Source organism: Lissotriton vulgaris, chromosome 5 (genome assembly GCF_964263255.1).
Source record: "Lissotriton vulgaris chromosome 5, aLisVul1.2, whole genome shotgun sequence".
NCBI lineage: Eukaryota > Metazoa > Chordata > Amphibia > Caudata > Salamandridae > Lissotriton > Lissotriton vulgaris.
In genome coordinates this window covers 1564843469-1564970688 of record NC_141693.1, presented here as the reverse complement: position 1 = coordinate 1564970688, position 127220 = coordinate 1564843469, and the positions used below count along the sequence as shown (strand labels likewise).

Here is a 127220-nt window from a genome sequence, read left to right as displayed (position 1 = left end):
ATGTATGTACAGCAGCTGGACCCAATGATGCGGCATGCTCCACCACGGTCCGCAAGAACCACATCCAGGACAAGGCGGTTTTGGAGGGCCACCAAGCGGACCGCTTGGAGCTCAGCGGTGTTGTTAGCAAGGATACCAGCCGTGATGTTCATTGTTGTCTCAACTGCTTGAGTCAGATGTCGGATGGCACGGCTGTTTGCCATCGGGCCCCAGAGGGGGACTAGTCCTTTCATAGCATCGATGAATTGCGCTCCTGTTGAATCGGCTTGTTCGATGTCCTTGGCTCGTTTTTGTCTGTGATGATTTGCTGGTGCCACATAAGTCGGAGGAAGGATGAAGGAAATGAAACAAGTGCCCCCCCAGCCTTTGGGGAGCCAGGTGTAAGCCTTCGTGCCGCAGACGAAATACGTGTTTGGAGATGCCACAAAGGAAGGCGGGTCGATGGAGTCCAGAGTTCTGGAAAACCGGCAGGCACTGTGGCCTACCAGCTGAGTCCCAAGCCCTTCCATGCACATGTGGCCAGTGGCGTTGATGACTGACAGGGCCACAGTCAGGGTGGCAGCCGTTCGTTTTCGAAGGTAGGAGAAGGTGGTTCTGGTTGGATTATTGAACACTTGCATTTCAACTTGTTCTTTAGCAGGGATGTCCAAGTGGATCGTGTTGCTGTTGGTCTGCGGGCAGAAGTGTGTCTTTATTCTGTTCCGCCAGACCCCGTCGTAGAAATGCGTTACCGTTTTGCTGGAGGTGGCATTGTCCTTAAAGCTTTCTTGCAGAAGCATCAGCCAGGCAAGACAGGAACCGTGAACTGAGAAAGGTGAAGGGATGAATGGTATCGAATGTCCAGTGGCGTGGGGTAGCAACCCACAGATCCAACAGTTGGTGGCATTGGTGGCAAGGTTGTGCTGGTGAAGTAGTTGTACGAAGGAGTTATTCCAAAATTCCTTTCGTCTCTCTCTGAGTTGGGGAGAGAGCGAGATCAGATAATGTTCCTTCATGGTGGTAGGCTGGACAGTGGTCAGGAATGTTTCGTGAGCAGGTGCATTTTCTTCCACAATCCAGAGTGTGGTCATGAGGAGAAAGCAGAAGAGGATTGTGATGAAGAGCGCAATAGTCTTTGGGCTATGGAGTCTGTCTGCTTTTGGGTTCCTGCGGTGGGTATTTCCTGTTTCCTTCATCATCTTCTTATTTGGCGCTTCCATCATCTTCTTATCTGGCGCTTCCATCATCTTCAAGGGGCTCGGTAGCGGGCAGAACCACAGACTTTGCTTTGCTTCTCTCCGGGTAACCCTTGGTAGTGTTTAGGTCACCGTTCTGAGATTTAACTCAGTCCGTGGTCTACTTAGCCGAGACTCCCTCCTTTCGACGCAGGAAATACCCTTCTTTTGATGGCACTGTGGGATCAGAGAATTTTGAAAGTTCAAGTGTGTCGGTATCAGGATAGCAGGTTAGTGACGGTCGGTCCTTGTTCAGGAGTTCTTCTTGGCTGTCGATGTTTTCAGTCGAGGTCAGGGTCGAGGAGATCTTCTTACAGTGGTGTGCATGCAGCCAGTTGCGTTTTCCCTCCACCCGTAGTGCTGTTCGGGTGGTGATGAGGACTTGCCAGGGGCCCGTCCACCGGGGTTCCAGACTCTTGGCACGCTGGAAGTTCCGGATCAGGACAAAATCCCCAGGCTGAATGGTGTGTCCGGGACCCCTGGAAGTGTCAGGGATGGCATGCAGCACCTGTTGATGGATAACAGACAGTGTTTTAGTCAACTGACATAAGTAATCAGACATTAAGACGTCCGGGACGTCATGAATGGAAGTTGGTTTTGGTGCAGACCAGACATTCATAGGCCGGCCGAAAACAACCTCGTATGGTGTCAAGTGGTGTTTGGTGGGGGTGGAACGCATTGAAAGCAGCGCCAGGGGGAGTGCGTCTGGCCATTTCAGTCCTGTGGTAGCTACTATTTTGGCCAATTTTAGTTTCAGTGTGGCGTTATGTCGTTCCACTAGTCCAGCAGATTGGGGGTGGAAGACTGCGTGGAACTTTTGTTTTACACCCAACCCCTTCAAAATGAGTTGGATAACTTCGGCTACGAAGTGGGGGCCATTGTCGCTCCACAAAATTCGACAAAGGCCGTAACGGGGGAAAAACTCCTTTAACAGTACTTTTGCTGTGGCCATAGCAGTGTTGTCACGGGTTGGATATGCTTCCACCCATTTGCTAAATGCGCATACCACCACAAGTACATATTTCAGGCCTTGACATCTGTCTAGTTGGATGTAGTCCATCTGCAGGACTTCAAATGGGTGATTCGGAACCCCAAACCCTCCCCGGGGTACTACAGTTCCTTTCCCGGGATTGTGTTGCAGGCATATCAAACATTGTTGGACCAGGCGTTTGGCGGACTCTGTGATCTTATCATTGTGCCAGACTCTGGAGACAAGTTCAATCATGGGGGCTGATCCTATGTGGGCAGGGGAATGCGCCATAGTCAATATGGGAATCAGGTATGAGTCAGGTAACAACCATTTGTTTGTGTCTTTTGTCCGCCAGCAGCCTTCATCGTCTTTCAATCCCACCCGTGTCCATTCAGTCAGTTCGTGTTGTGTGCTAGCCATTTGAATGTCTCTGATAGTGTCCCTAGCATCAGTCCATTTTTCTGCTTGTGACCTGGTCACGTACATGCGTGTTGTCGTCCTATTTTCAGCCGTCGCTCGGGCAGTGAGGTCGGCTAGTGCATTTCCCTGTCCAATAATGTCTGTCACCTTTTTGTGTGCCTGGCATTTGATGACTGCAAGCTTTTTGGGGAGAAGGACGGCTTCGATCAAGGCGGAGACTAGGTCCCCGTGCAAAATGGGGGTGCCGTGCGAGGTCAAGAATCCCCTCTCCCTCCAAAGGAGTCCAAAATGGTGAACCACCCCGAAGGCATACTGGCTGTCGGTGTAAATGTTTGCCGTGGTCCCTGCTGCTAGAATACAGGCTCGTGTCAGGGCAATTAGTTCCGCTGCCTGGGCAGATCGTTGCGTTATGCGGGCTGTCTCGACTACAGTTCGAGCCGTGGTGACTGCATAGGCAGCTGAAGTGGTGCCATCGGGGAGCTTGATGCAAGAACCGTCCACCCACAGCTCTCCGTCGGGGTCGGGGAAAGCCGTGTCTCTGAGGTCAACCCTACTTCTGGTCTGTTCGTCTGTGAGGGTCACACAGTCGTGTACAGGGTGTGCATTGGGATCGTTTTCTGGTAAGGGCAGCAGGGTTGCTGGGTTCAGTGTGGTGCATCTCTTCAGTGTGATGTGGGGTGCGAGCAGGGTCAGTTCGTATCCTGTCAGTCGTGCACTCGTCAGGTGTTGCGTTTTGGTTTGGTTTAGGAGGGTGTCAACTGCATGGGGTACCAGTACTGTGAGGGAATTCGAGAGCACGATCCCCTCACTCTGTCGGATAGAGATCGCTGCAGCAGCTACGGCTCGAAGGCAAGCAGGCAGGGCTCTGGCTACGGGGTCGAGAGTGGCTGAGAAGTAAGCGCATGGTCGTTGCTTTGGGCCGATGGATTGGGTCAGGACAGATAAAGCGCATCCCTCCCTCTCATGGGTGTAAAGGGAGAAGGGCTTTGTGTAATCGGGGGTACCCAACACAGGGGCTGAGCAGAGGGCATCTCGTAGTTGCACGAAAGAAGCCTGACACTCAGGGGTCCAAGGGAGTGGGAGAGGGATGTCCTTTGCTAACAATGAAAGCAGTGGTTTTACTACCAGGCTAAAGTTGGGCAACCACTGTCGGCAGAAGGAGGTGAGGCCTAGTAGGGAGCGGACCTGTTTCTGGGTCTTAGGGACGGGGGTGTCGAGAATGGTTTGGATCCGGTCAGGAGTCAGTTTCCTTCCGTCTTTGGACAAAAGGTGGCCTAGGTAAGTGACCTGGGGTTGGCAGAATTGCAACTTCTTCTTAGAGACCTTGTGGCCATTTTCTGCAAGGAAATGCAAGAGTTGAATGGTGGCTGTGACAGCTAGTGGAGTGGTGTCGGCTGCCAAGAGGATGTCATCGACATATTGTACTAATACCACTCCATCGGGTAACTGGACTTGATCCAGTTGTCTCTTGAGGGCCTGGCTGTAGATGCTAGGGCTTTCTGTGTAGCCCTGGGGTGCTCGGCAGAACCTATATGAGCGGGCTTTTAGGGTGAAACCGAAGAGATATCGGCTGTCTGGGTGGATGGGGATAGAAAAGAATGCGTTTTTGAGGTCAATGACAGTGAAGGTGGTGGCAGTGGAGGGAATCAAAGTCAGGATGGTGGTAATGTCTGAGACCACAGGGTACTGGGGTACCACCACTTTGTTGATCTCTCGAAGGTCAATGATGAAGCGGTATGCTTTCTCATCTCCTTCTCCCTGTTTCTTAATGATGGGCAAGATTGGGCTGTTGCAAACGTTGCTAACTACTTCCTCTACCACTCCTGCGCCTATCAGTGATTGGATGATTTCTACCAATGCCTTCTCGCCCTCGGGTGATATTCGATATTGTGGAAGTTTTGGGAGTGTTGCATCTGGTCGAACGGTGATGTGTATTGGGTCAATCATCATGCGCCCTACATCCGAATCCGTTTTGGCCCACAGATACGGAGGCAGAGTGTCAAGCAGGGAAGTGTCGGCGTCGGTGATGGAAAACATGTGTCGGGGGGGGCAATGTCTAAGCAGAACAGGATTGTCGTAAAGGAAAACTCGGACTCCATCTTGAGAACATCTAATCGTTGCTCGGAAGTGTTTCAATAAGTCGAGTCCCATAATTGCGTCAGGGCTATTGGAGGAGAGTAAAAACGTGGTGTCGGTGGTGTTGTTTTCTAAGTCAAAGAGGATTGGAGCGGACAAAGGGTTAGTGGAGGGCGTCCCATCGAAACCTGTCGATGTTATTAGTAAGCCAGACAAGGGTGCCCTTGGAATCAGTCGTTTAGATAATGCACTACGTGTTGCGCCAGTGTCTACCAGGAATGGTGACTTTGTACCCAAGACCTTAGCAGTGACATAAGGGCCTTGCTGGTCAACATGGAGCTCGACTGGATCCCTCCCTTGCCCTAGGCAGTCCTATGCAAAGTCATGAACGTCATCATAGTCAGATTGCTGGCATTGGTTCTGTCGGGGTCGATCAAATGTGTTTGGTCTACTGGACCTATCATTAGTTGCGTTGTTTGGGGGCCCTCGCTGTGGTCCCCTATTTCTTGGTTCGTTTGCTGAATCTCTAGGATCTCTATTTCTGGTGAGTTCCAAAAGAACCGGGCACTGAGATTTCCAGTGGCCCGATCCTTTACAGAAGGCACACTGGTCCTCTCTAATGTCTGTACGTCCAATGTGGGGAGTTGAAGCACGGTCTTTGGGAGGTGCCGTTTTAGGGACGTTCATCTGATGGTTTCCCCGGTATTGGTCTCGTCCCAGAGTAACCCCTTGCAGTTGTGCTATCATCACCCTCTCCTTTAATTCTTTCTTCTTTTTCTCTGTAGTTCTATCGTTTTCGTTTTTCTGATGTTCATAATATTGGGCCATCTGAAGGATAGCCGTAGGTTTGGAGGCTGCCCAACTACTTTCACTGGCCTGCAGTTTCTGCGAGACCTCAGGTGATAAGCCCTTAACGTAATTCTGGACAAACAGATGGTGTCCGGTTGCAGTGGTCAGGTCCTGGCCGCTGTAATCGGAGAACACCGTTTCAAACCGGGAGAAGTATTCCGATACATCCTCCTGAGGTTTCTGGCGACAAGCCGTTACTATCAACCAGTCCACTTTCTTTTCTGGGATCAGGGTTTTTAATTTCTGCACGATTTTATCCGGGAGGTCTAAAATGGCTTTTAAAGGCTTTTGTCCGGGTTCTCGTTGTCTGTCTATGCCATCAAGTTGTGACCAGTTATGTCCAAACAGCTCAGAGTGGTCGACTTTCCGGATTTGCTTCCACACATCAGCTGGTAGACATAACCCGAAAAACAAGTCGATGTCAGCTAGAGTCATAATCGTCGACCCTAGGGCCGTACCCAACTCAGTATAGAAGGCAGTGGGGTTTTTACGTAGGTCTGGCAGAGATTTCCGGAAGGTCAGAATCTCTTGCCGGTCCCATGGTTGGTAGACCCAATTGTACACTACCCTTCCCTTTGCATCTTTGTTGTTTGCATCATCGTGAGTCCCTTCACCTCGAGGAGGAACCCAGTAAGGGGCAGCTTCTCGTATCGGCATCATAGTGTTAGGTCGTTCAGTTTGTGGGTTGGTTGCTACGGAGGTAGTGGATTCGGTTTTCGGCTTTTGTTCAGTGAGGTGGCGGAAAACCTCAAGCGTACGCGTAAGGAGGTCCGTCACATCACTCTCGCTCTCATCCCCGATATCAACCTTCCGGTACAGAGTCGTTAGGCTCTGTGGACCTTTTTCTCGATATCGGTCCTCGTATGCGTTTAAGACGTGGTAACACAGTTGTACAGTAAAGTGTCGTCTGTGACTCCCAGTATAAGAATTAAACACATCCGTGACGGACTCTTCATCCTCCCTCTTCTCTACCAGTATCTTTGCTATCTTGTCGACTCCTGCTCGTTCGTGTTTGCTTAGTCTATATGTTCTAACAGGACCAACCCTTCGGGCCTCTGAGTCGCCCAGCGTTGTCATTTGCGTAACATCTAATACGAGGAGTTCAGCCGGCACGGAGGCCATGGGGGCTGAAGCCGTGGGGCTGCTCTCGCTGGTACCTGGGGATAGTGGGTGTTGGGCTAAGGGTTGGGAAGGGGCATATGGAGGGGGCATGTGGATGATCGGAGGACCTAGCAGCAGATCATCGTTGGTTCGCTGTTTCGAGTGCAAATCAGGGTAGAGCGTGGAGGGAGTTCTAACCAGGCACTGGCTTGATGTTTCTATTTCTAGCTTCTGTTTGGTATCCTCTCTTTCTTTTATCTCTTTCTCTAGTTTCTGGGCTGCTAGGTGGGCTGCTTTCCGCAGCTCTTTTCCCAACCTACTCTCAGTTCTCTTTTTGCGTTGTTCGGCTTCTTTTCGCCACATGCCGAAGCTGTCAAGCATAGTGGACGTCGTCTTGTTTTTACCAAGGGCTGTTTCTAGTGTGATTATTCTATCGTCTTCGAAGGATCCTATCAGTGGCCACTGACTTTCTCGATCCTTTTTCGTATATTTATGCCACAGCTGGCTATAGGCTATAGCGACTAATCCATGCTTTGTGAACATGTCCTTATTAGGGGTGCCTTCCAGCGGAGCCGGATGGTTCATCTCTAATAAGCGGTCCGGGTTAAACAGGCTACTGACCAGTGGGGAGAAGACAGGCATGACGGATCGCAATGGGATAATAGTCAGCACTACCTATCTTATCACTGCGCGCAAAGACTAGACAGAATATTTCTATTCTACGTTGTTTGCACGTAGTGAATACCTCATGAACCAATTCTGAGCAATCAATCAATGTTAGGTCAAAAATAAAAAATCAATATGGTCAATGGGGAGAATAAGTAGGCTCGCAAAGGTTCGCGTCACCTACCCTTTCACTATCTGTAAAGAGGGGACCTAATCTTCCCTGTTTTCAGACAGAGAATCTCCAGAAAACAATCTATAACCGTTAATCAATGGGGCGAAGGGGCAATTGTTCAGTGGGGGAGAAAAATAGGTCCGACGGGTGCGTACCTATCCTTCGCTGTTAATAAAGGGAGAGCCTGTTGTTTCTCCGTTTGTAGACAGTGAATCTCCAATAAATTAACAAAGAGTAATACTAGTATTTTCACAACAATTATCAATTACTTTCAATTTATCTATCACTTTCGCGATTCGTCGTGTTTACACGACCTTACCCGGACCGCATGGACAGTTTCTCGTCTTCCGAATCCAGCGCCCGATCGTCCTCTTCTCTCCGTACTTCTCGTGGCACTCCTGATGGTTCCCAGTCAGGACCGCAGATCACTCGAGAGAGGTCTGTTCGGAACCAGTGAAGTTCGGATGATCGGCTGTCAGACGAGGGTCTATCGGACAGGGTACCTTCCGATCGTTGCAGTCGTTCACTCTGTCGTCAGGACCTCTCCCACTGGATCCACGAGTCGCTGATGGGCCCCACGTTTGGGACGCCAATTGTTAAAAGGGGTTCCAAAGACAACCGGTAACCAAAGACCCCTTTATGTTGCCCGGCGGTATCGCCTCTATGACCCACCAATATAAATCAATGAAGAAGCAGGCGCTGGAGACTGGAAGGCGGGAAACGAGGATTTTATTCTCTCCGGAGGAGAACACATCAATTCAGACAGCAAGTATCGTCACGAGGTGCTCTAACCACATCTCTGAGGCCTGGCCTCTTATAGTTGAGTTTATGACCTTTATTGCACATAACACATTCTCGCAATACTTTAATACTTGAAAGAACATCCTCGGAATCTCCCCTTCAGACCCGTTCCCACATACATTTACAGTTGGATTCCCCACCCTGGTCACAACAGGTGATGGTCGTTGCACAGCAGGGCATTCCGCCGATTCACGGAATGCATGGGGTTGATCGGATCCCATGGGGTGGGGGCTTTGATCGGTTCGGGGGTCTTTTGATGGGGAGGGGAAGCTTCCTACTGTACGGGGTAATAAACAGTATCCGCAGAGCCAGGTGGCGGCCTGGGAACAGGGAAGACAAACGGGGACGCAGGAAAAAGGGGGTTTGCATCAAAAGGGTTTGAGGCCATGAAAGGAATGAGGGGAGGTGTCGCGCTGGGAACAGGATGGGACTCAGTGGTGAAGCTGCGCTGAAGAGGGGTTTATGACCCAAGGCATGAGAGAGCGGGGGTTGTCAGCGTGCGGGGGAATGTGAGGTTAAGAGAGAGAGAGACGCGCTGGCTATTAGTGAGGGGCAGGGAGGCCATGGCAGTCAAAATGGCTGCCGCTTACGCGCACGAATGGGCTCGAAAAGGGGGGGGGCAAGATGGCGCCGATAATGTTGACGTTTTGCAGTTTAATCTTTAACACCTTCATTGTGTGACCACAGGCGCAAGGCCAACAGGATGCTTCCTGGCAGGCCACCTTATCTGAAAGACTGTAGAACTGATTTTGTTTGTTTATAGCATATAGTAGTTTGTTCGTAGTTGTCATGTAGTACTGTCTGCAAAATGTTATATATTGTTATATATAACGGAAGGAATTGTAAGATGTCAGGCTCCAGCCGCATTTCTGCAGTTAGAGGAGGCAAAGCCAAGAAGCCTTTCCCCTCGAAGGCAGCATTCATCTCTGCAAAGAAGAAAAGTGTGCAGGGCTCTGAAGCTCCACAAACCTGTAGGCTGGCTTCAGAGCTTCGACTTGAAATGAGTTGATATTGTACTTAGCTCCTAGAACTGTGTGTTTTCTATTGTAGAGTGCGCCGCTATATCCTTACTGTCTGTCACAGCACCAACTTGTAGCACCTCACCTGTGATTTGGCTATTACCTGTTCTCTGAAGACTTCATACACAGCGGGCCAGTGGCGCAATGGATAACGCGTCTGCCTACGGAGCAGAAGATTCCAGGTTCGACTCCTGGCTGGCTCGAATTGTGGAGGCACCTTTTTTCAACCAATAATATAAACATTACAATGATCTATAAACATTATAAGAAACTACATCATGCCTGTTAGACCATGAAGTTCCGTCCTGTCTGGTTTTATAATAAACTGACCTGTAAATTTCGTTACATAAACAGCTACGCATTTGATTAAGTTACATACTAGGAATTTAACGCCAATATTTAGTTTTTAAAGTGGGCCATCAGAGTTTCTCGATAGGTCTGTTTTAACTGTAAAACAGATAACTGTCGATTTGCCAAAGGGCCCAATATTTTCATCGAACAATAAATGCTAGTGAAATGTTTTTTAAAAAGCACCTTTACAAGCGTGGTCTCGAAGGCGCGGACCTTCATAATGGCTGTCACGGATGCAGCTGCTAGTGACTTTTTCCATTTAAACTGGTCAAAATAACGTGGCATCTGTGACACTAGTGCATGGCCATTGGCCACGGTTCTAGAAAAATAAATAACAAATGTATTGTGTCTGCGGAACAGTGGTTCTTTCCAGTTGCGATGTATAATGTGCGCAAACAGTTGTATTTCCCGCCACACCGCCCTCTGCACTTGCACTGCAGTGGAAAAGAACTAGTTAAATCGCGAGTTCTGACCAAATCGAAAAGACTTTGATCCAATCAGAGCAGGGAACAAAATATACAAAGTTACATCACTACTCTTTGCCCAAGAGAGCAGTGGCTGTTAAAGTTGTTGTGACTTTTATTGCCTGTACATTCGGTGAGTTCCTTAAGTGATCCCTTCATAGACCTCAGTATTTGACTCTTCACTACTTAATGTGAAAGAGCTATAATTTTCCCAGCTTATTCAACCTGTCTAGTGTGCACACTACCGACCATATCCCAGAGCGCATATGCACTGGTCTAGTACTCTGCCCCGTCGTGTAGAGATAGCAGTGGGCCAGTGGCGCAATGGGTAACGCGTCTGCCTACGGAGCAGAAGATTCCAGGTTCGACTTCTGGCTGGCTCGACTCCACGCACAAAGTGCTCATTTCATCCCTTGGTTAAGAAGTGCAATTATTAATGACAACATGAAACTAGACGTGTGTTAAAAAGTTACTCTACTGTACTTTGCCAAAATGGCGGCATTTTAATTAAAACATATATAGGGGAAATGGACACAAATATCTTTTTTTTTATTTAATAGCATAAAACAAAAGATGCATTCCCGGATGCTCTGTTTTAATTATAAAGAAAAGAAAAGTTACAGTGGTCTTGACAAAGAACTTATTTTTTATGGGAAATTTAATTTTTGTGACATACACATGTAGCGCACTATTATAGTTGAACAAATTCTAACCTTCTCTTAGGAACACTGGGTGATCAGGGGGGGGGGGGAGGTGGAGTGGGGTGGGGAGGGGGGAGGGAGAAGTGTGTGCTTTTCTTTTTTTTCTTGAAGCTGTGTGTCAACGCATGCCCGAAGGCTGCTCCTTGATGCAATACATCGTGTGCTTTTATTTTATTTTATTTTATGTATGCGTTTTTATATAGCGCAGACTTTACCCGAAGGTATCAGAGCGCTTCACAATACTTCACAATAGGAACAGAACTGATACATGAGAACATTACAAGTGAACAAATTACAAAAGCAAACGTTACATTGCATGCGGCAAAAGTGGCAATCGTGAGCTAACAAAATACAAGAGGTAACAAACGGTGCATTACAGGAGGAAAAAGTGACACGTGTGCAGGTTACAAAAGCATATAAAGTAAACATAAAGGTATAATACTGCAATATATGGAGGACACTCAAACACAAGGAGCCTGTCCTTTGGGCCCGGGGACACGCTTTCCGCCGCCCCCCCCCGTTGTGTGATGCCTCGGCGAGCGCCCTGACGCTGGAGAGGCCCACCACGTGGCTACAGGGGCCCTGTCTGTCTTCCGGCTCCTCACCCCCAGCCTCACTGCGCACCCTGCCGGCCCCTGGCCTCTGGCAGTGTGCATCAGCTGTCGCTTGAAGGCCCTGGTCCTTGCAGTGATGCTTCCCGCGCGGTGTTTAGTTTGGAAGACGATGATGATGAGGTGTACTTCGTGTCCTTCATTGGCAGAGATGGTGCGCAGAGTCTGCGCCACCAATGTGCGACGTACCGATCGCAGGATCCCCGGTACATGCTATGATCAACACTGGGGCATCCGTGAACGTCATGGACAGCATCCAATATGAACGTCTATCCCCTCGCCCACCTCTCTCTCCATCCAACGCTAAAATCTACACCTAGAAACAGTGTAGATTAGGGCCCACTCTGCGGCCTAGGTATTCCTACCCCCGGTGATACGGCACCACAGAGGGTACAAAGCTCGATGGGGGTACAGCACTCCTCGGAACACCGGTTAAGCACGAAAGTAGCCCACGTGCGTACATATCAGTGTGTGCTGAGGCTTCTGGCGTCAGTGGCCTAGTCATTACCAAAGGAAGTACCCAACCAATACTTACAGCGCCTGCTCCCTTTGTTAAAAGGGGTTCCAAAGACAACCGGTAACCAAAGACCCCTTTATGTTGCCCGGCGGTATCGCCTCTATGACCCACCAATATAAATCAATGAAGAAGCAGGCGCTGGAGACTGGAAGGCGGGAAACGAGGATTTTATTTTCTCCGGAGGAGAACACATCAATTCAGACAGCAAGTATCGTCACGAGGTGCTCTAACCACATCTCTGAGGCCTGGCCTCTTATAGTTGAGTTTATGACCTTTATTGCACATAACACATTCTCGCAATACTTTAATACTTGAAAGAACATCCTCGGAATCTCCCCTTCAGACCCGTTCCCACATACATTTACAGTTGGATTCCCCACCCTGGTCACAACAGGTGATGGTCGTTGCACAGCAGGGCATTCCGCCGATTCACGGAATGCATGGGGTTGATCGGATCCCATGGGGTGGGGGCTTTGATCGGTTCGGGGGTCTTTTGATGGGGAGGGGAAGCTTCCTACTGTACGGGGTAATAAACAGTATCCGCAGAGCCAGGTGGCGGCCTGGGAACAGGGAAGACAAACGGGGACGCAGGAAAAAGGGGGTTTGCATCAAAAGGGTTTGAGGCCATGAAAGGAATGAGGGGAGGTGTCGCGCTGGGAACAGGATGGGACTCAGTGGTGAAGCTGCGCTGAAGAGGGGTTTATGACCCAAGGCATGAGAGAGCGGGGGTTGTCAGCGTGCGGGGGAATGCTTGTGAGGTTAAGAGAGAGAGAGACGCGCTGGCTATTAGTGAGGGGCAGGGAGGCCATGGCAGTCAAAATGGCTGCCGCTTACGCGCACGAATGGGCTCGAAAAGGGGGGGGCAAGATGGCGCCGATAATGTTGACGTTTTGCAGTTTAATCTTTAACAGTCCTCCCTTTTCAACATATCTTAGCCAACTTGCTTACTCAATGTCAATCTTCATCAAATTCCTAACCTCGGCATCAAATATTGCTCTCATACGTTCGTTTTCAAAGTCCACAGTCTTAGGGTAAATACAATTTGCACATAATGAACACAGAGGTGGCAGACATTGAATTCCTAAGCATAGACCGCACACCACAACTACAGGAATCAGGATAATGGTGAACAGTCTCCAACCCCAGTTCTTAACGGTGTTCCAGAACCAACCACCAAGCGACCATTCTTCTTGTTCTTGGTGCACTTCTGAAGAGAGTCTGTGAAGATGTTCGATGGCTTTGTACACTGAGGGTGAGTTGTCCGGTATGTATGTACAGCAGCTGGACCCAATGATGCGGCATGCTCCACCACGGTCCGCAAGAACCACATCCAGGACAAGGCGGTTTTGGAGGGCCACCAAGCGGACCGCTTGGAGCTCAGCGGTGTTGTTAGCAAGGATACCAGCCGTGATGTTCATTGTTGTCTCAACTGCTTGAGTCAGATGTCGGATGGCACGGCTGTTTGCCATCGGGCCCCAGAGGGGGACTAGTCCTTTCATAGCATCGATGAATTGCGCTCCTGTTGAATCGGCTTGTTCGATGTCCTTGGCTCGTTTTTGTCTGTGATGATTTGCTGGTGCCACATAAGTCGGAGGAAGGATGAAGGAAATGAAACAAGTGCCCCCCCAGCCTTTGGGGAGCCAGGTGTAAGCCTTCGTGCCGCAGACGAAATACGTGTTTGGAGATGCCACAAAGGAAGGCGGGTCGATGGAGTCCAGAGTTCTGGAAAACCGGCAGGCACTGTGGCCTACCAGCTGAGTCCCAAGCCCTTCCATGCACATGTGGCCAGTGGCGTTGATGACTGACAGGGCCACAGTCAGGGTGGCAGCCGTTCGTTTTCGCAGGTAGGAGAAGGTGGTTCTGGTTGGATTATTGAACACTTGCATTTCAACTTGTTCTTTAGCAGGGATGTCCAAGTGGATCGTGTTGCTGTTGGTCTGCGGGCAGAAGTGTGTCTTTATTCTGTTCCGCCAGACCCCGTCGTAGAAATGCGTTACCGTTTTGCTGGAGGTGGCATTGTCCTTAAAGCTTTCTTGCAGAAGCATCAGCCAGGCAAGACAGGAACCGTGAACTGAGAAAGGTGAAGGGATGAATGGTATCGAATGTCCAGTGGCGTGGGGTAGCAACCCACAGATCCAACAGTTGGTGGCATTGGTGGCAAGGTTGTGCTGGTGAAGTAGTTGTACGAAGGAGTTATTCCAAAATTCCTTTCGTCTCTCTCTGAGTTGGGGAGAGAGCGAGATCAGATAATGTTCCTTCATGGTGGTAGGCTGGACAGTGGTCAGGAATGTTTCGTGAGCAGGTGCATTTTCTTCCACAATCCAGAGTGTGGTCATGAGGAGAAAGCAGAAGAGGATTGTGATGAAGAGCGCAATAGTCTTTGGGCTATGGAGTCTGTCTGCTTTTGGGTTCCTGCGGTGGGTATTTCCTGTTTCCTTCATCATCTTCTTATTTGGCGCTTCCATCATCTTCTTATCTGGCGCTTCCATCATCTTCAAGGGGCTCGGTAGCGGGCAGAACCACAGACTTTGCTTTGCTTCTCTCCGGGTAACCCTTGGTAGTGTTTAGGTCACCGTTCTGAGATTTAACTCAGTCCGTGGTCTACTTAGCCGAGACTCCCTCCTTTCGACGCAGGAAATACCCTTCTTTTGATGGCACTGTGGGATCAGAGAATTTTGAAAGTTCAAGTGTGTCGGTATCAGGATAGCAGGTTAGTGACGGTCGGTCGTTGTTCAGGAGTTCTTCTTGGCTGTCGATGTTTTCAGTCGAGGTCAGGGTCGAGGAGATCTTCTTACAGTGGTGTGCATGCAGCCAGTTGCGTTTTCCCTCCACCCGTAGTGCTGTTCGGGTGGTGATGAGGACTTGCCAGGGGCCCGTCCACCGGGGTTCCAGACTCTTGGCACGCTGGAAGTTCCGGATCAGGACAAAATCCCCAGGCTGAATGGTGTGTCCGGGACCCCTGGAAGTGTCAGGGATGGCATGCAGCACCTGTTGATGGATAACAGACAGTGTTTTAGTCAACTGACATAAGTAATCAGACATTAAGACGTCCGGGACGTCATGAATGGAAGTTGGTTTTGGTGCAGACCAGACATTCATAGGCCGGCCGAAAACAACCTCGTATGGTGTCAAGTGGTGTTTGGTGGGGGTGGAACGCATTGAAAGCAGCGCCAGGGGGAGTGCGTCTGGCCATTTCAGTCCTGTGGTAGCTACTATTTTGGCCAATTTTAGTTTCAGTGTGGCGTTATGTCGTTCCACTAGTCCAGCAGATTGGGGGTGGAAGACTGCGTGGAACTTTTGTTTTACACCCAACCCCTTCAAAATGAGTTGGATAACTTCGGCTACGAAGTGGGGGCCATTGTCGCTCCACAAAATTCGACAAAGGCCGTAACGGGGGAAAAACTCCTTTAACAGTACTTTTGCTGTGGCCATAGCAGTGTTGTCACGGGTTGGATATGCTTCCACCCATTTGCTAAATGCGCATACCACCACAAGTACATATTTCAGGCCTTGACATCTGTCTAGTTGGATGTAGTCCATCTGCAGGACTTCAAATGGGTGATTCGGAACCCCAAACCCTCCCCGGGGTACTACAGTTCCTTTCCCGGGATTGTGTTGCAGGCATATCAAACATTGTTGGACCAGGCGTTTGGCGGACTCTGTGATCTTATCATTGTGCCAGACTCTGGAGACAAGTTCAATCATGGGGGCTGATCCTATGTGGGCAGGGGAATGCGCCATAGTCAATATGGGAATCAGGTATGAGTCAGGTAACAACCATTTGTTTGTGTCTTTTGTCCGCCAGCAGCCTTCATCGTCTTTCAATCCCACCCGTGTCCATTCAGTCAGTTCGTGTTGTGTGCTAGCCATTTGAATGTCTCTGATAGTGTCCCTAGCATCAGTCCATTTTTCTGCTTGTGACCTGGTCACGTACATGCGTGTTGTCGTCCTATTTTCAGCCGTCGCTCGGGCAGTGAGGTCGGCTAGTGCATTTCCCTGTCCAATAATGTCTGTCACCTTTTTGTGTGCCTGGCATTTGATGACTGCAAGCTTTTTGGGGAGAAGGACGGCTTCGATCAAGGCGGAGACTAGGTCCCCGTGCAAAATGAGGGTGCCGTGCGAGGTCAAGAATCCCCTCTCCCTCCAAAGGAGTCCAAAATGGTGAACCACCCCGAAGGCATACTGGCTGTCGGTGTAAATGTTTGCCGTGGTCCCTGCTGCTAGAATACAGGCTCGTGTCAGGGCAATTAGTTCCGCTGCCTGGGCAGATCGTTGCGTTATGCGGGCTGTCTCGACTACAGTTCGAGCCGTGGTGACTGCATAGGCAGCTGAAGTGGTGCCATCGGGGAGCTTGATGCAAGAACCGTCCACCCACAGCTCTCCGTCGGGGTCGGGGAAAGCCGTGTCTCTGAGGTCAACCCTACTTCTGGTCTGTTCGTCTGTGAGGGTCACACAGTCGTGTACAGGGTGTGCATTGGGATCGTTTTCTGGTAAGGGCAGCAGGGTTGCTGGGTTCAGTGTGGTGCATCTCTTCAGTGTGATGTGGGGTGCGAGCAGGGTCAGTTCGTATCCTGTCAGTCGTGCACTCGTCAGGTGTTGCGTTTTGGTTTGGTTTAGGAGGGTGTCAACTGCATGGGGTACCAGTACTGTGAGGGAATTCGAGAGCACGATCCCCTCACTCTGTCGGATAGAGATCGCTGCAGCAGCTACGGCTCGAAGGCAAGCAGGCAGGGCTCTGGCTACGGGGTCGAGAGTGGCTGAGAAGTAAGCGCATGGTCGTTGCTTTGGGCCGATGGATTGGGTCAGGACAGATAAAGCGCATCCCTCCCTCTCATGGGTGTAAAGGGAGAAGGGCTTTGTGTAATCGGGGGTACCCAACACAGGGGCTGAGCAGAGGGCATCTCGTAGTTGCACGAAAGAAGCCTGACACTCAGGGGTCCAAGGGAGTGGGAGAGGGATGTCCTTTGCTAACAATGAAAGCAGTGGTTTTACTACCAGGCTAAAGTTGGGCAACCACTGTCGGCAGAAGGAGGTGAGGCCTAGTAGGGAGCGGACCTGTTTCTGGGTCTTAGGGACGGGGGTGTCGAGAATGGTTTGGATCCGGTCAGGAGTCAGTTTCCTTCCGTCTTTGGACAAAAGGTGGCCTAGGTAAGTGACCTGGGGTTGGCAGAATTGCAACTTCTTCTTAGAGACCTTGTGGCCATTTTCTGCAAGGAAATGCAAGAGTTGAATGGTGGCTGTGACAGCTAGTGGAGTGGTGTCGGCTGCCAAGAGGATGTCATCGACATATTGTACTAATACCACTCCATCGGGTAACTGGACTTGATCCAGTTGTCTCTTGAGGGCCTGGCTGTAGATGCTAGGGCTTTCTGTGTAGCCCTGGGGTGCTCGGCAGAACCTATATGAGCGGGCTTTTAGGGTGAAACCGAAGAGATATCGGCTGTCTGGGTGGATGGGGATAGAAAAGAATGCGTTTTTGAGGTCAATGACAGTGAAGGTGGTGGCAGTGGAGGGAATCAAAGTCAGGATGGTGGTAATGTCTGAGACCACAGGGTACTGGGGTACCACCACTTTGTTGATCTCTCGAAGGTCAATGATGAAGCGGTATGCTTTCTCATCTCCTTCTCCCTGTTTCTTAATGATGGGCAAGATTGGGCTGTTGCAAACGTTGCTAACTACTTCCTCTACCACTCCTGCGCCTATCAGTGATTGGATGATTTCTACCAATGCCTTCTCGCCCTCGGGTGATATTCGATATTGTGGAAGTTTTGGGAGTGTTGCATCTGGTCGAACGGTGATGTGTATTGGGTCAATCATCATGCGCCCTACATCCGAATCCGTTTTGGCCCACAGATACGGAGGCAGAGTGTCAAGCAGGGAAGTGTCGGCGTCGGTGATGGAAAACATGTGTCGGGGGGGGCAATGTCTAAGCAGAACAGGATTGTCGTAAAGGAAAACTCGGACTCCATCTTGAGAACATCTAATCGTTGCTCGGAAGTGTTTCAATAAGTCGAGTCCCATAATTGCGTCAGGGCTATTGGAGGAGAGTAAAAACGTGGTGTCGGTGGTGTTGTTTTCTAAGTCAAAGAGGATTGGAGCGGACAAAGGGTTAGTGGAGGGCGTCCCATCGAAACCTGTCGATGTTATTAGTAAGCCAGACAAGGGTGCCCTTGGAATCAGTCGTTTAGATAATGCACTACGTGTTGCGCCAGTGTCTACCAGGAATGGTGACTTTGTACCCAAGACCTTAGCAGTGACATAAGGGCCTTGCTGGTCAACATGGAGCTCGACTGGATCCCTCCCTTGCCCTAGGCAGTCCTATGCAAAGTCATGAACGTCATCATAGTCAGATTGCTGGCATTGGTTCTGTCGGGGTCGATCAAATGTGTTTGGTCTACTGGACCTATCATTAGTTGCGTTGTTTGGGGGCCCTCGCTGTGGTCCCCTATTTCTTGGTTCGTTTGCTGAATCTCTAGGATCTCTATTTCTGGTGAGTTCCAAAAGAACCGGGCACTGAGATTTCCAGTGGCCCGATCCTTTACAGAAGGCACACTGGTCCTCTCTAATGTCTGTACGTCCAATGTGGGGAGTTGAAGCACGGTCTTTGGGAGGTGCCGTTTTAGGGACGTTCATCTGATGGTTTCCCCGGTATTGGTCTCGTCCCAGAGTAACCCCTTGCAGTTGTGCTATCATCACCCTCTCCTTTAATTCTTTCTTCTTTTTCTCTGTAGTTCTATCGTTTTCGTTTTTCTGATGTTCATAATATTGGGCCATCTGAAGGATAGCCGTAGGTTTGGAGGCTGCCCAACTACTTTCACTGGCCTGCAGTTTCTGCGAGACCTCAGGTGATAAGCCCTTAACGTAATTCTGGACAAACAGATGGTGTCCGGTTGCAGTGGTCAGGTCCTGGCCGCTGTAATCGGAGAACACCGTTTCAAACCGGGAGAAGTATTCCGATACATCCTCCTGAGGTTTCTGGCGACAAGCCGTTACTATCAACCAGTCCACTTTCTTTTCTGGGATCAGGGTTTTTAATTTCTGCACGATTTTATCCGGGAGGTCTAAAATGGCTTTTAAAGGCTTTTGTCCGGGTTCTCGTTGTCTGTCTATGCCATCAAGTTGTGACCAGTTATGTCCAAACAGCTCAGAGTGGTCGACTTTCCGGATTTGCTTCCACACATCAGCTGGTAGACATAACCCGAAAAACAAGTCGATGTCAGCTAGAGTCATAATCGTCGACCCTAGGGCCGTACCCAACTCAGTATAGAAGGCAGTGGGGTTTTTACGTAGGTCTGGCAGAGATTTCCGGAAGGTCAGAATCTCTTGCCGGTCCCATGGTTGGTAGACCCAATTGTACACTACCCTTCCCTTTGCATCTTTGTTGTTTGCATCATCGTGAGTCCCTTCACCTCGAGGAGGAACCCAGTAAGGGGCAGCTTCTCGTATCGGCATCATAGTGTTAGGTCGTTCAGTTTGTGGGTTGGTTGCTACGGAGGTAGTGGATTCGGTTTTCGGCTTTTGTTCAGTGAGGTGGCGGAAAACCTCAAGCGTACGCGTAAGGAGGTCCGTCACATCACTCTCGCTCTCATCCCCGATATCAACCTTCCGGTACAGAGTCGTTAGGCTCTGTGGACCTTTTTCTCGATATCGTTCCTCGTATGCGTTTAAGACGTGGTAACACAGTTGTACAGTAAAGTGTCGTCTGTGACTCCCAGTATAAGAATTAAACACATCCGTGACGGACTCTTCATCCTCCCTCTTCTCTACCAGTATCTTTGCTATCTTGTCGACTCCTGCTCGTTCGTGTTTGCTTAGTCTATATGTTCTAACAGGACCAACCCTTCGGGCCTCTGAGTCGCCCAGCGTTGTCATTTGCGTAACATCTAATACGAGGAGTTCAGCCGGCACGGAGGCCATGGGGGCTGAAGCCGTGGGGCTGCTCTCGCTGGTACCTGGGGATAGTGGGTGTTGGGCTAAGGGTTGGGAAGGGGCATATGGAGGGGGCATGTGGATGATCGGAGGACCTAGCAGCAGATCATCGTTGGTTCGCTGTTTCGAGTGCAAATCAGGGTAGAGCGTGGAGGGAGTTCTAACCAGGCACTGGCTTGATGTTTCTATTTCTAGCTTCTGTTTGGTATCCTCTCTTTCTTTTATCTCTTTCTCTAGTTTCTGGGCTGCTAGGTGGGCTGCTTTCCGCAGCTCTTTTCCCAACCTACTCTCAGTTCTCTTTTTGCGTTGTTCGGCTTCTTTTCGCCACATGCCGAAGCTGTCAAGCATAGTGGACGTCGTCTTGTTTTTACCAAGGGCTGTTTCTAGTGTGATTATTCTATCGTCTTCGAAGGATCCTATCAGTGGCCACTGACTTTCTCGATCCTTTTTCGTATATTTATGCCACAGCTGGCTATAGGCTATAGCGACTAATCCATGCTTTGTGAACATGTCCTTATTAGGGGTGCCTTCCAGCGGAGCCGGATGGTTCATCTCTAATAAGCGGTCCGGGTTAAACAGGCTACTGACCAGTGGGGAGAAGACAGGCATGACGGATCGCAATGGGATAATAGTCAGCACTACCTATCTTATCACTGCGCGCAAAGACTAGACAGAATATTTCTATTCTACGTTGTTTGCACGTAGTGAATACCTCATGAACCAATTCTGAGCAATCAATCAATGTTAGGTCAAAAATAAAAAATCAATATGGTCAATGGGGAGAATAAGTAGGCTCGCAAAGGTTCGCGTCACCTACCCTTTCACTATCTGTAAAGAGGGGACCTAATCTTCCCTGTTTTCAGACAGAGAATCTCCAGAAAACAATCTATAACCGTTAATCAATGGGGCGAAGGGGCAATTGTTCAGTGGGGGAGAAAAATAGGTCCGACGGGTGCGTACCTATCCTTCGCTGTTAATAAAGGGAGAGCCTGTTGTTTCTCCGTTTGTAGACAGTGAATCTCCAATAAATTAACAAAGAGTAATACTAGTATTTTCACAACAATTATCAATTACTTTCAATTTATCTATCACTTTCGCGATTCGTCGTGTTTACACGACCTTACCCGGACCGCATGGACAGTTTCTCGTCTTCCGAATCCAGCGCCCGATCGTCCTCTTCTCTCCGTACTTCTCGTGGCACTCCTGATGGTTCCCAGTCAGGACCGCAGATCACTCGAGAGAGGTCTGTTCGGAACCAGTGAAGTTCGGATGATCGGCTGTCAGACGAGGGTCTATCGGACAGGGTACCTTCCGATCGTTGCAGTCGTTCACTCTGTCGTCAGGACCTCTCCCACTGGATCCACGAGTCGCTGATGGGCCCCACGTTTGGGACGCCAATTGTTAAAAGGGGTTCCAAAGACAACCGGTAACCAAAGACCCCTTTATGTTGCCCGGCGGTATCGCCTCTATGACCCACCAATATAAATCAATGAAGAAGCAGGCGCTGGAGACTGGAAGGCGGGAAACGAGGATTTTATTCTCTCCGGAGGAGAACACATCAATTCAGACAGCAAGTATCGTCACGAGGTGCTCTAACCACATCTCTGAGGCCTGGCCTCTTATAGTTGAGTTTATGACCTTTATTGCACATAACACATTCTCGCAATACTTTAATACTTGAAAGAACATCCTCGGAATCTCCCCTTCAGACCCGTTCCCACATACATTTACAGTTGGATTCCCCACCCTGGTCACAACAGGTGATGGTCGTTGCACAGCAGGGCATTCCGCCGATTCACGGAATGCATGGGGTTGATCGGATCCCATGGGGTGGGGGCTTTGATCGGTTCGGGGGTCTTTTGATGGGGAGGGGAAGCTTCCTACTGTACGGGGTAATAAACAGTATCCGCAGAGCCAGGTGGCGGCCTGGGAACAGGGAAGACAAACGGGGACGCAGGAAAAAGGGGGTTTGCATCAAAAGGGTTTGAGGCCATGAAAGGAATGAGGGGAGGTGTCGCGCTGGGAACAGGATGGGACTCAGTGGTGAAGCTGCGCTGAAGAGGGGTTTATGACCCAAGGCATGAGAGAGCGGGGGTTGTCAGCGTGCGGGGGAATGCTTGTGAGGTTAAGAGAGAGAGAGACGCGCTGGCTATTAGTGAGGGGCAGGGAGGCCATGGCAGTCAAAATGGCTGCCGCTTACGCGCACGAATGGGCTCGAAAAGGGGGGGGGCAAGATGGCGCCGATAATGTTGACGTTTTGCAGTTTAATCTTTAACACCTTCATTGTGTGACCACAGGCGCAAGGCCAACAGGATGCTTCCTGGCAGGCCACCTTATCTGAAAGACTGTAGAACTGATTTTGTTTGTTTATAGCATATAGTAGTTTGTTCGTAGTTGTCATGTAGTACTGTCTGCAAAATGTTATATATTGTTATATATAACGGAAGGAATTGTAAGATGTCAGGCTCCAGCCGCATTTCTGCAGTTAGAGGAGGCAAAGCCAAGAAGCCTTTCCCCTCGAAGGCAGCATTCATCTCTGCAAAGAAGAAAAGTGTGCAGGGCTCTGAAGCTCCACAAACCTGTAGGCTGGCTTCAGAGCTTCGACTTGAAATGAGTTGATATTGTACTTAGCTCCTAGAACTGTGTGTTTTCTATTGTAGAGTGCGCCGCTATATCCTTACTGTCTGTCACAGCACCAACTTGTAGCACCTCACCTGTGATTTGGCTATTACCTGTTCTCTGAAGACTTCATACACAGCGGGCCAGTGGCGCAATGGATAACGCGTCTGCCTACGGAGCAGAAGATTCCAGGTTCGACTCCTGGCTGGCTCGAATTGTGGAGGCACCTTTTTTCAACCAATAATATAAACATTACAATGATCTATAAACATTATAAGAAACTACATCATGCCTGTTAGACCATGAAGTTCCGTCCTGTCTGGTTTTATAATAAACTGACCTGTAAATTTCGTTACATAAACAGCTACGCATTTGATTAAGTTACATACTAGGAATTTAACGCCAATATTTAGTTTTTAAAGTGGGCCATCAGAGTTTCTCGATAGGTCTGTTTTAACTGTAAAACAGATAACTGTCGATTTGCCAAAGGGCCCAATATTTTCATCGAACAATAAATGCTAGTGAAATGTTTTTTAAAAAGCACCTTTACAAGCGTGGTCTCGAAGGCGCGGACCTTCATAATGGCTGTCACGGATGCAGCTGCTAGTGACTTTTTCCATTTAAACTGGTCAAAATAACGTGGCATCTGTGACACTAGTGCATGGCCATTGGCCACGGTTCTAGAAAAATAAATAACAAATGTATTGTGTCTGCGGAACAGTGGTTCTTTCCAGTTGCGATGTATAATGTGCGCAAACAGTTGTATTTCCCGCCACACCGCCCTCTGCACTTGCACTGCAGTGGAAAAGAACTAGTTAAATCGCGAGTTCTGACCAAATCGAAAAGACTTTGATCCAATCAGAGCAGGGAACAAAATATACAAAGTTACATCACTACTCTTTGCCCAAGAGAGCAGTGGCTGTTAAAGTTGTTGTGACTTTTATTGCCTGTACATTCGGTGAGTTCCTTAAGTGATCCCTTCATAGACCTCAGTATTTGACTCTTCACTACTTAATGTGAAAGAGCTATAATTTTCCCAGCTTATTCAACCTGTCTAGTGTGCACACTACCGACCATATCCCAGAGCGCATATGCACTGGTCTAGTACTCTGCCCCGTCGTATGCAGATAGCAGTGGGCCAGTGGCGCAATGGATAACGCGTCTGCCTACGGAGCAGAAGATTCCAGATTCGACTCCTGGCTGGCTCGACTCCACGCACAAAGTGCTCATTTCATCCCTTGGTTAAGAAGTGCAATTATTAATGACAACATGAAACTAGACGTGTGTTAAAAAGTTACTCTACTGTACTTTGCCAAAATGGCGGCATTTTAATTAAAACATATATAGGGGAAATGGACACAAATATCTTTTTTTTAATTTAATAGCATAAAACAAAAGATGCATTCCCGGATGCTCTGTTTTAATTATAAAGAAAAGAAAGGTTACAGTGGTCTTGACAAAGAACTTATTTTTTATGGGAAATTTAATTTTTGTGACATACACATGTAGCGCACTATTATAGTTGAACAAATTCTAACCTTCTCTTAGGAACACTGGGTGATCAGGGAGGGGGGGGGAGGTGGAGTGGGGTGGGGAGGGGGGAGGGAGAAGTGTGTGCTTTTCTTTTTTTTCTTGAAGCTGTGTGTCAACGCATGCCCGAAGGCTGCTCCTTGATGCAATACATCGTGTGCTTTTATTTTATTTTATTTTATGTATGCGTTTTTATATAGCGCAGACTTTACCCGAAGGTATCAGAGCGCTTCACAATACTTCACAATAGGAACAGAACTGATACATGAGAACATTACAAGTGAACAAATTACAAAAGCAAACGTTACATTGCATGCGGCAAAAGTGGCAATCGTGAGCTAACAAAATACAAGAGGTAACAAACGGTGCATTACAGGAGGAAAAAGTGACACGTGTGCAGGTTACAAAAGCATATAAAGTAAACATAAAGGTATAATACTGCAATATATGGAGGACACTCAAACACAAGGAGCCTGTCCTTTGGGCCCGGGGACACGCTTTCCGCCGCCCCCCCCCCCCCGTTGTGTGATGCCTCGGCGAGCGCCCTGGAGGGGGAGAAGCGAGTAGTGCCCTGACGCTGGAGAGGCCCACCACGTGGCTACAGGGGCCCTGTCTGTCTTCCGGCTCCTCACCCCCAGCCTCACTGCGCACCCTGCCGGCCCCTGGCCTCTGGCAGTGTGCATCAGCTGTCGCTTGAAGACCCTGGTCCTTGCAGTGATGCTTCCCGCGCGGTGTTTAGTTTGGAAGACGATGATGATGAGGTGTACTTCGTGTCCTTCATTGGCAGAGATGGTGCGCAGAGTCTGCCGCCACTAATGTGCGACGTACCGATCGCAGGATCCCCGGTACATGCTATGATCAACACTGGGGCATCCGTGAACGTCATGGACAGCATCCAATATGAACGTCTATCCCCTCGCCCACCTCTCTCTCCATCCAACGCTAAAATCTACACCTAGAAACAGTGTAGATTAGGCCCCACTCTGCGGCCTAGGTATTCCTACCCCCGGTGATACGGCACCACAGAGGGTACAAAGCTCGATGGGGGTACAGCACTCCTCGGAACACCGGTCAAGCACGAAAGTAGCCCACGTGCGTACATATCAGTGTGTGCTGAGGCTTCTGGCGTCAGTGGCCTAGTCATTACCAAAGGAAGTACCCAACCAATACTTACAGCGCCTGCTCCCTTCATTGTGTGACCACAGGCGCAAGGCCAACAGGATGCTTCCTGGCAGGCCACCTTATCTGAAAGACTGTAGAACTGATTTTGTTTGTTTATAGCATATAGTAGTTTGTTCGTAGTTGTCATGTAGTACTGTCTGCAAAATGTTATATATTGTTATATATAACGGAAGGAATTGTAAGATGTCAGGCTCCAGCCGCATTTCTGCAGTTAGAGGAGGCAAAGCCAAGAAGCCTTTCCCCTCGAAGGCAGCATTCATCTCTGCAAAGCAGTAAAGTGTGCAGGGCTCTGAAGCTCCACAAACCTGTAGGCTGGCTTCAGAGCTTCGACTTGAAATGAGTTGATATTGTACTTAGCTCCTAGAACTGTGTGTTTTCTATTGTAGAGTGCGCCGCTATATCCTTACTGTCTGTCACAGCACCAACTTGTAGCACCTCACCTGTGATATGTCTATTACCTGTTCTCTGAAGACTTTATACACAGCGGGCCAGTGGCGCAATGGATAACGCATCTGCCTACGGAGCAGAAGATTGCAGGTTCGACTCCTGGCTGGCTCGAATTGTGGAGGCACCTTTTTTCAACCAATAATATAAACATTACAATGATCTATAAACATTATAAGAAACTACATCATGCCTGTTAGACCATGAAGTTCCGTCCTGTCTGGTTTTATAATAAACTGACCTGTAAATTTCGTTACATAAACAGCTACGCATTTGATTAAGTTACATACTAGGAATTTAACGCCAATATTTAGTTTTTAAAGTGGGCCATCAGAGTTTCTCGATAGGTCTGTTTTAACTGTAAAACAGATAACTGTCGATTTGCCAAAGGGCCCAATATTTTCATCGAACAATAAATGCTAGTGAAATGTTTTTTAAAAAGCACCTTTACAAGCGTGGTCTCGAAGGCGCGGACCTTCATAATGGCTGTCACGGATGCAGCTGCTAGTGACTTTTTCCATTTAAACTGGTCAAAATAACGTGGCATCTGTGATACTAGTGCATGGCCATTGGCCACGGTTCTAGAAAAATAAATAACAAATGTATTGTGTCTGCGGAACAGTGGTTCTTTCCAGTTGCGATGTATAATGTGCGCAAACAGTTGTATTTCCCGCCACACCGCCCTCTGCACTTGCACTGCAGTGGAAAAGAACTAGTTAAATCGCGAGTTCTGACCAAATCGAAAAGACTTTGATCCAATCAGAGCAGGGAACAAAATATACAAAGTGACATCACTACTCTTTGCCCAAGAGAGCAGTGGCTGTTAAAGTTGTTGTGACTTTTATTGCCTGTACATTCGGTGAGTTCCTTAAGTGATCCCTTCATAGACCTCAGTATTTGACTCTTCACTACTTAATGTGAAAGAGCTATCATTTTCCCAGCTTATTCAACCTGTCTAGCGTGCACACTACCGACCATATCCCAGAGCGCATATGCACTGGTCTAGTACTCTGCCCCGTCGTGTAGAGATAGCAGTGGGCCAGTGGCGCAATGGATAACGCGTCTGCCTACGGAGCAGAAGATTCCAGGTTCGACTCCTGGCTGGCTCGACTCCACGCACAAAGTGCTCATTTCATCCCTTTGTTAAGAAGTGCAATTATTAATGACAACATGAAACTAGACGTGTGTTAAAAAGTTACTCTACTGTACTTTGCCAAAATGGCGGCATTTTAATTAAAACATATATAGGGGAAATGGACACAAATATCTTTTTTTTTATTTAATAGCATAAAACAAAAGATGCATTCCCGGATGCTCTGTTTTAATTATAAAGAAAAGAAAGGTTACAGTCGTCTTGACAAAGAACTTATTTTTATGGGAAATTTAATTTTTGTGACATACACGTGTAGCGCACTATTATAGTTGAACAAATTCTAACCTTCTCTTAGGAACACTGGGTGATCAGGGAGGGGGGGGGAGGTGGAGTGGGGTGGGGAGGGGGGAGGGAGAAGTGTGTGCTTTTCTTTTTTTTCTTGAAGCTGTGTGTCAACGCATGCCCGAAGGCTGCTCCTTGATGCAATACATCGTGTGCTTTTATTTTATTTTATTTTATGTATGCGTTTTTATATAGCGCAGACTTTACCCGAAGGTATCAGAGCGCTTCACAATACTTCACAATAGGAACAGAACTGATACATGAGAACATTATAAGTGAACAAATTACAAAAGCAAACGTTACATTGCATGCGGCAAAAGTGGCAATCGTGAGCTAACAAAATACAAGAGGTAACAAACGGTGCATTACAGGAGGAAAAAGTGACACGTGTGCAGGTTACAAAAGCATATAAAGTAAACATAAAGGTATAATACTGCAATATATGGAGGACACTCAAACACAAGGAGCCTGTCCTTTGGGCCCGGGGACACGCTTTCCGCCGCCCCCCCCCCCGTTGTGTGATGCCTCGGCGAGCGCCCTGACGCTGGAGAGGCCCACCACGTGGCTACAGGGGCCCTGTCTGTCTTCCGGCTCCTCACCCCCAGCCTCACTGCGCACCCTGCCGGCCCCTGGCCTCTGGCAGTGTGCATCAGCTGTCGCTTGAAGGCCCTGGTCCTTGCAGTGATGCTTCCCGCGCGGTGTTTAGTTTGGAAGACGATGATGATGAGGTGTACTTCGTGTCCTTCATTGGCAGAGATGGTGCGCAGAGTCTGCGCCACCAATGTGCGACGTACCGATCGCAGGATCCCCGGTACATGCTATGATCAACACTGGGGCATCCGTGAACGTCATGGACAGCATCCAATATGAACGTCTATCCCCTCGCCCACCTCTCTCTCCATCCAACGCTAAAATCTACACCTAGAAACAGTGTAGATTAGGCCCCACTCTGCGGCCTAGGTATTCCTACCCCCGGTGATACGGCACCACAGAGGGTACAAAGCTCGATGGGGGTACAGCACTCCTCGGAACACCGGTTAAGCACGAAAGTAGCCCACGTGCGTACATATCAGTGTGTGCTGAGGCTTCTGGCGTCAGTGGCCTAGTCATTACCAAAGGAAGTACCCAACCAATACTTACAGCGCCTGCTCCCTTCATTGTGTGACCACAGGCGCAAGGCCAACAGGATGCTTCCTGGCAGGCCACCTTATCTGAAAGACTGTAGAACTGATTTTGTTTGTTTATAGCATATAGTAGTTTGTTCGTAGTTGTCATGTAGTACTGTCTGCAAAATGTTATATATTGTTATATATAACGGAAGGAATTGTAAGATGTCAGGCTCCAGCCGCATTTCTGCAGTTAGAGGAGGCAAAGCCAAGAAGCCTTTCCCCTCGAATGCAGCATTCATCTCTGCAAAGAAGAAAAGTGTGCAGGGCTCTGAAGCTCCACAAACCTGTAGGCTGGCTTCAGAGCTGCGACTTGAAATGAGTTGATATTGTACTTAGCTCCTAGAACTGTGTGTTTTCTATTGTAGAGTGCGCCGCTATATCCTTACTGTCTGTCACAGCACCAACTTGTAGCACCTCACCTGTGATTTGGCTATTAGCTGTTCTCTGAAGACTTCATACACAGCGGGCCAGTGGCGCAATGGATAACGTGTCTGCCTACGGAGCAGAAGATTCCAGGTTCGACTCCTGGCTGGCTCGAATTGTGGAGGCACCTTTTTTCAACCAATAATATAAACATTACAATGATCTATAAACATTATAAGAAACTACATCATGCCTGTTAGACCATGAAGTTCCGTCCTGTCTGGTTTTATAATAAACTGACCTGTAAATTTCGTTACATAAACAGCTACGCATTTGATTAAGTTACATACTAGGAATTTAACGCCAATATTTAGTTTTTAAAGTGGGCCATCAGAGTTTCTCGATAGGTCTGTTTTAACTGTAAAACAGATAACTGTCGATTTGCCAAAGGGCCCAATATTTTCATCGAACAATAAATGCTAGTGAAATGTTTTTTAAAAAGCACCTTTACAAGCGTGGTCTCGAAGGCGCGGACCTTCATAATGGCTGTCACGGATGCAGCTGCTAGTGACTTTTTCCATTTAAACTGGTCAAAATAACGTGGCATCTGTGACACTAGTGCATGGCCATTGGCCACGGTTCTAGAAAAATAAATAACAAATGTATTGTGTCTGCGGAACAGTGGTTCTTTCCAGTTGCGATGTATAATGTGCGCAAACAGTTGTATTTCCCGCCACACCGCCCTCTGCACTTGCACTGCAGTGGAAAAGAACTAGTTAAATCGCGAGTTCTGACCAAATCGAAAAGACTTTGATCCAATCAGAGCAGGGAACAAAATATACAAAGTTACATCACTACTCTTTGCCCAAGAGAGCAGTGGCTGTTAAAGTTGTTGTGACTTTTATTGCCTGTACATTCGGTGAGTTCCTTAAGTGATCCCTTCATAGACCTCAGTATTTGACTCTTCACTACTTAATGTGAAAGAGCTATAATTTTCCCAGCTTATTCAACCTGTCTAGTGTGCACACTACCGACCATATCCCAGAGCGCATATGCACTGGTCTAGTACTCTGCCCCGTCGTATGCAGATAGCAGTGGGCCAGTGGCGCAATGGATAACGCGTCTGCCTACGGAGCAGAAGATTCCAGATTCGACTCCTGGCTGGCTCGACTCCACGCACAAAGTGCTCATTTCATCCCTTGGTTAAGAAGTGCAATTATTAATGAGAACATGAAACTAGACGTGTGTTAAAAAGTTACTCTACTGTAGGCATGAGCGGATTTTGCGGATTGGCAATCCGCGAATTTGCGGATTTGCAAACTCGCAATCCGCAAAATCCGCGAATTCCCGCGAATTTGCGGATTTTTTTTTTTTTTTGTGTTCGCCCGTGTTTCTGCCATTTCGCGAGGGTTTTTACAATTTCGCAATTTGCGAACTTACCTGTCGGGTCGCAAGTTTTGCGAACTTGTTGTTTCTACGTGTCCAACCTGTTTGGGACACTCTTCTTCATCACTGCCACTCTCTGTCACCACTGCCACTCTCTGACTACTCATGCCACCCTCTGGCCCACCCATGCCACCCTCTGTTTCATCACCACACCCTCTGGTTGTCCAGTGTACATTATTTTCGGCAAAGCAAAGCACACCTTCCCTGCCTCAAGTGACCTGAATTAATTTGGGGCTGATTAATGTGTCACAGAATATTTTTTTAGCTGGCACCTGCTTCCTTAGTGCGCCCTGATTAGTGATCTTTTGCACTTGCTAAGTGCTTTCATTGTTGCAAAATTAGTTACAACACCTGCCCTGCCCCAACTGACAATAATGAATTAGGGGCTGATTAATGGATTTTAACTTCCAGCCTGGCTCCTGCTTGTCTCCCTTAGCTGTAATTCAGGACCTTTGTGGCATATGTGTAACTATTCTGAGGTTCAGAGCAGGGTCACATAATAGTTGCAACTGGCAACTGAACTCTGGAGGGGCCCCTCAGGAAGCACTACAGGAAATGGCTACTAATGATGTGCCTGAACTTTTGAACCTGGTAAGTAGTTACTTTCAGTTTTGCTTAGATCGTATTTCTGCAATTTCGCACTTATTCGCGGGGCGCGAACTCACGCGAACAGTGCGAGCAGTGCGAGCAAAATCCGCTGCTCGCGGATTTGCGGATTTTGCAGGAAATTCGCAAATCTCGCGGATTGCGGATTTCCCGAAAATCCGCAAAATCCGCGAGCGGAACGGATTTTCCGCCCATGCCTACTCTACTGTACTTTGCCAAAATGGCGGCATTTTAATTAAAACATATATAGGGGAAATGGACACAAATATCTTTTTTTTTATTTAATAGCATAAAACAAAAGATGCATTCCCGGATGCTCTGTTTTAATTATAAAGAAAAGAAAGGTTACAGTGGTCTTGACAAAGAACTTATTTTTTATGGGAAATTTAATTTTTGTGACATACACATGTAGCGCACTATTATAGTTGAACAAATTCTAACCTTCTCTTAGGAACACTGGGTGATCAGGGGGGGGGGGAGGTGGAGTGGGGTGGGGAGGGGGGAGGGAGAAGTGTGTGCTTTTCTTTTTTTTCTTGAAGCTGTGTGTCAACGCATGCCCGAAGGCTGCTCCTTGATGCAATACATCGTGTGCTTTTATTTTATTTTATTTTATGTATGCGTTTTTATATAGCGGAGACTTTACCCGAAGGTATCAGAGCGCTTCACAATACTTCACAATAGGAACAGAACTGATACATGAGAACATTACAAGTGAACAAATTACAAAAGCAAACGTTACATTGCATGCGGCAAAAGTGGCAATCGTGAGCTAACAAAATACAAGAGGTAACAAACGGTGCATTACAGGAGGAAAAAGTGACACGTGTGCAGGTTACAAAAGCATATAAAGTAAACATAAAGGTATAATACTGCAATATATGGAGGACACTCAAACACAAGGAGCCTGTCCTTTGGGCCCGGGGACACGCTTTCCGCCGCCCCCCCCCCCCCCCCGTTGTGTGATGCCTCGGCGAGCGCCCTGGAGGGGGAGAAGCGAGTAGTGCCCTGACGCTGGAGAGGCCCACCACGTGGCTACAGGGGCCCTGTCTGTCTTCCGGCTCCTCACCCCCAGCCTCACTGCGCACCCTGCCGGCCCCTGGCCTCTGGCAGTGTGCATCAGCTGTCGCTTGAAGACCCTGGTCCTTGCAGTGATGCTTCCCGCGCGGTGTTTAGTTTGGAAGACGATGATGATGAGGTGTACTTCGTGTCCTTCATTGGCAGAGATGGTGCGCAGAGTCTGCGCCACCAATGTGCGACGTACCGATCGCAGGATCCCCGGTACATGCTATGATCAACACTGGGGCATCCGTGAACGTCATGGACAGCATCCAATATGAACGTCTATCCCCTCGCCCACCTCTCTCTCCATCCAACGCTAAAATCTACACCTAGAAACAGTGTAGATTAGGCCCCACTCTGCGGCCTAGGTATTCCTACCCCCGGTGATACGGCACCACAGAGGGTACAAAGCTCGATGGGGGTACAGCACTCCTCGGAACACCGGTTAAGCACGAAAGTAGCCCACGTGCGTACATATCAGTGTGTGCTGAGGCTTCTGGCGTCAGTGGCCTAGTCATTACCAAAGGAAGTACCCAACCAATACTTACAGCGCCTGCACCCTTCATTGTGTGACCACAGGCGCAAGGCCAACAGGATGCTTCCTGGCAGGCCACCTTATCTGAAAGACTGTAGAACTGATTTTGTTTGTTTATAGCATATAGTAGTTTGTTCGTAGTTGTCATGTAGTACTGTCTGCAAAATGTTATAAATTGTTATATATAACGGAAGGAATTGTAAGATGTCAGGCTCCAGCCGCATTTCTGCAGTTAGAGGAGGCAAAGCCAAGAAGCCTTTCCCCTCGAAGGCAGCATTCATCTCTGCAAAGCAGTAAAGTGAGCAGGGCTCTGAAACTCCACAAACCTGTAGGCTGGCTTCAGAGCTTCGACTTGAAATGAGTTGATATTGTACTTAGCTCCTAGAACTGTGTGTTTTCTATTGTAGAGTGCGCCGCTATATCCTTACTGTCTGTCACAGCACCAACTTGTAGCACCTCACCTGTGATTTGGCTATTACCTGTTCTCTGAAGACTTCGTACACAGCGGGCCAGTGGCGCAATGGATAACGCGTCTGCCTACGGAGCAGAAGATTCCAGGTTCGACTCCTGGCTGGCTAGAATTGTGGAGGCACCTTTTTTCAACCAATAATATAAACATTACAATGATCTATAAACATTATAAGAAACTACATCATGCCTGTTAGACCATGAAGTTCCGTCCTGTCTGGTTTTATAATAAACTGACCTGTAAATTTCGTTACATAAACAGCTACGCATTTGATTAAGTTACATACTAGGAATTTAACGCCAATATTTAGTTTTTAAAGTGGGCCATCAGAGTTTCTCGATAGGTCTGTTTTAACTGTAAAACAGATAACTGTCGATTTGCCAAAGGGCCCAATATTTTCATCGAACAATAAATGCTAGTGAAATGTTTTTTAAAAAGCACCTTTACAAGCGTGGTCTCGAAGGCGCGGACCTTCATAATGGCTGTCACGGATGCAGCTGCTAGTGACTTTTTCCATTTAAACTGGTCAAAATAACGTGGCATCTGTGATACTAGTGCATGGCCATTGGCCACGGTTCTAGAAAAATAAATAACAAATGTATTGTGTCTGCGGAACAGTGGTTCTTTCCAGTTGCGATGTATAATGTGCGCAAACAGTTGTATTTCCCGCCACACCGCCCTCTGCACTTGCACTGCAGTGGAAAAGAACTAGTTAAATCGCGAGTTCTGACCAAATCGAAAAGACTTTGATCCAATCAGAGCAGGGAACAAAATATACAAAGTGACATCACTACTCTTTGCCCAAGAGAGCAGTGGCTGTTAAAGTTGTTGTGACTTTTATTGCCTGTACATTCGGTGAGTTCCTTAAGTGATCCCTTCATAGACCTCAGTATTTGACTCTTCACTACTTAATGTGAAAGAGCTATCATTTTCCCAGCTTATTCAACCTGTCTAGCGTGCACACTACCGACCATATCCCAGAGCGCATATGCACTGGTCTAGTACTCTGCCCCGTCGTGTAGAGATAGCAGTGGGCCAGTGGCGCAATGGATAACGCGTCTGCCTACGGAGCAGAAGATTCCAGGTTCGACTCCTGGCTGGCTCGACTCCACGCACAAAGTGCTCATTTCATCCCTTTGTTAAGAAGTGCAATTATTAATGACAACATGAAACTAGACGTGTGTTAAAAAGTTACTCTACTGTACTTTGCCAAAATGGCGGCATTTTAATTAAAACATATATAGGGGAAATGGACACAAATATCTTTTTTTTTATTTAATAGCATAAAACAAAAGATGCATTCCCGGATGCTCTGTTTTAATTATAAAGAAAAGAAAGGTTACAGTCGTCTTGACAAAGAACTTATTTTTATGGGAAATTTAATTTTTGTGACATACACGTGTAGCGCACTATTATAGTTGAACAAATTCTAACCTTCTCTTAGGAACACTGGGTGATCAGGGAGGGGGGGGGGAGGTGGAGTGGGGTGGGGAGGGGGGAGGGAGAAGTGTGTGCTTTTCTTTTTTTTCTTGAAGCTGTGTGTCAACGCATGCCCGAAGGCTGCTCCTTGATGCAATACATCGTGTGCTTTTATTTTATTTTATTTTATGTATGCGTTTTTATATAGCGCAGACTTTACCCGAAGGTATCAGAGCGCTTCACAATACTTCACAATAGGAACAGAACTGATACATGAGAACATTACAAGTGAACAAATTACAAAAGCAAACGTTACATTGCATGCGGCAAAAGTGGCAATCGTGAGCTAACAAAATACAAGAGGTAACAAACGGTGCATTACAGGAGGAAAAAGTGACACGTGTGCAGGTTACAAAAGCATATAAAGTAAACATAAAGGTATAATACTGCAATATATGGAGGACACTCAAACACAAGGAGCCTGTCCTTTGGGCCCGGGGACACGCTTTCCGCCGCCCCCCCCCGTTGTGTGATGCCTCGGCGAGCGCCCTGACGCTGGAGAGGCCCACCACGTGGCTACAGGGGCCCTGTCTGTCTTCCGGCTCCTCACCCCCAGCCTCACTGCGCACCCTGCCGGCCCCTGGCCTCTGGCAGTGTGCATCAGCTGTCGCTTGAAGGTCCTGGTCCTTGCAGTGATGCTTCCCGCGCGGTGTTTAGTTTGGAAGACGATGATGATGAGGTGTACTTCGTGTCCTTCATTGGCAGAGATGGTGCGCAGAGTCTGCGCCACCAATGTGCGACGTACCGATCGCAGGATCCCCGGTACATGCTATGATCAACACTGGGGCATCCGTGAACGTCATGGACAGCATCCAATATGAACGTCTATCCCCTCGCCCACCTCTCTCTCCATCCAACGCTAAAATCTACACCTAGAAACAGTGTAGATTAGGCCCCACTCTGCGGCCTAGGTATTCCTACCCCCGGTGATACGGCACCACAGAGGGTACAAAGCTCGATGGGGGTACAGCACTCCTCGGAACACCGGTTAAGCACGAAAGTAGCCCACGTGCGTACATATCAGTGTGTGCTGAGGCTTCTGGCGTCAGTGGCCTAGTCATTACCAAAGGAAGTACCCAACCAATACTTACAGCGCCTGCTCCCTTCATTGTGTGACCACAGGCGCAAGGCCAACAGGATGCTTCCTGGCAGGCCACCTTATCTGAAAGACTGTAGAACTGATTTTGTTTGTTTATAGCATATAGTAGTTTGTTCGTAGTTGTCATGTAGTACTGTCTGCAAAATGTTATATATTGTTATATATAACGGAAGGAATTGTAAGATGTCAGGCTCCAGCTGCATTTCTGCAGTTAGAGGAGGCAAAGCCAAGAAGCCTTTCCCCTCGAAGGCAGCATTCATCTCTGCAAAGAAGAAAAGTGTGCAGGGCTCTGAAGCTCCACAAACCTGTAGGCTGGCTTCAGAGCTGTGACTTGAAATGAGTTGATATTGTACTTAGCTCCTAGAACTGTGTGTTTTCTATTGTAGAGTGCGCCGCTATATCCTTACTGTCTGTCACAGCACCAACTTGTAGCACCTCACCTGTGATTTGGCTATTACCTGTTCTCTGAAGACTTCATACACAGCGGGCCAGTGGCGCAATGGATAACGCGTCTGCCTACGGAGCAGAAGATTCCAGGTTCGACTCCTGGCTGGCTCGAATTGTGGAGGCACCTTTTTTCAACCAATAATATAAACATTACAATGATCTATAAACATTATAAGAAACTACATCATGCCTGTTAGACCATGAAGTTCCGTCCTGTCTGGTTTTATAATAAACTGACCTGTAAATTTCGTTACATAAACAGCTACGCATTTGATTAAGTTACATACTAGGAATTTAACGCCAATATTTAGTTTTTAAAGTGGGCCATCAGAGTTTCTCGATAGGTCTGTTTTAACTGTAAAACAGATAACTGTCGATTTGCCAAAGGGCCCAATATTTTCATCGAACAATAAATGCTAGTGAAATGTTTTTTAAAAAGCACCTTTACAAGCGTGGTCTCGAAGGCGCGGACCTTCATAATGGCTGTCACGGATGCAGCTGCTAGTGACTTTTTCCATTTAAACTGGTCAAAATAACGTGGCATCTGTGACACTAGTACATGGCCATTGGCCACGGTTCTAGAAAAATAAATAACAAATGTATTGTGTCTGCGGAACAGTGGTTCTTTCCAGTTGCGATGTATAATGTGCGCAAACAGTTGTATTTCCCGCCACACCGCCCTCTGCACTTGCACTGCAGTGGAAAAGAACTAGTTAAATCGCGAGTTCTGACCAAATCGAAAAGACTTTGATCCAATCAGAGCAGGGAACAAAATATACAAAGTTACATCACTACTCTTTGCCCAAGAGAGCAGTGGCTGTTAAAGTTGTTGTGACTTTTATTGCCTGTACATTCGGTGAGTTCCTTAAGTGATCCCTTCATAGACCTCAGTATTTGACTCTTCACTACTTAATGTGAAAGAGCTATAATTTTCCCAGCTTATTCAACCTGTCTAGTGTGCACACTACCGACCATATCCCAGAGCGCATATGCACTGGTCTAGTACTCTGCCCCGTCGTATGCAGATAGCAGTGGGCCAGTGGCGCAATGGATAACGCGTCTGCCTACGGAGCAGAAGATTCCAGATTCGACTCCTGGCTGGCTCGACTCCACGCACAAAGTGCTCATTTCATCCCTTGGTTAAGAAGTGCAATTATTAATGACAACATGAAACTAGACGTGTGTTAAAAAGTTACTCTACTGTACTTTGCCAAAATGGCGGCATTTTAATTAAAACATATATAGGGGAAATGGACACAAATATCTTTTTTTTTATTTAATAGCATAAAACAAAAGATGCATTCCCGGATGCTCTGTTTTAATTATAAAGAAAAGAAAGGTTACAGTGGTCTTGACAAAGAACTTATTTTTTATGGGAAATTTAATTTTTGTGACATACACATGTAGCGCACTATTATAGTTGAACAAATTCTAACCTTCTCTTAGGAACACTGGGTGATCAGGGGGGGGGGGAGGTGGAGTGGGGTGGGGAGGGGGGAGGGAGAAGTGTGTGCTTTTCTTTTTTTTCTTGAAGCTGTGTGTCAACGCATGCCCGAAGGCTGCTCCTTGATGCAATACATCGTGTGCTTTTATTTTATTTTATTTTATGTATGCGTTTTTATATAGCGCAGACTTTACCCGAAGGTATCAGAGCGCTTCACAATACTTCACAATAGGAACAGAACTGATACATGAGAACATTACAAGTGAACAAATTACAAAAGCAAACGTTACATTGCATGCGGCAAAAGTGGCAATCGTGAGCTAACAAAATACAAGAGGTAACAAACGGTGCATTACAGGAGGAAAAAGTGACACGTGTGCAGGTTACAAAAGCATATAAAGTAAACATAAAGGTATAATACTGCAATATATGGAGGACACTCAAACACAAGGAGCCTGTCCTTTGGGCCCGGGGACACGCTTTCCGCCGCCCCCCCCCCCCCCCCGTTGTGTGATGCCTCGGCGAGCGCCCTGGAGGGGGAGAAGCGAGTAGTGCCCTGACGCTGGAGAGGCCCACCACGTGGCTACAGGGGCCCTGTCTGTCTTCCGGCTCCTCACCCCCAGCCTCACTGCGCACCCTGCCGGCCCCTGGCCTCTGGCAGTGTGCATCAGCTGTCGCTTGAAGACCCTGGTCCTTGCAGTGATGCTTCCCGCGCGGTGTTTAGTTTGGAAGACGATGATGATGAGGTGTACTTCGTGTCCTTCATTGGCAGAGATGGTGCGCAGAGTCTGCGCCACCAATGTGCGACGTACCGATCGCAGGATCCCCGGTACATGCTATGATCAACACTGGGGCATCCGTGAACGTCATGGACAGCATCCAATATGAACGTCTATCCCCTCGCCCACCTCTCTCTCCATCCAACGCTAAAATCTACACCTAGAAACAGTGTAGATTAGGCCCCACTCTGCGGCCTAGGTATTCCTACCCCCGGTGATACGGCACCACAGAGGGTACAAAGCTCGATGGGGGTACAGCACTCCTCGGAACACCGGTTAAGCACGAAAGTAGCCCACGTGCGTACATATCAGTGTGTGCTGAGGCTTCTGGCGTCAGTGGCCTAGTCATTACCAAAGGAAGTACCCAACCAATACTTACAGCGCCTGCTCCCTTCATTGTGTGACCACAGGCGCAAGGCCAACAGGATGCTTCCTGGCAGGCCACCTTATCTGAAAGACTGTAGAACTGATTTTGTTTGTTTATAGCATATAGTAGTTTGTTCGTAGTTGTCATGTAGTACTGTCTGCAAAATGTTATAAATTGTTATATATAACGGAAGGAATTGTAAGATGTCAGGCTCCAGCCGCATTTCTGCAGTTAGAGGAGGCAAAGCCAAGAAGCCTTTCCCCTCGAAGGCAGCATTCATCTCTGCAAAGCAGTAAAGTGAGCAGGGCTCTGAAACTCCACAAACCTGTAGGCTGGCTTCAGAGCTTCGACTTGAAATGAGTTGATATTGTACTTAGCTCCTAGAACTGTGTGTTTTCTATTGTAGAGTGCGCCGCTATATCCTTACTGTCTGTCACAGCACCAACTTGTAGCACCTCACCTGTGATTTGGCTATTACCTGTTCTCTGAAGACTTCGTACACAGCGGGCAAGTGGCGCAATGGATAACGCGTCTGCCTACGGAGCAGAAGATTCCAGGTTCGACTCCTGGCTGGCTCGAATTGTGGAGGCACCTTTTTTCAACCAATAATATAAACATTACAATGATCTATAAACATTATAAGAAACTACATCATGCCTGTTAGACCATGAAGGTTCGTCCTGTCTGGTTTTATAATAAACTGACCTGTAAATTTCGTTACATAAACAGCTACGCATTTGATTAAGTTAGATACTAGGAATTTAACGCCAATATTTAGTTTTTAAAGTGGGCCATCAGAGTTTCTCGATAGGTCTGTTTTAACTGTAAAACAGATAACTGTCGATTTGCCAAAGGGCCCAATATTTTCATCGAACAATAAATGCTAGTGAAATGTTTTTTAAAAAGCACCTTTACAAGCGTGGTCTCGAAGGCGCAGACCTTCATAATGGCTGTCACGGATGCAGCTGCTAGTGACTTTTTCCATTTAAACTGGTCAAAATAACGTGGCATCTGTGATACTAGTGCATGGCCATTGGCCACGGTTCTAGAAAAATAAATAACAAATGTATTGTGTCTGCGGAACAGTGGTTCTTTCCAGTTGCGATGTATAATGTGCGCAAACAGTTGTATTTCCCGCCACACCGCCCTCTGCACTTGCACTGCAGTGGAAAAGAACTAGTTAAATCGCGAGTTCTGACCAAATCGAAAAGACTTTGATCCAATCAGAGCAGGGAACAAAATATACAAAGTGACATCACTACTCTTTGCCCAAGAGAGCAGTGGCTGTTAAAGTTGTTGTGACTTTTATTGCCTGTACATTCGGTGAGTTCCTTAAGTGATCCCTTCATAGACCTCAGTATTTGACTCTTCACTACTTAATGTGAAAGAGCTATAATTTTCCCAGCTTATTCAACCTGTCTAGTGTGCACACTACCGACCATATCCCAGAGCGCATATGCACTGGTCTAGTACTCTGCCCCGTCGTATGCAGATAGCAGTGGGCCAGTGGCGCAATGGATAACGCGTCTGCCTACGGAGCAGAAGATTCCAGATTCGACTCCTGGCTGGCTCGACTCCACGCACAAAGTGCTCATTTCATCCCTTGGTTAAGAAGTGCAATTATTAATGACAACATGAAACTAGACGTGTGTTAAAAAGTTACTCTACTGTACTTTGCCAAAATGGCGGCATTTTAATTAAAACATATATAGGGGAAATGGACACAAATATCTTTTTTTTTATTTAATAGCATAAAACAAAAGATGCATTCCCGGATGCTCTGTTTTAATTATAAAGAAAAGAAAGGTTACAGTGGTCTTGACAAAAAACTTATTTTTTATGGGAAATTTAATTTTTGTGACATACACATGTAGCGCACTATTATAGTTGAACAAATTCTAACCTTCTCTTAGGAACACTGGGTGATCAGGGGGGGGGGGGGAGAAGTGTGTGCTTTTCTTTTTTTTCTTGAAGCTGTGTGTCAACGCATGCCCGAAGGCTGCTCCTTGATGCAATACATCGTGTGCTTTTATTTTATTTTATTTTATGTATGCGTTTTTATATAGCGCAGACTTTACCCGAAGGTATCAGAGCGCTTCACAATACTTCACAATAGGAACAGAACTGATACATGAGAACATTACAAGTGAACAAATTACAAAAGCAAACGTTACATTGCATGCGGCAAAAGTGGCAATCGTGAGCTAACAAAATACAAGAGGTAACAAACGGTGCATTACAGGAGGAAAAAGTGACACGTGTGCAGGTTACAAAAGCATATAAAGTAAACATAAAGGTATAATACTGCAATATATGGAGGACACTCAAACACAAGGAGCCTGTCCTTTGGGCCCGGGGACACGCTTTCCGCCGCCCCCCCCCCCGTTGTGTGATGCCTCGGCGAGCGCCCTGGAGGGGGAGAAGCGAGTAGTGCCCTGACGCTGGAGAGGCCCACCACGTGGCTACAGGGGCCCTGTCTGTCTTCCGGCTCCTCACCCCCAGCCTCACTGCGCACCCTGCCGGCCCCTGGCCTCTGGCAGTGTGCATCAGCTGTCGCTTGAAGACCCTGGTCCTTGCAGTGATGCTTCCCGCGCGGTGTTTATTTTGGAAGACGATGATGATGAGGTGTACTTCGTGTCCTTCATTGGCAGAGATGGTGCGCAGAGTCTGCGCCACCAATGTGCGACGTACCGATCGCAGGATCCCCGGTACATGCTATGATCAACACTGGGGCATCCGTGAACGTCATGGACAGCATCCAATATGAACGTCTATCCCCTCGCCCACCTCTCTCTCCATCCAACGCTAAAATCTACACCTAGAAACAGTGTAGATTAGGCCCCACTCTGCGGCCTAGGTATTCCTACCCCCGGTGATACGGCACCACAGAGGGTACAAAGCTCGATGGGGGTACAGCACTCCTCGGAACACCGGTTAAGCACGAAAGTAGCCCACGTGCGTACATATCAGTGTGTGCTGAGGCTTCTGGCGTCAGTGGCCTAGTCATTACCAAAGGAAGTACCCAACCAATACTTACAGCGCCTGCTCCCTTCATTGTGTGACCACAGGCGCAAGGCCAACAGGATGCTTCCTGGCAGGCCACCTTATCTGAAAGACTGTAGAACTGATTTTGTTTGTTTATAGCATATAGTAGTTTGTTCGTAGTTGTCATGTAGTACTGTCTGCAAAATGTTATAAATTGTTATATATAACGGAAGGAATTGTAAGATGTCAGGCTCCAGCCGCATTTCTGCAGTTAGAGGAGGCAAAGCCAAGAAGCCTTTCCCCTCGAAGGCAGCATTCATCTCTGCAAAGCAGTAAAGTGAGCAGGGCTCTGAAACTCCACAATCCTGTAGGCTGGCTTCAGAGCTTCGACTTGAAATGAGTTGATATTGTACTTAGCTCCTAGAACTGTGTGTTTTCTATTGTAGAGTGCGCCGCTATATCCTTACTGTCTGTCACAGCACCAACTTGTAGCACCTCACCTGTGATTTGGCTATTACCTGTTCTCTGAAGACTTTATACACAGCGGGCCAGTGGCGCAATGGATAACGCGTCTGCCTACGGAGCAGAAGATTCCAGGTTCGACTCCTGGCTGGCTCGAATTGTGGAGGCACCTTTTTTCAACCAATAATATAAACATTACAATGATCTATAAACATTATAAGAAACTACATCATGCCTGTTAGACCATGAAGGTTCGTCCTGTCTGGTTTTATAATAAACTGACCTGTAAATTTCGTTACATAAACAGCTACGCATTTGATTAAGTTAGATACTAGGAATTTAACGCCAATATTTAGTTTTTAAAGTGGGCCATCAGAGTTTCTCGATAGGTCTGTTTTAACTGTAAAACAGATAACTGTCGATTTGCCAAAGGGCCCAATATTTTCATCGAACAATAAATGCTAGTGAAATGTTTTTTAAAAAGCACCATTACAAGCGTGGTCTCGAAGGCGCAGACCTTCATAATGGCTGTCACGGATGCAGCTGCTAGTGACTTTTTCCATTTAAACTGGTCAAAATAACGTGGCATCTGTGATACTAGTGCATGGCCATTGGCCACGGTTCTAGAAAAATAAATAACAAATGTATTGTGTCTGCGGAACAGTGGTTCTTTCCAGTTGCGATGTATAATGTGCGCAAACAGTTGTATTTCCCGCCACACCGCCCTCTGCACTTGCACTGCAGTGGAAAAGAACTAGTTAAATCGCGAGTTCTGACCAAATCGAAAAGACTTTGATCCAATCAGAGCAGGGAACAAAATATACAAAGTGACATCACTACTCTTTGCCCAAGAGAGCAGTGGCTGTTAAAGTTGTTGTGACTTTTATTGCCTGTACATTCGGTGAGTTCCTTAAGTGATCCCTTCATAGACCTCAGTATTTGACTCTTCACTACTTAATGTGAAAGAGCTATAATTTTCCCAGCTTATTCAACCTGTCTAGTGTGCACACTACCGACCATATCCCAGAGCGCATATGCACTGGTCTAGTACTCTGCCCCGTCGTATGCAGATAGCAGTGGGCCAGTGGCGCAATGGATAACGCGTCTGCCTACGGAGCAGAAGATTCCAGATTCGACTCCTGGCTGGCTCGACTCCACGCACAAAGTGCTCATTTCATCCCTTGGTTAAGAAGTGCAATTATTAATGACAACATGAAACTAGACGTGTGTTAAAAAGTTACTCTACTGTACTTTGCCAAAATGGCGGCATTTTAATTAAAACATATATAGGGGAAATGGACACAAATATCTTTTTTTTTATTTAATAGCATAAAACAAAAGATGCATTCCCGGATGCTCTGTTTTAATTATAAAGAAAAGAAAGGTTACAGTGGTCTTGACAAAGAACTTATTTTTTATGGGAAATTTAATTTTTGTGACATACACATGTAGCGCACTATTATAGTTGAACAAATTCTAACCTTCTCTTAGGAACACTGGGTGATCAGGGGGGGGGGGAGGTGGAGTGGGGTGGGGAGGGGGGAGGGAGAAGTGTGTGCTTTTCTTTTTTTTCTTGAAGCTGTGTGTCAACGCATGCCCGAAGGCTGCTCCTTGATGCAATACATCGTGTGCTTTTATTTTATTTTATTTTATGTATGCGTTTTTATATAGCGCAGACTTTACCCGAAGGTATCAGAGCGCTTCACAATACTTCACAATAGGAACAGAACTGATACATGAGAACATTACAAGTGAACAAATTACAAAAGCAAACGTTACATTGCATGCGGCAAAAGTGGCAATCGTGAGCTAACAAAATACAAGAGGTAACAAACGGTGCATTACAGGAGGAAAAAGTGACACGTGTGCAGGTTACAAAAGCATATAAAGTAAACATAAAGGTATAATACTGCAATATATGGAGGACACTCAAACACAAGGAGCCTGTCCTTTGGGCCCGGGGACACGCTTTCCGCCGCCCCCCCCCCCGTTGTGTGATGCCTCGGCGAGCGCCCTGGAGGGGGAGAAGCGAGTAGTGCCCTGACGCTGGAGAGGCCCACCACGTGGCTACAGGGGCCCTGTCTGTCTTCCGGCTCCTCACCCCCAGCCTCACTGCGCACCCTGCCGGCCCCTGGCCTCTGGCAGTGTGCATCAGCTGTCGCTTGAAGACCCTGGTCCTTGCAGTGATGCTTCCCGCGCGGTGTTTAGTTTGGAAGACGATGATGATGAGGTGTACTTCGTGTCCTTCATTGGCAGAGATGGTGCGCAGAGTCTGCGCCACCAATGTGCGACGTACCGATCGCAGGATCCCCGGTACATGCTATGATCAACACTGGGGCATCCGTGAACGTCATGGACAGCATCCAATATGAACGTCTATCCCCTCGCCCACCTCTCTCTCCATCCAACGCTAAAATCTACACCTAGAAACAGTGTAGATTAGGCCCCACTCTGCGGCCTAGGTATTCCTACCCCCAGTGATACGGCACCACAGAGGGTACAAAGCTCGATGGGGGTACAGCACTCCTCGGAACACCGGTTAAGCACGAAAGTAGCCCACGTGCGTACATATCAGTGTGTGCTGAGGCTTCTGGCGTCAGTGGCCTAGTCATTACCAAAGGAAGTACCCAACCAATACTTACAGCGCCTGCTCCCTTCATTGTGTGACCACAGGCGCAAGGCCAACAGGATGCTTCCTGGCAGGCCACCTTATCTGAAAGACTGTAGAACTGATTTTGTTTGTTTATAGCATATAGTAGTTTGTTCGTAGTTGTCATGTAGTACTGTCTGCAAAATGTTATAAATTGTTATATATAACGGAAGGAATTGTAAGATGTCAGGCTCCAGCCGCATTTCTGCAGTTAGAGGAGGCAAAGCCAAGAAGCCTTTCCCCTCGAAGGCAGCATTCATCTCTGCAAAGAAGAAAAGTGTGCAGGGCTCTGAAGCTCCACAAACCTGTAGGCTGGCTTCAGAGCTTCGACTTGAAATGAGTTGATATTGTACTTAGCTCCTAGAACTGTGTGTTTTCTATTGCAGAGTGCGCCGCTATATCCTTACTGTCTGTCACAGCACCAACTTGTAGCACCTCACCAGTGATTTGGCTATTACCTGTTCTCTGAAGACTTCATACACAGCAGGCCAGTGGCGCAATGGATAACGCGTCTGCCTACGGAGCAGAAGATTCCATGTTCGACTCCTGGCTGGCTCGAATTGTGGAGGCACCTTTTTTCAACCAATAATATAAACATTACAATGATCTATAAACATTATAAGAAACTACATCATGCCTGTTAGACCATGAAGTTCCGTCCTGTCTGGTTTTATAATAAACTGACCTGTAAATTTCGTTACATAAACAGCTACGCATTTGATTAAGTTACATACTAGGAATTTAACGCCAATATTTAGTTTTTAAAGTGGGCCATCAGAGTTTCTCGATAGGTCTGTTTTAACTGTAAAACAGATAACTGTCGATTTGCCAAAGGGCCCAATATTTTCATCGAACAATAAATGCTAGTGAAATGTTTTTTAAAAAGCACCTTTACAAGCGTGGTCTCGAAGGCGCGGACCTTCATAATGGCTGTCACGGATGCAGCTGCTAGTGACTTTTTCCATTTAAACTGGTCAAAATAACGTGGCATCTGTGATACTAGTGCATGGCCATTGGCCACGGTTCTAGAAAAATAAATAACAAATGTATTGTGTCTGCGGAACAGTGGTTCTTTCCAGTTGCGATGTATAATGTGCGCAAACAGTTGTATTTCCCGCCACACCGCCCTCTGCACTTGCACTGCAGTGGAAAAGAACTAGTTAAATCGCGAGTTCTGACCAAATCGAAAAGACTTTGATCCAATCAGAGCAGGGAACAAAATATACAAAGTGACATCACTACTCTTTGCCCAAGAGAGCAGTGGCTGTTAAAGTTGTTGTGACTTTTATTGCCTGTACATTCGGTGAGTTCCTTAAGTGATCCCTTCATAGACCTGAGTATTTGACTCTTCACTACTTAATGTGAAAGAGCTATCATTTTCCCAGCTTATTCAACCTGTCTAGCGTGCACACTACCGACCATATCCCAGAGCGCATATGCACTGGTCTAGTACTCTGCCCCGTCGTGTACAGATAGCAGTGGGCCAGTGGCGCAATGGATAACGCGTCTGCCTAGGGAGCAGAAGATTCCAGGTTCGACTCCTGGCTGGCTCGACTCGACCCCGCAAAGTGCTCATTTCATCCCTTTGTTAAGAAGTGCAATTATTAATGACAACATGAAACTAGACGTGTGTTAAAAAGTTACTCTACTGTACTTTGCCAAAATGGCGGCATTTTAATTAAAACATATATAGGGGAAATGGACACAAATATCTTTTTTTTTATTTAATAGCATAAAACAAAAGATGCATTCCCGGATGCTCTGTTTTAATTATAAAGAAAAGAAAGGTTACAGTCGTCTTGACAAAGAACTTATTTTTATGGGAAATTTAATTTTTGTGACATACACATATAGCGCACTATTATAGTTGAACAAATTCTAACCTTCTCTTAGGAACACTGGGTGATCAGGGAGGGGGGGGGAGGTGGAGTGGGGTGGGGAGGGGGGAGGGAGAAGTGTGTGCTTTTCTTTTTTTTCTTGAAGCTGTGTGTCAACGCATGCCCGAAGGCTGCTCCTTGATGCAATACATCGTGTGCTTTTATTTTATTTTATTTTATGTATGCGTTTTTATATAGCGCAGACTTTACCCGAAGGTATCAGAGCGCTTCACAATACTTCACAATAGGAACAGAACTGATACATGAGAACATTACAAGTGAACAAATTACAAAAGCAAACGTTACATTGCATGCGGCAAAAGTGGCAATCGTGAGCTAACAAAATACAAGAGGTAACAAACGGTGCATTACAGGAGGAAAAAGTGACACGTGTGCAGGTTACAAAAGCATATAAAGTAAACATAAAGGTATAATACTGCAATATATGGAGGACACTCAAACACAAGGAGCCTGTCCTTTGGGCCCGGGGACACGCTTTCCGCCGCCCCCCCCCCCCGTTGTGTGATGCCTCGGCGAGCGCCCTGGAGGGGGAGAAGCGAGTAGTGCCCTGACGCTGGAGAGGCCCACCACGTGGCTACAGGGGCCCTGTCTGTCTTCCGGCTCCTCACCCCCAGCCTCACTGCGCACCCTGCCGGCCCCTGGCCTCTGGCAGTGTGCATCAGCTGTCGCTTGAAGACCCTGGTCCTTGCAGTGATGCTTCCCGCGCGGTGTTTAGTTTGGAAGACGATGATGATGAGGTGTACTTCGTGTCCTTCATTGGCAGAGATGGTGCGCAGAGTCTGCCGCCACCAATGTGCGACGTACCGATCGCAGGATCCCCGGTACATGCTATGATCAACACTGGGGCATCCGTGAACGTCATGGACAGCATCCAATATGAACGTCTATCCCCTCGCCCACCTCTCTCTCCATCCAACGCTAAAATCTACACCTAGAAACAGTGTAGATTAGGCCCCACTCTGCGGCCTAGGTATTCCTACCCCCGGTGATACGGCACCACAGAGGGTACAAAGCTCGATGGGGGTACAGCACTCCTCGGAACACCGGTTAAGCACGAAAGTAGCCCACGTGCGTACATATCAGTGTGTGCTGAGGCTTCTGGCGTCAGTGGCCTAGTCATTACCAAAGGAAGTACCCAACCAATACTTACAGCGCCTGCTCCCTTCATTGTGTGACCACAGGCGCAAGGCCAACAGGATGCTTCCTGGCAGGCCACCTTATCTGAAAGACTGTAGAACTGATTTTGTTTGTTTATAGCATATAGTAGTTTGTTCGTAGTTGTCATGTAGTACTGTCTGCAAAATGTTATATATTGTTATATATAACGGAAGGAATTGTAAGATGTCACGCTCCAGCCGCATTTCTGCAGTTAGAGGAGGCAAAGCCAAGAAGCCTTTCCCCTCGAAGGCAGCATTCATCTCTGCAAAGCAGTAAAGTGTGCAGGGCTCTGAAACTCCACAAACCTGTAGGCTGGCTTCAGAGCTTCGACTTGAAATGAGTTGATATTGTACTTAGCTCCTAGAACTGTGTGTTTTCTATTGTAGAGTGTGCCGCTATATCCTTACTGTCTGTCACAGCACCAACTTGTAGCACCTCACCTGTGATTTGGCTATTACCTGTTCTCTGAAGACTTCATACACGGCGGGCCAGTGGCGCAATGGATAACGCGTCTGCCTACGGAGCAGAAGATTCCAGGTTCGACTCCTGGCTGGCTCGAATTGTGGAGGCACCTTTTTTCAACCAATAATATAAACATTACAATGATCTATAAACATTATAAGAAACTACATCATGCCTGTTAGACCATGAAGTTCCGTCCTGTCTGGTTTTATAATAAACTGACCTGTAAATTTCGTTACATAAACAGCTACGCATTTGATTAAGTTACATACTAGGATTTTAACGCCAATATTTAGTTTTTAAAGTGGGCCATCAGAGTTTCTCGATAGGTCTGTTTTAACTGTAAAACAGATAACTGTCGATTTGCCAAAGAGCCCAATATTTTCATCGAACAATAAATGCTAGTGAAATGTTTTTTAAAAAGCACCTTTACAAGCGTGGTCTCGAAGGCGCGGACCTTCATAATGGCTGTCACGGATGCAGCTGCTAGTGACTTTTTCCATTTAAACTGGTCAAAATAACGTGGCATCTGTGATACTAGTGCATGGCCATTGGCCACGGTTCTAGAAAAATAAATAACAAATGTATTGTGTCTGCGGAACAGTGGTTCTTTCCAGTTGCGATGTATAATGTGCGCAAACAGTTGTATTTCCCGCCACACCGCCCTCTGCACTTGCACTGCAGTGGAAAAGAACTAGTTAAATCGCGAGTTCTGACCAAATCGAAAAGACTTTGATCCAATCAGAGCAGGGAACAAAATATACAAAGTGACATCACTACTCTTTGCCCAAGAGAGCAGTGGCTGTTAAAGTTGTTGTGACTTTTATTGCCTGTACATTCGGTGAGTTCCTTAAGTGATCCCTTCATAGACCTCAGTATTTGACTCTTCACTACTTAATGTGAAAGAGCTATCATTTTCCCAGCTTATTCAACCTGTCTAGCGTGCACACTACCGACCATATCCCAGAGCGCATATGCACTGGTCTAGTACTCTGCCCCGTCGTGTAGAGATAGCAGTGGGCCAGTGGCGCAATGGATAACGCGTCTGCCTACGGAGCAGAAGATTCCAGGTTCGACTTCTGGCTGGCTCGACTCCACGCACAAAGTGCTCATTTCATCCCTTGGTTAAGAAGTGCAATTATTAATGACAACATGAAACTAGACGTGTGTTAAAAAGTTACTCTACTGTACTTTGCCAAAATGGCGGCATTTTAATTAAAACATATATAGGGGAAATGGACACAAATATCTTTTTTTTTATTTAATAGCATAAAACAAAAGATGCATTCCCGGATGCTCTGTTTTAATTATAAAGAAAAGAAAGGTTACAGTCGTCTTGACAAAGAACTTATTTTTATGGGAAATTTAATTTTTGTGACATACACGTGTAGCGCACTATTATAGTTGAACAAATTCTAACCTTCTCTTAGGAACACTGGGTGATCAGGGAGGGGGGGGGGGAGGTGGAGTGGGGTGGGGAGGGGGGAGGGAGAAGTGTGTGCTTTTCTTTTTTTTCTTGAAGCTGTGTGTCAACGCATGCCCGAAGGCTGCTCCTTGATGCAATACATCGTGTGCTTTTATTTTATTTTATTTTATGTATGCGTTTTTATATAGCGCAGACTTTACCCGAAGGTATCAGAGCGCTTCACAATACTTCACAATAGGAACAGAACTGATACATGAGAACATTACAAGTGAACAAATTACAAAAGCAAACGTTACATTGCATGCGGCAAAAGTGGCAATCGTGAGCTAACAAAATACAAGAGGTAACAAACGGTGCATTACAGGAGGAAAAAGTGACACGTGTGCAGGTTACAAAAGCATATAAAGTAAACATAAAGGTATAATACTGCAATATATGGAGGACACTCAAACACAAGGAGCCTGTCCTTTGGGCCCGGGGACACGCTTTCCGCCGCCCCCCCCCCCCCCCGTTGTGTGATGCCTCGGCGAGCGCCCTGGAGGGGGAGAAGCGAGTAGTGCCCTGACGCTGGAGAGGCCCACCACGTGGCTACAGGGGCCCTGTCTGTCTTCCGGCTCCTCACCCCCAGCCTCACTGCGCACCCTGCCGGCCCCTGGCCTCTGGCAGTGTGCATCAGCTGTCGCTTGAAGACCCTGGTCCTTGCAGTGATGCTTCCCGCGCGGTGTTTAGTTTGGAAGACGATGATGATGAGGTGTACTTCGTGTCCTTCATTGGCAGAGATGGTGCGCAGAGTCTGCCGCCACCAATGTGCGACGTACCGATCGCAGGATCCCCGGTACATGCTATGATCAACACTGGGGCATCCGTGAACGTCATGGACAGCATCCAATATGAACGTCTATCCCCTCGCCCACCTCTCTAACGGAAGGAATTGTAAGATGCCAGTCTCCAGCCGCATTTCTGCAGTTAGAGGAGGCAAAGCCAAGAAGCCTTTCCCCTCGAAGGCAGCATTCATCTCTGCAAAGCAGTAAAGTGAGCAGGGCTCTGAAGCTCCACAAACCTGTAGGCTGGCTTCAGAGCTGCGACTTGAAATGAGTTGATATTATACTTAGCTCCTAGAACTGTGTGTTTTCTATTGTAGAGTGCACCGCTACATCCTTACTGTCTTTCACACCACCAACGTGTAGCACCTCACCTGTGATTTGGCTATTATCTTTTCTCTGTAGATTTCATACACAGTGGGCCAGTGGCGCAATGGATAACGCGTCTGCCTACGGAGCAGAAGATTCCAGGTTCGACTCCTGGCTGGCTCGATTGAGGAGGTACCTTTTTTCAACCAATAATATAAACATTACAATGATCGATAAACATTATAAGAAACTACATCACGCCTGTTAGACCATGAACTTCCCTCCTGTCTGGTTTTATAATAAACTGATCTTTAAACTTCGTTACATAAACAGCTACGCATTTGAATTAAGTTACATACTAGGAATTTAACGCCAATATTTAGTTTTTAAAGTGGGCCATTCAGAGTTTCTGGAGAGGTCTGTTTTAACTGTACAACAGATAACTTTCGATTTGCCAAAGGGCCCAATATTTTCATCGGACAATAAATGCTAGTGAAATTTTTTAAAAAGCACCTTTACAAGCGTGGTCTCGAAGGCGCGGACCTTCATGATGGCTGTCACGGATGCAGCTGCTAGTGACTTTTTCCATTTAAACTGGTCAAAATAATGTGGCATCTGCGATACTAGTGCATGGCCATTGGCCACGGTTCTAGAAAAATAAATCACAAATATATTGTGTCTGCGGAACAGTGGTTATTTCCAGTTGCGATGTATAATGTGCGCAAACAGTTGTATTTCCCGCCACACCGCCCTCTGCACTTACACTGCAGCGGAAAAGAACTAGTTAAGTTGCGAGTTCTGACCAAATGGAAAAGACTTTGATCCAATCAGAGCAGGGAACAAAATATACAAAGTGACATCACTACTCTTTGCCCAAGAGAGCAGTGGCTGTTAAAGTTGTTGTGACTTTTATTGCCTGTACATTCGGTGAGTTCCTTAAGTGATCCCTTCATAGACCTCAGTATTTGACTCTTCACTACTTCATGTGAAAGAGCTCTAATTTTCCCAGCTTATTCAACCTGTCTAGCGTGCACACTACCGACCATATCCCAGAGCGCATATGCACTGGTCTAGTACTCTGCCCCGTCATGTACTGATAGCAGTGGGCCAGTGGCGCAATGGATAACGCGTCTGCCTACGGAGCAGAAGATTCCAGGTTCGACTCCTGGCTGGCTCGACTCGACCCCGCAAAGTGCTCATTTCATCCCTTTGTTAAGAAGTGCAATTATTAATGACAACATGAAACTAGACGTGTGCTAAGAAGTTACTGTACTTTGCCAAAATCGCCACATTTTAATTAAAACATATATAGGGGAAATGGACACAAATCTCATTTTTTTATTTAATAGCGTAAAACAAAAGATGCATTCCCGGACGCTCTGTTTTAATTGTAAAGAAAAGAAAGGTTACAGTGGTCTTGACAAAGAACTTATTTTTTTATGTGAAAATTAATTTTTGTGACATACACATGTAGCGCACTATTATAGTTGAACCAAATCTAACCTTCTCTTAGGAACACCAGGTGATCGGGGAGGGGGGGTGAGGTGGGGTGGGGAGGGGGGACGGGGGAGGGAGAAGTGTGTGCTTTTCTTTTTTTTCTTGAAACATGACTAAGAAAGCTGTGTGTCAACGCATGCCCGAAGGCTGCTCCTTGATGCAATACATCGTGTGCTTTTATTTTATTTTATTTTATGTATGCGTTTTTATATAGCGCAGACTTTACCGGAAGGTATCAGAGCGCTTCACAATACTTCACAATAGGAACAGAACTGCTACATGAGAACATTACAAGTGAACAAATTACAAAAGCAAACGTTACATTGCATGAGGCAAAAGTGGCAATCGTGAGCTAACAAAATACAAGAGGTAAGAAACGGTGCATTACAGGAGGAAAAAGTGACACTTGTGCAGGTTACAAAAGCATATAAAGTAAACATAAAGGTATAATACTGCAATATATGGAGGACACTCAAACACAAGGAGCCTGTCCTTTCGGCCCGGGGACACGCTTCCCGCCGCCCCCTACCCCCATGCTCTGTGACGCCTCGTCGAGCGACCTGGAGGGGGAGAAGCGAGTAGTGCCCTGACGCTGGAGAGGCCCACCACGTGGCTACAGGGGCCCTGTCTGTCTTCCGGCTCCTCACCCCCAGCCTCACTGCGCACCCTGCCGGCCCCTGGCCTCTGGCAGTGAGCATCAGCTGTCGCTTGAAGACCCTGGTCCTTGCAGTGACGCTTCCCGCGAGGCGTTTAGTTTGGAAGACGATGATGATGAGGTGTACTTCGAGTCCTTCGTTGGCAGAGATGGTGCGCGGAGTCGGCCGCCACCAATGTGCGACGTACAGATCCCAGGATCCCCGGTACATGCTCTGATCGACACTGGGTCATTCGTGAACGTCATGGACAGCATCCAATATGAACGTCTATCCCTTCGCACACCTCTCTCTCCATCCAACGCTAAAATCTACACCTAGAAACAGTGTAGATCAGGCCCAGCTCTGCGGCCTAGGTATTCCTACCCCCGGTGCTACGGCACCACAGGGGGTACAGAGCTCGATGGGGGTACAGCGCTCCTCGGAACACCGGTCAAGCACGAAAGTAGCCCACGTGCGTACATATCAGTGTGTGCTGAGGCTTCTGGCGTCAGTGGCCTAGTCATTACCAAAGGAAGTACCCAACCAATACTTACACCGCCTGCTCCCTTCATTGTGTGACCACAGGCGCAAGGCCAACAGGATGCTTCCTGGCAGGCCACCTTATCTGAAAGACTGTAGAACTGATTTTGTTTGTTTATAGCATATAGTAGTTTGTTCGTAGTTGTAATGTAGTACTGTCTGCAAAATGTTATATATTGTTATATATAACGGAAGGAATTGTAAGATGCCAGTCTCCAGCCGCATTTCTGCAGTTAGAGGAGGCAAAGCCAAGAAGCCTTTCCCCTCGAAGGCAGCATTCATCTCTGCAAAGCAGTAAAGTGAGCAGGGCTCTGAAGCTCCACAAACCTGTAGGCTGGCTTCAGAGCTTCGACTTGAAATGAGTTGATATTATACTTAGCTCCTAGAACTGTGTGTTTTCTATTGTAGAGTGCACCGCTACATCCTTACTGTCTGTCACACCACCAACTTGTTGCACCTCACCTGTGATTTGGCTATTATTTTTTCTCTGAAGACTTCATACACAGCGGGCCAGTGGCGCAATGGATAACGCGTCTGCCTACGTAGCAGAAGATTCCAGGTTCGACTCCTGGCTGGCTCGATTGATGAGGTACCTTTTTTCAACCAATAATATAAACATTACAATGATCTATAAACATTATAAGAAACTACAGCACGCCTGTTAGACCATGAAGTTCCGTCCTGTGTGCTTTTATAATAAACTGATCTGTAAACCTCGTTACATAAACAGCTACGCATTTGAATTAAGTTACATACTAGGAATTTAACGCCAATATTCATTTTTTAAAGTGGGCCATTCAGAGTTTCTCGAGAGGTCTGCTTTAACTGTAAAACAGATAACTGTCGATTTGCCAAAGGGCCCAATATTTTCATCGAACAATAAATGCTAGTGAATTTTTAAAAAAAGCACCTTTACAAGCGTGGTCTCGAAGGTGCGGACCTTCATAATGGCTGTCACGGATGCAGCTGCTAGTGACTTTTTCCATTAAAACTGGTCAAAATAACGTGGCATCTGCGATACTAGTGCATGGCCAATGGCCACGGTTCTAGAAAAATAAATAACAAATGTATTGTGTCTGCGAAACAGTTGTTCTTTCCAGTTGCGATATATTATGTTTGCAAACAGTTGTATTTCCCGCCACACCGTCCTCTGCACTTGCACTGCAGCGGAAAAGAAGTAGTTAAGTCGCGAGTTCTGACCAAATCGAAAAGACTTTGATCCAATCAGAGCAGGGAACAAAATATACAAAGTGACATCAGTACTCTTTGCCCAAGAGAGCAGTGGCTGTTAAAGTTGTTGTGACTTTTATTGCCTGTACATTCGGTGAGTTCCTTAAGTGATCCCTTCATAGACCTCAGTATTTGACTCTTCACTACTTAATGTGAAACAGCTATAATGTTCCCAGCTTATTCAACCTGTCTAGCGTGCACACTACCGACCATATCCCAGAGCGCATATGTACTGGTCTAGTACTCCGCCCAGTCTTGAACACATAGCAGTGGGCCAGTGGCGCAATGGATAACGCGTCTGCCTACGGAGCAGAAGATTCCAGGTTCGACTCCTGGCTGGCTCGACTCGACTCTGCAAAGTGCTCATTTCGTCCCTTTGTTAAGAAGTGCAGTTATTAATGACAACATGAAATTAGTCGTGTGTTAAAAAGTCTCTACTGTACTTTGCCAAAATCGTGGCATTTTAAATAAAACATATAGAGGGGAAATGGACACAAATATCATTTTTTTATTTAATGGCGTAAAACAAAAGATGCATTCCCGGATGCTCTGTTTTACTTGTAAAGAAAAGAAAGGTTACAGTCGTCTTGACAAAGAACTTATTTTTTATGGGAAAATAAATTATTGTGACATACACATATAGCGCACTATTATAGTTGAACCAAATCTAAATTCTCCCAGAGGAACACCGGGTGATCAGGGGGGGGGGGGGGGGGGGGGGGGGGTCGGGGGTGAAGAGTGTGTGCTTTTCTTTTTTTCTTGAAACATGACTAAGAAAGCTGTGTGTCAACGCATGCCCGAAGGCTGCTCCTTGATGCAACACATCGCGTGCTTTTATTTTATTTTATTTTATTTAGGCGTTTTTATATAGCGGAGACTTTAACCGAAGGTGTCAGAGCGCTTCACAATACTTCACAATAGGAACAGAACTGCTACATGAGAACATTACAAGTGAACAAATTACAAAAGCAAACGTTACATTGCATGAGGCAAAAGGGACAATCGTGAGCCAACAAAATACAAGAGGTAACAAACGGTGCATTACAGGAGGAAAAAGTGACACGTGTGCAGGTTACAAAAGCATATAAAGTAAACATAAAGGTATAATACTGCAATATATGGAGGACACTCAAACACAAGGAGCCTTTCATTTGGGCCTGGTGACGCGCTTCCCGCCCCCCCGCTCTGTGACGCCTTGGCGAGCGCCCTGGAGGGGGAAAAGCGAGTAGTGCCCTGACGTTGGAGATGCCCACCACGTGTCTACAGGGGCCCTGTCTGTCTTCTGGCTCCTCACCCCCATCCTCATTGCACACCCTGCCGGCCCCTGGCCTCTGGCAGTGTGCATCAGCTGTCGCTTGAAGACCCTGGTCCTTGCAGTGACGCTTCCCGCGTGGTGTTTAGTTTGGAAGACGATGATGATGAGGTGTACTTCGTGTCCTTCGTTGGCAGAGATGGTGCGCGGAGACGGCCGCCACTAATGTGCGACGTACAGATCGCAGGATCCCCGGTACATGCTCTGATTGACACTGGGGCATCCGTGAACGTCATGGACAGCATCCAATATGATCGTCTATCCCCTCGCCCACCTCTCTCTCCATCCAACGCTAAAATCTACTTTTAGAAACAGTGTAGATTAGGCCCCACTCTGCGGCCTAGGTATTCCTACCCCCGGTGCTACGGCACCACAGGGGGTACAGAGCTCGATGGGGGTACAGCGCTCCTCGGAACACCGGTCAAGCACGAAAGTAGCCCACGTGCGTACATATCAGTGTGTGCTGAGGCTTCTGGCGTCAGTGGCCTAGTCATTACCAAAGGTAGTACCCAACCAATACTTACAGCGCCTGCTCCCTTCATTGTGTGACCACAGGCGCAAGGCCAACAGGATGCTTCCTGGCAGGCCACGGTATCTGAAAGACTGCAGAACTGATTTTGTTTGTTTATAGCATATAGTAGTTTGTTCGTAGTTGTAATGTAGTACTGTCTGCAAAATGTTATATATTGTTATATATAACGGAAGGAGTTGTAAGATGTCAGGCTCCAGCTGCATTTCTGCAGTTAGAGGAGGCAAAGCCAAGAAGCCTTTCCCCTCGAAGGCAGCAGCATTCATCTCTGCAAAGCAGTAAAGTGAGCAGGGCTCTGAAACTCCACAAACCTGTAGGCTGGCTTCAGAGCTGTGAGAGAGCGCAAATTTGAATAGAAATTATGTATAGGCCGTATTTACAAGCACATCGTATAACGTAGGAATGAAACGTATATCGTAATGTGAAGTGACACTTATAGCATATAGATAACCGATGTAATCAACGTAAATATAGGAAATGTAACCGTATTCACTTTAGAACATGTATTAGATTTAGAAGGCCCGTATATGTAGTAGGCTAATATAGAGATGATGTAGAAATGCTTACGAAATGTAGAACGTGCAAAGTAGAATTCATGTACGTGCGAAACTTTAAACGGAGAAGCGGCGAGAAATGTAACGTGGAGAAGTGCGCAGAAAGTATACATACGACGATGTAACGAATAAGCATATAAAGTTATACTCTACGTAGTTATATTCTATGTAAAATGTATTCAAGTATAATCAAGACTTTCGCTAAAATACGAATATATAAATGTGTGTTAAAGATTATACTGTGTAGAAGGTTTTTAAGAATGTTAGAAAGGTTTAGGTCATTTGTGATTCTAACCTGACTGACCAAGGGTTAGCAGGAGCACAGTCCAATGTATATAATTTAGCGGACTTACAGGAGTCGTAAATAGCTTGATGTGGACGTGAAAGCCAAGAAGTCTAGCACTTGTTAGATTTAAGGTGACAACGCTGGACAAGGTTTATGGCCTGAACGTGATGAGAAGCGCTTAGAATTTGAAACTTGTTTTTGAATGACCATTCACAGGACCTAGAAGGTCAAAGAATAGCAGTTGTAAGTTAAAGTCTTGTTTAAGTTCATATGACTCGTGATTTGAAAGTGTCAGTTGAAGTCACCAATGAGAAGATGAAGATGACATCTAAAGAAGAAAGGTCAACTTAACGGACGGCGAAAGAGATGAAGCAATGGAAGAAGCCAGAAGCTGACATCATCGGGGAAAGTCCGTGGTGGGCGTCAAGGGGCGTTCCACCCACACTGTGATTGTGTATTTTAGGGACAGCACCCCGGGGATAAGATAGCGAAGGCGAGGGCGAAATAGCTCAGAGGGAGCTCAGAGAGAGAAGGGCGAAGCATAGATGACTTGAGCAGATGCGCTGAGAGAGATCAGAGCGCAAGAGAGCAGTAGGCCGAGGACCCTTAGAAGAGCGGATGGGTAGGCAGAGAGGGTACTGCTTCTTAAACTTAAGTTACCTTTAGAGGCTAAGAGAGTTTGATCTTCTTTGGAAGTCAAACTGCTGACACCTTTTTTAGGTCAGGAACTAACGAAGTAGGGATGTCACATAGCATAGAGTAGGGACAGATTTAACGTGATACTTTTTCTCTTTCTGTAGATGACGCCAAGGAACCACTTCACATCGAAGCTTTAAATTGCTGAATGTGGAATTGATTTTGTATTCTTTTGTATACTTTGATCCCGAGAGGATTGTATTTGCATTTAACTTTGACTTTTATATAAAACTTATAAACTTTATCAGTTGTAAGTGGTTCTTCCGAGTGGCGTCTGTTAATGGGGTTTGACTAAACCTATACGGGGGTTGTCTTTTACTCAATGACAGATACTATCGGTCCAAAATAGATGAATGAGATAAGTTATTAAATTGATCATAAACTGATATCAAAATCTCATTCCCCGCAGCTGCGACTTGAAATGAGTTGATATTGTACTTAGCTCCTAGAACTGTGTGTTTTCTATTGTAGAGTGCACCGCTACATCCTTACTGTCTGTCACACCACCAACTTGTTGCACCTCACCTGTGATTTGGCTATTATTTTTTCTCTGAAGACTTCATACACAGCGGGCCAGTGGCGCAATGGATAACGCGTCTGCCTACGGAGCAGAAGATTCCAGGTTCGACTCCTGGCTGGCTCGATTGATGAGGTACCTTTTTTCAACCAATAATATAAACATTACAATGATCTATAAACATTATAAGAAACTACAGCACGCCTGTTAGACCATGAAGTTCCGTCCTGTGTGCTTTTATAATAAACTGATCTGTAAACCTCGTTACATAAACAGCTACGCATTTGAATTAAGTTACATACTAGGAATTTAACGCCAATATTCATTTTTTAAAGTGGGCCATTCAGAGTTTCTCGAGAGGTCTGCTTTAACTGTAAAACAGATAACTGTCGATTTGCCAAAGGGCCCAATATTTTCATCGAACAATAAATGCTAGTGAATTTTTAAAAAAAGCACCTTTACAAGCGTGGTCTCGAAGGTGCGGACCTTCATAATGGCTGTCACGGATGCAGCTGCTAATGACTTTTTCCATTAAAACTGGTCAAAATAACGTGGCATCTGCGATACTAGTACATGGCCAATGGCCACGGTTCTAGAAAAATAAATAACAAATGTATAGTGTCTGCGAAACAGTCGTTCTTTCCAGTTGCGATATATTATGTTTGCAAACAGTTGTATTTCCCGCCACACCGCCCTCTGCACTTGCACTGCAGCGGAAAAGAAGTAGTTAAGTCGCGAGTTCTGACCAAATCGAAAAGACTTTGATCCAATCAGAGCAGGGAACAAAATATACAAAGTGACATCAGTACTCTTTGCCCAAGAGAGCAGTGGCTGTTAAAGTTGTTGTGACTTTTATTGCCTGTACATTCGGTGAGTTCCTTAAGTGATCCCTTCATAGACCTCAGTATTTGACTCTTCACTACTTAATGTGAAACAGCTATAATTTTTCCAGCTTATTCAACCTTTCTAGCGTGCACACTACCGACCATATCCCAGAGCGCATATGTACTGGTCTAGTACTCCGCCCAGTCTTGAACACATAGCAGTGGGCCAGTGGCGCAATGGATAACGCGTCTGCCTACGGAGCAGAAGATTCCAGGTTCGACTGCTGGCTCGACTCGACTCTGCAAAGTGCTCATTTCATCCCTTTGTTAAGAAGTGCAGTTATTAATGACAACATGAAATTAGTCGTGTGTTAAAAAGTCTCTACTGTACTTTGCCAAAATCACGGCATTTTAAATAAAACATATAGAGGGGAGATGGACACAAATATCATTTTTTTATTTAATAGCGTAAAACAAAAGATGCATTCCCGGATGCTCTGTTTTATTTGTAAAGAAAAGAAAGGTTACAGTCGTCTTGACAAAGAACTTATTTTTTATGGGAAAATAAATTATTGTGACATACACATGTAGCGCACTATTATAGTTGAACCAAATCTAACCTTCTCCCAGAGGAACACCGGGTGATCGGGGGTGGGGGGGGGGGGTCGGGGGGTGAAGAGTGTGTGCTTTTCTTTTTTTCTTGAAACATGACTAAGAAAGCTGTGTGTCAACGCATGCCCGAAGGCTGCTCCTTGATGCAATACATCGTGTGGTTTTATTTTATTTTATTTTATTTAGGCGTTTTTATATAGCGGAGACTTTAACCGAAGGTGTCAGAGCGCTTCACAATACTTCACAATAGGAACAGAACTGCTACATGAGAACATTACAAGTGAACAAATTACAAAAGCAAACGTTACATTGCATGAGGCAAAAGGGACAATCGTGAGCCAACAAAATACAAGAGGTAAGAAACGGTGCATTACAGGAGGAAAAAGTGACACTTGTGCAGGTTACAAAAGCATATAAAGTAAACATAAAGGTATAATACTGCAATATATGGAGGACACTCAAACACAAGGAGCCTTTCATTTGGGCCTGGGGACGCGCTTCCCGCCCCCCGCTCTGTGACGCCTTGGCGAGCGCCCTGGAGGGGGAGAAGCGAGTAGTGCCCTGACGTTGGAGAGGCCCACCACGTGTCTACAGGGGCCCTGTCTGTCTTCTGGCTCCTCACCCCCATCCTCATTGCACACCCTGCCGGCCCCTGGCCTCTGGCAGTGTGCATCAGCTGTCGCTTGAAGACCCTGGTCCTTGCAGTGACGCTTCCCGCGCGGTGTTTAGTTTGGAAGACGATGATGATGAGGTGTACTTCGTGTCCTTCGTTGGCAGAGATGGTGCGCGGAGACGGCCGCCACTAATGTGCGACGTACAGATCGCAGGATCCCCGGTACATGCTCTGATTGACACTGGGGCATCCGTGAACGTCATGGACAGCATCCAATATGATCGTCTATCCCCTCGCCCACCTCTCTCTCCATCCAACGCTAAAATCTACTTTTAGAAACAGTGTAGATTAGGCCCCACTCTGCGGCCTAGGTATTCCTACCCCCGGTGCTACGGCACCACAGGGGGTACAGAGCTCGATGGGGGTACAGCGCTCCTCGGAACACCGGTCAAGCACGAAAGTAGCCCACGTGCGTACATATCAGTGTGTGCTGAGGCTTCTGGCGTCAGTGGCCTAGTCATTACCAAAGGTAGTACCCAACCAATACTTACAGCGCCTGCTCCCTTCATTGTGTGACCACAGGCGCAAGGCCAACAGGATGCTTCCTGGCAGGCCACGGTATCTGAAAGACTGCAGAACTGATTTTGTTTGTTTATAGCATATAGTAGTTTGTTGGTAGTTGTATTGTAGTACTGTCTGCAAAATGTTATATATTGTTATATATAACGGAAGGAATTGTAAGATGTCAGGCTCCAGCTGCATTTCTGCAGTTAGAGGAGGCAAAGCCAAGAAGCCTTTCCCCTCGAATGCAGCATTCATCTCTGCAAAGCAGTAAAGTGAGCAGGGCTCTGAAACTCCACAAACCTGTAGGCTGGCTTCAGAGCTGCGACTTGAAATGAGTTGATATTGTACTTAGCTGCTAGAACTGTGTGTTTTCTATTGTAGAGTGCACCGCTACATCCTTACTGTCTGTCACACCACCAACTTGTTGCACCTCACCTGTGATTTGGCTATTATTTTTTCTCTGAAGACTTCATGCACAGCGGGCCAGTGGCGCAATGGATAACGCGTCTGCCTACGGAGCAGAAGATTCCAGGTTCGACTCCTGGCTGGCTCGATTGATGAGGTACCTTTTTTCAACCAATAATATAAACATTACAATGATCTATAAACATTATAAGAAACTACAGCACGCCTGTTAGACCATGAAGTTCCGTCCTGTGTGCTTTTATAATAAACTGATCTGTAAACCTCGTTACATAAACAGCTACGCATTTGAATTAAGTTACATACTAGGAATTTAACGCCAATATTTAGTTTTTAAAGTGGGCCATTCAGAGTTTCTCGAGAGGTCTGTTTTAACTGTACAACAGATAACTTTCGATTTGCCAAAGGGCCCAATATTTTCATCGGACAATAAATGCTAGTGAAATTTTTTAAAAAAGCACCTTTACAAGCGTGGTCTCGAAGGCGCGGACCTTCATAATGGCTGTCACGGATGCAGCTGCTAGTGACTTTTTCCATTTAAACTGGTCAAAATAATGTGGCATCTGCGATACTAGTGCATGGCCATTGGCCACGGTTCTAGAAAAATAAATCACAAATGTATTGTGTCTGCGGAACAGTGGTTATTTCCAGTTGCGATGTATAATGTGCGCAAACAGTTGTATTTCCCGCCACACCGCCCTCTGCACTTGCACTGCAGCGGAAAAGAACTAGTTAAGTTGCGAGTTCTGACCAAATCGAAAAGGCTTTGATCCAATCAGAGCAGGGAACAAAATATACAAAGTGACATCACTACTCTTTGCCCAAGAGAGCAGTGGCTGTTAAAGTTGTTGTGACTTTTATTGCCTGTACATTCGGTGAGTTCCTTAAGTGATCCCTTCATAGACCTGAGTATTTGACTCTTCACTACTTAATGTGAAAGAGCTATAATTTTCCCAGCTTATTCAACCTGTCTAGCGTGCACACTACCGACCATATCCCAGAGCGCATATGCACTGGTCTAGTACTCTTCCCCGTCGTGTAGAGATAGCAGTGGGCCAGTGGCGCAATGGATAACGCGTCTGCCTACGGAGCAGAAGATTCCAGGTTCGACTCCACGCACAAAGTGCTCATTTCATCCCTTGGTTAAGAAGTGCAATTATTAATGACAACATGAAACTAGACGTGTGTTAAAAAGTTACTCTACTGTACTTTGCCAAAATGGCGGCATTTTAATTAAAACATATATAGGGGAAATGGACACAAATATCTTTTATTTTTATTTAATAGCATAAAACAAAAGATGCATTCCCGGATGCTCTGTTTTAATTATAAAGAAAAGAAAAGTTACAGTCGTCTTGACAAAGAACTTATTTTTTATGGGAAATTTAATTTTTGTGACATACACATGTAGCGCACTATTATAGTTGAACAAATTCTAACCTTCTCTTAGGAACACTGGGTGATCAGGGGGGGGGGGGGGAGGTGGAGTGGGGTGGGGAGGGGGGAGGGAGAAGTGTGTGCTTTTCTTTTTTTTCTTGAAGCTGTGTGTCAACGCATGCCCGAAGGCTGCTCCTTGATGCAATACATCGTGTGCTTTTATTTTATTTTATTTTATGTATGCGTTTTTATATAGCGCAGACTTTACCCGAAGGTATCAGAGCGCTTCACAATACTTCACAATAGGAACAGAACTGATACATGAGAACATTACAAGTGAACAAATTACAAAAGCAAACGTTACATTGCATGCGGCAAAAGTGGCAATCGTGAGCTAACAAAATACAAGAGGTAACAAACGGTGCATTACAGGAGGAAAAAGTGACACGTGTGCAGGTTACAAAAGCATATAAAGTAAACATAAAGGTATAATACTGCAATATATGGAGGACACTCAAACACAAGGAGCCTGTCCTTTGGGCCCGGGGACACGCTTTCCGCCGCCCCCCCCCCCCCGTTGTGTGATGCCTCGGCGAGCGCCCTGACGCTGGAGAGGCCCACCACGTGGCTACAGGGGCCCTGTCTGTCTTCCGGCTCCTCACCCCCAGCCTCACTGCGCACCCTGCCGGCCCCTGGCCTCTGGCAGTGTGCATCAGCTGTCGCTTGAAGACCCTGGTCCTTGCAGTGATGCTTCCCGCGCGGTGTTTAGTTTGGAAGACGATGATGATGAGGTGTACTTCGTGTCCTTCATTGGCAGAGATGGTGCGCAGAGTCTGCGCCACCAATGTGCGACGTACCGATCGCAGGATCCCCGGTACATGCTATGATCAACACTGGGGCATCCGTGAACGTCATGGACAGCATCCAATATGAACGTCTATCCCCTCGCCCACCTCTCTCTCCATCCAACGCTAAAATCTACACCTAGAAACAGTGTAGATTAGGCCCCACTCTGCGGCCTAGGTATTCCTACCCCCGGTGATACGGCACCACAGAGGGTACAAAGCTCGATGGGGGTACAGCACTCCTCGGAACACCGGTTAAGCACGAAAGTAGCCCACGTGCGTACATATCAGTGTGTGCTGAGGCTTCTGGCATCAGTGGCCTAGTCATTACCAAAGGAAGTACCCAACCAATACTTATAGCGCCTGCTCCCTTCATTGTGTGACCACAGGCGCAAGGCCAACAGGATGCTTCCTGGCAGGCCACCTTATCTGAAAGACTGTAGAACTGATTTTGTTTGTTTATAGCATATAGTAGTTTGTTCGTAGTTGTCATGTAGTACTGTCTGCAAAATGTTATATATTGTTATATATAACGGAAGGAATTGTAAGATGTCAGGCTCCAGCCGCATTTCTGCAGTTAGAGGAGGCAAAGCCAAGAAGCCTTTCCCCTCGAATGCAGCATTCATCTCTGCAAAGCAGTAAAGTGAGCAGGGCTCTGAAACTCCACAAACCTGTAGGCTGGCTTCAGAGCTTCGACTTGAAATGAGTTGATATTGTACTTAGCTCCTAGAACTGTGTGTTTTCTATTGTAGAGTGCGCCGCTATATCCTTACTGTCTGTCACAGCACCAACTTGTAGCACCTCACCTGTGATTTGGCTATTACCTGTTCTCTGAAGACTTCATACACAGCGGGCCAGTGGCGCAAAGGATAACGCGTCTGCCTACGGAGCAGAAGATTCCAGGTTCGACTCCTGGCTGGCTCGAATTGTGGAGGCACCTTTTTTCAACCAATAATATAAACATTACAATGATCTATAAACATTATAAGAAACTACACTTTGATCCAATCAGAGCAGGGAACAAAATATACAAAGTTACATCACTACTCTTTGCCCAAGAGAGCAGTGGCTGTTAAAGTTGTTGTGACTTTTATTGCCTGTACATTCGGTGAGTTCCTTAAGTGATCCCTTCATAGACCTCAGTATTTGACTCTTCACTACTTAATGTGAAAGAGCTATAATTTTCCCAGCTTATTCAACCTGTCTAGTGTGCACACTACCGACCATATCCCAGAGCGCATATGCACTGGTCTAGTACTCTGCCCCGTCGTGTAGAGATAGCAGTGGGCCAGTGGCGCAATGGGTAACGCGTCTGCCTACGGAGCAGAAGATTCCAGGTTCGACTTCTGGCTGGCTCGACTCCACGCACAAAGTGCTCATTTCATCCCTTGGTTAAGAAGTGCAATTATTAATGACAACATGAAACTAGACGTGTGTTAAAAAGTTACTCTACTGTACTTTGCCAAAATGGCGGCATTTTAATTAAAACATATATAGGGGAAATGGACACAAATATCTTTTTTTTTATTTAATAGCATAAAACAAAAGATGCATTCCCGGATGCTCTGTTTTAATTATAAAGAAAAGAAAGGTTACAGTGGTCTTGACAAAGAACTTATTTTTTATGGGAAATTTAATTTTTGTGACATACACATGTAGCGCACTATTATAGTTGAACAAATTCTAACCTTCTCTTAGGAACACTGGGTGATCAGGGGGGGGGGGGGGAGGTGGAGTGGGGTGGGGAGGGGGGAGGGAGAAGTGTGTGCTTTTCTTTTTTTTCTTGAAGCTGTGTGTCAACGCATGCCCGAAGGCTGCTCCTTGATGCAATACATCGTGTGCTTTTATTTTATTTTATTTTATGTATGCGTTTTTATATAGCGCAGACTTTACCCGAAGGTATCAGAGCGCTTCACAATACTTCACAATAGGAACAGAACTGATACATGAGAACATTACAAGTGAACAAATTACAAAAGCAAACGTTACATTGCATGCGGCAAAAGTGGCAATCGTGAGCTAACAAAATACAAGAGGTAACAAACGGTGCATTACAGGAGGAAAAAGTGACACGTGTGCAGGTTACAAAAGCATATAAAGTAAACATAAAGGTATAATACTGCAATATATGGAGGACACTCAAACACAAGGAGCCTGTCCTTTGGGCCCGGGGACACGCTTTCCGCCGCCCCCCCCCCCGTTGTGTGATGCCTCGGCGAGCGCCCTGGAGGGGGAGAAGCGAGTAGTGCCCTGACGCTGGAGAGGCCCACCACGTGGCTACAGGGGCCCTGTCTGTCTTCCGGCTCCTCACCCCCAGCCTCACTGCGCACCCTGCCGGCCCCTGGCCTCTGGCAGTGTGCATCAGCTGTCGCTTGAAGACCCTGGTCCTTGCAGTGATGCTTCCCGCGCGGTGTTTAGTTTGGAAGACGATGATGATGAGGTGTACTTCGTGTCCTTCATTGGCAGAGATGGTGCGCAGAGTCTGCCGCCACCAATGTGCGACGTACCGATCGCAGGATCCCCGGTACATGCTATGATCAACACTGGGGCATCCGTGAACGTCATGGACAGCATCCAATATGAACGTCTATCCCCTCGCCCACCTCTCTCTCCATCCAACGCTAAAATCTACACCTAGAAACAGTGTAGATTAGGCCCCACTCTGCGGCCTAGGTATTCCTACCCCCGGTGATACGGCACCACAGAGGGTACAAAGCTCGATGGGGGTACAGCACTCCTCGGAACACCGGTCAAGCACGAAAGTAGCCCACGTGCGTACATATCAGTGTGTGCTGAGGCTTCTGGCGTCAGTGGCCTAGTCATTACCAAAGGAAGTACCCAACCAATACTTACAGCGCCTGCTCCCTTCATTGTGTGACCACAGGCGCAAGGCCAACAGGATGCTTCCTGGCAGGCCACCTTATCTGAAAGACTGTAGAACTGATTTTGTTTGTTTATAGCATATAGTAGTTTGTTCGTAGTTGTCATGTAGTACTGTCTGCAAAATGTTATATATTGTTATATATAACGGAAGGAATTGTAAGATGTCAGGCTCCAGCCGCATTTCTGCAGTTAGAGGAGGCAAAGCCAAGAAGCCTTTCCCCTCGAAGGCAGCATTCATCTCTGCAAAGAAGAAAAGTGTGCAGGGCTCTGAAGCTCCACAAACCTGTAGGCTGGCTTCAGAGCTTCGACTTGAAATGAGTTGATATTGTACTTAGCTCCTAGAACTGTGTGTTTTCTATTGTAGAGTGCGCCGCTATATCCTTACTGTCTGTCACAGCACCAACTTGTAGCACCTCACCTGTGATTTGGCTATTACCTGTTCTCTGAAGACTTTATACACAGCGGGCCAGTGGCGCAATGGATAACGCGTCTGCCTACGGAGCAGAAGATTCCAGGTTCGACTCCTGGCTGGCTCGAATTGTGGAGGCACCTTTTTTCAACCAATAATATAAACATTACAATGATCTATAAACATTATAAGAAACTACATCATGCCTGTTAGACCATGAAGTTCCGTCCTGTCTGGTTTTATAATAAACTGACCTGTAAATTTCGTTACATAAACAGCTACGCATTTGATTAAGTTACATACTAGGAATTTAACGCCAATATTTAGTTTTTAAAGTGGGCCATCAGAGTTTCTCGATAGGTCTGTTTTAACTGTAAAACAGATAACTGTCGATTTGCCAAAGGGCCCAATATTTTCATCGAACAATAAATGCTAGTGAAATGTTTTTTAAAAAGCACCTTTACAAGCGTGGTCTCGAAGGCGCGGACCTTCATAATGGCTGTCACGGATGCAGCTGCTAGTGACTTTTTCCATTTAAACTGGTCAAAATAACGTGGCATCTGTGATACTAGTGCATGGCCATTGGCCACGGTTCTAGAAAAATAAATAACAAATGTATTGTGTCTGCGGAACAGTGGTTCTTTCCAGTTGCGATGTATAATGTGCGCAAACAGTTGTATTTCCCGCCACACCGCCCTCTGCACTTGCACTGCAGTGGAAAAGAACTAGTTAAATCGCGAGTTCTGACCAAATCGAAAAGACTTTGATCCAATCAGAGCAGGGAACAAAATATACAAAGTGACATCACTACTCTTTGCCCAAGAGAGCAGTGGCTGTTAAAGTTGTTGTGACTTTTATTGCCTGTACATTCGGTGAGTTCCTTAAGTGATCCCTTCATAGACCTCAGTATTTGACTCTTCACTACTTAATGTGAAAGAGCTATCATTTTCCCAGCTTATTCAACCTGTCTAGCGTGCACACTACCGACCATATCCCAGAGCGCATGTGCACTGGTCTAGTACTCTGCCCCGTCGTGTAGAGATAGCAGTGGGCCAGTGGCGCAATGGATAACGCGTCTGCCTACGGAGCAGAAGATTCCAGGTTCGACTCCTGGCTGGCTCGACTCCACGCACAAAGTGCTCATTTCATCCCTTTGTTAAGAAGTGCAATTATTAATGACAACATGAAACTAGACGTGTGTTAAAAAGTTACTCTACTGTACTTTGCCAAAATGGCGGCATTTTAATTAAAACATATATAGGGGAAATGGACACAAATATCTTTTTTTTTATTTAATAGCATAAAACAAAAGATGCATTCCCGGATGCTCTGTTTTAATTATAAAGAAAAGAAAGGTTACAGTGGTCTTGACAAAGAACTTATTTTTATGGGAAATTTAATTTTTGTGACATACACGTGTAGCGCACTATTATAGTTGAACAAATTCTAACCTTCTCTTAGGAACACTGGGTGATCAGGGAGGGGGGGGGGGGTGGAGTGGGGTGGGGAGGGGGGAGGGAGAAGTGTGTGCTTTTCTTTTTTTTCTTGAAGCTGTGTGTCAACGCATGCCCGAAGGCTGCTCCTTGATGCAATACATCGTGTGCTTTTATTTTATTTTATTTTATGTATGCGTTTTTATATAGCGCAGACTTTACCCGAAGGTATCAGAGCGCTTCACAATACTTCACAATAGGAACAGAACTGATACATGAGAACATTACAAGTGAACAAATTACAAAAGCAAACGTTACATTGCATGCGGCAAAAGTGGCAATCGTGAGCTAACAAAATACAAGAGGTAACAAACGGTGCATTACAGGAGGAAAAAGTGACACGTGTGCAGGTTACAAAAGCATATAAAGTAAACATAAAGGTATAATACTGCAATATATGGAGGACACTCAAACACAAGGAGCCTGTCCTTTGGGCCCGGGGACACGCTTTCCGCCGCCCCCCCCCCCCCGTTGTGTGATGCCTCGGCGAGCGCCCTGGAGGGGGAGAAGCGAGTAGTGCCCTGACGCTGGAGAGGCCCACCACGTGGCTACAGGGGCCCTGTCTGTCTTCCGGCTCCTCACCCCCAGCCTCACTGCGCACCCTGCCGGCCCCTGGCCTCTGGCAGTGTGCATCAGCTGTCGCTTGAAGACCCTGGTCCTTGCAGTGATGCTTCCCGCGCGGTGTTTAGTTTGGAAGACGATGATGATGAGGTGTACTTCGTGTCCTTCATTGGCAGAGATGGTGCGCAGAGTCTGCCGCCACCAATGTGCGACGTACCGATCGCAGGATCCCCGGTACATGCTATGATCAACACTGGGGCATCCGTGAACGTCATGGACAGCATCCAATATGAACGTCTATCCCCTCGCCCACCTCTCTAACGGAAGGAATTGTAAGATGCCAGTCTCCAGCCGCATTTCTGCAGTTAGAGGAGGCAAAGCCAAGAAGCCTTTCCCCTCGAAGGCAGCATTCATCTCTGCAAAGCAGTAAAGTGAGCAGGGCTCTGAAGCTCCACAAACCTGTAGGCTGGCTTCAGAGCTGCGACTTGAAATGAGTTGATATTATACTTAGCTCCTAGAACTGTGTGTTTTCTATTGTAGAGTGCACCGCTACATCCTTACTGTCTTTCACACCACCAACGTGTAGCACCTCACCTGTGATTTGGCTATTATCTTTTCTCTGTAGATTTCATACACAGTGGGCCAGTGGCGCAATGGATAACGCGTCTGCCTACGGAGCAGAAGATTCCAGGTTCGACTCCTGGCTGGCTCGATTGAGGAGGTACCTTTTTTCAACCAATAATATAAACATTACAATGATCGATAAACATTATAAGAAACTACATCACGCCTGTTAGACCATGAAGTTCCCTCCTGTCTGGTTTTATAATAAACTGATCTTTAAACTTCGTTACATAAACAGCTACGCATTTGAATTAAGTTACATACTAGGAATTTAACGCCAATATTTAGTTTTTAAAGTGGGCCATTCAGAGTTTCTGGAGAGGTCTGTTTTAACTGTACAACAGATAACTTTCGATTTGCCAAAGGGCCCAATATTTTCATCGGACAATAAATGCTAGTGAAATTTTTTAAAAAGCACCTTTACAAGCGTGGTCTCGAAGGCGCGGACCTTCATGATGGCTGTCACGGATGCAGCTGCTAGTGACTTTTTCCATTTAAACTGGTCAAAATAATGTGGCATCTGCGATACTAGTGCATGGCCATTGGCCACGGTTCTAGAAAAATAAATCACAAATATATTGTGTCAGCGGAACAGTGGTTATTTCCAGTTGCGATGTATAATGTGCGCAAACAGTTGTATTTCCCGCCACACCGCCCTCTGCACTTACACTGCAGCGGAAAAGAACTAGTTAAGTTGCGAGTTCTGACCAAATGGAAAAGACTTTGATCCAATCAGAGCAGGGAACAAAATATACAAAGTGACATCACTACTCTTTGCCCAAGAGAGCAGTGGCTGTTAAAGTTGTTGTGACTTTTATTGCCTGTACATTCGGTGAGTTCCTTAAGTGATCCCTTCATAGACCTCAGTATTTGACTCTTCACTACTTCATGTGAAAGAGCTCTAATTTTCCCAGCTTATTCAACCTGTCTAGCGTGCACACTACCGACCATATCCCAGAGCGCATATGCACTGGTCTAGTACTCTGCCCCGTCATGTACTGATAGCAGTGGGCCAGTGGCGCAATGGATAACGCGTCTGCCTACGGAGCAGAAGATTCCAGGTTCGACTCCTGGCTGGCTCGACTCGACCCCGCAAAGTGCTCATTTCATCCCTTTGTTAAGAAGTGCAATTATTAATGACAACATGAAACTAGACGTGTGCTAAGAAGTTACTGTACTTTGCCAAAATCGCCACATTTTAATTAAAACATATATAGGGGAAATGGACACAAATCTCATTTTTTTATTTAATAGCGTAAAACAAAAGATGCATTCCCGGATGCTCTGTTTTAATTGTAAAGAAAAGAAAGGTTACAGTGGTCTTGACAAAGAACTTATTTTTTTATGTGAAAATTAATTTTTGTGACATACACATGTAGCGCACTATTATAGTTGAACCAAATCTAACCTTCTCTTAGGAACACGAGGTGATCGGGGAGGGGGGGTGAGGTGGGGTGGGGAGGGGGGACGGGGGAGGGAGAAGTGTGTGCTTTTCTTTTTTTTCTTGAAGCTGTGTGTCAACGCATGCCCGAAGGCTGCTCCTTGATGCAATACATCGTGTGCTTTTATTTTATTTTATTTTATGTATGCGTTTTTATATAGCGCAGACTTTACCCGAAGGTGTCAGAGCGCTTCACAATACTTCACAATAGGAACAGAACTGATACATGAGAACATTACAAGTGAACAAATTACAAAAGCAAACGTTACATTGCATGAGGCAAAAGTGGCAATCGTGAGCTAACAAAATACAAGAGGTAAGAAACGGTGCATTACAGGAGGAAAAAGTGACACTTGTGCAGGTTACAAAAGCATATAAAGTAAACATAAAGGTATAATACTGCAATATATGGAGGACACTCAAACACAAGGAGCCTGTCCTTTCGGCCCGGGGACACGCTTCCCGCCGCCCCCTACCCCCATGCTCTGTGACGCCTCGTCGAGCGACCTGGAGGGGGAGAAGCGAGTAGTGCCCTGACGCTGGAGAGGCCCACCACGTGGCTACAGGGGCCCTGTCTGTCTTCCGGCTCCTCACCCCCAGCCTCACTGCGCACCCTGCCGGCCCCTGGCCTCTGGCAGTGAGCATCAGCTGTCGCTTGAAGACCCTGGTCCTTGCAGTGACGCTTCCCGCGAGGCGTTTAGTTTGGAAGACGATGATGATGAGGTGTACTTCGAGTCCTTCGTTGGCAGAGATGGTGCGCGGAGTCGGCCGCCACCAATGTGCGACGTACAGATCCCAGGATCCCCGGTACATGCTCTGATCGACACTGGGTCATTCGTGAACGTCATGGACAGCATCCAATATGAACGTCTATCCCTTCGCCCACCTCTCTCTCCATCCAACGCTAAAATCTACACCTAGAAACAGTGTAGATCAGGCCCAGCTCTGCGGCCTAGGTATTCCTACCCCCGGTGCTACGGCACCACAGGGGGTACAGAGCTCGATGGGGGTACAGCGCTCCTCGGAACACCGGTCAAGCACGAAAGTAGCCCACGTGCGTACATATCAGTGTGTGCTGAGGCTTCTGGCGTCAGTGGCCTAGTCATTACCAAAGGAAGTACCCAACCAATACTTACACCGCCTGCTCCCTTCATTGTGTGACCACAGGCGCAAGGCCAACAGGATGCTTCCTGGCAGGCCACCTTATCTGAAAGACTGTAGAACTGATTTTGTTTGTTTATAGCATATAGTAGTTTGTTCGTAGTTGTAATGTAGTACTGTCTGCAAAATGTTATATATTGTTATATATAACGGAAGGAATTGTAAGATGCCAGTCTCCAGCCGCATTTCTGCAGTTAGAGGAGGCAAAGCCAAGAAGCCTTTCCCCTCGAAGGCAGCATTCATCTCTGCAAAGCAGTAAAGTGAGCAGGGCTCTGAAGCTCCACAAACCTGTAGGCTGGCTTCAGAGCTTCGACTTGAAATGAGTTGATATTATACTTAGCTCCTAGAACTGTGTGTTTTCTATTGTAGAGTGCACCGCTACATCCTTACTGTCTGTCACACCACCAACTTGTTGCACCTCACCTGTGATTTGGCTATTATTTTTTCTCTGAAGACTTCATACACAGCGGGCCAGTGGCGCAATGGATAACGCGTCTGCCTACGTAGCAGAAGATTCCAGGTTCGACTCCTGGCTGGCTCGATTGATGAGGTACCTTTTTTCAACCAATAATATAAACATTACAATGATCTATAAACATTATAAGAAACTACAGCACGCCTGTTAGACCATGAAGTTTCGTCCTGTGTGCTTTTATAATAAACTGATCTGTAAACCTCGTTACATAAACAGCTACGCATTTGAATTAAGTTACATACTAGGAATTTAACGCCAATATTCATTTTTTAAAGTGGGCCATTCAGAGTTTCTCGAGAGGTCTGCTTTAACTGTAAAACAGATAACTGTCGATTTGCCAAAGGGCCCAATATTTTCATCGAACAATAAATGCTAGTGAATTTTTAAAAAAAGCACCTTTACAAGCGTGGTCTCGAAGGTGCGGACCTTCATAATGGCTGTCACGGATGCAGCTGCTAGTGACTTTTTCCATTAAAACTGGTCAAAATAACGTGGCATCTGCGATACTAGTGCATGGCCAATGGCCACGGTTCTAGAAAAATAAATAACAAATGTATTGTGTCTGCGAAACAGTTGTTCTTTCCAGTTGCGATATATTATGTTTGCAAACAGTTGTATTTCCCGCCACACCGTCCTCTGCACTTGCACTGCAGCGGAAAAGAAGTAGTTAAGTCGCGAGTTCTGACCAAATCGAAAAGACTTTGATCCAATCAGAGCAGGGAACAAAATATACAAAGTGACATCAGTACTCTTTGCCCAAGAGAGCAGTGGCTGTTAAAGTTGTTGTGACTTTTATTGCCTGTACATTCGGTGAGTTCCTTAAGTGATCCCTTCATAGACCTCAGTATTTGACTCTTCACTACTTAATGTGAAACAGCTATAATGTTCCCAGCTTATTCAACCTGTCTAGCGTGCACACTACCGACCATATCCCAGAGCGCATATGTACTGGTCTAGTACTCCGCCCAGTCTTGAACACATAGAAGTGGGCCAGTGGCGCAATGGATAACGCGTCTGCCTACGGAGCAGAAGATTCCAGGTTCGACTCCTGGCTGGCTCGACTCGACTCTGCAAAGTGCTCATTTCATCCCTTTGTTAAGAAGTGCAGTTATTAATGACAACATGAAATTAGTCGTGTGTTAAAAAGTCTCTACTGTACTTTGCCAAAATCGTGGCATTTTAAATAAAACATATAGAGGGGAAATGGACACAAATATCATTTTTTTATTTAATGGCGTAAAACAAAAGATGCATTCCCGGATGCTCTGTTTTACTTGTAAAGAAAAGAAAGGTTACAGTCGTCTTGACAAAGAACTTATTTTTTATGGGAAAATAAATTATTGTGACATACACATGTAGCGCACTATTATAGTTGAACTAAATCTAAATTCTCCCAGAGGAACACCGGGTGATCGGGGGGGGGGGGGGGGGGGGGGTCGGGGGTGAAGAGTGTGTGCTTTTCTTTTTTTCTTGAAACATGACTAAGAAAGCTGTGTGTCAACGCATGCCCGAAGGCTGCTCCTTGATGCAACACATCGCGTGCTTTTATTTTATTTTATTTTATTTAGGCGTTTTTATATAGCGGAGACTTTAACCGAAGGTGTCAGAGCGCTTCACAATACTTCACAATAGGAACAGAACTGCTACATGAGAACATTACAAGTGAACAAATTACAAAAGCAAACGTTACATTGCATGCGGCAAAAGTGGCAATCGTGAGCTAACAAAATACAAGAGGTAACAAACGGTGCATTACAGGAGGGAAAAGTGACACGTGTGCAGGTTACAAAAGCATATAAAGTAAACATAAAGGTATAATACTGCAATATATGGAGGACACTCAAACACAAGGAGCCTTTCATTTGGGCCTGGTGACGCGCTTCCCGCCCCCCCGCTCTGTGACGCCTTGGCGAGCACCCTGGAGGGGGAAAAGCGAGTAGTGCCCTGACGTTGGAGATGCCCACCACGTGTCTACAGGGGCCCTGTCTGTCTTCTGGCTCCTCACCCCCATCCTCATTGCACACCCTGCCGGCCCCTGGCCTCTGGCAGTGTGCATCAGCTGTCGCTTGAAGACCCTGGTCCTTGCAGTGACGCTTCCCGCGTGGTGTTTAGTTTGGAAGACGATGATGATGAGGTGTACTTCGTGTCCTTCGTTGGCAGAGATGGTGCGCGGAGACGGCCGCCACTAATGTGCGACGTACAGATCGCAGGATCCCCGGTACATGCTCTGATTGACACTGGGGCATCCGTGAACGTCATGGACAGCATCCAATATGATCGTCTATCCCCTCGCCCACCTCTCTCTCCATCCAACGCTAAAATCTACTTTTAGAAACAGTGTAGATTAGGCCCCACTCTGCGGCCTAGGTATTCCTACCCCCGGTGCTACGGCACCACAGGGGGTACAGAGCTCGATGGGGGTACAGCGCTCCTCGGAACACCGGTCAAGCACGAAAGTAGCCCACGTGCGTACATATCAGTGTGTGCTGAGGCTTCTGGCGTCAGTGGCCTAGTCATTACCAAAGGTAGTACCCAACCAATACTTACAGCGCCTGCTCCCTTCATTGTGTGACCACAGGCGCAAGGCCAACAGGATGCTTCCTGGCAGGCCACGGTATCTGAAAGACTGCAGAACTGATTTTGTTTGTTTATAGCATATAGTAGTTTGTTCGTAGTTGTAATGTAGTACTGTCTGCAAAATGTTATATATTGTTATATATAACGGAAGGAGTTGTAAGATGTCAGGCTCCAGCTGCATTTCTGCAGTTAGAGGAGGCAAAGCCAAGAAGCCTTTCCCCTCGAAGGCAGCAGCATTCATCTCTGCAAAGCAGTAAAGTGAGCAGGGCTCTGAAACTCCACAAACCTGTAGGCTGGCTTCAGAGCTGTGAGAGAGCGCAAATTTGAATAGAAATTATGTATAGGCCGTATTTACAAGCACATCGTATAACGTAGGAATGAAACGTATATCGTAATGTGAAGTGACACTTATAGCATATAGTTAACCGATGTAATCAACGTAAATATAGGAAATGTAACCGTATTCACTTTAGAACATGTATTAGATTTAGAAGGCCCGTATATGTAGTAGGCTAATATAGAGATGATGTAGAAATGCTTACGAAATGTAGAACGTGCAAAGTAGAATTCATGTACGTGCGAAACTTTAAACGGAGAAGCGGCGAGAAATGTAACGTGGAGAAGTGCGCAGAAAGTATACATACGACGATGTAACGAATAAGCATATAAAGTTATACTCTACGTAGTTATATTCTATGTAAAATGTATTCAAGTATAATCAAGACTTTCGCTAAAATACGAATATATAAATGTGTGTTAAAGATTATACTGTGTAGAAGGTTTTTAAGAATGTTAGAAAGGTTTAGGTCATTTGTGATTCTAACCTGACTGACCAAGGGTTAGCAGGAGCACAGTCCAATGTATATAATTTAGCGGACTTACAGGAGTCGTAAATAGCTTGATGTGGACGTGAAAGCCAAGAAGTCTAGCACTTGTTAGATTTAAGGTGACAACGCTGGACAAGGTTTATGGCCTGAACGTGATGAGAAGCGCTTAGAATTTGAAACTTGTTTTTGAATGACCATTCACAGGACCTAGAAGGTCAAAGAATAGCAGTTGTAAGTTAAAGTCTTGTTTAAGTTCATATGACTCGTGATTTGAAAGTGTCAGTTGAAGTCACCAATGAGAAGATGAAGATGACATCTAAAGAAGAAAGGTCAACTTAACGGACGGCGAAAGAGATGAAGCAATGGAAGAAGCCAGAAGCTGACATCATCGGGGAAAGTCCGTGGTGGGCGTCAAGGGGCGTTCCACCCACACTGTGATTGTGTATTTTAGGGACAGCACCCCGGGGATAAGATAGCGAAGGCGAGGGCGAAATAGCTCAGAGGGAGCTCAGAGAGAGAAGGGCGAAGCATAGATGACTTGAGCAGATGCGCTGAGAGAGATCAGAGCGCAAGAGAGCAGTAGGCCGAGGACCCTTAGAAGAGCGGATGGGTAGGCAGAGAGGGTACTGCTTCTTAAACTTAAGTTACCTTTAGAGGCTAAGAGAGTTTGATCTTCTTTGGAAGTCAAACTGCTGACACCTTTTTTAGGTCAGGAACTAACGAAGTAGGGATGTCACATAGCATAGAGTAGGGACAGATTTAACGTGATACTTTTTCTCTTTCTGTAGATGACGCCAAGGAACCACTTCACATCGAAGCTTTAAATTGCTGAATGTGGAATTGATTTTGTATTCTTTTGTATACTTTGATCCCGAGAGGATTGTATTTGCATTTAACTTTGACTTTTATATAAAACTTATAAACTTTATCAGTTGTAAGTGGTTCTTCCGAGTGGCGTCTGTTAATGGGGTTTGACTAAACCTATACGGGGTTGTCTTTTACTCAATGACAGATACTATCGGTCCAAAATAGATGAATGAGATAAGTTATTAAATTGATCATAAACTGATATCAAAATCTCATTCCCCGCAGCTGCGACTTGAAATGAGTTGATATTGTACTTAGCTCCTAGAACTGTGGGTTTTCTATTGTAGAGTGCACCGCTACATTCTTACTGTCTGTCACACCACCAACTTGTTGCACCTCACCTGTGATTTGGCTATTATTTTTTCTCTGAAGACTTCATACACAGCGGGCCAGTGGCGCAATGGATAACGCGTCTGCCTACGGAGCAGAAGATTCCAGGTTCGACTCCTGGCTGGCTCGATTGATGAGGTACCTTTTTTCAACCAATAATATAAACATTACAATGATCTATAAACATTATAAGAAACTACAGCACGCCTGTTAGACCATGAAGTTCCGTCCTGTGTGCTTTTATAATAAACTGATCTGTAAACCTCGTTACATAAACAGCTACGCATTTGAATTAAGTTACATACTAGGAATTTAACGCCAATATTCATTTTTTAAAGTGGGCCATTCAGAGTTTCTCGAGAGGTCTGCTTTAACTGTAAAACAGATAACTGTCGATTTGCCAAAGGGCCCAATATTTTCATCGAACAATAAATGCTAGTGAATTTTTAAAAAAAGCACCTTTACAAGCGTGGTCTCGAAGGTGCGGACCTTCATAATGGCTGTCACGGATGCAGCTGCTAATTACTTTTTCCATTAAAACTGGTCAAAATAACGTGGCATCTGCGATACTAGTACATGGCCAATGGCCACGGTTCTAGAAAAATAAATAACAAATGTATAGTGTCTGCGAAACAGTCGTTCTTTCCAGTTGCGATATATTATGTTTGCAAACAGTTGTATTTCCCGCCACACCGCCCTCTGCACTTGCACTGCAGCGGAAAAGAAGTAGTTAAGTCGCGAGTTCTGACCAAATCGAAAAGACTTTGATCCAATCAGAGCAGGGAACAAAATATACAAAGTGACATCAGTACTCTTTGCCCAAGAGAGCAGTGGCTGTTAAAGTTGTTGTGACTTTTATTGCCTGTACATTCGGTGAGTTCCTGAAGTGATCCCTTCATAGACCTCAGTATTTGACTCTTCACTACTTAATGTGAAACAGCTATAATTTTTCCAGCTTATTCAACCTTTCTAGCGTGCACACTACCGACCATATCCCAGAGCGCATATGTACTGGTCTAGTACTCCGCCCAGTCTTGAACACATAGCAGCGGGCCAGTGGCGCAATGGATAACGCGTCTGCCTACGGAGCAGAAGATTCCAGGTTCGACTCCTGGCTGGCTCGATTGATGAGGTACCTTTTTTCAACCAATAATATTTTTTAAAAAAGCACCTTTACAAGCGTGGTCTCGAAGGCGCGGACCTTCATAATGGCTGTCACGGATGCAGCTGCTAGTGACTTTTTCCATTTAAACTGGTCAAAATAATGTGGCATCTGCGATACTAGTGCATGGCCATTGGCCACGGTTCTAGAAAAATAAATCACAAATGTATTGTGTCTGCGGAACAGTGGTTATTTCCAGTTGCGATGTATAATGTGCGCAAACAGTTGTATTTCCCGCCACACCGCCCTCTGCACTTGCACTGCAGCGGAAAAGAACTAGTTAAGTTGCGAGTTCTGACCAAATCGAAAAGGCTTTGATCCAATCAGAGCAGGGAACAAAATATACAAAGTGACATCACTACTCTTTGCCCAAGAGAGCAGTGGCTGTTAAAGTTGTTGTGACTTTTATTGCCTGTACATTCGGTGAGTTCCTTGAGTGATCCCTTCATAGAGCTCAGTATTTGACTCTTCACTACTTCATGTGAAAGAGCTATAATGTTCCCAGCTTATTCAACCTGTCTAGCGTGCACACTACCGACCATATCCCAGAGCGCATATGCACTGGTCTAGTACTCTTCCCCGTCGTGTAGAGATAGCAGTGGGCCAGTGGCGCAATGGATAACGCGTCTGCCTACGGAGCAGAAGATTCCAGGTTCGACTCCACGCACAAAGTGCTCATTTCATCCCTTGGTTAAGAAGTGCAATTATTAATGACAACATGAAACTAGACGTGTGTTAAAAAGTTACTCTACTGTACTTTGCCAAAATGGCGGCATTTTAATTAAAACATATATAGGGGAAATGGACACAAATATCTTTTTTTTTATTTAATAGCATAAAACAAAAGATGCATTCCCGGATGCTCTGTTTTAATTATAAAGAAAAGAAAGGTTACAGTGGTCTTGACAAAGAACTTATTTTTTATGGGAAATTTAATTTTTGTGACATACACATGTAGCGCACTATTATAGTTGAACAAATTCTAACCTTCTCTTAGGAACACTGGGTGATCAGGGAGGGGGGGGGAGGTCTAGTGGGGTGGGGAGGGGGGAGGGAGAAGTGTGTGCTTTTCTTTTTTTTCTTGAAGCTGTGTGTCAACGCATGCCCGAAGGCTGCTCCTTGATGCAATACATCGTGTGCTTTTATTTTATTTTATTTTATGTATGCGTTTTTATATAGCGCAGACTTTACCCGAAGGTATCAGAGCGCTTCACAATACTTCACAATAGGAACAGAACTGATACATGAGAACATTACAAGTGAACAAATTACAAAAGCAAACGTTACATTGCATGCGGCAAAAGTGGCAATCGTGAGGTAACAAAATACAAGAGGTAACAAACGGTGCATTACAGGAGGAAAAAGTGACACGTGTGCAGGTTACAAAAGCATATAAAGTAAACATAAAGGTATAATACTGCAATATATGGAGGACACTCAAACACAAGGAGCCTGTCCTTTGGGCCCGGGGACACGCTTTCCGCCGCCCCCCCCCCCGTTGTGTGATGCCTCGGCGAGCGCCCTGGAGGGGGAGAAGCGAGTAGTGCCCTGACGCTGGAGAGGCCCACCACGTGGCTACAGGGGCCCTGTCTGTCTTCCGGCTCCTCACCCCCAGCCTCACTGCGCACCCTGCCGGCCCCTGGCCTCTGGCAGTGTGCATCAGCTGTCGCTTGAAGACCCTGGTCCTTGCAGTGATGCTTCCCGCGCGGTGTTTAGTTTGGAAGACGATGATGATGAGGTGTACTTCGTGTCCTTCATTGGCAGAGATGGTGCGCAGAGTCTGCCGCCACCAATGTGCGACGTACCGATCGCAGGATCCCCGGTACATGCTATGATCAACACTGGGGCATCCGTGAACGTCATGGACAGCATCCAATATGAACGTCTATCCCCTCGCCCACCTCTCTCTCCATCCAACGCTAAAATCTACACCTAGAAACAGTGTAGATTAGGCCCCACTCTGCGGCCTAGGTATTCCTACCCCCGGTGATACGGCACCACAGAGGGTACAAAGCTCGATGGGGGTACAGCACTCCTCGGAACACCGGTCAAGCACGAAAGTAGCCCACGTGCGTACATATCAGTGTGTGCTGAGGCTTCTGGCGTCAGTGGCCTAGTCATTACCAAAGGAAGTACCCAACCAATACTTACAGCGCCTGCTCCCTTCATTGTGTGACCACAGGCGCAAGGCCAACAGGATGCTTCCTGGCAGGCCACCTTATCTGAAAGACTGTAGAACTGATTTTGTTTGTTTATAGCATATAGTAGTTTGTTCGTAGTTGTCATGTAGTACTGTCTGCAAAATGTTATATATTGTTATATATAACGGAAGGAATTGTAAGATGTCAGGCTCCAGCCGCATTTCTGCAGTTAGAGGAGGCAAAGCCAAGAAGCCTTTCCCCTCGAATGCAGCATTCATCTCTGCAAAGAAGAAAAGTGTGCAGGGCTCTGAAGCTCCACAAACCTATAGGCTGGCTTCAGAGCTTCGACTTGAAATGAGTTGATATTGTACTTAGCTCCTAGAACTGTGTGTTTTCTATTGTAGAGTGCGCCGCTATATCTTTACTGTCTGTCACAGCACCAACTTGTAGCACCTCACCTGTGATTTGGCTATTACCTGTTCTCTGAAGACTTCGTACACGACGGGCCAGTGGCGCAATGGATAACGCGTCTGCCTACGGAGCAGAAGATTCCAGGTTCGACTCCTGGCTGGCTCGAATTGTGGAGGCACCTTTTTTCAACCAATAATATAAACATTACAATGATCTATAAACATTATAAGAAACTACATCATGCCTGTTAGACCATGAAGTTCCGTCCTGTCTAGTTTTATAATAAACTGACCTGTAAATTTCGTTACATAAACAGCTACGCATTTGATTAAGTTACATACTAGGAATTTAACGCCAATATTTAGTTTTTAAAGTGGGCCATCAGAGTTTCTCGATAGGTCTGTTTTAACTGTAAAACAGATAACTGTCGATTTGCCAAAGGGCCCAATATTTTCATCGAACAATAAATGCTAGTGAATTTTTTTTTAAAAGCACCTTTACAAGCGTGGTCTCGAAGGCGCGGACCTTCATAATGGCTGTCACGGATGCAGCTGCTAGTGACTTTTTCCATTTAAACTGGTCAAAATAACGTGGCATCTGTGACACTAGTGCATGGCCATTGGCCACGGTTCTAGAAAAATAAATAACAAATGTATTGTGTCTGCGGAACAGTGGTTCTTTCCAGTTGCGATGTATAATGTGCGCAAACAGTTGTATTTCCCGCCACACCGCCCTCTGCACTTGCACTGCAGCGGAAAAGAACTAGTTAAATCGCGAGTTCTGACCAAATCGAAAAGACTTTGATCCAATCAGAGCAGGGAACAAAATATACAAAGTTACATCACTACTCTTTGCCCAAGAGAGCAGTGGCTGTTAAACTTGTTGTGACTTTTATTGCCTGTACATTCGGTGAGTTACTTAAGTGATCCCTTCATAGACCTCAGTATTTGACTCTTCACTACTTAATGTGAAAGAGCTATAATTTTCCCAGCTTATTCAACCTGTCTAGCGTGCACACTACCGACCATATCCCAGAGCGCATATGCACTGGTCTAGTACTCTGCCCCCGTAGCAGTGGGCCAGTGGCGCAATGGATAACGCGTCTGCCTACGGAGCAGAATATTCCAGGTTCGACTCCTGGCTGGCTCGACTCCACGCACAAAGTGCTCATTTCATCCCTTTGTTAAGAAGTGCAATTATTAATGACAACATGAAACTAGACGTGTGTTAAAAAGTTACTCTACTGTACTTTGCCAAAATGGCGGCATTTTAATTAAAACATATATAGGGGAAATGGACACAAATATCTTTTTTTTTATTTAATAGCATAAAACAAAAGATGCATTCCCGGATGCTCTGTTTTAATTATAAAGAAAAGAAAGGTTACAGTGGTCTTGACAAAGAACTTATTTTTTATGGGAAATTTAATTTTTGTGACACACACATGTAGCGCACTATTATAGTTGAACAAATTCTAACCTTCTCTTAGGAACACTGGGTGATCAGGGAGGGGGGGGGAGGTGGAGTGGGGTGGGGAGGGGGGAGGGAGAAGTGTGTGCTTTTCTTTTTTTTCTTGAAGCTGTGTGTCAACGCATGCCCGAAGGCTGCTCCTTGATGCAATACATCGTGTGCTTTTATTTTATTTTATTTTATGTATGCGTTTTTATATAGCGCAGACTTTACCCGAAGGTATCAGAGCGCTTCACAATACTTCACAATAGGAACAGAACTGATACATGAGAACATTACAAGTGAACAAATTACAAAAGCAAACGTTACATTGCATGCGGCAAAAGTGGCAATCGTGAGCTAACAAAATACAAGAGGTAACAAACGGTGCATTACAGGAGGAAAAAGTGACACGTGTGCAGGTTACAAAAGCATATAAAGTAAACATAAAGGTATAATACTGCAATATATGGAGGACACTCAAACACAAGGAGCCTGTCCTTTGGGCCCGGGGACACGCTTTCGCCGCCCCCCCCCCCCCCGTTGTGTGATGCCTCGGCGAGCGCCCTGGAGGGGGAGAAGCGAGTAGTGCCCTGACGCTGGAGAGGCCCACCACGTGGCTACAGGGGCCCTGTCTGTCTTCCGGCTCCTCACCCCCAGCCTCACTGCGCACCCTGCCGGCCCCTGGCCTCTGGCAGTGTGCATCAGCTGTCGCTTGAAGACCCTGGTCCTTGCAGTGATGCTTCCCACGCGGTGTTTAGTTTGGAAGACGATGATGATGAGGTGTACTTCGTGTCCTTCATTGGCAGAGATGGTGCGCAGAGTCTGCCGCCACCAATGTGCGACGTACCGATCGCAGGATCCCCGGTACATGCTATGATCAACACTGGGGCATCCGTGAACGTCATGGACAGCATCCAATATGAACGTCTATCCCCTCGCCCACCTCTCTCTCCATCCAACGCTAAAATCTACACCTAGAAACAGTGTAGATTAGGCCCCACTCTGCGGCCTAGGTATTCCTACCCCCGGTGATACGGCACCACAGAGGGTACAAAGCTCGATGGGGGTACAGCACTCCTCGGAACACCGGTCAAGCACGAAAGTAGCCCACGTGCGTACATATCAGTGTGTGCTGAGGCTTCTGGCGTCAGTGGCCTAGTCATTACCAAAGGAAGTACCCAACCAATACTTACAGCGCCTGCTCCCTTCATTGTGTGACCACAGGCGCAAGGCCAACAGGATGCTTCCTGGCAGGCCACCTTATCTGAAAGACTGTAGAACTGATTTTGTTTGTTTATAGCATATAGTAGTTTGTTCGTAGTTGTCATGTAGTACTGTCTGCAAAATGTTATATATTGTTATATATAACGGAAGGAATTGTAAGATGTCAGGCTCCAGCCGCATTTCTGCAGTTAGAGGAGGCAAAGCCAAGAAGCCTTTCCCCTCGAAGGCAGCATTCATCTCTGCAAAGAAGAAAAGTGTGCAGGGCTCTGAAGCTCCACAAACCTGTAGGCTGGCTTCAGAGCTTCGACTTGAAATGAGTTGATATTGTACTTAGCTCCTAGAACTGTGTGTTTTCTATTGTAGAGTGCGCCGCTATATCCTTACTGTCTGTCACAGCACCAACTTGTAGCACCTCACCTGTGATTTGGCTATTACCTGTTCTCTGAAGACTTCATACACAGCGGGCCAGTGGCGCAATGGATAACGCGTCTGCCTACGGAGCAGAAGATTCCAGGTTCGACTCCTGGCTGGCTCGAATTGTGGAGGCACCTTTTTTCAACCAATAATATAAACATTACAATGATCTATAAACATTATAAGAAACTACATCATGCCTGTTAGACCATGAAGTTCCGTCCTGTCTGGTTTTATAATAAACTGACCTGTAAATTTCGTTACATAAACAGCTACGCATTTGATTAAGTTACATACTAGGAATTTAACGCCAATATTTAGTTTTTAAAGTGGGCCATCAGAGTTTCTCGATAGGTCTGTTTTAACTGTAAAACAGATAACTGTCGATTTGCCAAAGGGCCCAATATTTTCATCGAACAATAAATGCTAGTGAAATGTTTTTTAAAAAGCACCTTTACAAGCGTGGTCTCGAAGGCGCGGACCTTCATAATGGCTGTCACGGATGCAGCTGCTAGTGACTTTTTCCATTTAAACTGGTCAAAATAACGTGGCATCTGTGACACTAGTGCATGGCCATTGGCCACGGTTCTAGAAAAATAAATAACAAATGTATTGTGTCTGCGGAACAGTGGTTCTTTCCAGTTGCGATGTATAATGTGCGCAAACAGTTGTATTTCCCGCCACACCGCCCTCTGCACTTGCACTGCAGTGGAAAAGAACTAGTTAAATCGCGAGTTCTGACCAAATCGAAAAGACTTTGATCCAATCAGAGCAGGGAACAAAATATACAAAGTTACATCACAACTCTTTGCCCAAGAGAGCAGTGGCTGTTAAAGTTGTTGTGACTTTTATTGCCTGTACATTCGGTGAGTTCCTTAAGTGATCCCTTCATAGACCTCAGTATTTGACTCTTCACTACTTAATGTGAAAGAGCTATAATTTTCCCAGCTTATTCAACCTGTCTAGTGTGCACACTACCGACCATATCCCAGAGCGCATATGCACTGGTCTAGTACTCTGCCCCGTCGTGGAGAGACAGCAGTGGGCCAGTGGCGCAATGGATAACGCGTCTCCCTACGGAGCAGAAGATTCCAGGTTCGACTCCTGGCTGGCTCGACTCCACGCACAAAGTGCTCATTTCATCCCTTGGTTAAGAAGTGCAATTATTAATGACAACATGAAACTAGACGTGTGTTAAAAAGTTACTCTACTGTACTTTGCCAAAATGGCGGCATTTTAATTAAAACATATATAGGGGAAATGGACACAAATATCTTTTTTTTTATTTAATAGCATAAAACAAAAGATGCATTCCCGGATGCTCTGTTTTAATTATAAAGAAAAGAAAAGTTACAGTCGTCTTGACAAAGAACTTATTTTTTATGGGAAATTTAATTTTTGTGACATACACATGTAGCGCACTATTATAGTTGAACAAATTCTAACCTTCTCTTAGGAACACTGGGTGATCAGGGGGGGGGGGGGAGGTGGAGTGGGGTGGGGAGGGGGGAGGGAGAAGTGTGTGCTTTTCTTTTTTTTCTTGAAGCTGTGTGTCAACGCATGCCCGAAGGCTGCTCCTTGATGCAACACATCGCGTGCTTTTATTTTATTTTATTTTATGTATGCGTTTTTATATAGCGCAGACTTTACCCGAAGGTGTCAGAGCGCTTCACAATACTTCACAATAGGAACAGAACTGCTACATGAGAACATTACAAGTGAACAAATTACAAAAGCAAACGTTACATTGCATGCGGCAAAAGTGGCAATCGTGAGCTAACAAAATACAAGAGGTAACAAACGGTGCATTACAGGAGGAAAAAGTGACACGTGTGCAGGTTACAAAAGCATATAAAGTAAACATAAAGGTATAATACTGCAATATATGGAGGACACTCAAACACAAGGAGCCTGTCCTTTGGGCCCGGGGACACGCTTCCCGCCCCCCCGCTCTGTGACGCCTTGGCGAGCGCCCTGGAGGGGGAAAAGCGAGTAGTGCCCTGACGTTGGAGATGCCCACCACGTGTCTACAGGGGCCCTGTCTGTCTTCTGGCTCCTCACCCCCATCCTCATTGCACACCCTGCCGGCCCCTGGCCTCTGGCAGTGTGCATCAGCTGTCGCTTGAAGACCCTGGTCCTTGCAGTGACGCTTCCCGCGTGGTGTTTAGTTTGGAAGACGATGATGATGAGGTGTACTTCGTGTCCTTCGTTGGCAGAGATGGTGCGCGGAGACGGCCGCCACTAATGTGCGACGTACAGATCGCAGGATCCCCGGTACATGCTCTGATTGACACTGGGGTATCCGTGAACGTCATGGACAGCATCCAATATGATCGTCTATCCCCTCGCCCACCTCTCTCTCCATCCAACGCTAAAATCTACTTTTAGAAACAGTGTAGATTAGGCCCCACTCTGCGGCCTAGGTATTCCTACCCCCGGTGCTACGGCACCACAGGGGGTACAGAGCTCGATGGGGGTACAGCGCTCCTCGGAACACCGGTCAAGCACGAAAGTAGCCCACGTGCGTACATATCAGTGTGTGCTGAGGCTTCTGGCGTCAGTGGCCTAGTCATTACCAAAGGTAGTACCCAACCAATACTTACAGCGCCTGCTCCCTTCATTGTGTGACCACAGGCGCAAGGCCAACAGGATGCTTCCTGGCAGGCCACCTTATCTGAAAGACTGTAGAACTGATTTTGTTTGTTTATAGCATATAGTAGTTTGTTCGTAGTTGTAATGTAGTACTGTCTGCAAAATGTTATATATTGTTATATATAACGGAAGGAATTGTAAGATGTCAGGCTCCAGCCGCATTTCTGCAGTTAGAGGAGGCAAAGCCAAGAAGCCTTTCCCCTCGAAGGCAGCATTCATCTCTGCAAAGAAGAAAAGTGTGCAGGGCTCTGAAGCTCCACAAACCTGTAGGCTGGCTTCAGAGCTGTGAGAGAGCGCAAATTTGAATAGAAATTATGTATAGGCCGTATTTACAAGCACATCGTATAACGTAGGAATGAAACGTATATCGTAATGTGAAGTGACACTTATAGCATATAGATAACCGATGTAATCAACGTAAATATAGGAAATGTAACCGTATTCACTTTAGAACATGTATTAGATTTAGAAGGCCCGTATATGTAGTAGGCTAATATAGAGATGATGTAGAAATGCTTACGAAATGTAGAACGTGCAAAGTAGAATTCATGTACGTGCGAAACTTTAAACGGAGAAGCGGCGAGAAATGTAACGTGGAGAAGTGCGCAGAAAGTATACATACGACGATGTAACGAATAAGCATATAAAGTTATACTCTACGTAGTTATATTCTATGTAAAATGTATTCAAGTATAATCAAGACTTTCGCTAAAATACGAATATATAAATGTGTGTTAAAGATTATACTGTGTAGAAGGTTTTTAAGAATGTTAGAAAGGTTTAGGTCATTTGTGATTCTAACCTGACTGACCAAGGGTTAGCAGGAGCACAGTCCAATGTATATAATTTAGCGGACTTACAGGAGTCGTAAATAGCTTGATGTGGACGTGAAAGCCAAGAAGTCTAGCACTTGTTAGATTTAAGGTGACAACGCTGGACAAGGTTTATGGCCTGAACGTGATGAGAAGCGCTTAGAATTTGAAACTTGTTTTTGAATGACCATTCACAGGACCTAGAAGGTCAAAGAATAGCAGTTGTAAGTTAAAGTCTTGTTTAAGTTCATATGACTCGTGATTTGAAAGTGTCAGTTGAAGTCACCAATGAGAAGATGAAGATGACATCTAAAGAAGAAAGGTCAACTTAACGGACGGCGAAAGAGATGAAGCAATGGAAGAAGCCAGAAGCTGACATCATCGGGGAAAGTCCGTGGTGGGCGTCAAGGGGCGTTCCACCCACACTGTGATTGTGTATTTTAGGGACAGCACCCCGGGGATAAGATAGCGAAGGCGAGGGCGAAATAGCTCAGAGGGAGCTCAGAGAGAGAAGGGCGAAGCATAGATGACTTGAGCAGATGCGCTGAGAGAGATCAGAGCGCAAGAGAGCAGTAGGCCGAGGACCCTTAGAAGAGCGGATGGGTAGGCAGAGAGGGTACTGCTTCTTAAACTTAAGTTACCTTTAGAGGCTAAGAGAGTTTGATCTTCTTTGGAAGTCAAACTGCTGACACCTTTTTTAGGTCAGGAACTAACGAAGTAGGGATGTCACATAGCATAGAGTAGGGACAGATTTAACGTGATACTTTTTCTCTTTCTGTAGATGACGCCAAGGAACCACTTCACATCGAAGCTTTAAATTGCTGAATGTGGAATTGATTTTGTATTCTTTTGTATACTTTGATCCCGAGAGGATTGTATTTGCATTTAACTTTGACTTTTATATAAAACTTATAAACTTTATCAGTTGTAAGTGGTTCTTCCGAGTGGCGTCTGTTAATGGGGTTTGACTAAACCTATACGGGGGTTGTCTTTTACTCAATGACAGATACTATCGGTCCAAAATAGATGAATGAGATAAGTTATTAAATTGATCATAAACTGATATCAAAATCTCATTCCCCGCAGCTGCGACTTGAAATGAGTTGATATTGTACTTAGCTCCTAGAACTGTGTGTTTTCTATTGTAGAGTGCACCGCTACATCCTTACTGTCTGTCACACCACCAACTTGTTGCACCTCACCTGTGATTTGGCTATTATTTTTTCTCTGAAGACTTCATACACAGCGGGCCAGTGGCGCAATGGATAACGCGTCTGCCTACGGAGCAGAAGATTCCAGGTTCGACTCCTGGCTGGCTCGATTGATGAGGTACCTTTTTTCAACCAATAATATAAACATTACAATGATCTATAAACATTATAAGAAACTACAGCACGCCTGTTAGACCATGAAGTTCCGTCCTGTGTGCTTTTATAATAAACTGATCTGTAAACCTCGTTACATAAACAGCTACGCATTTGAATTAAGTTACATACTAGGAATTTAACGCCAATATTCATTTTTTAAAGTGGGCCATTCAGAGTTTCTCAAGAGGTCTGCTTTAACTGTAAAACAGATAACTGTCGATTTGCCAAAGGGCCCAATATTTTCATCGAACAATAAATGCTAGTGAATTTTTAAAAAAAGCACCTTTACAAGCGTGGTCTCGAAGGTGCGGACCTTCATAATGGCTGTCACGGATGCAGCTGCTAATGACTTTTTCCATTAAAACTGGTCAAAATAACGTGGCATCTGCGATACTAGTGCATGGCCAATGGCCACGGTTCTAGAAAAATAAATAACAAATGTATTGTGTCTGCGAAACAGTTGTTCTTTCCAGTTGCGATATATTATGTTTGCAAACAGTTGTATTTCCCGCCACACCGTCCTCTGCACTTGCACTGCAGCGGAAAAGAAGTAGTTAAGTCGCGAGTTCTGACCAAATCGAAAAGACTTTGATCCAATCAGAGCAGGGAACAAAATATACAAAGTGACATCAGTACTCTTTGCCCAAGAGAGCAGTGGCTGTTAAAGTTGTTGTGACTTTTATTGCCTGTACATTCGGTGAGTTCCTTAAGTGATCCCTTCATAGACCTCAGTATTTGACTCTTCACTACTTAATGTGAAACAGCTATAATTTTTCCAGCTTATTCAACCTTTCTAGCGTGCACACTACCGACCATATCCCAGAGCGCATATGTACTGGTCTAGTACTCCGCCCAGTCTTGAACACATAGCAGTGGGCCAGTGGCGCAATGGATAACGCGTCTGCCTACGGAGCAGAAGATTCCAGGTTCGACTCCTGGCTGGCTCGACTCGACTCTGCAAAGTGCTCATTTCATCCCTTTGTTAAGAAGTGCAGTTATTAATGACAACATGAAATTAGTCGTGTGTTAAAAAGTCTCTACTGTACTTTGCCAAAATCGTGGCATTTTAAATAAAACATATAGAGGGGAAATGGACACAAATATCATTTTTTTATTTAATGGCGTAAAACAAAAGATGCATTCCCGGATGCTCTGTTTTACTTGTAAAGAAAAGAAAGGTTACAGTCGTCTTGACAAAGAACTTATTTTTTATGGGAAAATAAATTATTGTGACATACACATGTAGCGCACTATTATAGTTGAACCAAATCTAAATTCTCCCAGAGGAACACCGGGTGATCGGGGGGGGGGGGGGGGGGTCGGGGGTGAAGAGTGTGTGCTTTTCTTTTTTTCTTGAAACATGACTAAGAAAGCTGTGTGTCAACGCATGCCCGAAGGCTGCTCCTTGATGCAATACATCGCGTGCTTTTATTTTATTTTATTTTATTTAGGCGTTTTTATATAGCGGAGACTTTAACCGAAGGTGTCAGAGCGCTTCACAATACTTCACAATAGGAACAGAACTGCTACATGAGAACATTACAAGTGAACAAATTACAAAAGCAAACGTTACATTGCATGAGGCAAAAGGGACAATCGTGAGCCAACAAAATACAAGAGGTAACAAACGGTGCATTACAGGAGGAAAAAGTGACACGTGTGCAGGTTACAAAAGCATATAAAGTAAACATAAAGGTATAATACTGCAATATATGGAGGACACTCAAACACAAGGAGCCTTTCATTTGGGCCTGGTGACGCGCTTCCCGCCCCCCCGCTCTGTGACGCCTTGGCGAGCGCCCTGGAGGGGGAAAAGCGAGTAGTGCCCTGACGTTGGAGATGCCCACCACGTGTCTACAGGGGCCCTGTCTGTCTTCTGGCTCCTCACCCCCATCCTCATTGCACACCCTGCCGGCCCCTGGCCTCTGGCAGTGTGCATCAGCTGTCGCTTGAAGACCCTGGTCCTTGCAGTGACGCTTCCCGCGTGGTGTTTAGTTTGGAAGACGATGATGATGAGGTGTACTTCGTGTCCTTCGTTGGCAGAGATGGTGCGCGGAGACGGCCGCCACTAATGTGCGACGTACAGATCGCAGGATCCCCGGTACATGCTCTGATTGACACTGGGGCATCCGTGAACGTCATGGACAGCATCCAATATGATCGTCTATCCCCTCGCCCACCTCTCTCTCCATCCAACGCTAAAATCTACTTTTAGAAGCAGTGTAGATTAGGCCCCACTCTGCGGCCTAGGTATTCCTACCCCCGGTGCTACGGCACCACAGGGGGTACAGAGCTCGATGGGGGTACAGCGCTCCTCGGAACACCGGTCAAGCACGAAAGTAGCCCACGTGCGTACATATCAGTGTGTGCTGAGGCTTCTGGCGTCAGTGGCCTAGTCATTACCAAAGGTAGTACCCAACCAATACTTACAGCGCCTGCTCCCTTCATTGTGTGACCACAGGCGCAAGGCCAACAGGATGCTTCCTGGCAGGCCACGGTATCTGAAAGACTGCAGAACTGATTTTGTTTGTTTATAGCATATAGTAGTTTGTTCGTAGTTGTAATGTAGTACTGTCTGCAAAATGTTATATATTGTTATATATAACGGAAGGAGTTGTAAGATGTCAGGCTCCAGCTGCATTTCTGCAGTTAGAGGAGGCAAAGCCAAGAAGCCTTTCCCCTCGAAGGCAGCAGCATTCATCTCTGCAAAGCAGTAAAGTGAGCAGGGCTCTGAAACTCCACAAACCTGTAGGCTGGCTTCAGAGCTGTGAGAGAGCGCAAATTTGAATAGAAATTATGTATAGGCCGTATTTACAAGCACATCGTATAACGTAGGAATGAAACGTATATCGTAATGTGAAGTGACACTTATAGCATATAGATAACCGATGTAATCAACGTAAATATAGGAAATGTAACCGTATTCACTTTAGAACATGTATTAGATTTAGAAGGCCCGTATATGTAGTAGGCTAATATAGAGATGATGTAGAAATGCTTACGAAATGTAGAACGTGCAAAGTAGAATTCATGTACGTGCGAAACTTTAAACGGAGAAGCGGCGAGAAATGTAACGTGGAGAAGTGCGCAGAAAGTATACATACGACGATGTAACGAATAAGCATATAAAGTTATACTCTACGTAGTTATATTCTATGTAAAATGTATTCAAGTATAATCAAGACTTTCGCTAAAATACGAATATATAAATGTGTGTTAAAGATTATACTGTGTAGAAGGTTTTTAAGAATGTTAGAAAGGTTTAGGTCATTTGTGATTCTAACCTGACTGACCAAGGGTTAGCAGGAGCACAGTCCAATGTATATAATTTAGCGGACTTACAGGAGTCGTAAATAGCTTGATGTGGACGTGAAAGCCAAGAAGTCTAGCACTTGTTAGATTTAAGGTGACAACGCTGGACAAGGTTTATGGCCTGAACGTGATGAGAAGCGCTTAGAATTTGAAACTTGTTTTTGAATGACCATTCACAGGACCTAGAAGGTCAAAGAATAGCAGTTGTAAGTTAAAGTCTTGTTTAAGTTCATATGACTCGTGATTTGAAAGTGTCAGTTGAAGTCACCAATGAGAAGATGAAGATGACATCTAAAGAAGAAAGGTCAACTTAACGGACGGCGAAAGAGATGAAGCAATGGAAGAAGCCAGAAGCTGACATCATCGGGGAAAGTCCGTGGTGGGCGTCAAGGGGCGTTCCACCCACACTGTGATTGTGTATTTTAGGGACAGCACCCCGGGGATAAGATAGCAAAGGCGAGGGCGAAATAGCTCAGAGGGAGCTCAGAGAGAGAAGGGCGAAGCATAGATGACTTGAGCAGATGCGCTGAGAGAGATCAGAGCGCAAGAGAGCAGTAGGCCGAGGACCCTTAGAAGAGCGGATGGGTAGGCAGAGAGGGTACTGCTTCTTAAACTTAAGTTACCTTTAGAGGCTAAGAGAGTTTGATCTTCTTTGGAAGTCAAACTGCTGACACCTTTTTTAGGTCAGGAACTAACGAAGTAGGGATGTCACATAGCATAGAGTAGGGACAGATTTAACGTGATACTTTTTCTCTTTCTGTAGATGACGCCAAGGAACCACTTCACATCGAAGCTTTAAATTGCTGAATGTGGAATTGATTTTGTATTCTTTTGTATACTTTGATCCCGAGAGGATTGTATTTGCATTTAACTTTGACTTTTATATAAAACTTATAAACTTTATCAGTTGTAAGTGGTTCTTCCGAGTGGCGTCTGTTAATGGGGTTTGACTAAACCTATACAGGGGTTGTCTTTTACTCAATGACAGATACTATCGGTCCAAAATAGATGAATGAGATAAGTTATTAAATTGATCATAAACTGATATCAAAATCTCATTCCCCGCAGCTGCGACTTGAAATGAGTTGATATTGTACTTAGCTCCTAGAACTGTGTGTTTTCTATTGTAGAGTGCACCGCTACATCCTTACTGTCTGTCACACCACCAACTTGTTGCACCTCACCTGTGATTTGGCTATTATTTTTTCTCTGAAGACTTCATACACAGCGGGCCAGTGGCGCAATGGATAACGCGTCTGCCTATGGAGCAGAAGATTCCAGGTTCGACTCCTGGCTGGCTCGATTGATGAGGTACCTTTTTTCAACCAATAATATAAACATTACAATGATCTATAAACATTATAAGAAACTACAGCACGCCTGTTAGACCATGAAGTTCCGTCCTGTGTGCTTTTATAATAAACTGATCTGTAAACCTCGTTACATAAACAGCTACGCATTTGAATTAAGTTACATACTAGGAATTTAACGCCAATATTCATTTTTTAAAGTGGGCCATTCAGAGTTTCTCGAGAGGTCTGCTTTAACTGTAAAACAGATAACTGTCGATTTGCCAAAGGGCCCAATATTTTCATCGAACAATAAATGCTAGTGAATTTTTAAAAAAAGCACCTTTACAAGCGTGGTCTCGAAGGTGCGGACCTTCATAATGGCTGTCACGGATGCAGCTGCTAATGACTTTTTCCATTAAAACTGGTCAAAATAACGTGGCATCTGCGATACTAGTACATGGCCAATGGCCACGGTTCTAGAAAAATAAATAACAAATGTATAGTGTCTGCGAAACAGTCGTTCTTTCCAGTTGCGATATATTATGTTTGCAAACAGTTGTATTTCCCGCCACACCGCCCTCTGCACTTGCACTGCAGCGGAAAAGAAGTAGTTAAGTCGCGAGTTCTGACCAAATCGAAAAGACTTTGATCCAATCAGAGCAGGGAACAAAATATACAAAGTGACATCAGTACTCTTTGCCCAAGAGAGCAGTGGCTGTTAAAGTTGTTGTGACTTTTATTGCCTGTACATTCGGTGAGTTCCTTAAGTGATCCCTTCATAGACCTCAGTATTTGACTCTTCACTACTTAATGTGAAACAGCTATAATTTTTCCAGCTTATTCAACCTTTCTAGCGTGCACACTACCGACCATATCCCAGAGCGCATATGTACTGGTCTAGTACTCCGCCCAGTCTTGAACACATAGCAGTGGGCCAGTGGCGCAATGGATAACGCGTCTGCCTACGGAGCAGAAGATTCCAGGTTCGACTCCTGGCTGGCTCGACTCGACTCTGCAAAGTGCTCATTTCATCCCTTTGTTAAGAAGTGCAGTTATTAATGACAACATGAAATTAGTCGTGTGTTAAAAAGTCTCTACTGTACTTTGCCAAAATCACGGCATTTTAAATAAAACATATAGAGGGGAGATGGACACAAATATCATTTTTTTATTTAATAGCGTAAAACAAAAGATGCATTCCCGGATGCTCTGTTTTATTTGTAAAGAAAAGAAAGGTTACAGTCGTCTTGACAAAGAACTTATTTTTTATGGGAAAATAAATTATTGTGACATACACATGTAGCGCACTATTATAGTTGAACCAAATCTAACCTTCTCCCAGAGGAACACCGGGTGATCGGGGGGGGGGGGGGGGGGGGGGGGGGGGGGGGTCGGGGGGTGAAGAGTGTGTGCTTTTCTTTTTTTCTTGAAACATGACTAAGAAAGCTGTGTGTCAACGCATGCCCGAAGGCTGCTCCTTGATGCAATACATCGTGTGGTTTTATTTTATTTTATTTTATTTAGGCGTTTTTATATAGCGGAGACTTTAACCGAAGGTGTCAGAGCGCTTCACAATACTTCACAATAGGAACAGAACTGCTACATGAGAACATTACAAGTGAACAAATTACAAAAGCAAACGTTACATTGCATGAGGCAAAAGGGACAATCGTGAGCCAACAAAATACAAGAGGTAAGAAACGGTGCATTACAGGAGGAAAAAGTGACACTTGTGCAGGTTACAAAAGCATATAAAGTAAACATAAAGGTATAATACTGCAATATATGGAGGACACTCAAACACAAGGAGCCTTTCATTTGGGCCTGGGGACGCGCTTCCCGCCCCCCCGCTCTGTGACGCCTTGGCGAGCGCCCTGGAGGGGGAGAAGCGAGTAGTGCCCTGACGTTGGAGAGGCCCACCACGTGTCTACAGGGGCCCTGTCTGTCTTCTGGCTCCTCACCCCCATCCTCATTGCACACCCTGCCGGCCCCTGGCCTCTGGCAGTGTGCATCAGCTGTCGCTTGAAGACCCTGGTCCTTGCAGTGACGCTTCCCGCGCGGTGTTTAGTTTGGAAGACGATGATGATGAGGTGTACTTCGTGTCCTTCGTTGGCAGAGATGGTGCGCGGAGACGGCCGCCACTAATGTGCGACGTACAGATCGCAGGATCCCCGGTACATGCTCTGATTGACACTGGGGCATCCGTGAACGTCATGGACAGCATCCAATATGATCGTCTATCCCCTCGCCCACCTCTCTCTCCATCCAACGCTAAAATCTACTTTTAGAAACAGTGTAGATTAGGCCCCACTCTGCGGCCTAGGTATTCCTACCCCCGGTGCTACGGCACCACAGGGGGTACAGAGCTCGATGGGGGTACAGCGCTCCTCGGAACACCGGTCAAGCACGAAAGTAGCCCACGTGCGTACATATCAGTGTGTGCTGAGGCTTCTGGCGTCAGTGGCCTAGTCATTACCAAAGGTAGTACCCAACCAATACTTACAGCGCCTGCTCCCTTCATTGTGTGACCACAGGCGCAAGGCCAACAGGATGCTTCCTGGCAGGCCACGGTATCTGAAAGACTGCAGAACTGATTTTGTTTGTTTATAGCATATAGTAGTTTGTTGGTAGTTGTATTGTAGTACTGTCTGCAAAATGTTATATATTGTTATATATAACGGAAGGAATTGTAAGATGTCAGGCTCCAGCTGCATTTCTGCAGTTAGAGGAGGCAAAGCCAAGAAGCCTTTCCCCTCGAATGCAGCATTCATCTCTGCAAAGCAGTAAAGTGAGCAGGGCTCTGAAACTCCACAAACCTGTAGGCTGGCTTCAGAGCTGCGACTTGAAATGAGTTGATATTGTACTTAGCTGCTAGAACTGTGTGTTTTCTATTGTAGAGTGCACCGCTACATCCTTACTGTCTGTCACACCACCAACTTGTTGCACCTCACCTGTGATTTGGCTATTATTTTTCACGCGAACAGTGCGAGCAGTGCGAGCAAAATCCGCTGCTCGCGGATTTGCGGATTTTGCGGGAGATTCGCAAATCTCGCGGATTGCGGATTTCCCGAAAATCCGCAAAATCCGCGAGCGGAACGGATTTTCTGCCCATGCCTACTATAAACATTATAAGAAACTACAGCACGCCTGTTAGACCATGAAGTTCCGTCCTGTGTGCTTTTATAATAAACTGATCTGTAAGCCTCGTTACATAAACAGCTACGCATTTGAATTAAGTTACATACTAGGAATTTAACGCCAATATTCATTTTTTAAAGTGGGCCATTCAGAGTTTCTCGAGAGGTCTGCTTTAACTGTAAAACAGATAACTGTCGATTTGCCAAAGGGCCCAATATTTTCATTGAACAATAAATGCTAGTGAATTTTTAAAAAAAGCACCTTTACAAGCGTGGTCTCGAAGGTGCGGACCTTCATAATGGCTGTCACGGATGCAGCTGCTAGTGACTTTTTCCATTAAAACTGGTCAAAATAACGTGGCATCTGCGATACTAGTGCATGGCCAATGGCCACGGTTCTAGAAAAATAAATAACAAATGTATTGTGTCTGCGAAACAGTTGTTCTTTCCAGTTGCGATATATTATGTTTGCAAACAGTTGTATTTCCCGCCACACCGCCCTCTGCACTTGCACTGCAGCGGAAAAGAAGTAGTTAAGTCGCGAGTTCTGACCAAATCGAAAAGACTTTGATCCAATCAGAGCAGGGAACAAAATATACAAAGTGACATCAGTACTCTTTGCCCAAGAGAGCAGTGGCTGTTAAAGTTGTTGTGACTTTTATTGCCTGTACATTGGGTGAGTTCCTTAAGTGATCCCTTCATAGAGCTCAGTATTTGACTCTTCACTACTTAATGTGAAAGAGCTCTAATTTTTCCAGCTTATTCAACCTTTCTAGCGTGCACACTACCGACCATATCCCAGAGCGCATATGGCTGAGATACCCGCCACCCCCTCTCAACACAATCCCCAAAGGAGGGAAACCGGAAACAGTTCTTGAAGTTTTTGGAAGAGGGAGGGAGTGACCCTCCCCGGCCGTATTTATTAAAACAAAGAATTTAAACGTGAAACAGTTTCATATTAATGTACAATTTCATAACCACATTGCGATGTTTGGCTAACCTTAACAGATTCTCTAATACAGAGGTTCTCCTAGCCGAACTAACAACCTACAAAACATTTTCTTGAAATAATGAAATTGTACATCCTAACGTTTAAGGGCCAACGGCAAGGTCGTAACCGGTGTCAAGATCCCTAACCAGAAATACCCCCCCCACTTGGGAGGGGCGACAGCACTGAGGCGTACCCCAAGTGCAACTACCAATTTCCCTTGACTTGACGGGGGCCCCAATAAACTCGACGCCACTTAAAGGTCGTTCGAGGACTCGTGTGAGTATCTAGAAGGTAGCGTAGACCTCCCCCCAAACCCCACACAACTTAGCACATCTGCCGTCGCAGACGTCACTGGCCCCGGGAAATTCCCCAGGAGGGGGCTGTAACCCCTCCTACACAGGAAGGGGCCTTGACCGCCTTTCCTTTCCTTCCGGCGGCCTCTCCTTAGACAGGACCGCCTCCCCGTTGAGGGGCCAAAGGCCACCTCTCCCGAGCGCTCCCATCCGTGTTGGGTGACGCCCACTCATAGGGATCTTCCAATTACTGCTCACCGATCATGACCTTACCGCCCGACCAAAATAAATACGACAATGCTAACTAACCAACAATACATTGGCCACTATGACCAGAATAAGTATGCTTTTAAACGGACACTAAAAACCGAATATCTTTAATCACAAAACATACATAAAATCGACCAACTAACCAACAATACATTGGCCACTATGACCAGAATAAGCATGCTTATAAACGGACACTAAAAACCGAATATCTTTAATCGCACAACATACATAAAATCGACCAACTTTATTACACACTCGATATCAACATGATAATACCACAACCTGTAAACGAAAATACAATTATCGATTTATTTTAAAACAACTGGCTGTCCTCAGGGGCTGGTGGGTGGGTCAAAATTGGCTCTTCGTTCCGTCTCGAGCTCACGTGCAGCGAGGAGGTGCAGCTTCAGAGCACAGGAACAAGAGGATGTCTTCCGGTCTTGCGTCCCTTTTTATCCGTTTTCAGGGCGGGCGTAAACCCGCCCCTGCCTGCCCCGAGGGCGTGGCCAGCCGCGTCAGTGTCTAGGCCAGCCCACTCTAGGGCGGGAAAGAGCGCGCCCCGGCTACGCCGCTTCGGGCATACCAGCCGAGACGCGCCTCCCGCCCAAAATGGCTTCCCGGGGGGATCGTGGTACTCTGCCATACGTTCGGGGGGACCGAGTGGTCGCCCCTTTCCATATGTACTGGTCTAGTACTCCGCCCAGTCTTGAACACATAGCAGTGGGCCAGTGGCGCAATGGAAAACGTGTCTGCCTACGGAGCAGAAGATTCCAGGTTCGACTCCTGGCTGGCTCGACTCGACTCTGCAAAGTGCTCATTTCATCCCTTTGTTAAGAAGTGCAGTTATTAATGACAACATGAAATTAGTCGTGTGTTAAAAAGTCTCTACTGTACTTTGCCAAAATCGTGGCATTTTAAATAAAACATATAGAGGGGAAATGGACACAAATATCATTTTTTTATTTAATGGCGTAAAACAAAAGATGCATTCCCGGATGCTCTGTTTTACTTGTAAAGAAAAGAAAGGTTACAGTCGTCTTGACAAAGAACTTATTTTTTATGGGAAAATAAATTATTGTGACATACACATGTAGCGCACTATTATAGTTGAACCAAATCTAACCTTCTCCCAGAGGAACACCGGGTGATCGGGGGGGGGGTGGGGGGGGGGGGTCGGGGGTGAAGAGTGTGTGCTTTTCTTTTTTTCTTGAAACATGACTAAGAAAGCTGTGTGTCAACGCATGCCCGAAGGCTGCTCCTTGATGCAATACATCGTGTGATTTTATTTTATTTTATTTTATTTAGGCGTTTTTATATAGCGGAGACTTTAACCGAAGGTGTCAGAGCGCTTCACAATACTTCACAATAGGAACAGAACTGCTACATGAGAACATTACAAGTGAACAAATTACAAAAGCAAACGTTACATTGCATGAGGCAAAAGGGACAATCATGAGCCAACAAAATACAAGAGGTAAGAAACGGTGCATTACAGGAGGAAAAAGTGACACTTGTGCAGGTTACAAAAGCATATAAAGTAAACATAAAGGTATAATACTGCAATATATGGAGGACACTCAAACACAAGGAGCCTTTCATTTGGGCCTGGGGACGCGCTTCCCGCCCCCCGCTCTGTGACGCCTTGGCGAGCGCCCTGGAGGGGGAGAAGCGAGTGGTGCCCTGACGTTGGAGAGGCCCACCACGTGTCTACAGGGGCCCTGTCTGTCTTCTGGCTCCTCACCCCCATCCTCATTGCACACCCTGCCGGCCCCTGGCCTCTGGCAGTGTGCATCAGCTGTCGCTTGAAGACCCTGGTCCTTGCAGTGACGCTTCCCGCGCGGTGTTTAGTTTGGAAGACGATGATGATGAGGTGTACTTCGTGTCCTTCGTTGGCAGAGATGGTGCGCGGAGACGGCCGCCACTAATGTGCGACGTACAGATCGCAGGATCCCCGGTACATGCTCTGATTGACACTGGGGCATCCGTGAACGTCATGGACAGCATCCAATATGATCGTCTATCCCCTCGCCCACCTCTCTCTCCATCCAACGCTAAAATCTACTTTTAGAAACAGCGTAGATTAGGCCCCACTCTGCGGCCTAGGTATTCCTACCCCCGGTGCTACGGCACCACAGGGGGTACAGAGCTCGATGGGGGTACAGCGCTCCTCGGAACACCGGTCAAGCACGAAAGTAGCCCACGTGCGTACATATCAGTGTGTGCTGAGGCTTCTGGCGTCAGTGGCCTAGTCATTACCAAAGGTAGTACCCAACCAATACTTACAGCGCCTGCTCCCTTCATTGTGTGACCACAGGCGCAAGGCCAACAGGATGCTTCCTGGCAGGCCACGGTATCTGAAAGACTGCAGAACTGATTTTGTTTGTTTATAGCATATAGTAGTTTGTTCGTAGTTGTAATGTAGTACTGTCTGCAAAATGTTATATATTGTTATATATAACGGAAGGAGTTGTAAGATGTCAGGCTCCAGCTGCATTTCTGCAGTTAGAGGAGGCAAAGCCAAGAAGCCTTTCCCCTCGAAGGCAGCAGCATTCATCTCTGCAAAGCAGTAAAGTGAGCAGGGCTCTGAAACTCCACAAACCTGTAGGCTGGCTTCAGAGCTGCGACTTGAAATGAGTTGATATTGTACTTAGCTCCTAGAACTGTGTGTTTTCTATTGTAGAGTGCACCGCTACATCCTTACTGTCTGTCACACCACCAACTTGTTGCACCTCACCTGTGATTTGGCTATTATTTTTTCTCTGAAGACTTCATACACAGCGGGCCAGTGGCGCAATGGATAACGCGTCTGCCTACGGAGCAGAAGATTCCAGGTTCGACTCCTGGCTGGCTCGATTGATGAGGTACCTTTTTTCAACCAATAATATAAACATTACAATGATCTATAAACTAAGCATGAGCGAATTTTGCGGATCTCGCGTTCGCGAATTTTGCGGATTTGCGGATTCGCAATCCGCAAAATCCGCGAATTCCCACGAATTTGCGGATTTTTTTTTTGTGTACGCCCGTGTTTCTGCCAGTTCGCGAGGGTTTTGTACACTTTCGCAAATTGCGAACTTACCTGTCGGGTCGCAAGTTTCGCGAACTTGTTGTTTCTACGTGTCCAGCCTGTTTGGGACACTCTTCTTCATCACTGCCACTCTCTGTCACCACTGCCACTCTCTGACTACTCATGCCACCCTCTGGCCCACCCATGCCACCCTCTGTTTCATCACCACACCCTCTGGTTGTCCAGTGTACATTATTTTCGGCAAAGCAAAGCACACCTTCCCTGCCTCAAGTGACCTGAATTAATTTGGGGCTGATTAATGTGTCACAGAATATTTTTTTAGCTGGCACCTGCTTCCTTAGTGCGCCCTGATTAGTGATCTTTTGCACTTGCTAAGTGCTTTCATTGTTGCAAAATTAGTTACAACACCTGCCCTGCCCCAACTGACAATAATGAATTAGGGGCTGATTAATGGATTTTAACTTCCAGCCTGGCTCCTGCTTGTCTCCCTTAGCTGTAATTCAGGACCTTTGTGGCATATGTGTAACTATTCTGAGGTTCAGAGCAGGGTCACATAATAGTTTCAACTGGCAACTGAACTCTGGAGGGGCCCCTCAGGAAGCACTACAGGAAATGGCTACAAATGATGAGCCTGAACTTTTGAACCTGGTAAGTAGTTACTTTCAGTTTTGCTAAGATCGTATTTCTGCAATTTTGCACTTATTCGCGGGGCGCGAACTCACGCAAACTCACGCGAACAGTGCGAGCAGTGCGAGCAAAATCCGCTGCTCGCGGATTTGCGGATTTTGCGGGAGATTCGCAAATCTCGCGGATTGCGGATTTCCCGAAAATCCGCAAAATCCGCGAGCGGAACGGATTTTCTGCCCATGCCTACTATAAACATTATAAGAAACTACAGCACGCCTGTTAGACCATGAAGTTCCGTCCTGTGTGCTTTTATAATAAACTGATCTGTAAGCCTCGTTACATAAACAGCTACGCATTTGAATTAAGTTACATACTAGGAATTTAACGCCAATATTCATTTTTTAAAGTGGGCCATTCAGAGTTTCTCGAGAGGTCTGCTTTAACTGTAAAACAGATAACTGTCGATTTGCCAAAGGGCCCAATATTTTCATCGAACAATAAATGCTAGTGAATTTAAAAAAAAAGCACCTTTACAAGCGTGGTCTCGAAGGTGCGGACCTTCATAATGGCTGTCACGGATGCAGCTGCTAGTGACTTTTTCCATTAAAACTGGTCAAAATAACGTGGCATCTGCGATACTAGTACATGGCCAATGGCCACGGTTCTAGAAAAATAAATAACAAATGTATAGTGTCTGCGAAACAGTCGTTCTTTCCAGTTGCGATGTATTATGTTTGCAAACAGTTGTATTTCCCGCCACACCGCCCTCTGCACTTGCACTGCAGCGGAAAAGAAGTAGTTAAGTCGCGAGTTCTGACCAAATCGAAAAGACTTTGATCCAATCAGAGCAGGGAACAAAATATACAAAGTGACATCAGTACTCTTTGCCCAAGAGAGCAGTGGCTGTTAAAGTTGTTGTGACTTTTATTGCCTGTACATTCGGTGAGTTCCTTAAGTGATCCCTTCATAGACCTCAGTATTTGACTCTTCACTACTTAATGTGAAACAGCTATAATTTTCCCAGCTTATTCAACCTTTCTAGCGTGCACACTACCGACCATATCCCAGAGCGCATATATACTGGTCTAGTACTCCGCCCAGTCTTGAACACATAGCAGTGGGCCAGTGGCGCAATGGATAAAGCGTCTGCCTACGGAGCAGAAGATTCCAGGTTCGACTCCTGGCTGGCTCGACTCGACTCTGCAAAGTGCTCATTTCATCCCTTTGTTAAGAAGTGCAGTTATTAATGACAACATGAAATTAGTCGTGTGTTAAAAAGTCTCTACTGTACTTTGCCAAAATCACGGCATTTTAAATAAAACATATAGAGGGGAGATGGACACAAATATCATTTTTTTATTTAATAGCGTAAAACAAAAGATGCATTCCCGGATGCTCTGTTTTATTTGTAAAGAAAAGAAAGGTTACAGTCGTCTTGACAAAGAACTTATTTTTTATGGGAAAATAAATTATTGTGACATACACATGTAGCGCACTATTATAGTTGAACCAAATCTAACCTTCTCTCAGAGGAACACCGGGTGATCGGGGGGGGGGGTGGGGGAGAGTGTGTGCTTTTCTTTTTTTCTTGAAACATGACTAAGAAAGCTGTGTGTCAACGCATGCCCGAAGGCTGCTCCTTGATGCAATACATCGTGTGATTTTATTTTATTTTATTTTATTTAGGCGTTTTTATATAGCGCAGACTTTACCCGAAGGTGTCAGAGCGCTTCACAATACTTCACAATAGGAACAGAACTGCTACATGAGAACATTACAAGTGAACAAATTACAAAAGCAAACGTTACATTGCATGAGGCAAAAGGGACAATCGTGAGCCAACAAAATACAAGAGGTAAGAAACGGTGCATTACAGGAGGAAAAAGTGACACTTGTGCAGGTTACAAAAGCATATAAAGTAAACATAAAGGTATAATACTGCAATATATGGAGGACACTCAAACACAAGGAGCCTTTCATTTGGGCCTGGGGACGCGCTTCCCGCCCCCCGCTCTGTGACGCCTTGGCGAGCGCCCTGGAGGGGGAGAAGCGAGTAGTGCCCTGACGTTGGAGAGGCCCACCACGTGTCTACAGGGGCCCTGTCTGTCTTCTGGCTCCTCACCCCCATCCTCATTGCACACCCTGCCGGCCCCTGGCCTCTGGCAGTGTGCATCAGCTGTCGCTTGAAGACCCTGGTCCTTGCAGTGACGCTTCCCGCGCGGTGTTTAGTTTGGAAGACGATGATGATGAGGTGTACTTCGTGTCCTTCGTTGGCAGAGATGGTGCGCGGAGACGGCCGCCACTAATGTGCGACGTACAGATCGCAGGATCCCCGGTACATGCTCTGATTGACACTGGGGCATCCGTGTACGTCATGGACAGCATCCAATATGATCGTCTATCCCCTCGCCCACCTCTCTCTCCATCCAACGCTAAAATCTACTTTTAGAAACAGTGTAGATTAGGCCCCACTCTGCGGCCTAGGTATTCCTACCCCCGGTGCTACGGCACCACAGGGGGTACAGAGCTCGATGGGGGTACAGCGCTCCTCGGAACACCGGTCAAGCACGAAAGTAGCCCACGTGCGTACATATCAGTGTGTGCTGAGGCTTCTGGCGTCAGTGGCCTAGTCATTACCAAAGGTAGTACCCAACCAATACTTACAGCGCCTGCTCCCTTCATTGTGTGACCACAGGCGCAAGGCCAACAGGATGCTTCCTGGCAGGCCACCTTATCTGAAAGACTGCAGAACTGATTTTGTTTGTTTATAGCATATAGTAGTTTGTTGGTAGTTGTAATGTAGTACTGTCTGCAAAATGTTATATATTGTTATATATAACGGAAGGAATTGTAAGATGTCAGGCTCCAGCTGCATTTCTGCAGTTAGAGGAGGCAAAGCCAAGAAGCCTTTCCCCTCGAATGCAGCATTCATCTCTGCAAAGCAGTAAAGTGAGCAGGGCTCTGAAACTCCACAAACCTGTAGGCTGGCTTCAGAGCTGCGACTTGAAATGAGTTGATATTGTACTTAGCTCCTAGAACTGTGTGTTTTCTATTGTAGAGTGCACCGCTACATCCTTACTGTCTGTCACACCACCAACTTGTTGCACCTCACCTGTGATTTGGCTATTATTTTTTCTCTGAAGACTTCATACACAGCGACCCAGTGGCGCAATGGATAACGCGTCTGCCTACGGAGCAGAAGATTCCAGGTTCGACTCCTGGCTGGCTCGATTGATGAGGTACCTTTTTTCAACCAATAATATAAACATTACAATGATCTATAAACATTATAAGAAACTACAGCACGCCTGTTAGACCATGAAGTTCCGTCCTGTGTGCTTTTATAATAAACTGATCTGTAAACCTCGTTACATAAACAGCTACGCATTTGAATTAAGTTACATACTAGGAATTTAACGCCAATATTCATTTTTTAAAGTGGGCCATTCAGAGTTTCTCGAGAGGTCTGCTTTAACTGTAAAACAGATAACTGTCGATTTGCCAAAGGGCCCAATATTTTCATCGAACAATAAATGCTAGTGAATTTTTAAAAAAAGCACCTTTACAAGCGTGGTCTCGAAGGTGCGGACCTTCATAATGGCTGTCACGGATGCAGCTGCTAGTGACTTTTTCCATTAAAACTGGTCAAAATAACGTGGCATCTGCGATACTAGTGCATGGCCAATGGCCACGGTTCTAGAAAAATAAATAACAAATGTATTGTGTCTGCGAAACAGTTGTTCTTTCCAGTTGCGATGTATTATGTTTGCAAACAGTTGTATTTCCCGCCACACCGCCCTCTGCACTTGCACTGCAGCGGAAAAGAAGTAGTTAAGTCGCGAGTTCTGACCAAATCGAAAAGACTTTGATCCAATCAGAGCAGGGAACAAAATATACAAAGTGACATCAGTACTCTTTGCCCAAGAGAGCAGTGGCTGTTAAAGTTGTTGTGACTTTTATTGCCTGTACATTCTGTGAGTTCCTTAAGTGATCCCTTCATAGACCTCAGTATTTGACTCTTCACTACTTAATGTGAAACAGCTATAATTTTCCCAGCTTATTCAACCTTTCTAGCGTGCACACTACCGACCATATCCCAGAGCGCATATGTACTGGTCTAGTACTCCGCCCAGTCTTGAACATATAGCAGTGGGCCAGTGGCGCAATGGATAACGCATCTGCCTACGGAGCAGAAGATTCCAGGTTCGACTCCTGGCTGGCTCGACTTGACTCTGCAAAGTGCTCATTTCATCCCTTTGTTAAGAAGTGCAGTTATTAATGACAACATGAAATTAGTCGTGTGTTAAAAAGTCTCTACTGTACTTTGCCAAAATCGTGGCATTTTAAATAAAACATATAGAGGGGAAATGGACACAAATATCATTTTTTTATTTAATGGCGACACTTGTGCAGGTTACAAAAGCATATAAAGTAAACATAAAGGTATAATACTGCAATATATGGAGGACACTCAAACACAAGGAGCCTTTCATTTGGGCCTGGGGACGCGCTTCCCGCCCCCCCGCTCTGTGACGCCTTGGCGAGCGCCCTGGAGGGGGAGAAGCGAGTAGTGCCCTGACGTTGGAGAGGCCCACCACGTGTCTACAGGGGCCCTGTCTGTCTTCTGGCTCCTCACCCCCATCCTCATTGCACACCCTGCCGGCCCCTGGCCTCTGGCAGTGTGCATCAGCTGTCGCTTGAAGACCCTGGTCCTTGCAGTGACGCTTCCCGCGCGGTGTTTAGTTTGGAAGACGATGATGATGAGGTGTACTTCGTGTCCTTCGTTGGCAGAGATGGTGCGCGGAGACGGCCGCCACTAATGTGCGACGTACAGATCGCAGGATCCCCGGTACATGCTCTGATCGACACTGGGGCATCCGTGAACGTCATGGACAGCATCCAATATGATCGTCTATCCCCTCGCCCACCTCTCTCTCCATCCAACGCTAAAATCTACTTTTAGAAACAGTGTAGATTAGGCCCCACTCTGCGGCCTAGGTATTCCTACCCCTGGTGCTACGGCACCACAGGGGGTACAGAGCTCGATGGGGGTACAGCGCTCCTCGGAACACCGGTCAAGCACGAAAGTAGCCCACGTGCGTACATATCAGTGTGTGCTGAGGCTTCTGGCGTCAGTGGCCTAGTCATTACCAAAGGTAGTACCCAACCAATACTTACAGCGCCTGCTCCCTTCATTGTGTGACCACAGGCGCAAGGCCAACAGGATGCTTCCTGGCAGGCCACGGTATCTGAAAGACTGCAGAACTGATTTTGTTTGTTTATAGCATATAGTAGTTTGTTGGTAGTTGTAATGTAGTACTGTCTGCAAAATGTTATATATTGTTATATATAACGGAAGGAGTTGTAAGATGTCAGGCTCCAGCTGCATTTCTGCAGTTAGAGGAGGCAAAGCCAAGAAGCCTTTCCCCTCGAATGCAGCATTCATCTCTGCAAAGCAGTAAAGTGAGCAGGGCTCTGAAACTCCACAAACCTGTAGGCTGGCTTCAGAGCTGCGACTTGAAATGAGTTGATATTGTACTTAGCTCCTAGAACTGTGTGTTTTCTATTGTAGAGTGCACCGCTACATCCTTACTGTCTGTCACACCACCAACTTGTAGCACCTCACCTGTGATTTGGCTATTACCTGTTCTCTGAAGATTTCATACACAGCGGGCCAGTGGCGCAATGGATAACGCGTCTGCCTACGGAGCAGAAGATTCCAGGTTCGACTCCTGGCTGGCTCGATTGATGAGGTACCTTTTTTCAACCAATAATATAAACATTACAATGATCTATAAACATTATAAGAAACTACAGCACGCCTGTTAGACCATGAAGTTCCGTCCTGTGTGCTTTTATAATAAACTGATCTGTAAACCTCGTTACATAAACAGCTACGCATTTGAATTAAGTTACATACGGAATTTAACGCCAATATTCATTTTTTAAAGTGGGCCATTCAGAGTTTCTCGAGAGGTCTGCTTTAACTGTAAAACAGATAACTGTCGATTTGCCAAAGGGCCCAATATTTTCATCGAACAATAAATGCTAGTGAATTTTAAAAAAAAGCACCTTTACAAGCGTGGTCTCGAAGGTGCGGACCTTCATAATGGCTGTCACGGATGCAGCTGCTAGTGACTTTTTCCATTAAAACTGGTCAAAATAACGTGGCATCTGCGATACTAGTACATGGCCAATGGCCACGGTTCTAGAAAAATAAATAACAAATGTATTGTGTCTGCGAAACAGTCGTTCTTTCCAGTTGCGATATATTATGTTTGCAAACAGTTGTATTTCCCGCCACACCGTCCTCTGCACTTGCACTGCAGCGGAAAAGAAGTAGTTAAGTCGCGAGTTCTGACCAAATCGAAAAGACTTTGATCCAATCAGAGCAGGGAACAAAATATACAAAGTGACATCAGTACTCTTTGCCCAAGAGAGCAGTGGCTGTTAAAGTTGTTGTGACTTTTATTGCCTGTACATTCGGTGAGTTCCTTAAGTGATCCCTTCATAGACCTCAGTATTTGACTCTTCACTACTTAATGTGAAACAGCTATAATTTTCCCAGCTTATTCAACCTGTCTAGCGTGCACACTACCGACCATATCCCAGAGCGCATATGTACTGGTCTAGTACTCCGCCCAGTCTTGAACACATAGCAGTGGGCCAGTGGCGCAATGGATAACGCGTCTGCCTACGGAGCAGAAGATTCCAGGTTCGACTCCTGGCTGGCTCGACTCGACTCTGCAAAGTGCTCATTTCATCCCTTTGTTAAGAAGTGCAGTTATTAATGACAACATGAAATTAGTCGTGTGTTAAAAAGTCTCTACTGTACTTTGCCAAAATCACGGCATTTTAAATAAAACATATAGAGGGGAAATGGACACAAATATCATTTTTTTATTTAATAGTGTAAAACAAAAGATGCATTCCCGGATGCTCTGTTTTACTTGTAAAGAAAAGAAAGGTTACAGTCGTCTTGACAAAGAACTTATTTTTTATGGGAAAATAAATTATTGCGACATACACATGTAGCGCACTATTATAGTTGAACCAAATCTAACCTTCTCCCAGAGGAACACCGGGTGATCGGGGGGGGGGGGGGGGGGGGGGGGGGGGGGTCGGGGGGTGAAGAGTGTGTGCTTTTCTTTTTTTCTTGAAACATGACTAAGAAAGCTGTGTGTCAACGCATGCCCGAAGGCTGCTCCTTGATGCAATACATCGTGTGATTTTATTTTATTTTATTTTATTTAGGCGTTTTTATATAGCGGAGACTTTAACCGAAGGTGTCAGAGCGCTTCACAATACTTCACAATAGGAACAGAACTGCTACATGAGAACATTACAAGTGAACAAATTACAAAAGCAAACGTTACATTGCATGAGGCAAAAGGGACAATCGTGAGCCAACAAAATACAAGAGGTAAGAAACGGTGCATTACAGGAGGAAAAAGTGACACTTGTGCAGGTTACAAAAGCATATAAAGTAAACATAAAGGTATAATACTGCAATATATGGAGGACACTCAAACACAAGGAGCCTTTCATTTGGGCCTGGGGACGCGCTTCCCGCCCCCCCGCTCTGTGACGCCTTGGCGAGCCCCCTGGAGGGGGAGAAGCGAGTAGTGCCCTGACGTTGGAGAGGCCCACCACGTGTCTACAGGGGCCCTGTCTGTCGTCTGGCTCCTCACCCCCATCCTCATTGCACACCCTGCCGGCCCCTGGCCTCTGGCAGTGTGCATCAGCTGTCGCTTGAAGACCCTGGTCCTTGCAGTGACGCTTCCCGCGCGGTGTTTAGTTTGGAAGACGATGATGATGAGGTGTACTTCGTGTCCTTCGTTGGCAGAGATGGTGCGCGGAGACGGCCGCCACTAATGTGCGACGTACAGATCGCAGGATCCCCGGTACATGCTCTGATTGACACTGGGGCATCCGTGAACGTCATGGACAGCATCCAATATGATCGTCTATCCCCTCGCCCACCTCTCTCTCCATCCAACGCTAAAATCTACTTTTAGAAACAGTGTAGATTAAGCCCCACTCTGCGGCCTAGGTATTCCTACCCCCGGTGCTATGGCACCACAGGGGGTACAGAGCTCGATGGGGGTACAGCGCTCCTCGGAACACCGGTCAAGCACGAAAGTAGCCCACGTGCGTACATATCAGTGTGTGCTGAGGCTTCTGGCGTCAGTGGCCTAGTCATTACCAAAGGTAGTACCCAACCAATACTTACAGCGCCTGCTCCCTTCATTGTGTGACCACAGGCTAAGCATGGGCGAATTTTGCGGATCTCGCGTTCGCGAATTTTGCGGATTTGCGGATTCGCAATCCGCAAAATCCGCGAATTCCCGCGAATTTGCGGATTTTTTTTTTTTTTGTGTTCGCCCGTGTTTCTGCCAGTTCGCGAGGGTTTTTACAATTTCGCAATTTGCGAACTTACCTGTCGGGTCGCAAGTTTTGCGAACTTGTTGTTTCTACGTGTCCAGCCTGTTTGGGACACTCTTCTTCATCACTGCCACTCTCTGTCACCACTGCCACTCTCTGACTACTCATGCCACCCTCTGGCCCACCCATGCCACCCTCTCTTTCATCACCACACCCTCTGGTTGTCCAGTGTACATTATTTTCGGCAAAGCAAAGCACACCTTCCCTGCCTCAAGTGACCTGAATTAATTTGGGGCTGATTAATGTGTCACAGAATATTTTTTTAGCTGGCACCTGCTTCCTTAGTGCGCCCTGATTAGTGATCTTTTGCACTTGCTAAGTGCTTTCATTGTTGCAAAATTAGTTACAACACCTGCCCTGCCCCAACTGACAATAATGAATTAGGGGCTGATTAATGGATTTTAACTTCCAGCCTGGCTCCTGCTTGTCTCCCTTAGCTGTAATTCAGGACCTTTGTGGCATATGTGTAACTATTCTGAGGTTCAGAGCAGGGTCACATAATAGTTTCAACTGGCAACTGAACTCTGGAGGGGCCCCTCAGGAAGCACTACAGGAAATGGCTACTAATGATGAGCCTGAACTTTTGAACCTGGTAAGTAGTTACTTTCAGTTTTGCTAAGAGCGTATTTCTGCAATTTTGCACTTATTCGCGGGGCGCGAACTCACGCGAACAGTGCGAGCAGTGCGAGCAAAATCCGCTGCTCGCGGATTTGCGGATTTTGCGGGAGATTCGCGAATCTCGCGGATTGCGAATTTCCCGAAAATCCGCAAAATCCGCGAGCGGAACGGATTTTCCGCCCACACCTACCACAGGCGCAAGGCCAACAGGATGCCTCCTGGCAGGCCACGGTATCTGAAAGACTGCAGAACTGATTTTGTTTGTTTATAGCATATAGTAGTTTGTTGGTAGTTGTAATGTAGTACTGTCTGCAAAATGTTATATATTGTTATATATAACGGAAGGAATTGTAAGATGTCAGGCTCCAGCTGCATTTCTGCAGTTAGAGGAGGCAAAGCCAAGAAGCCTTTCCCCTCGAATGCAGCATTCATCTCTGCAAAGCAGTAAAGTGAGCAGGGCTCTGAAACTCCACAAACCTGTAGGCTGGCTTCAGAGCTGCGACTTGAAATGAGTTGATATTGTACTTAGCTCCTAGAACTGTGTGTTTTCTATTGTAGAGTGCACCGCTTCATCCTTACTGTCTGTCACACCACCAACTTGTTGCACCTCACCTGTGATTTGGCTATTATTTTTTCTCTGAAGACTTCATACACAGCGGGCCAGTGGCGCAATGGATAACGCGTCTGCCTACGGAGCAGAAGATTCCAGGTTCGACTCCTGGCTGGCTCGATTGATGAGGTACCTTTTTTCATCCAATAATATAAACATTACAATGATCTATAAACATTATAAGAAACTACAGCACGCCTGTAAGACCATGAAGTTCCGTCCTGTGTGCTTTTATAATAAACTGATCTGTAAACCTCGTTACATAAACAGCTACGCATTTGAATTAAGTTACATACTAGGAATTTAACGCCAATATTCATTTTTTAAAGTGGGCCATTCAGAGTTTCTCGAGAGGTCTGCTTTAACTGTAAAACAGATAACTGTCGATTTGCCAAAGGGCCCAATATTTTCATCGAACAATAAATGCTAGTGAATTTTAAAAAAAAGCACCTTTACAAGCGTGGTCTCGAAGGTGCGGACCTTCATAATGGCTGTCACGGATGCAGCTGCTAGTGACTTTTTCCATTAAAACTGGTCAAAATAACGTGGCATCTGCGATACTAGTACATGGCCAATGGCCACGGTTCTAGAAAAATAAATAACAAATGTATTGTGTCTGCGAAACAGTCGTTCTTTCCAGTTGCGATATATTATGTTTGCAAACAGTTGTATTTCCCGCCACACCGCCCTCTGCACTTGCACTGCAGCGGAAAAGAAGTAGTTAAGTCGCGAGTTCTGACCAAATCGAAAAGACTTTGATCCAATCAGAGCAGGGAGCAAAATATACAAAGTGACATCAGTACTCTTTGCCCAATAGAGCAGTGGCTGTTAAAGTTGTTGTGACTTTTATTGCCTGTACATTCGGTGAGTTCCTTAAGTGATCCCTTCATAGAGCTCATTATTTGACTCTTCACTACTTAACGTGAAAGAGCTATAATTTTCCCAGCTTATTCAACCTTTCTAGCGTGCACACTACCGACCATATCCCAGAGCGCATATGCACTGGTCTAGTACTCCGCCCAGTCTTGAACACATAGCAGTGGGCCAGTGGCGCAATGGATAACGCGTCTGCCTACGGAGCAGAAGATTCCACTCGACTCCTGGCTGGCTCGACTCGACTCTGCAAAGTGCTCATTTCATCCCTTTGTTAAGAAGTGCAGTTATTAATGACAACATGAAATTAGTCGTGTGTTAAAAAGTCTCTACTGTACTTTGCCAAAATCGCGGCATTTTAAATAAAACATATAGAGGGGAAATGGACACAAGTATCATTTTTTTATTTAATGGCGTAAAACAAAAGATGCATTCCCGGATGCTCTGTTTTACTTGTAAAGAAAAGAAAGGTTACAGTCGTCTTGACAAAGAACTTATTTTTTATGGGAAAATAAATTATTGTGACATACACATGTAGCGCACTATTATAGTTGGATCAAATCTAACCTTCTCTCAGAGGAACACCGGGTGATCGGGGGGGGGGGGGGAGGGGGGGGGTGAAGAGTGTGTGCTTTTCTTTTTTTCTTGAAACGTGACTAAGAAAGCTGTGTGTCAACGCATGCCCGAAGGCTGCTCCTTGATGCAATACATCGCGTGCTTTTATTTTATTTTATTTTATTGATGCGTTTTTATATAGCGGAGACTTTAACCGAAGGTGTCAGAGCGCTTCACAATACTTCACAATAGGAACAGAACTGCTACATGAGAACATTACAAGTGAACAAATTACAAAAGCAAACGTTACATTGCATGAGGCAAAAGGTACAATCGTGAGCCAACAAAATACAAGAGGTAAGAAACGGTGCATTACAGGAGGAAAAAGTGACACTTGTGCAGGTTACAAAAGCATATAAAGTAAACATAAAGGTATAATACTGCAATATATGGAGGACACTTAAACACAAGGAGCCTTTCATTTGGGCCTGGGGACGCGCTTCCCGCCCCCCCGCTCTGTGACGCCTTGGCGAGCGCCCTGGAGGGGGAGAAGCGAGTAGTGCCCTGACGTTGGAGAGGCCCACCACGTGTCTACAGGGGCCCTGTCTGTCTTCTGGCTCCTCACCCCCATCCTCATTGCACACCCTGCCGGCCCCTGGCCTCTGGCAGTGTGCATCAGCTGTCGCTTTAAGACCCTGGTCCTTGCAGTGACGCTTCCCGCGCGGTGTTTAGTTTGGAAGACGATGATGATGAGGTGTACTTCGTGTCCTTCGTGGCCAGAGATGGTGCGCGGAGACGGCCGCCACTAATGTGCGACGTACAGATCGCAGGATCCCCGGTACATGCTCTGATTGACACTGGGGCATCCGTGAACGTCATGGACAGCATCCAATATGATCGTCTATCCCCTCGCCCACCTCTCTCTCCATCCAACGCTAAAATCTACTTTTAGAAACAGTGTAGATTAGGCCCCACTCTGCGGCCTAGGTATTCCTACCCCCGGTGCTACGGCACCACAGGGGGTACAGAGCTCGATGGGGGTACAGCGCTCCTCGGAACACCGGTCAAGCACGAAAGTAGCCCACGTGCGTACATATCAGTGTGTGCTGAGGCTTCTGGCGTCAGTGGCCTAGTCATTACCAAAGGTAGTACCCAACCAATACTTACAGCGCCTGCTCCCTTCATTGTGTGACCACAGGCGCAAGGCCAACAGGATGCCTCCTGGCAGGCCACGGTATCTGAAAGACTGCAGAACTGATTTTGTTTGTTTATAGCATATAGTAGTTTGTTGGTAGTTGTAATGTAGTACTGTCTGCAAAATGTTATATATTGTTATATATAACGGAAGGAGTTGTAAGATGTCAGGCTCCAGCTGCATTTCTGCAGTTAGAGGAGGCAAAGCCAAGAAGCCTTTCCCCTCGAATGCAGCATTCATCTCTGCAAAGCAGTAAAGTGAGCAGGGCTCTGAAACTCCACAAACCTGTAGGCTGGCTTCAGAGCTGCGACTTGAAATGAGTTGATATTGTACTTAGCTCCTAGAACTGTGTGTTTTCTATTGTAGAGTGCACCGCTACATCCTTACTGTCTGTCACACCACCAACTTGTTGCACCTCACCTGTGATTTGGCTATTATTTTTTCTCTGAAGACGTCATACACAGCGACCCAGTGGCGCAATGGATAACGCGTCTGCCTACGGAGCAGAAGATTCCAGGTTCGACTCCTGGCTGGCTCGATTGATGAGGTACCTTTTTTCAACCAATAATATAAACATTACAATGATCTATAAACATTATAAGAAACTACAGCACGCCTGTTAGACCATGAAGTTCCGTCCTGTGTGCTTTTATAATAAACTGATCTGTAAACCTCGTTACATAAACAGCTACGCATTTGAATTAAGTTACATACTAGGAATTTAAAGCCAATATTCATTTTTTAAAGTGGGCCATTCAGAGTTTCTCGAGAGGTCTGCTTTAACTGTAAAACAGATAACTGTCGATTTGCCAAAGGGCCCAATATTTTCATCGAACAATAAATGCTAGTGAATTTTTTAAAAAAGCACCTTTACAAGCGTGGTCTCGAAGGTGCGGACCTTCATAATGGCTGTCACGGATGCAGCTGCTAGTGACTTTTTCCATTAAAACTGGTCAAAATAACGTGGCATCTGCGATACTAGTGCATGGCCAATGGCCACGGTTCTAGAAAAATAAATAACAAATGTATTGTGTCTGCGAAACAGTTGTTCTTTCCAGTTGCGATGTATTATGTTTGCAAACAGTTGTATTTCCCGCCACACCGCCCTCTGCACTTGCACTGCAGCGGAAAAGAAGTAGTTAAGTCGCGAGTTCTGACCAAATCGAAAAGACTTTGATCCAATCAGAGCAGGGAACAAAATATACAAAGTGACATCAGTACTCTTTGCCCAAGAGAGCAGTGGCTGTTAAAGTTGTTGTGACTTTTATTGCCTGTACATTCGGTGAGTTCCTTAAGTGATCCCTTCATAGACCTCAGTATTTGACTCTTCACTACTTAATGTGAAAGAGCTATAATTTTCCCAGCTTATTCAACCTTTCTAGCGTGCACACTACCGACCATATCCCAGAGCGCATATGTACTGGTCTAGTACTCCGCCCAGTCTTGAACACATAGCAGTGGGCCAGTGGCGCAATGGATAACGCGTCTGCCTACGGAGCAGAAGATTCCAGGTTCGACTCCTGGCTGGCTCGACTTGACTCTGCAAAGTGCTCATTTCATCCCTTTGTTAAGAAGTGCAGTTATTAATGACAACATGAAATTAGTCGTGTGTTAAAAAGTCTCTACTGTACTTAGCCAAAATCGTGGCATTTTAAATAAAACATATAGAGGGGAAATGGACACAAATATCATTTTTTTATTTAATGGCGACACTTGTGCAGGTTACAAAAGCATATAAAGTAAACATAAAGGTATAATACTGCAATATATGGAGGACACTCAAACACAAGGAGCCTTTCATTTGGGCCTGGGGACGCGCTTCCCGCCCCCCCACTCTGTGACGCCTTGGCGAGCGCCCTGGAGGGGGAGAAGCGAGTAGTGCCCTGACGTTGGAGAGGCCCACCACGTGTCTACAGGGGCCCTGTCTGTCTTCTGGCTCCTCACCCCCATCCTCATTGCACACCCTGCCGGCCCCTGGCCTCTGGCAGTGTGCATCAGCTGTCGCTTTAAGACCCTGGTCCTTGCAGTGACGCTTCCCGCGCGGTGTTTAGTTTGGAAGACGATGATGATGAGGTGTACTTCGTGTCCTTCGTGGCCAGAGATGGTGCGCGGAGACGGCCGCCACTAATGTGCGACGTACAGATCGCAGGATCCCCGGTACATGCTCTGATTGACACTGGGGCATCCGTGAACGTCATGGACAGCATCCAATATGATCGTCTATCCCCTCGCCCACCTCTCTCTCCATCCAACGCTAAAATCTACTTTTAGAAACAGTGTAGATTAGGCCCCACTCTGCGGCCTAGGTATTCCTACCCCCGGTGCTACGGCACCACAGGGGGTACAGAGCTCGATGGGGGTACAGCGCTCCTCGGAACACCGGTCAAGCACGAAAGTAGCCCACGTGCGTACATATCAGTGTGTGCTGAGGCTTCTGGCGTCAGTGGCCTAGTCATTACCAAAGGTAGTACCCAACCAATACTTACAGCGCCTGCTCCCTTCATTGTGTGACCACAGGCGCAAGGCCAACAGGATGCCTCCTGGCAGGCCACGGTATCTGAAAGACTGCAGAACTGATTTTGTTTGTTTATAGCATATAGTAGTTTGTTGGTAGTTGTAATGTAGTACTGTCTGCAAAATGTTATATATTGTTATATATAACGGAAGGAGTTGTAAGATGTCAGGCTCCAGCTGCATTTCTGCAGTTAGAGGAGGCAAAGCCAAGAAGCCTTTCCCCTCGAATGCAGCATTCATCTCTGCAAAGCAGTAAAGTGAGCAGGGCTCTGAAACTCCACAAACCTGTAGGCTGGCTTCAGAGCTGCGACTTGAAATGAGTTGATATTGTACTTAGCTCCTAGAACTGTGTGTTTTCTATTGTAGAGTGCACCGCTACATCCTTACTGTCTGTCACACCACCAACTTGTTGCACCTCACCTGTGATTTGGCTATTATTTTTTCTCTGAAGACGTCATACACAGCGACCCAGTGGCGCAATGGATAACGCGTCTGCCTACGGAGCAGAAGATTCCAGGTTCGACTCCTGGCTGGCTCGATTGATGAGGTACCTTTTTTCAACCAATAATATAAACATTACAATGATCTATAAACATTATAAGAAACTACAGCACGCCTGTTAGACCATGAAGTTCCGTCCTGTGTGCTTTTATAATAAACTGATCTGTAAACCTCGTTACATAAACAGCTACGCATTTGAATTAAGTTACATACTAGGAATTTAAAGCCAATATTCATTTTTTAAAGTGGGCCATTCAGAGTTTCTCGAGAGGTCTGCTTTAACTGTAAAACAGATAACTGTCGATTTGCCAAAGGGCCCAATATTTTCATCGAACAATAAATGCTAGTGAATTTTTTAAAAAAGCACCTTTACAAGCGTGGTCTCGAAGGTGCGGACCTTCATAATGGCTGTCACGGATGCAGCTGCTAGTGACTTTTTCCATTAAAACTGGTCAAAATAACGTGGCATCTGCGATACTAGTGCATGGCCAATGGCCACGGTTCTAGAAAAATAAATAACAAATGTATTGTGTCTGCGAAACAGTTGTTCTTTCCAGTTGCGATGTATTATGTTTGCAAACAGTTGTATTTCCCGCCACACCGCCCTCTGCACTTGCACTGCAGCGGAAAAGAAGTAGTTAAGTCGCGAGTTCTGACCAAATCGAAAAGACTTTGATCCAATCAGAGCAGGGAACAAAATATACAAAGTGACATCAGTACTCTTTGCCCAAGAGAGCAGTGGCTGTTAAAGTTGTTGTGACTTTTATTGCCTGTACATTCGGTGAGTTCCTTAAGTGATCCCTTCATAGACCTCAGTATTTGACTCTTCACTACTTAATGTGAAAGAGCTATAATTTTCCCAGCTTATTCAACCTTTCTAGCGTGCACACTACCGACCATATCCCAGAGCGCATATGTACTGGTCTAGTACTCCGCCCAGTCTTGAACACATAGCAGTGGGCCAGTGGCGCAATGGATAACGCGTCTGCCTACGGAGCAGAAGATTCCAGGTTCGACTCCTGGCTGGCTCGACTTGACTCTGCAAAGTGCTCATTTCATCCCTTTGTTAAGAAGTGCAGTTATTAATGACAACATGAAATTAGTCGTGTGTTAAAAAGTCTCTACTGTACTTAGCCAAAATCGTGGCATTTTAAATAAAACATATAGAGGGGAAATGGACACAAATATCATTTTTTTATTTAATGGCGACACTTGTGCAGGTTACAAAAGCATATAAAGTAAACATAAAGGTATAATACTGCAATATATGGAGGACACTCAAACACAAGGAGCCTTTCATTTGGGCCTGGGGACGCGCTTCCCGCCCCCCCACTCTGTGACGCCTTGGCGAGCGCCCTGGAGGGGGAGAAGCGAGTAGTGCCCTGACGTTGGAGAGGCCCACCACGTGTCTACAGGGGCCCTGTCTGTCTTCTGGCTCCTCACCCCCATCCTCATTGCACACCCTGCCGGCCCCTGGCCTCTGGCAGTGTGCATCAGCTGTCGCTTGAAGACCCTGGTCCTTGCAGTGACGCTTCCCGCGCGGTGTTTAGTTTGGAAGACGATGATGATGAGGTGTACTTCGTGTCCTTCGTTGGCAGAGATGGTGCGCGGAGACGGCCGCCACTAATGTGCGACGTACAGATCGCAGGATCCCCGGTACATGCTCTGATCGACACTGGGGCATCCGTGAACGTCATGGACAGCATCCAATATGATCGTCTATCCCCTCGCCCACCTCTCTCTCCATCCAACGCTAAAATCTACTTTTAGAAACAGTGTAGATTAGGCCCCACTCTGCGGCCTAGGTATTCCTACCCCTGGTGCTACGGCACCACAGGGGGTACAGAGCTCGATGGGGGTACAGCGCTCCTCGGAACACCGGTCAAGCACGAAAGTAGCCCACGTGCGTACATATCAGTGTGTGCTGAGGCTTCTGGCGTCAGTGGCCTAGTCATTACCAAAGGTAGTACCCAACCAATACTTACAGCGCCTGCTCCCTTCATTGTGTGACCACAGGCGCAAGGCCAACAGGATGCTTCCTGGCAGGCCACGGTATCTGAAAGACTGCAGAACTGATTTTGTTTGTTTATAGCATATAGTAGTTTGTTGGTAGTTGTAATGTAGTACTGTCTGCAAAATGTTATATATTGTTATATATAACGGAAGGAGTTGTAAGATGTCAGGCTCCAGCTGCATTTCTGCAGTTAGAGGAGGCAAAGCCAAGAAGCCTTTCCCCTCGAATGCAGCATTCATCTCTGCAAAGCAGTAAAGTGAGCAGGGCTCTGAAACTCCACACACCTGTAGGCTGGCTTCAGAGCTGCGACTTGAAATTAGTTGATATTGTACTTAGCTCCTAGAACTGTGTGTTTTCTATTGTAGAGTGCACCGCTACATCCTTACTGTCTGTCACACCACCAACTTGTAGCACCTCACCTGTGATTTGGCTATTACCTGTTCTCTGAAGACTTCATACACAGCGGGCCAGTGGCGCAATGGATAACGCGTCTGCCTACGGAGCAGAAGATTCCAGGTTCGACTCCTGGCTGGCTCGATTGATGAGGTACCTTTTTTCAACCAATAATATAAACATTACAATGATCTATAAACATTATAAGAAACTACAGCACGCCTGTTAGACCATGAAGTTCCGTCCTGTGTGCTTTTATAATAAACTGATCTGTAAACCTCGTTACATAAACAGCTACGCATTTGAATTAAGTTACATACTAGGAATTTAACGCCAATATTCATTTTTTAAAGTGGGCCATTCAGAGTTTCTCGAGAGGTCTGCTTTAACTGTAAAACAGATAACTGTCGATTTGCCAAAGGGCCCAATATTTTCATCGAACAATAAATGCTAGTGAATTTTTAAAAAAAGCACCTTTACAAGCGTGGTCTCGAAGGTGCGGACCTTCATAATGGCTGTCACGGATGCAGCTGCTAGTGACTTTTTCCATTAAAACTGGTCAAAATAACGTGGCATCTGCGATACTAGTGCATGGCCAATGGCCACGGTTCTAGAAAAATAAATAACAAATGTATTGTGTCTGCGGAACAGTGGTTCTTTCCAGTTGCGATATATTATGTTTGCAAACAGTTGTATTTCCCGCCACACCGCCCTCTGCACTTGCACTGCAGCGGAAAAGAAGTAGTTAAGTCGCGAGTTCTGACCAAATCGAAAAGACTTTGATCCAATCAGAGCAGGGAACAAAATATACAAAGTGACATCAGTACTCTTTGCCCAAGAGAGCAGTGGCTGTTAAAGTTGTTGTGACTTTTATTGCCTGTACATTCGGTGAGTTCCTTAAGTGATCCCTTCATAGACCTCAGTATTTGACTCTTCACTACTTAATGTGAAACAGCTATAATTTTTCCAGCTTATTCAACCTTTCTAGCGTGCACACTACGGATCATATCCCAGAGCGCATATTTACTGGTCTAGTACTCCGCCCAGTCTTGAACACATAGAAGTGGGCCAGTGGCGCAATGGATAACGCGTCTGCCTACGGAGCAGAAGATTCCAGGTTCGACTCCTGGCTGGCTCGACTCGACTCTGCAAAGTGCTCATTTCATCCCTTTGTTAAGAAGTGCAGTTATTAATGACAACATAAAATTAGTCGTGTGTTAAAAAGTCTCTACTGTACTTTGCCAAAATCGCGGCATTTTCAATAAAACATATAGAGGGGAAATGGACACAAGTATCATTTTTTTATTTAATGGCGTAAAACAAAAGATGCATTCCCGGATGCTCTGTTTTACTTGTAAAGAAAAGAAAGGTTACAGTCGTCTTGACAAAGAACTTATTTTTTATGGGAAAATAAATTATTGCGACATACACATGTAGCGCACTATTATAGTTGAACCAAATCTAACCTTCTCCCAGAGGAACACCGGGTGATCGGGGGGGTGGGGGGTGGGGGGGGTCGGGGGGTGAAGAGTGTGTGCTTTTCTTTTTTTCTTGAAACATGACTAAGAAAGCTGTGTGTCAACGCATGCCCGAAGGCTGCTCCTTGATGCAATACATCGTGTGATTTTATTTTATTTTATTTTATTTAGGCGTTTTTATATAGCGGAGACTTTAACCGAAGGTGTCAGAGCGCTTCACAATACTTCACAATAGGAACAGAACTGCTACATGAGAACATTACAAGTGAACAAATTACAAAAGCAAACGTTACATTGCATGAGGCAAAAGGGACAATCGTGAGCCAACAAAATACAAGAGGTAAGAAACGGTGCATTACAGGAGGAAAAAGTGACACTTGTGCAGGTTACAAAAGCATATAAAGTAAACATAAAGGTATAATACTGCAATATATGGAGGACACTCAAACACAAGGAGCCTTTCATTTGGGCCTGGGGACGCGCTTCCCACCCCCCCGCTCTGTGACGCCTTGGCGAGCCCCCTGGAGGGGGAGAAGCGAGTAGTGCCCTGACGTTGGAGAGGCCCACCACGTGTCTACAGGGGCCCTGTCTGTCTTCTGGCTCCTCACCCCCATCCTCATTGCACACCCTGCCGGCCCCTGGCCTCTGGCAGTGTGCATCAGCTGTCGCTTGAAGACCCTGGTCCTTGCAGTGACGCTTCCCGCGCGGTGTTTAGTTTGGAAGACGATGATGATGAGGTGTACTTCGTGTCCTTCGTTGGCAGAGATGGTGCGCGGAGACGGCCGCCACTAATGTGCGACGTACAGATCGCAGGATCCCCGGTACATGCTCTGATTGACACTGGGGCATCCGTGAACGTCATGGACAGCATCCAATATGATCGTCTATCCCCTCGCCCACCTCTCTCTCCATCCAACGCTAAAATCTACTTTTAGAAACAGTGTAGATTAAGCCCCACTCTGCGGCCTAGGTATTCCTACCCCCGGTGCTATGGCACCACAGGGGGTACAGAGCTCGATGGGGGTACAGCGCTCCTCGGAACACCGGTCAAGCACGAAAGTAGCCCACGTGCGTACATATCAGTGTGTGCTGAGGCTTCTGGCGTCAGTGGCCTAGTCATTACCAAAGGTAGTACCCAACCAATACTTACAGCGCCTGCTCCCTTCATTGTGTGACCACAGGCTAAGCATGGGCGAATTTTGCGGATCTCGCGTTCGCGAATTTTGCGGATTTGCGGATTCGCAATCCGCAAAATCCGCGAATTCCCGCGAATTTGCGGATTTTTTTTCTTTTGTGTTCGCCCGTGTTTCTGCCAGTTCGCGAGGGTTTTTACAATTTCGCAATTTGCGAACTTACCTGTCGGGTCGCAAGTTTTGCGAACTTGTTGTTTCTACGTGTCCAGCCTGTTTGGGACACTCTTCTTCATCACTGCCACTCTCTGTCACCACTGCCACTCTCTGACTACTCATGCCACCCTCTGGCCCACCCATGCCACCCTCTCTTTCATCACCACACCCTCTGGTTGTCCAGTGTACATTATTTTCGGCAAAGCAAAGCACACCTTCCCTGCCTCAAGTGACCTGAATTAATTTGGGGCTGATTAATGTGTCACAGAATATTTTTTTAGCTGGCACCTGCTTCCTTAGTGCGCCCTGATTAGTGATCTTTTGCACTTGCTAAGTGCTTTCATTGTTGCAAAATTAGTTACAACACCTGCCCTGCCCCAACTGACAATAATGAATTAGGGGCTGATTAATGGATTTTAACTTCCAGCCTGGCTCCTGCTTGTCTCCCTTAGCTGTAATTCAGGACCTTTGTGGCATATGTGTAACTATTCTGAGGTTCAGAGCAGGGTCACATAATAGTTTCAACTGGCAACTGAACTCTGGAGGGGCCCCTCAGGAAGCACTACAGGAAATGGCTACTAATGATGAGCCTGAACTTTTGAACCTGGTAAGTAGTTACTTTCAGTTTTGCTAAGAGCGTATTTCTGCAATTTTGCACTTATTCGCGGGGCGCGAACTCACGCGAACAGTGCGAGCAGTGCGAGCAAAATCCGCTGCTCGCGGATTTGCGGATTTTGCGGGAGATTCGCGAATCTCGCGGATTGCGAATTTCCCGAAAATCCGCAAAATCCGCGAGCGGAACGGATTTTCCGCCCACACCTACCACAGGCGCAAGGCCAACAGGATGCCTCCTGGCAGGCCACGGTATCTGAAAGACTGCAGAACTGATTTTGTTTGTTTATAGCATATAGTAGTTTGTTGGTAGTTGTAATGTAGTACTGTCTGCAAAATGTTATATATTGTTATATATAACGGAAGGAATTGTAAGATGTCAGGCTCCAGCTGCATTTCTGCAGTTAGAGGAGGCAAAGCCAAGAAGCCTTTCCCCTCGAATGCAGCATTCATCTCTGCAAAGCAGTAAAGTGAGCAGGGCTCTGAAATTCCACAAACCTGTAGGCTGGCTTCAGAGCTGCGACTTGAAATGAGTTGATATTGTACTTAGCTCCTAGAACTGTGTGTTTTCTATTGTAGAGTGCACCGCTTCATCCTTACTGTCTGTCACACCACCAACTTGTTGCACCTCACCTGTGATTTGGCTATTATTTTTTCTCTGAAGACTTCATACACAGCGGGCCAGTGGCGCAATGGATAACGCGTCTGCCTACGGAGCAGAAGATTCCAGGTTCGACTCCTGGCTGGCTCGATTGATGAGGTACCTTTTTTCATCCAATAATATAAACATTACAATGATCTATAAACATTATAAGAAACTACAGCACGCCTGTAAGACCATGAAGTTCCGTCCTGTGTGCTTTTATAATAAACTGATCTGTAAACCTCGTTACATAAACAGCTACGCATTTGAATTAAGTTACATACTAGGAATTTAACGCCAATATTCATTTTTTAAAGTGGGCCATTCAGAGTTTCTCGAGAGGTCTGCTTTAACTGTAAAACAGATAACTGTCGATTTGCCAAAGGGCCCAATATTTTCATCGAACAATAAATGCTAGTGAATTTTAAAAAAAAGCACCTTTACAAGCGTGGTCTCGAAGGTGCGGACCTTCATAATGGCTGTCACGGATGCAGCTGCTAGTGACTTTTTCCATTAAAACTGGTCAAAATAACGTGGCATCTGCGATACTAGTACATGGCCAATGGCCACGGTTCTAGAAAAATAAATAACAAATGTATTGTGTCTGCGAAACAGTCGTTCTTTCCAGTTGCGATATATTATGTTTGCAAACAGTTGTATTTCCCGCCAGACCGCCCTCTGCACTTGCACTGCAGCGGAAAAGAAGTAGTTAAGTCGCGAGTTCTGACCAAATCGAAAAGACTTTGATCCAATCAGAGCAGGGAGCAAAATATACAAAGTGACATCAGTACTCTTTGCCCAATAGAGCAGTGGCTGTTAAAGTTGTTGTGACTTTTATTGCCTGTACATTCGGTGAGTTCCTTAAGTGATCCCTTCATAGAGCTCATTATTTGACTCTTCACTACTTAACGTGAAAGAGCTATAATTTTCCCAGCTTATTCAACCTTTCTAGCGTGCACACTACCGACCATATCCCAGAGCGCATATGCACTGGTCTAGTACTCCGCCCAGTCTTGAACACATAGCAGTGGGCCAGTGGCGCAATGGATAACGCGTCTGCCTACGGAGCAGAAGATTCCACTCGACTCCTGGCTGGCTCGACTCGACTCTGCAAAGTGCTCATTTCATCCCTTTGTTAAGAAGTGCAGTTATTAATGACAACATGAAATTAGTCGTGTGTTAAAAAGTCTCTACTGTACTTTGCCAAAATCGCGGCATTTTAAATAAAACATATAGAGGGGAAATGGACACAAGTATCATTTTTTTATTTAATGGCGTAAAACAAAAGATGCATTCCCGGATGCTCTGTTTTACTTGTAAAGAAAAGAAAGGTTACAGTCGTCTTGACAAAGAACTTATTTTTTATGGGAAAATAAATTATTGTGACATACACATTTAGCGCACTATTATAGTTGGATCAAATCTAACCTTCTCTCAGAGGAACACCGGGTGATCGGGGGGGGGGGGGGGGAGGGGGGGGGTGAAGAGTGTGTGCTTTTCTTTTTTTCTTGAAACATGACTAAGAAAGCTGTGTGTCAACGCATGCCCGAAGGCTGCTCCTTGATGCAATACATCGCGTGCTTTTATTTTATTTTATTTTATTGATGCGTTTTTATATAGCGGAGACTTTAACCGAAGGTGTCAGAGCGCTTCACAATACTTCACAATAGGAACAGAACTGCTACATGAGAACATTACAAGTGAACAAATTACAAAAGCAAACGTTACATTGCATGAGGCAAAAGGTACAATCGTGAGCCAACAAAATACAAGAGGTAAGAAACGGTGCATTACAGGAGGAAAAAGTGACACTTGTGCAGGTTACAAAAGCATATAAAGTAAACATAAAGGTATAATACTGCAATATATGGAGGACACTTAAACACAAGGAGCCTTTCATTTGGGCCTGGGGACGCGCTTCCCGCCCCCCCGCTCTGTGACGCCTTGGCGAGCGCCCTGGAGGGGGAGAAGCGAGTAGTGCCCTGACGTTGGAGAGGCCCACCACGTGTCTACAGGGGCCCTGTCTGTCTTCTGGCTCCTCACCCCCATCCTCATTGCACACCCTGCCGGCCCCTGGCCTCTGGCAGTGTGCATCAGCTGTCGCTTTAAGACCCTGGTCCTTGCAGTGACGCTTCCCGCGCGGTGTTTAGTTTGGAAGACGATGATGATGAGGTGTACTTCGTGTCCTTCGTTGGCAGAGATGGTGCGCGGAGACGGCCGCCACTAATGTGCGACGTACAGATCGCAGGATCCCCGGTACATGCTCTGATTGACACTGGGGCATCCGTGAACGTCATGGACAGCATCCAATATGATCGTCTATCCCCTCGCCCACCTCTCTCTCCATCCAACGCTAAAATCTACTTTTAGAAACAGTGTAGATTAAGCCCCACTCTGCGGCCTAGGTATTCCTACCCCCGGTGCTATGGCACCACAGGGGGTACAGAGCTCGATGGGGGTACAGCGCTCCTCGGAACACCGGTCAAGCACGAAAGTAGCCCACGTGCGTACATATCAGTGTGTGCTGAGGCTTCTGGCGTCAGTGGCCTAGTCATTACCAAAGGTAGTACCCAACCAATACTTACAGCGCCTGCTCCCTTCATTGTGTGACCACAGGCTAAGCATGGGCGAATTTTGCGGATCTCGCGTTCGCGAATTTTGCGGATTTGCGGATTTGCAATCCGCAAAATCCGCGAATTCCCGCGAATTTGCGGATTTTTTTTCTTTTGTGTTCGCCCGTGTTTCTGCCAGTTCGCGAGGGTTTTTACAATTTCGCAATTTGCGAACTTACCTGTCGGGTCGCAAGTTTTGCGAACTTGTTGTTTCTACGTGTCCAGCCTGTTTGGGACACTCTTCTTCATCACTGCCACTCTCTGTCACCACTGCCACTCTCTGACTACTCATGCCACCCTCTGGCCCACCCATGCCACCCTCTCTTTCATCACCACACCCTCTGGTTGTCCAGTGTACATTATTTTCGGCAAAGCAAAGCACACCTTCCCTGCCTCAAGTGACCTGAATTAATTTGGGGCTGATTAATGTGTCACAGAATATTTTTTTAGCTGGCACCTGCTTCCTTAGTGCGCCCTGATTAGTGATCTTTTGCACTTGCTAAGTGCTTTCATTGTTGCAAAATTAGTTACAACACCTGCCCTGCCCCAACTGACAATAATGAATTAGGGGCTGATTAATGGATTTTAACTTCCAGCCTGGCTCCTGCTTGTCTCCCTTAGCTGTAATTCAGGACCTTTGTGGCATATGTGTAACTATTCTGAGGTTCAGAGCAGGGTCACATAATAGTTTCAACTGGCAACTGAACTCTGGAGGGGCCCCTCAGGAAGCACTACAGGAAATGGCTACTAATGATGAGCCTGAACTTTTGAACCTGGTAAGTAGTTACTTTCAGTTTTGCTAAGAGCGTATTTCTGCAATTTTGCACTTATTCGCGGGGCGCGAACTCACGCGAACAGTGCGAGCAGTGCGAGCAAAATCCGCTGCTCGCGGATTTGCGGATTTTGCGGGAGATTCGCGAATCTCGCGGATTGCGAATTTCCCGAAAATCCGCAAAATCCGCGAGCGGAACGGATTTTCCGCCCACACCTACCACAGGCGCAAGGCCAACAGGATGCCTC

At 46.1% G+C, this 127220-nt stretch overlaps 36 non-coding genes across 36 annotated transcripts; all 36 read left to right on the top strand.

Moving 5' to 3' along the window:
• Positions 1-9418: 9418 nt before the first annotated feature.
• On the top strand, positions 9419-9491 carry TRNAR-ACG (transfer RNA arginine (anticodon ACG)). Its single transcript has one exon. It is a non-coding gene; the product is annotated as a tRNA-Arg (tRNA).
• A 13129-nt stretch (positions 9492-22620) lies between these two features.
• Positions 22621-22693, top strand: TRNAR-ACG (transfer RNA arginine (anticodon ACG)). The gene has a single exon. It is a non-coding gene; the product is annotated as a tRNA-Arg (tRNA).
• Positions 22694-26672: 3979 nt separating this feature from the next.
• TRNAR-ACG (transfer RNA arginine (anticodon ACG)) lies at positions 26673-26745 on the top strand. The gene has a single exon. It is a non-coding gene; the product is annotated as a tRNA-Arg (tRNA).
• Positions 26746-33750: 7005 nt separating this feature from the next.
• TRNAR-ACG (transfer RNA arginine (anticodon ACG)) lies at positions 33751-33823 on the top strand. Its single transcript has one exon. It is a non-coding gene; the product is annotated as a tRNA-Arg (tRNA).
• A 1958-nt stretch (positions 33824-35781) lies between these two features.
• On the top strand, positions 35782-35854 carry TRNAR-ACG (transfer RNA arginine (anticodon ACG)). The gene has a single exon. It is a non-coding gene; the product is annotated as a tRNA-Arg (tRNA).
• Positions 35855-41863: 6009 nt separating this feature from the next.
• On the top strand, positions 41864-41936 carry TRNAR-ACG (transfer RNA arginine (anticodon ACG)). The gene has a single exon. It is a non-coding gene; the product is annotated as a tRNA-Arg (tRNA).
• Positions 41937-45910: 3974 nt separating this feature from the next.
• On the top strand, positions 45911-45983 carry TRNAP-AGG (transfer RNA proline (anticodon AGG)). The gene has a single exon. It is a non-coding gene; the product is annotated as a tRNA-Pro (tRNA).
• A 1988-nt stretch (positions 45984-47971) lies between these two features.
• Positions 47972-48044, top strand: TRNAR-ACG (transfer RNA arginine (anticodon ACG)). Its single transcript has one exon. It is a non-coding gene; the product is annotated as a tRNA-Arg (tRNA).
• Positions 48045-50614: 2570 nt separating this feature from the next.
• TRNAR-ACG (transfer RNA arginine (anticodon ACG)) lies at positions 50615-50687 on the top strand. The gene has a single exon. It is a non-coding gene; the product is annotated as a tRNA-Arg (tRNA).
• A 921-nt stretch (positions 50688-51608) lies between these two features.
• Positions 51609-51681, top strand: TRNAR-ACG (transfer RNA arginine (anticodon ACG)). Its single transcript has one exon. It is a non-coding gene; the product is annotated as a tRNA-Arg (tRNA).
• A 2996-nt stretch (positions 51682-54677) lies between these two features.
• On the top strand, positions 54678-54750 carry TRNAR-ACG (transfer RNA arginine (anticodon ACG)). Its single transcript has one exon. It is a non-coding gene; the product is annotated as a tRNA-Arg (tRNA).
• A 3603-nt stretch (positions 54751-58353) lies between these two features.
• On the top strand, positions 58354-58426 carry TRNAR-ACG (transfer RNA arginine (anticodon ACG)). Its single transcript has one exon. It is a non-coding gene; the product is annotated as a tRNA-Arg (tRNA).
• A 2967-nt stretch (positions 58427-61393) lies between these two features.
• TRNAR-ACG (transfer RNA arginine (anticodon ACG)) lies at positions 61394-61466 on the top strand. Its single transcript has one exon. It is a non-coding gene; the product is annotated as a tRNA-Arg (tRNA).
• A 5438-nt stretch (positions 61467-66904) lies between these two features.
• TRNAR-ACG (transfer RNA arginine (anticodon ACG)) lies at positions 66905-66977 on the top strand. Its single transcript has one exon. It is a non-coding gene; the product is annotated as a tRNA-Arg (tRNA).
• A 922-nt stretch (positions 66978-67899) lies between these two features.
• Positions 67900-67972, top strand: TRNAR-ACG (transfer RNA arginine (anticodon ACG)). Its single transcript has one exon. It is a non-coding gene; the product is annotated as a tRNA-Arg (tRNA).
• Positions 67973-69543: 1571 nt separating this feature from the next.
• TRNAR-ACG (transfer RNA arginine (anticodon ACG)) lies at positions 69544-69616 on the top strand. Its single transcript has one exon. It is a non-coding gene; the product is annotated as a tRNA-Arg (tRNA).
• Positions 69617-70537: 921 nt separating this feature from the next.
• Positions 70538-70610, top strand: TRNAR-ACG (transfer RNA arginine (anticodon ACG)). Its single transcript has one exon. It is a non-coding gene; the product is annotated as a tRNA-Arg (tRNA).
• A 2982-nt stretch (positions 70611-73592) lies between these two features.
• On the top strand, positions 73593-73665 carry TRNAR-ACG (transfer RNA arginine (anticodon ACG)). The gene has a single exon. It is a non-coding gene; the product is annotated as a tRNA-Arg (tRNA).
• A 3597-nt stretch (positions 73666-77262) lies between these two features.
• On the top strand, positions 77263-77335 carry TRNAR-ACG (transfer RNA arginine (anticodon ACG)). Its single transcript has one exon. It is a non-coding gene; the product is annotated as a tRNA-Arg (tRNA).
• Positions 77336-78256: 921 nt separating this feature from the next.
• On the top strand, positions 78257-78329 carry TRNAR-ACG (transfer RNA arginine (anticodon ACG)). The gene has a single exon. It is a non-coding gene; the product is annotated as a tRNA-Arg (tRNA).
• Positions 78330-81012: 2683 nt separating this feature from the next.
• TRNAR-ACG (transfer RNA arginine (anticodon ACG)) lies at positions 81013-81085 on the top strand. The gene has a single exon. It is a non-coding gene; the product is annotated as a tRNA-Arg (tRNA).
• Positions 81086-84058: 2973 nt separating this feature from the next.
• TRNAR-ACG (transfer RNA arginine (anticodon ACG)) lies at positions 84059-84131 on the top strand. Its single transcript has one exon. It is a non-coding gene; the product is annotated as a tRNA-Arg (tRNA).
• Positions 84132-88721: 4590 nt separating this feature from the next.
• On the top strand, positions 88722-88794 carry TRNAR-ACG (transfer RNA arginine (anticodon ACG)). Its single transcript has one exon. It is a non-coding gene; the product is annotated as a tRNA-Arg (tRNA).
• Positions 88795-89715: 921 nt separating this feature from the next.
• On the top strand, positions 89716-89788 carry TRNAR-ACG (transfer RNA arginine (anticodon ACG)). Its single transcript has one exon. It is a non-coding gene; the product is annotated as a tRNA-Arg (tRNA).
• A 3594-nt stretch (positions 89789-93382) lies between these two features.
• TRNAH-AUG (transfer RNA histidin (anticodon AUG)) lies at positions 93383-93455 on the top strand. Its single transcript has one exon. It is a non-coding gene; the product is annotated as a tRNA-His (tRNA).
• A 921-nt stretch (positions 93456-94376) lies between these two features.
• Positions 94377-94449, top strand: TRNAR-ACG (transfer RNA arginine (anticodon ACG)). Its single transcript has one exon. It is a non-coding gene; the product is annotated as a tRNA-Arg (tRNA).
• A 6466-nt stretch (positions 94450-100915) lies between these two features.
• Positions 100916-100988, top strand: TRNAR-ACG (transfer RNA arginine (anticodon ACG)). The gene has a single exon. It is a non-coding gene; the product is annotated as a tRNA-Arg (tRNA).
• A 4954-nt stretch (positions 100989-105942) lies between these two features.
• On the top strand, positions 105943-106015 carry TRNAR-ACG (transfer RNA arginine (anticodon ACG)). Its single transcript has one exon. It is a non-coding gene; the product is annotated as a tRNA-Arg (tRNA).
• A 1447-nt stretch (positions 106016-107462) lies between these two features.
• On the top strand, positions 107463-107535 carry TRNAR-ACG (transfer RNA arginine (anticodon ACG)). Its single transcript has one exon. It is a non-coding gene; the product is annotated as a tRNA-Arg (tRNA).
• A 919-nt stretch (positions 107536-108454) lies between these two features.
• Positions 108455-108527, top strand: TRNAR-ACG (transfer RNA arginine (anticodon ACG)). Its single transcript has one exon. It is a non-coding gene; the product is annotated as a tRNA-Arg (tRNA).
• Positions 108528-111511: 2984 nt separating this feature from the next.
• Positions 111512-111584, top strand: TRNAR-ACG (transfer RNA arginine (anticodon ACG)). Its single transcript has one exon. It is a non-coding gene; the product is annotated as a tRNA-Arg (tRNA).
• Positions 111585-115546: 3962 nt separating this feature from the next.
• On the top strand, positions 115547-115619 carry TRNAR-ACG (transfer RNA arginine (anticodon ACG)). Its single transcript has one exon. It is a non-coding gene; the product is annotated as a tRNA-Arg (tRNA).
• Positions 115620-118060: 2441 nt separating this feature from the next.
• TRNAR-ACG (transfer RNA arginine (anticodon ACG)) lies at positions 118061-118133 on the top strand. The gene has a single exon. It is a non-coding gene; the product is annotated as a tRNA-Arg (tRNA).
• A 1447-nt stretch (positions 118134-119580) lies between these two features.
• TRNAR-ACG (transfer RNA arginine (anticodon ACG)) lies at positions 119581-119653 on the top strand. Its single transcript has one exon. It is a non-coding gene; the product is annotated as a tRNA-Arg (tRNA).
• A 921-nt stretch (positions 119654-120574) lies between these two features.
• On the top strand, positions 120575-120647 carry TRNAR-ACG (transfer RNA arginine (anticodon ACG)). The gene has a single exon. It is a non-coding gene; the product is annotated as a tRNA-Arg (tRNA).
• Positions 120648-123623: 2976 nt separating this feature from the next.
• On the top strand, positions 123624-123696 carry TRNAR-ACG (transfer RNA arginine (anticodon ACG)). The gene has a single exon. It is a non-coding gene; the product is annotated as a tRNA-Arg (tRNA).
• The last annotated feature ends 3524 nt before the right edge of the window (positions 123697-127220 follow it).